At 42.6% G+C, this 144179-nt stretch overlaps 2 protein-coding genes across 2 annotated transcripts in view; one reads left to right on the forward strand and one right to left on the reverse strand.

Annotated features, from left to right (window-relative positions):
* The first annotated feature begins 13422 nt into the window (after positions 1-13422).
* Positions 13423-94482, forward strand: SYNJ2 (synaptojanin 2). Its single transcript, XM_065400942.1, has 27 exons — positions 13423-13543; positions 24979-25065; positions 39710-39980; positions 42492-42717; positions 51721-51804; positions 54177-54238; positions 57586-57682; positions 60166-60338; positions 61330-61411; positions 61643-61792; positions 61895-62060; positions 63220-63411; positions 65546-65630; positions 66468-66608; positions 70831-71023; positions 72850-73008; positions 73253-73409; positions 75944-76061; positions 78693-78911; positions 80437-80515; positions 81670-81838; positions 82698-82868; positions 85716-85850; positions 86865-86977; positions 88947-89055; positions 90403-90605; positions 93673-94482. Exons 1-27 carry the CDS (start codon positions 13423-13425, stop codon positions 94480-94482), a joined length of 4572 nt encoding a protein of 1523 aa, XP_065257014.1.
* Positions 94483-102519: 8037 nt separating this feature from the next.
* SERAC1 (serine active site containing 1) overlaps positions 102520-144179 on the reverse strand; it is a 52884-nt gene continuing 11224 nt past the window's right edge. Inside the window, exons 2-17 of the mRNA XM_065401855.1 lie at positions 143767-143858; positions 142092-142128; positions 141507-141643; positions 139449-139538; positions 138273-138401; positions 125984-126105; positions 120121-120249; positions 117609-117722; positions 114209-114371; positions 112317-112467; positions 110614-110755; positions 108606-108706; positions 105990-106087; positions 105237-105419; positions 104603-104746; positions 102520-102656 (exon numbers count right to left, since the gene is read on the reverse strand). Coding sequence (XP_065257927.1) covers positions 102520-102656; positions 104603-104746; positions 105237-105419; positions 105990-106087; positions 108606-108706; positions 110614-110755; positions 112317-112467; positions 114209-114371; positions 117609-117722; positions 120121-120249; positions 125984-126105; positions 138273-138401; positions 139449-139538; positions 141507-141643; positions 142092-142128; positions 143767-143857 — 1968 coding nt within the window. The 5' untranslated portion in view covers position 143858. The remainder of the gene's footprint in view (positions 102657-104602; positions 104747-105236; positions 105420-105989; positions 106088-108605; positions 108707-110613; positions 110756-112316; positions 112468-114208; positions 114372-117608; positions 117723-120120; positions 120250-125983; positions 126106-138272; positions 138402-139448; positions 139539-141506; positions 141644-142091; positions 142129-143766; positions 143859-144179) is intronic.

The raw sequence follows: 144179 nt of genomic DNA on the forward strand, positions 1-144179 counted from the left end.
AGAAAAAGTATGTGTGCGAAGTGAGACTCTACTTTTTAAAAATCAGCCCCCATAAATCACACGTGTATTTCAGCACGCAGTGTGCGATCAGCTAACTGAAGAAAATACAACCAAAAAATACTACAACAGTAAAGTAAATAGAAAGCCAGCATTGAAAATGTCTCTTTTGCTTAAAAGGGTTCATTCTCCTCTTGATTTGCTTAAATCACGTCCACTAATGTTGATTCATAGAAGCTCAGTGGGAGATATTCTCTGAATGCACACTCACTTGGAGAGGAGACTATAACTCAATGGGCTTTAAATAAATTAACATAAGTGGGAGCTATTTATGTGAAGAATGAGAGCTTCATTCCCATCCCCCTCAATTTTAAATGTCTCTTTAAGGACTTATCTGTTCCTCCTTTGTGATGCGAGTTCTGCATTGTCTATTATAGGGCAAGAGAACTGGATACCTGTATAATTAAGATTTATTTCCGAAGCATATCTGGAAAAAGCTGAGGCAAACATTTTCTCGAGAACTAAACCTTATTGCATCACAAAAATTCTGCCTCTGTAGGATGTCTTGCTGTGACTTTACTCCCACTGCAATGTCACTACAATTTTTCCTCTCTTTTTTTTAAAAAATATATCCATGAGTTGTCAAGTCTGAAAGATCACTTTTTTTTGTTTTTAAACTAACTACTTTTGATTAGTTCTTTGCATCGTAATCTGCTTCCTGCACTACTCTTGACGTTTTCCAGACTGCATCTTTCTCTGTCTGCTTAGCAAAGGTACCTTAATTGACAGGGCAATGTGCAGATTCTGGTCATGCATCCGACGAAGTGGGTATTCACCCACGAAAGCTCATGCTCCAATACATCTGTTAGTCTATAAGGTGCCACAGGACTCTTTGCTGCTTTTACAGATCCAGACTAACACAGCTATCCCTCTGATACTGGTCAGTAAATGTGTCTCTACTTCCCAAAATATGGAAATTCAGTAGTTTAACCCAGGAGTGGAGGAATTATAGTGCATCAGGCCAATGGTCCATCTAGTTCAGTAGGTAACAGATGCTACTGAGGAAAGTGCAAAACCCATAATGGAGAATTCTAAGAGACGATTGTGCCAGAATTTTCTTCTGATTGGTTGGTTCATGCAGAAAAAAAGACCACCTCCAACCACCACCACTGGGGCAATCCATTAGACACTACTGCACCTGCCTTTTTGTATTAGGGAGTATTCACAGTCTATCAGAAAAAGGGTCCCATTCAATAAAAGTGCCAATTTAAATACTGTCTGTGTGTGTGAAGATCAAGCAATTCATTTTAAAACTGGTGATTTTATTTCACTTGGAGCTAAGTATTTTGTTTTTTCTTTAGAGTGCTTTGGAAAACTAGGCAAGAAGCGGTGGAAAAAACTGTCCTCACTCGCTACCCCTTGTGGCTTCCAAGCCCTTTGAACATAACAGGCACACCTACATCTAATTATAAACACGCCAGTCTGGATATTCAAACAAAAAAATAAATAAATCTGGTTGTCCAGTCACTATTACTGCCTAAATAAATACAGTCTGGCTAATGCCAGCTCATCTGCACATAGTTTCGGGATGAAGAAAGGCAAGTTTTAAAACAGCTGCTGTTACTGAAAATAGTCTTTTAATAGGAAAAGGGCTGCATCTGTGAGGGGAGTGAGCCTGCTTCTCCCTCTCAAGTACTGTATACACAGAGTTAAAAATATATGGAAAAAGAGGTGAAAGAGAAAAACTACAACATGTAATGGCAGTATTTCTCATTAGTAATGGTATCAAATAGCTAGCATTCTACCAGAGCATATCATAGCCATTCCTGGTAAAAGCTCCAAGCTTGAATCCAAAAACAGATAAACCACAGATCCAGAACTTGAATCTGGAACCAGACAGGCCTCTAAGCCAGTCTGAATCTGGAGGCAAATGGCTTCCAATCCAACCATCTTTAGCAACTGAACCTGCAGTGCTTATTCACATGAGTAGGCCATCAACAGCCTGCAGAATTGGGCCTTTAGGCCCTGATTCAGAAAGGTTGTCAGTGGGACTACTCATGTGGTTGAAGTTAGGCACCTGCTTAAGTACCTTATTGAACTGGGGCCTCACCCTGTTTTACTATCCACAAAAATTATTTGAGCAAAGTGGAATATTAATATGAATTACCTCGTGTGATGTTGTAGTCTATATGATTTTATAAAAATTTGATAATGAGAATATAATGTAACTGGAATATGCTTCATGCAAAAGGTCTCTTGTAAGGTATCATTACAAAGCTTATTGTCTACTGAGTGTGGTCATCCTATTTGTATAAAGGTATCACTCTTGTATCTGAAACTAGAAATATGAAATATAACTCTGAGGGCGTTTTGTAATTATGCAAAAAGTGTGGGCCATTAATGGTGGTTTGGAATCTTAATGGCTCCCATCAACCAGGACAATTGACTGGATGGCTCTGTTTGCAGGCAAGCTTTCCTATGAGTCGGGCTGGGAGGAATGAAGGCTTAGGGTCTTACAGTGACATGTGATCATGTCACCTGAACTGGAATCCATCTTTAACCTGGTGCTTTTCCAGTAAGGGGGAGGGGGTGGAAACCCAGAGGGACAAAGGATTCCCGCCTTATGCAAAAGATATATAAATGGGTGGAACAGAAGAGGGGAGAGGAGCCATCATGAAGAATCCCCTAGCTACCACCTGAGCTGGAACAAGAGCTGTACCAGGGGAAAGAATTGTGCCCAGGCCTGGAAGGTGTCCAGTCTGAGGAAAAAAACTTACTGAAACATCTCTGAGGGTGAGATTATCTGTATTCAGTTTGATTAGATAGATTTGCGCATTTTATTTTATTTTGCTTGGTGACTTACTTTGTTCTGTCTGTTACTACTTGGAACCACTTAAATCCTACTTTCTGTATTTAATAAAATCACTTTTTAATTATTAATTAACTCAGTATGTACTAATACTGGGGAGCAAACAACTGTGCATATCTCTCTATCAGTGTTACAGAGGGTGAACAATTTATGAGTTTACCCTGTATAAGCTTTATACAGGGTAAAACTGATTTATTTGGGTTTAGACCCCATTGGGAGTTGGGCATCTGAGTGTTAAAGACAGGAACACTCCTGTTAGCTGCTTTCAGGTAAACCTGCAGCTTTGGGGCAAGTAATTCAGACCCTGGGTCTGTGTTGGAGCAGACTGGAGTGTCTAATTCAGCAAGACAGGGTGCTGGAGTCCTGAGCTGGCAGGGAAAACAGAAGCAGGGGTAGTCTTGGCACATCAGGTGGCAGCTCCCAAGAGGGTTTCTGTGATCCAACCCGTCACACCTAGATCAGTGTTTCTTAACCAGTGGGTTGTGATCCCTCAGGGGTTCACAAAAAGCAGGGGAGGTCATGAAGAGCTGAAAACATTGTCATAATCAAAAGCAAAGAAAATCTTGCTCCCCACCCAGACAGCCCACCTAGGGTTACCATACGTCCGGATTTCCCCAGACATGTCCGGCTTTTTGGTCCCCAAATCCCCGTCCAGGGGGAATTGCCAAAAAGCCGAACATGTCCGGGGAAATAGGGAGGCTAGGATCTCCGAATTTGTGTGTGTGGGTCGCCCGCTGTGACATCATCTCGGTGCGACACTCGACTCCTGCCCAGGGCTGTAGTCCTGGCCGGGCCTCACGCTCCAGGGAGAGCCGGGTGAGGGGAGCAGCCGAGAACTACATCTCCCAGCGGCCCCTGCAACGCGACCAACCTGCCCCTGTGAGGCAGCAAGCCGTCGGGGGAGGGGGGGGCGCGGGCCCCTGTCCTTTGGGTGGGGGGTGTCTCTGGGCGCCGCTCGGCAGCCATCGCAGGGCTGGGGGGGCGCCCCCCGGGGGGTTGTGGACGCCAGCGCATTGCGGGGAGCTGGCACTGTCCGGATTTGCGTCCCCCTGGGGCTGGAGCTGCGCCCCCGGGCACCAGTCACGGGGCAAGCTGGAGGGGCCGGGGCGGCTGGCGAGCCTGGGGCATGAGAGGAGCCGCTAGTCGGGTTGAGCTGCCTGGAGGATGTTGTTGGGGTGTGTCTGCAGGGCAGGATCCCACCCTTTCCCCCCCCCCCCGTGTCTCCGTTTACTTTCCTGAATGGAACTGGTGAAAATCAATCGGGCTGCTGCGTGCCCTGTGAGTCCTGCCCGTAAACCATGACCCAGGGGAAACGTTACTCAGGTCTTGCACCTCCATATCTTGTGAGGCGAGGCAAAGGTCAGGCTCCTAGCCATGCACCCCACTCATGATACACAGCCATAAAAATACTTTATGCTTGTAGAGCTCCTGCAGTGTGAGCATCACAAAGCGGTAAGTGGAAAATCATAAATAGGTGGAAACAGATCGAGTGTAAGGCCTTGGTGGCGCAGGAAAATTCTCTCATTTTAACAGTACCAGTATAATGAAAGTGGGACAACCTGGCATGGACTTACGTAAATTAAGGCTCTTACGTAAATTAAGCTGTCATGGGATAAAAGGGAAGGTCCTTTCATGGATTGAGAACTGGTTAAAGGACAGGGAACAAAGGGTAGGAATTAATGGTAAATTCTCAGAATGGAGAGGGGTAACTAGTGGTGTTCCCCAAGGGTCAGTCCTAGGACCTATCCTATTCAATTTATTCATAAATGATCTGGAGAAAGGGGTAAACAGTGAGGTGGCAAAGTTTGCAGATGATACTAAACTACTCAAGATAGTTAAGACCAAAGCAGATTGTGAAGAACTTCAAAAAGATCTCACAAAACTAAGTGATTGGGCAACAAAATGGCAAATGAAATTTAATGTGGATAAATGTAAAGTAATGCACATTGGAAAAAATAACCCCAACTATACATACAACATGATGGGGGCTAATTTAGCTACAACGAGTCAGGAAAAAGATCTTGGTGTCATCGTGGATAGTTCTCTAAAGATGTCCACGCAGTGTGCAGAGGCGGTCAAAAAAGCAAACAGGATGTTAGGAATCATTAAAAAGGGGATAGAGAATAAGACTGAGAATATATTATTGCCCTTATATAAATCCATGGTTCGCCCACATCTCGAATACTGTTTACAGATGTGGTCTCCTCACCTCAAAAAAGATATTCTAGCACTAGAAAAGGTTCAGAAAAGAGCAACTAAAATGATTAAGGGTTTAGAGAGGGTCCCATATGAGGAAAGATTAAAGAGGCTAGGACTCTTCAGTTTGGAAAAGAGAAGACTAAGGGGGGACATGATAGAGGTATATAAAATCATGAGTGATGTTGAGAAAGTGGATAAGGAAAAGTTATTTACTTATTCCCATAATACAAGAACTAGGGGTCACCAAAAGAAATTAATAGGCAGCAGGTTTAAAACAAATAAAAGGAAGTTCTTCTTCACGCAGCGCACAGTCAACTTGTGGAACTCCTTACCTGAGGAGGTTGTGAAGGCTAGGACTATAACAATGTTTAAAAGGGGACTGGATAAATTCATGGTGGCTAAGTCCATAAATGGCTATTAGCCAGGATGGGTAAGAATGGTGTCCCTAGCCTCTGTTCGTCAGAGGATGGAGATGGATGGCAGGAGAGAGATCACTTGATCATTGCCTGTTAGGTTCACTCCCTCTGGGGCACCTGGCATTGGCCACTGTCGGTAGACAGATACTGGGCTAGATGGACCTTTGGTCTGACCCAGTACGGCCTTTCTTATGTTCTTATGTTCTTATGACTTGGTATCAAAGTGCTTGTACCCGTATAGAATTACATCCACACTTGGGGTTGTACTGGGATAACTAAATTGGTTAAAAAAAAACTATACCCCTAACCAAAATAGTTACCCTGGCACAAAATCTGTGTAGAGCAGGCCTTAGTGACTTGCCCAGGGGCACCGAATGAGGCAGTGGTATAGTCAGAAATGCAGTGCCAGAAGTCCTGTACACTAACAGCTGTTCTTAATTTTTAGCAAAATAGCTACTATTTTTTCCATTCTGTCCATCCAAAAATCTGCAATTCAGTGTATTTCAACTATATTAAGGCTCTCCGAATTTGTGGGGGGGGGAGGGGGGTCGCCCGCTGTGACATCATCTCGGTGCGAGTTGTTAGTTTTGCTGCAGCCACTCGCACTCGGGGTCCCCCCGAGCGTCTTTTGGCGGAGCGCTACCGGCTTCACGGTTTGCAAGTTACTGTACCAAATAACTAAACCAGAGAACTGTATTTAAACGGTGAATGTGCTTTGACACAAATACTAAATAGAACCATGGTTACTACCTGGCCCTAGCGGAATCCCTTCTCCTTGACCATCATGATGCTATTCCTAACTCACCATTATTCCTAATAATCAATATTAATTTTCACTGCATTCTCCATGGTTTAGATTTATTTTCTTGTTTAGAATAAGGTCCCAATCTTAACTGCTTATTTGTAGCATTACCACCATCATCATTACTATTTGTATTACCATGGATTCTTAAATAAAAACATCTCATATAGATAACCATGTCTCCCTCACTAGCAGCTTGTTTTGCTCACAGACTTTTCTCTGTTTCACCCTCACTTTGTAGGTTTTACAAACGTTTTACAGTTTATGAAGCACTTAGCAACCCCCAACCAAGAACAGAGCGGGAGGGAGAAGGGGGAATGCGGGGTGCTCAGAGGAGGGGGCAGAGTTGGGGTGGGGACTTTGGGGAAGGGGTTGGAATGGGGGTGGGGAGGGAGCGGAGGCAGGGATGGGGAAGAGGCGGAGTTGGGGCGGGGCCAGAGCCCCCGTGGAGTGTCCTCTTTTTTCAGTGTTGAAATATGGTAACCCTAAGCCCACCTTTACCTTGCAAGATCAAGTATGCTTTGTCAGTCTCTTGAAATGGGCACACACACTATACAGCTTTAGCACTGTACATGTTTTACTCTTACTTTTATAGTAAATGTAAGCGGATTGTAAACACTGACTTCAAATGAGGGATTATCAACGTAAAAGATTTGAGAAACAGTGACATAGTTGCAGTCTAATACAGTTTGATCTAGAACAAAGTAACAGATTTTCTGCACAGAAAGTCCTGTGCACAACTAAAACAACTGTAACCAGATGGAAAAGAAATGGTTTTTCCTCACTTTCAGCGCACATTAATATCTTTCAGAAGAGGTTTTGTTTTTTTAATTCAGCTACTTTCAGAGTAAAATTTTGGACAGTTTCTTTGGCCTAGAAAAGCTGCAAAATGCTTAACAAGGTGGCTATTTCAACTTTTAATACATATTATTGTAACCTTGGTAAGAATGTCTGAAAATTAAGATTAAAAGTTTTGTGTATTGGCAGCCTGGTATTCATTCTCTTGCAATGTCCTATTCACGAACAGCTGTTCTGCCTCATTTCCTCCCCAGCTGACTAAAGGCAAAAGTTCTGGGGAAAGGAAAACATTTCAGTGATGTTGTGGGCATGTAGGTTTTCTGGTGGAATTCTTGATCATGGGGGCTATGATCATATGGTCATAAACCCCTTCCAGGAAATGCTCTGGCACTTGATCACTGATGTTTAATTTCAAAGTTTAAAAGAATTGTCACTACTCCTAATGGAGTAAAGTTTGATGCAAACTATAATCTCGTTTAAAATAAAAATGGCAAACATGAAAGCATCTTTTTGTGGTAGTCTGTGTTAGCAAAAACAACAAGGAGTCTGGTGGCACCTTAAAGACTAACAGATTTATTTATAAATCTGTTAGTCTTTAAGGTGCCACCAGACTCCTTGTTGTTTTTGCTAACACAGACTAACACGGCTACCCCCTGATACTTGTGTTAGCAAAGGCTATTTAATAGTATATATACAGACTGTCAAGGCTCATGGCCCGGCAGCATTACAATACTACTACTGTTAGTCCAGGATGTGGCACCCACACAGCTCTGTCACACCAGCCCACCAGAATGCTAACCAAGGCACCCTACTATTCCAGCATGAGCCCCCTGCTCTCTCTAACTCTGCTAACTCCTGCACTGCTGCTGTTCCATTTCTGGGCCTCTCATAAGCTTCCTGGTTTGCATACAAAGCAACGTATGCATGAAGATCAGCAAGCTTGACTGTTTTGATTAAGACTGTTTTCTCTCCAGTGGCTCTGCAACTGATCCTGCTGAACCTCTGCTGCTACAGGGTGGGAGTCATTCTAATGCACAGGGTGCCTCAGAGGTGCACAGTGAAGGGGTATGGAAATCTGAACCAAAGTGAAGAATGACCCAGAGGAACACAGTGTAAATTTACAGCTTCCCTGGGGCAGCTTTGCTTTAAACACCCACGGCTTTTTCAGTTAACAGTGGCATTGCCCACAGTACCTGAAGAACTGTGTTTAAAAACCTGTTGAAAACACAGTACAAACCTGTCCGCAGCAAAACTGATTTGGTAACACAGGTGAGTAAACAGGGGTGGGGAGAGTGAACTGTGTTTTAAAAAGTGTGCAAAGATTTTTTTTTTAAATGTGTTTAAACACAGTTTGTTAAAAGGAGCCAAAGAAAGCTCTCTCTCACACACACACACCACTCCTGTAAAATTGCTCACCTGTTCTCTCTCAACCTGAGACAGCCTCAGGTGTAGCTGGCACAGAGAGGCAGCCACCTAGCTGGTGATGCTCTCTGCATCTGCTCCCTTGTAGCAACAAGGGTGCTGGTAAATGATGGTGAAAAGAGGGTGGGTGGGGGTAACTGCCAGGGGAAGAAGGAATGATGGAGAACCACACAAAGGGGCTGAGGAAGAGCCAACATGTGTGGACTGAGGAGGAAGGAGGGGAGCTATCGATAAAGGAAGGTTGAAGAAAAGAAGGCCACCAAGAATGGAAGATGAACTGAGGAGAATGAGGCATTCAGGAGCAGGGATGGTGTGGCATGGATGAGAATGGACACTTTGGGATGAGGGAAAGGGAGCATTCTAAGATGGGGGACATTTCCCTTGAATATGGGACCCAGTCATGTATGACAACACCCATATCCAAACTGGGCCACAGTCAAAGACAGCTGGTGTCAGAACGTCAATTAGAAGGCAAACTTCATACCACAGTGTTTTCATTTACATTACATGAAAAATGGATTTACATGCAGTGCATAAGACAAGGTTTGTGTTATTCAGATATTCTGATTTTGTATCCTATAAAATAAAAAAATGTATATTGGAACCGTTTGCAAAGGTTTTCATTTTAACAAACTGTCCAGCTTTCTTCAGCACTTTTCTCTGTTAAGCAGCTTATGCTAGTTGCCAAAACATGAAGTAAAAGACTCTCATAAAAATAGATTTATAGAAAGTGCTCAACTGTATTGCACTACTAAATGTTTCCAATACTCCATCTTCACCTGCCTCTGCTTTTATATTTTGTTCTCTGAACCTGATTTGTTGTGCTTAAAAGAAAGCATATTGTTAACATCCCAGTCCTATGCCTAGGCAAGTATTTTCTTTAACAATTCAGACATTGAGCTCTCTATTAATAATCCTGACTGGTGTGTTCATGTCACTAATGTTTTCTACTGCAAATTACAAGTACAAATGAATTACAAGCACAGGTACTATTGAATCTCTGACATGTCATTGTCCTCAAAGTGACAGTACGTGCCTAATGATGTATGGGAAGAGTTTATCATGAGAACAGGGTGCTCTAGCAATCATTCCTTGAAGGCAGACACATTTATACATAAGTGAATGAGACAGCACCAGATTTACAAAAGAGAATGTTACCTATAAATCAACCTTCCCTCGTCATCTAGGATACTGAATGTATTAGGCAACTCTGATCCCACACGAGACTGCTGCCACTTAATCATAACTAGGACCTTTTCCTCTAGGGGAAAAAGGTCAGGGGGAAAGATGACAAAGATGGAAATAGATTCTTGGCCTGCCTGTCTCCCTACAAGAAACCCATAGTAAGAAAAGTGTCCTTGTTCTGTTTAGAATGTGAAATGTTCATACTATTCAGTGTGTTTCTTACATTCAGTGAAAACAAACTTTGAGCTGCACTTGTTCATCCTATTACCCTGGTCACTGACAAACTCAAATTAAATGCTTTGTGGGGTGACTTCCTCTAGGTTAGCTCTCACTCATTCACCTAATCCTACATACTGTCCCAAAAATCCTAATCCAGACACAAAGCCAAATTTAAACACTGAAGCCTATTGTTCCCACCAGATCCCATTATCATTTTCTTTCTTGAAGGGGCCTCATAAAGTTTAAAAAACAAACAAACAAAAAAAACCACCACCACATTTGTCTTTTTCTTTTAGCTATTGCTACTAAGGTCTGGTCTACACTAAAGACCTATATTGGTATAACTACATTGCTCAGGTTAGGCCACATGTAGAGGGCCGGCTCTAAAGTTTTTGCCGCCCCAAGCAAAAAAAAAAAAAAAAAAAAAGCCGCGATCGGGAACTCTAATGCCGCCGCCGGGGCTGGTGCCTGTAGCCGGCCCTGCACATGTACACTACAGACCTTACAGCGGCACAACTGTATCGCTGCAGCTGTAAGAGTGCTCGTGTAGCAGTTCTATGCCAACAGGAGAGAGCTCTCCCGTCTACATAATAAAACCACCTTAACGAGTGGCAGTTGCTATGACTGTGGGAGAAGCTCTGCCAACATAGCACTGTGCACGCTACCACTTATGCCAGTGAAATTTATGTTACTCGGGGAGGGGGAAGGGGTGTTTTTTTCACACCCCTGAGCAACATACATTTTACCGACATAAGTGGTAGTGTAGACATGGCCTTAGAGTACTATAACAGATTTCGGTTTTTGAAGTTTGTTTGCTTTGAACTCCATGAGACTGTGTTTACACTATGGGCACGTCTTCACTACCCGCCGAATCGGCGGGTAGCAATCGATCTATTGGGGATCGACTTATCGCGTCTAGTGAAGACGCGATAAAAATCGATCCCCGATGACTCTTCCGTCGACTCCGGAAATCCACCGCGGCAAGAGGCGGAAGCGGAGTCGACCGCGGCACAGCCGCGGTCGACTCGCCACCGTCCTCACAGCCAGGTAAGTCGACCTAAAATATGCCACTTCAGCTACGCTATTCACGTAGCTGAAGTTGCGTATCTTAGGTCGACCCCCCCCCGTAGTGTAGACCTAGCCTATGTGTTCATACAGGGACTAGCACAATGGAGCCTTGACTCATGCCCCCAGGCATGAATAAAATGCAAATAATAGGCAGCATTTTGTGGGTCATTGTTTCCCTGAATACTTAAGTTGGGGTTCATCCACACTACAACTACAGCCACAATTGTTTTGTAACTGGTTAGAAGCACGGTGACCTTAACAGAGGTTAAGGAACCTAGTTCTGTTTGTTTCCACACAACCTCCAAAGCTGTGTTTGCATATTTGCATATCCACCCACACCTGCCTTGCTATCTGTGTTTGTGTTATTGCATTCTGGGACAATCTGGCAGCTGTCTTTACTCAGCAAGGAAGTGTGGGAGGAACACTGCACTACTAGAACGAGAAGGAGGTTCCTGGATAAAGCTGGGTGAATATTTTTTTTATTTTTATTTTTTAAAATTGACAATTTTAAAAAAGTTTTTTAAAAAGTCATTTTGGATCAGACCATCAAAATTTTTGGGAAACTGAAAAGTAAAAAAAAAAAAAACATTTTGGGTTGAATAAAACTGTAGATTTCAAACATTTTAAAAACTTTTTAATAAATCAAAGAAACTTTTGAAACAAAAAATTGTTTTCAGACCAAAAATAAATCACGATTTGATTTTTTTTTTCAGAATTTGTTTTCTAATTGAACAATTTTGCAAAATAAACAAATTTGCAAAACAGTTCATTGCCACTGAATGCGCACTTTTCTCCAAAAAAAGTTTCATCTGCCAAGTTCTATTCCTGGACATTGTTAGAAGAAACAAGAGAATTATTAATTATAAAAATAACATACAGGTATATAGCATCTTTCAGGCCAAAGCATTTTACAAACTAGGGGTCAGATCTGGCACTCACTTCATGTTACTCAGTGGGAACTTTGAGTGTGCAAAGAATTCCAGTATCTACTTACATAAATCTAAGTCACCTTACCACTGAACTGCAGCCACCTCTGGAGAGGAATGCGGGAGCTGTTTAATAAGGCTACACAGCTGTTTAGAACTGGAAGTGAGAAGCAATACAACAAAACTTCATGGGGAAATTTACCATTGTTGTTTGCAGCACAGTAGCTGTGTTGGTCCCAGGATATTAGAAAGAAACGATTTTATTGGACGAACTAAAAATAAAAATATTTTACCTCACCCACCTTGTCTCTCTTGAGAAATTTAGGCAGACAGGAGCTTGACTTCCACCAGTGCAGATAGGACTATCCCAGGTTCTCAATGGTAAAGGTGTGTTTAATTTATACAAGGTTGGCTAGGATAGATGTTCTGTCTGTACCAATACGAAAAGTTCCCTATTGGATGGATTGGCATTTGGCATATTTTCATGTGATATGTTGTTAGCATTTTTAATCACTACTTAGCTTACCTTGTAAGTTACTTTATGCCCTCTCGTTATTAGTTCATGTTTATACAACACTTTGAGCGCCTGATTTGAAAGTCACTAGATAAGAGTGCGGTATTAGTTGCTGTCCTCCAGGGATGCGGTGTAGTGTGGGGAGAAGTTTTGCTTGTTGAGATCCAGATCTGATCTGTATCAAAGGTTAGGAGTGTCTGGATCTTGCCCTTCTCATTAGCTCCCCAAGGATACGCCTGGAACTGCCACTTTCACTTCTTCTCCAAGTCAGGCGGGTGCCGGCTGTGGGACGGCTCTCCTCGCCCTGTTTTGTTAGTCTGGGAGCAGTGATTCCAACCCCGCCCTTCCCGCAGGGCGGGCAGGGGAGGAGACAGACAGACAATGGCTTTTACCTGTCCCGGAGCGGGAGGAGGAGCCGCCACAGGAGAAGGGAGGAACAAAGTCAACTCCGAGTTTACACGGGACCGGCGCCGCGGGTAGCGCGAGAAAGCGAGGCGCAGCGGGCTGCCGCTGGAGCCAAGGACTCTCCGGCAATCCAGCCAGGTCCCCCTTTGCCTGGGGGAGGATTGCAAGGAGCCGGGGCGGCCCGAGCTCTCTGCCCGGGGCCGGTGCTGCGTTGGCCGGGAGGGGAGAAGGAAACAACGGCAACTTCTGTTTCCCCGCCGAGTTGCTAGAGACTTTTTCTGGGCTGGCAGCTCGCGGCGATCCTGGTGCGCCCCCGGCTCCCCTTCGAGTGGGGGCGGCTCTGAGCCCGGCCAGGGGAGAAGCGGCGGCGTTTTCTCTGCCCCCGGCCCAGTTGGTGACTTTGGGGCGGGGGGCGCTACTGCAGGGAGCCGTCTCCTGGACCACACGCGGTCGGTGGCTGGGTGGGTGGATCCCCGGGAGGGAAGAAGCGGCGACGCTTTCTCTGCTGCCCGCTCCCCGTTGTTGGCGCCTTGGTTTTTGGCGGGGAGCGGGTGCGTTCCCCGGCACCTCCTGCGCCTTCCTCCCTATGGCCAGCTGCCCCCATGGCTCTGAGCAAAGGGCTGCGGCTGCTCTGGAAGCAGGAGCCGGCTCCGAGCGCCCTGCTCGAGGTGCGCAGCCGCCACGACTGTCTGCTGCTGGAGGCCGGCACCGTGGCCACCCTCAGTAAGTGCCTCTGGCGGGCGGCGGGCAGGGCGTGGCTGCGCTGAGCGCACCTGGGAGTGCGGTGCGGGGTGGGTCAGACTGGGGGGGGTGTGTGTGTGGGGGGGGCGGGGCGGTGTTCATGTGGGCACAGACCAGTATCCAAGGTCTAAGCGTCCAGAGACAGATTTTCAAAGAGCTCAGCTCCCAGTTAGGCACCAAAGTAAGGGCAGATTTTCTAAAGTGCTCAGGGTGTCCCGAGCTGAATCTGCCCTTGGCTGGGCTGCTGTTATCGGGATCCCTACACGTGTGAAAGTTTGGGCTACTCTGCAGAAGGCTAAGGCTCTAACAATTAAACCTGTCAGGGGGCTGGTAGCCTCCTCCCCACAGTGGGACAGCAAGGCCAGGGTGACACTAGACTTTTTCCCTCTACTGTAGTTACTGTTGGCACGGCCTCATCAGCAGTACCAACAGTGGAGGAACTAGTGTAGAGGAGGGCCCGGAGCCTTAAAGCATTACTCAGAGTTCAGCATTGTAATGCCGGCTGCCTTGCCACATGCTGAAATTTTCAGCCCCAAATTAGGTGTTCAGGTTCCCCCTACCAGTGACTCGCAACCTTTCCAGACTATACTGTATCCCTTTCAGGAGTCTGATTTGTCTTGCATACCACTAAGTTTCACCTCACTTAAAAACTACTTGCTTACAAAATCAGACATAAAAATACAGAAGTCTCACAGAACGCTATTACTGAAAAATTGCTTACTTCTCATTTTTACCATATAATTATAAAATAAATCAATTGGAATATAAATTTTGTACTTACATTTCAGTGTATAGTTTATAAAGCAGTATAAACAAGTCATTGCATGACATTTTAGTTTGTACTGACTTTGCTAGTGCATTTTATGTAGTCTGTTGTAAAACTAGGCAAATATCTAGGATGGTTACCTAATTTCCCCATCCTGAAATGAAGATTAAAACAAAAAATACCTGTGGCACTATAGAGTTGTGCAATTGTACTTTTGTGCAACTTCATATGGGTTTAAACTTCCATTCTCTTTAGAAACAAAAACCTACAGCTGCAACACTGATGTGCAAAACTATAGAGCGGTAGCCTCTTATATACATAAAATTGTGAGAAATTCTTTGCTGAACATGGCGAAAACAAATGTCAATCCCTAATCATTTTATTTAAAAATATTTTTTCATAGTTACCAACCAACCATTAGTCATCAAGGACTAGGGCCAGGGGACATTTGAAGTTTTTTTGGGGGAGGGGGAGGGGTTCAGTTCCTTTGTTTTATTATGCACAAAAAGAGACTCATCATTTTTTTTTTTAATGGGAAAAGAATAAATATTTTCCCTTCCCCACCACTATTAGTTAAAATGACAGAATGGAATGATAGCAAATATGGAAACGGAGATTTTACAAGCAAGAAATTTAAAACAAAACTGGAAACTGATCTAAGCCCAATGTTTCAGTTTGTAAATCTTTGGCCACCTTATAACTTAGAACCTCTTTGTTTTGTACAATGAAAAATTTAAAATCACATTCAAAGCAATGACTGGACACCTTTTTTCCCCCTTTCAAGCCTCTGAATGAGTCAGAATTACAATTTCAGTTGTCCTTGTGTCTCCCTGTATTTCTAGTGTGTTGTTTGTACTGCATACAATGTCTTTATCATATTCCCAGATAAAAAATACATTGAACTGGAGTTAAGGTTGGGCATACATATCAGTAATGGGAAAGGCACTATGAGGCTGTTGTAAATTATCTCCAAAGCCAGCATTACAAGCCCAGGAAATTCAGAGTTAAATTTAATTTAAAAGATATATTTAGATTTGGAAATGCATCTATGGCATTCAAACAACCTTAACTCCTCCCTATAGTGATGCCATGTAATAGCCAGACAATTATGATTAGTGCATAATAAATAGTGTTTGTAGTCCTAGATTAGATTAAATTGCTATTTAAAGATACATTTGATTTTTAATTTTTTTCCTTATAGTGTCACCATGGTGTGAAGTTAAGGTTGTTTGGGTGCATTAACAGTGCATTTTGAAAGAGGGCATTTTGCCAGTGGCAGCCCTACAGCTTCAATCTCATTTTATAACAATGGAAGAGGGTAGCCATTTTGAAAGAGAACAGTTCTTCATGGAATTCACAGTAGAAGAACATTAAGCATTAGCCTCTGCTGAAGAAGCAACTTTCACTTATGAAGAATAGTGGGGAAAATTATTATTATTAAAAACAAGTCTCTCAAAGATTGCAAGTTGGAGAAAATAGCGGTAAACACTGTCCCTGCCTTGAGGACCATACAATCTGTGAAAATGAGCAACATGCCAAGGCCTCAGAGCTTCAAACATATAGGCATGTGCTTAACTTTATTACTTATGAGTGAATCCAGTGAAATTATGTCAACGGGACTACCTGCAGTAGTAAAGTTAAGCAAATGCATAAGTATTTGCAGGATTGGAGCCAAAGGGTGTGGGACAAGGATAACATTCAGTTTGTAAGCTCTTGGAGCAGAGACTGCCATTTATTATATGTTTGTACTGTGCCTAGAACAATGGGGCCCACCTGGTTGGGCGTTTAGCTGCTACTGCAATACAAATGCTTAATAATCATAATAATTACACATTTTATATACATCTGCTATATTAAAATTAATTTTAGCTTTGTAATTACACCTCTACCCCGATATAACACAAATTCGGATATAACGCGGTAAAGCAGTGCTCGGGGAGGGGGGGGGGCTGCACACTCCGGCGGATCAAAGCAAGTTCGATATAATGCGGTTTCACCTATAACGCAGTAAGATTTTTTGGCTCCCAAGGACAGCGTTATATCGGGGTAGAGGTGTACACATACATCTAGACCTTTCCCTAGCTGCTTCTTAGCATATTCTTTCAGCTGATCTTAGTAGTCAAACACAAATAATGCACAAACTATTTGACTGCTGTACGTTGATTAAATGTAATTTGAACATGTTTATATTTACTGAACTACAGAAAAGAACCCACAGTGTGATCCATTTTTCTCTCATGCTGAGATAATTATATGGCAAAGTTCAAAACTGTGTTTGCATTCTTAAAACTTTGTTTGCATTCTTAAATGTCAAATTATCCTTTTCTTTTTGGAATCTTTTGTAGTCTGTTGGAACATGTTTTATATAAGCACTGATGCATTACATTGTGTGGGCAAATTGTTGAATACATGTTTTGTGCACTTGAGGGTGAAGCTTATTAGTGATGAATGTAGTCTATAGGATTCGTATTTGTTATACATTAGAAAACTATGCAAATTATGCGTAAATGGTTCCTGATGGGCTAGGTCTACATGTCATAGATAATAATAGCAAGTTAGATATTAAAATAATATATTACCATGTTAAGATAACTAAGCCGCCACAGTCACAGATGTTTTATGACTTGTATGTTACACAACAGTTGGCCTTAAGTTCATCAGAGGAGTTTCAGAGCAGGCTTTTGCTGTGTGTGCTGCTATGTTTACCGATTAGACCAACTCATGCTACGCTTTACACAATGTGTTTTTCATTATTCTATAACCAGACTTTTGTTGGGATGTTAAATTAAAAAGTATATACTATAAATATAGTGTGTGTGTAAATCAGCTTGCTAGAATGTGAATATTTCCAGTCTAATACCGAAGCCCTGGGAACTAACCTCTCTGAAGTGCTATTCCTAGGGCTTCTTTTTGGAATGATAATGTTTAGTTTCTAGAAAATTGCTAAATCATCTGATTTTTGTTAATTTAACATCCTAATGCACTGACAGTAATCCTGGCCCAAAACCTCATTTTGTAAAGTGATAACATCTTCTTTGACCTACATGGTATTACAGAATAGATCCTGATTGCTGAAAGCCTATGTGGAAGGAGGTTAAAGCTGATTTAGCAAGACTGAATGTGGGACAGGAAGATTTTTAGTGAAAAAAATAATTATTTTGTTTGTTGGAACTGGTAGAATGTGAGTATATGTAATGTCTTTGGCCTTTTTGGTGAGGATGGGAGAAGGAAGTCAGAATCAGCTTAGTCCATCTTAGTCCATCAGCTTAGTCTATCATATTTATAGGATGCCACTAAGCACAATCCTAGGTAATATGCTGACTATATTGTTTCTCACAATGTGATGTGAGAAACACGTGATCAGGTTTCTATTTGTTTTGTGTTTGCTTCTTGTGGAAAAGTTCTCATGTTTCTCTGGTTAGTAGGAGAAACACAGGTGAGGTGAACAAGCTGCTGCTGCCTCCACCACATCACAGCTTTGATCCTGCAAATGCTTACACATGTTATAAAATTTACACACATGAGTACATAGAGTTAAGCAGGTATGCAAGTGTTTGCAGGATCAGGACCTAAGTAGGCAGAGGGAGGAGCTAGATCCTGCCACTGGGTGCCAGGCTCTCTTCCTCCTGCTCTTTTCTTGAAAAGCCACTTGCCTCTATGTCAGCCAATGTTTTTAGGTGTGCCCGGCTCCCACCCTAATTTAGCTGTAGGAACTGTGGTCTCTCTCTGCCTTTCTTCTGCTGAGGCACTTATAAAAGTACCAGTTACTTGGGTTCCAAACATTTATGTCCCAATTCTGCTCCCACTTAAGGATCTGACCCTTAAGGAATACAAAGGAAACTCTATAAAGGATTTTGCGCTCTGCCACTTGAATTGGCCACTGTTACTTAAAGGGCATAATTCACAGAGAAAGATCATGCTTGATTAGTGCATTTTGAGATGTAGGAGTTTGAGTGGTGCTTTTCATTAGGTTCTGAAATAATATTTTTATACATTATATGGAAAAGTCATCACTTTTTATTGGATTTATTAAAGGCTAATTGCATTGTGTCAGTACATCTGCTTGCGCCTTTGCTGGGGTTAAATTTTTGAGAAGGGAGCCAACTTGGTATAGAATTTAGATCAAGGGTGTCTAATATTTGATGCTAAGAAAGGTGCTTGAAGAATGTTCTGTGTGCTATGTACACCTTGCCTCCTCTAAACCAGAACAAAATTGTACTTACTGGTGCAGAAGTGGATACCATTGTGTATGTACAAACACTTATAGGAAAGATATCTTGTATGAAACACTAGTGGGTAGCTTCATTGAGGCTTGGTAATTACTAGAAGCATTGTCTGGTTCCTGTAACAGTTATTATAAAATAAATGAATACAGTATGTGTTTGAAAACTACACTTGCTCATCCATCCAGATGAGTAGGAAACTTCCTGGGTGAGTTCCATCAACTGCTGGAGCATGTACATTTTCATTTAAAAAAAAAAAGTCTCTAGTCCTCTTGGTTGCAAAGAAAGATTTCCAAATGTGAACAGAGTATAACCCACTACTGTGTTGTTGTCCTACATTTGCAAGCAAACCACTCCAGATACCTCTGCTGGTTGGGGTTTTTGCAAGCTGCAGTAGTGTGAAACAGACTCCTTGGTACCCCGTGGGCAACAGGGAAACCAGCGTGGGTCGAGTCAGTTTGTTGCTAGTCAGGAAAGCTCTCAGTACTTAGCATTGGACCAGCTAGAGAGATGTAATTTCAAATATGTTATTCAACAGATGCCAGGGAAACTTGTCAAATAATATAGTCCTGCGGTTCTCAAACTGGGGGGTCTGGACCCCAAAGTGGGTCGTGACCCTGTTTTAATGGGGTCGCCAGGGCTGGCATTAGACTTGCTGGGCCCAGGGCTGAAGCCGAAGCCTAAGCCCCACCGCCCGGGGCCAAAGCTGAAGCCGAAGGCCAAGGGCTTCAGCCCTGGGCAGCGAGGCTCAGGTTACAGGCCCCCCGCCTGGGGCTGAAGCCTTTTGGCTTTGGCCTCTCCACCCAGGGCAGTGGGGCTCAGGCTTCAATCCCCTCTCCTGGGGTCATTTAGTAATTTTTGTTGTCAGAAGGGGGTCCCAGTGCAATGAAGTTTGAGAACCACTGGCACTCATCTAACGTTTTTCGCTGCTATTAGAGCCCTAGTGGAAAGTTACTTTTAAAAAAGTTGACTAATGATTTTATAATTAAATACAGTACATTGCTGTTTTATTCCTTTAAGTTGCCGGGGGTCTGGTTTGGAGTTTCAAAAAGGGTTAATTTAAACATAACTTTATATTATAAGCAGAACTGGTAGTTGCCATCTTATGCATTGATACTTCTCACTCTTAATAAAGCAAGGAATTGAAGCTAGAATGTTTAAGGTGTTTTGTGATCTAGTGAAAGGGAAAAAATGGTGCTTGAAAGGTTACTTTCAGGTTGAATATTACATCCGATGTAAAGCACACACATCTTTCCCTGTGTTGCTCAATGATACCTTAGGGTTTTATAACTAAAAAAAATTGTAAAGTTCTACAGTAGTTTCACTACTTGGACTGTTTACTCTTTGTGCTTCATCCAGCTTGGACAACCATAGACACATTAATCTTACTTTTGTTTTTAGACATTCACATTCTGGTTCTAATTCTCGCGCCCTAGCATGAGTTGCAAACACTACAGGGGAATGTTTCAATCCAAACAAAAACGCCTGGCTTTGTTTACATTTATTTTACATTTCATTGAAAAATTCCTATTAATTTATGTTTTATACATGCTTTTTCTAAAATAATAAAACCTAAATGTTGGGCCTAAACTATCTGATCGTTTCCCTTTAAAATTGCTGTTTGGTACCCCGAGCTGGGTGAACATACCATTATCTGTGCAGATCAGCAGCACGGTTGCTGCTGACCTCAGTTGATGTGGGGTCCCCCTCCCCAGGGCTCTGATAACAGAAACATGTCAAAGTCTAGCTCAGACAGAATTCTTTCTAGGGCATCCCATTGCACAGAGGGAGCACATCCAGTACTGCATCGCTTCAGGAGTGCTGCATGCTACCTCTTGCACGCTGGTCTGGCTCTGCAGGCTGGCTTGAAGTGGGCGAAGGGTAGGCCATGCCTGGGGACACACAGACTGAACAGTCCCTACTCTCCCCTGAACACAGGGATTGTAATTGTGACTGGCCTTTATACCTTGCAGAGGGGAAAGACTCCTAGTGCCCTACCCCTGACCTGCATAAAGGCCAGTCACAATCTGGCCCAGTGACAGAATCCTGTTTTGGAATAGCACTTGTTGAACCCACTGATGGGAATGCACTGCTAGTGTAAGTGGGCACAACCCAGTTGAAATCCGCAGAGCCGAGGCTCTATATCAGGGTACGTCTACACAGCAAAAAAAAAAAAAAAAAAAAAAAGAGCAGCCTGTGGCAGTGAATCTCAGAGCTGGGTCAGCTGGCTTAAGCTCATGGGGCTTGTGCTATGGGTCTAAAAATAGAAGTATAGATGCTTGGGCTGGAGCCTGGGCTCTGAGATGTGTGTTTCTGAGCCTGGGTGCCAGTCGGAGCCCAGACATCCACACTGCTATTTTTAGACCCGTGTTGCGAGTCCAAGTCGGTTGAACCAGGACCAGAGACTCACTACCACGAGTCTTCTTTTGCAGTGTAGATACAGTAACTTCTCACTTAGTCGTCCCGCTTAACGTTGTTTCGTTGTTACGTTGCTGATCAATTAGGGAGCATACTCATTTAAAGTTGTGCAATGCTCCACACTTACGTTGTTTGGCTGCCTGCTTTCTCCACAGCTGGCAGCCTCCCTACGGCCCCCTCCCCCCCCCCAGCGCCTCCCGCCCGCCAGCAGACTCTGCGGATCAGCGCCTTCCCCCTCCTCCCCCCACCTCCTGCCCGCGGCAATCAGCTGGCTTGCGGCGTTTTGGAGGCAAGAAGGAAGGGGGAGGAGCGAGGACTCGGTGCGCAGGCTCCCCCTGCCTCCCGAACGTGGCAAGCCAGCTGATTGCCCCGGGCAGAAAGGAGGGGGGAGGAGTGAGGACTCTGCGCGCCTCCACCCTCCCTCCCCTATGCAGCAATCAGCTGGCTTGCGGCGTTTAGAAGGGAGGAGAGGGAGGGGGGAGGAGCCAGGACGCAGCGAGCGAAGTAAAGGGGGAGGAGGTGGGGGGGGAGAAGAGGCAGGTCAAGGGTGGGGGCTTGGGGGAAGGAGTGGAGTGGGCGTGCTGGAGGTTGAACCCCTCGCCTCTGGTGCTTGCAGAGTAGGGGAAGCTGCCCTGGAACCCCCCCCCCCATTTACATTAATTCTTATGGGGAAATTGGATTTGCTTAACATCGTTTCACTTAAAGTCGCATTTTTCAGGAACATAACTACAACGTTAAGTGAGGAGTTACTGTATACCTTTAGTGCCCAGTGAATTAGGCCCAGTGACTAATTTGCTGTTCACTTTGATACCATCTGGCTTAATTCAAATTCGGTCTAAACCTCTTTCTCCACTCAAAAAATAGCAAATCAAATACTGTTTTGATTTTGGACCATACAGTTACTCAGGGCTTGTCTACAGTAACAGCAGTGCAGCTGAACCGGTGCAGCTGTGCCGCTGTAGCATGTAGTGAAGATGCTACCTATGGCAACTGGAGAGCTTCTCCAATCGACTTAGCTACCGCCTCTCGGGGAGGTGGAGTACCTATGTTGGCAGGAGAAGCCCTTCCGTTGACATAGCGCTGTGTACACTGGGAGGTTAGGTCAGTATAACTACGTCGCATAGGGGTGTGGATTTTCCACACCCCTGAGCGATGTAGTTATACCAACATAAGTTGGTAGTGTAGACCAAGCCTTAGACTGTAATGTCTTTAGGGCAGAGGGTGCCTCTTTATCATGAGTTTGTACAATGCCCAGCACCGTGGGGATGGGGCCTCTAGACTCAACCACACAATAAATATCGTAAATGGGCACAAAGACCCAGTCTGTACAGACCTGTGGACTTTCCCACCCTCCAGATTTGTATAGCCCCCGTGTCACCAACTACAGCTGTGTTTGGTATGTTGTTAGTTACTATGTTCAGAGGCTACTATAAACCTGCAAGGTTCAATTCTGGGCTGCATCTCCAAGGGGCGCAGCACAGAAGATGCAGCCTTGGGGTGGAGGGATGGGCAAATGTGGCTTGATGCGACATTTGTGCCCTTTGGATTCGGAGTTCCTCCAGGGGACAAAATGGTGCTCAGCAAAAATGAAACCAGCTGATACAATTTCCCCTATCTGATAATAATTTATGCCAACTCATCCTGGGTTGCCTATTGGATGCAGCACAGCCTAGAATCCTCATAGTGCCATGTCCTGTGCACAGCCCTGCCCCAGACACACTCCCTGTGCTAACTCTGGTGAAGGGAGCAGCATAGGGCCATTTCTGGAGCCCCTAGGCTGTACCTCCACCGGATGGATTCTCCCCCAGACCCTGATGGCACATTAATGACCCCTGTACACTGGTAGCGCAGCATATAGGGGCCGGATCTGGGGAGAAAATCTGTCCTTGCAGTCTCTGCAGCTCAGTACTTTGAGGAGAATCACTAGAAACACTCCTGATAAGTTAAATGATAACATTTTATTAACAAAGCTAGGCCACCAGTAGATCTGTACCATACAGCCCATGAGAACTGCTCATGCCTGCATCTTGGATCTTCTCTCTGTGAGAAGCCAGCCAAAGCGGCTCACATTTAGCTAATTAGGAGATGACAATACACAGTCTACCTCCAGCATTCCATCTCCTGTTCATTGACCTGATAAACTAAGACCTAGTCTTCAGTAGAAGAGGTTTGTTCGTATAGCTATACTGGCTACATCAGGAAACCCACATAGTGTAGATGCAGCTTACATCAGCAGAAAAGGAGTTTTTGCAGGTATAGCTTTCATTGGTTCTGTGAACGAAACAAGCCATGCTGCCAAGAGCACTTTTCACTGGTATAACTGTCTACACTAAGGCTGTTGCCGCTATAGAAATGTCATGAAAAATCACCCCTCTGACCAACATTACAATACCAACAAAAGTTTCTAGTGTAGATCTGGCCTAAATGACAGGATATATCTGCAGCACTGTTTGCAAAACCAAGCTAGCCCAGGCTTAACATCTGATGCTTGCTGAAACTTCCGTCTCTGTTCCAAGCTCTGCTAATATGCGTGCAGTGTGTTGGCTTGCCTTGCCATCTTCTGTGACTTTTCTACACACAGCAACATCAGCTGCTGCTTGCCATGAGCTGCACGTGGTGTCATATTTTTGTATTGCTTAATCTCACATTGATGCACATACTGTACACTTTGGTCTTTAGTTTAGATCATGCCTTTAACATACATGTTGTTGATGACGCACATTCCGGTCCCTGGTTCTTGAAGAAATATCTCCATTCTCCCTGCTGCCTCTTGTGTCTAGCCTGTGAGTTTGTTAATCTCACCTCCACCCCCATCAGTCTGTTATCTCAATCTCCTTAGCTATTTCTTTCAGAGTGGTAGCCATGTTAGTCTGTCAGCAAAAGAAGAAAAAAAAACAAATGAGTTTTTGTGGCACCTTACAGACTAACAAATTTATTTGGGCATAAGCTTTCATGGGCTAAAACCCACTTCATCAGATGCATCACTTCATCATACTGTCTTTTCCACTCCATGCATCTGATGAAGTGGGTTTTAGCCCACGAAAGCTTATGCCCAAATAAATTTGTTAGTCTATAAGGTGCCACAAGGACTCCTTGTTGTTTTAGCTATTTCTGTCATCTTCTCTTTTAGTGAAGGGTCCTGAAGGTTGCAGTGTTTGGGGCAAGGATTTTGCTTTTATCGTAAAGTGTGCTTCTGCTGCCATTAGAAAAGGAGGAAAACGGTTTTCTGCCCCTTCTTTGTTTCTTTATGATCTATAAAGATGGCCTGAGAGGATTTACTCCAGATTTACACTGGTATAACTGAGATCAGAATAGGTTCTCTTGTGTACTCTGATGTAAATTTACATTGATTTGCTCTTTTGCCAAATAGTTTTGATTTCAATAAAATACATTTTTGACTCTCAAACTCATTTTTACCATGCTGCCTATATTGAATCTTGTTGCCTTGTATAAAAAAAATCCCAGTTTGTTGTTCCCCTTCCATGTCCTCTGTCTGTCTTCACTCTGACTGTGAGATTGTTGGGGCAGGGATGGTTCCTTCTCATATGTCTGGAAAATGCCTAGCACATGTGGGTGCTACTCAAACAAATAATTTTTTTAAAAAAACCGCTCTGGTCTTAGGGCTGTATAAATTAATTGTTTGTGTGTGTGTGTGTGTTTTTATTCTGATAGTGATAGTCCATTTGCTGGTGTCTGCACCATGTGTTAGTAGATGCAACAGTTAATTAATGATCTGTTTGTGGATTTACAACTGACTCCTCTCTTTTTCCTTTGTGTGGTGTTTGAACATGCTTCTTTGCATCTTATAACACTCAGTCTTTTATGGGGATGTTCCATCACTTTTAAATAGCTTCCTAGTTTAACACTGTAAACCCCACATGCTTATTCATGTGTTTATCTAATTGTCTTGTTTGTTGAGTGAGGGGAGGGGTTTGGTACAGGACTGTACCAGTCTGAAAACTGAATTGTGTAACTAAGGCTTGGTGCCTTTGTATTGTGTTTCTTCTCAGCTCCTGAAGAAAAGGAGGCAATTAAAGGGCAATATGAAAAGCTCATGGATGCCTATGGCTGCTTGGGAGAGCTCCGGCTAAAATGTGGTAAGTAGCTTTTGGGATGAGGACAGTTGTTAGATGCCCAAACAAACATGGTTTAATCCCAGTGACCAGAGTTGCCCAATTTCTGTCAGGTTTGGAAGACATTTGGGCTCTTGCTAAATATAACCATTTTATTGATGCAAATGTATTTTTTATAAACTGTGCATTAGGTTAAAAGCACACTGTCAAGTATTATCTTAAGAGTTTTTAGGTTAAGTATCTTGCGTTCCTTTGTTTCATATAGGGTTACCATATTGCAATACTGCAAAAAGAGGACACTCCACGGGGCCCCGCCCCAACTCTGCCCCTTCCCTGCCCCCAGCCCCGCCCCAACTCCACCCCGCCCCCGCCCCAACTCCACCCCTTCCCCAAAGTCCCCACACCAACGCTGTCCCCTCCCTTGAACGCTCTGCTCCTCCCCCTCCCCTGCTTCCCGCGAATCAAATGTTCGCGGGAAGCCTGAAACAGGCAGGCAGGCAGCAGGTAAACTGGGGCGGCGGGGGAGGGGGGCGCGAGGAGGCGCGGCCCAGTCCGGGTCCCCCCGGCCGAGCGGCTCCCTCCGGCGGCCGGCCCCGGCCAAGAGGCTCTGGCCCCAGCTCGGCTCAGGCCCTGGGGCACCGGCCCCGGCCAAGCACGCCGGCCCCGGCCGAGCACCCCCGCCCCGGCCCTAGCGACTTCAGCTCGGCTCGGGCCCCGGGGCCCCGGCTGAGCGGCTCCGGCCCGGCCCCAGCCCTGGCCGAGCAGCGCTGGCCAGCGGCCGAGTACCCCCAGCCCCGGTCCCAGCGGCTCCGGCCCGGCTCCGGCCCGGCCCCAGCCCTGGCCAAGCAGCTCCGGCCCGGCCGAGCACCCCCGGCCCCAGCGGCTCCGGCTCCGGCCCCAGTGGCTCCAGCCCGGACCCAAGCCCCACGACCCCGGCCAGAGCTCCGGCCGGAGCGCAGCCCGATTCTTGCTAAAGCCGGCCCTGATCGGGGGAGTTGTTAGTTTTGCTGCAGCCACTCCACTCGCACTCGGGGTCCCCCAAGCGTCTTTTGCCCGAGTGTGAGTGGCTGCAGCAAAACTAACAACTCCCTCGATCTGCGGGGGCACAGAGGCAGCGGGCGGCATCCGAGCGCGCAGCCGCCTCCTCCTGGGCTCCGGCTGCTGCTGCGCTGGGGAGAGCGGCGGGAGCCGGGAAAGTTGGAGCCCGGGGAGGAGGTGGTCCCCTTACCATGCCTCCCTATTTTCCTGGACATGTCCGGCTTTTTGGAAATTCCTCCCGGACGGGGATTTGAGGACCAAAAAGCCGGACATGTCCGGGAAAATCCAGACGCATGGTAACCCTAGTTTCATAAGACCCTCTTAGCAGCTTGTTGTTTTTCCTACCACTTTTGTATAATACAAATGTTGATTTTTCCCCTCCCTTCCTTTTGTTTTGAATTGAGCTAGTTTCAATAATGGCTCTTATGATTACTAAGGGCCCAGTTGTGCAAATGCCAATGTACATGAATGACTTTACTCACATGAAAAGCCAAATTGACTTCAATGGGCCTTCTTGCATGCATGAGTGTTTTCTGAATGAGCCCCATAACTTCAACTAACACACTGCAGAATATCATTATGCATCAGCATTGCTGTTTATTTTCATATGCTTTCAGGATTCTTGAATTAGCAAAGAAGCTGCTGCTACTCTCTACAACAGGAACATAAAATGAATTTTTGTAGTGCTATAGGAACAGAGCCATATCTCACTGATTTGAGGGCGCTCAGTACCTTGCAGAATTGGGCCCACTAAAAATACATTTCAGTTCAGTGCTTAAGGTGGTTTTAAACCAACATTTAAGTAAATTTTAGTGCTTGTAAAATGTGCCTCATTTACAGCTTGAGAGACTGAAATTCTCTATGTATAGTGCAGGTAAGAGCTGTACAGACTTCCCCGCGCTGCCCTGGCAATGAGCCTTAACCTTGACTTGGAGGTGTGAGACTACTTCATTTGCATTCCACATCTACTCAATCCTTGGCCTCTTTAATGAACCTGCCAACAGGGATAACAAACATAGTAATGGGGTGAATGCCTGTATACTAGGAACTAATATAAGATTAGACTTAGACTTAGACTTTGTCCATACTAGCACTTTTGTCGGCAAACCTTTTGTCGGTCAGGGGTGTGAAAAAACACACCCCTGACCGACATAAGTTTCACCAACAAAATCACTGGTGTGGACAGCGCTATGTTGGCAGGAGAGCGTCTCCCGCCGACACAGCTGCCACTGCTCGTTGAGGGTGGAGAGCTCTTTCCCGCAGGCATAAAGTGGCTACAAAGGAGACCTTGCAGTGGCGTTGTGTAGACATAGCCTAGCTCATATAGGACACTGACCAGCTGTTAGGTGGTAATGACTTCCATCTACTACAATTTGGGATGGATTTGAAGCAGTTACTTACAGATGAATACTCTATATCACAGTGTAAACCTGCAGATCTATCTCACTACTTGAAACAAGAAGGGGATTTTTTGTTTGGTTTGTTCAGTTTCTTGTGGGGTAGTTGAGCAATTCGGTTAAACTGAATATCAGTTTTGTTCATGCTCTTGAAAATAAAATAGAGAGTGTATGGTCCATTTTTCTTGGCATTCCTGAGAGGAGTTCAATTAAACCTGCTGTTGTGATAGTTAAGGGATGTGGCGAATAAATACAAGCAGTTCAAACCATTGCTATAGCTAGTTCCCTCTTTGCAGATGGGAACTAAATCAGTCACAGGTGGCACCTCAGTCCCTCCTGTTCTCTGCCTGGGACACACAACAGTTCAGTCATCTGACGTCACTGGGCTCAAGAAAGGTGTATCTGGATGAAGTTCTGTGATACACTGCAATACACAGTAGGTCAGACTAGATGATGTAATGATCTCTTCCAGCCTTAGAAATCTGTGAACTCTATGAAATCTATGAAGTCCCTATAACCGTCATATTAAATGTTGTATTAATAATAATTTCATAGGGGATAAACATATGGCAGCTGTGTGTTAATACCTATTTTTCCTTTCTTCAGACTTTTACTGCTATGTTTCCTCACATTGTTTATTTATTTTTTGAGAAAATCTAGTTATTTCTGGTGACCATGACCTGAGAAATTCCCCCTGTAGATCTCTGCCAGTGCATCTCTATCTTGTCAGAATTTTACCTCTGTACTGTTCCTGTTCAAAGCCACTTCTGAAGAGAGATTGCCAAAAATTCTGTTAATGGCTTGATAATAAGGACTGGCTGCAAGTTATATTTGCATAGATCTCTTTAAAAAAGCCACAGAGGGCTGTACTTAAATAGAACAGACCAAAGGTTCCCAAACATTTCCCAGGGCAGATTACAGAGATTAGAGAGAGAGAATGTCATTTGCGCGCCTGGTCTCTCATTGGTAGTTGGGGTAGCATTTTTCTCTGGTCCCAAATACGTGACTTCACAATCCCTACAGCAATTGCTTCCATGGAATAGTGACAACAGGAAGATATTTAATGTATTTTTCACTTCTTTTAATGCATTTTAGCAGCAGGAAACAAGGAGAGCAGCGCAATGCAACCAGCCAGCTCTCTGCAGTGCACCAGTGGTTTGCAGACCAAAGTTCAGGAACCTATGGAATAGGCAGTGACAGAGTGATCTATTTGACCAGTTGGTCACTATGGGAAACCTGCAAGCAAATCAGCACCTTTTCTGAGTGCTAAATTAGCGAAAAATATTTTGAAAATACTCTTCAAAGGCATACACAAAAGAGCGTATTTGCCAAGCTGAGAAACAGTCTTTTGTAGGAAATTCAAAATGTGTCTGGGAGCTCTCTGGGCAATGAATTAACCTGTAAATACCAGTACTTAGGGATCAGTACAAGTCTTAAGTCTCCTTGTCTACAGAAGTTTAGTGTACTCCATTTCTACCTGCCAAGGAGAGGAGAATAGAGGCTGCTTTTTACATTGCCTTGCCTTTGCACAAGAATGCTGATGAACTCTGTGAAGCTGCTCACAAAGTTAATGTTTCCCAGAAATGACAGCATTCACTCATGTGCACTTACGTCAATTTGGATGACTCACTAGATTCCCCGTTTTCTTTTTGTTTGGGAGGAGCTGTAATAGCATTAACAGCTGAAGGTTTCTGTGCTGTGCTTCAGCCAAGGTTTTGCTTCTCAAGGCAGGTTTAGCAGTGATGTTTATTTTAAGCAGTATGTGAACGCTGGGTTTATGGTATTGTACAGCACACTGTTCAGATGCAGTAGTGCCAGTAATAGATATGTGTACTGTATAAGGTAAATTCTGGACACTATCAACTATGGGGGTTGCTTTATTTGATGAAATAACAGATTTCTCTTCTGAGAAACATTATCTGTGTATGGGTATATATACATATGCTAAAATGTAAGAGATTTTCACAGGCACAAAGGGCAGGTAGGTGCCCAGCTTCCATTTGTGCCTTTAAAAATTGCCTCCTTAAAGTCTAGCATCAGTGCTTAGAGGGACAAATAAATGTTTTGTGGTTAAAACACTGGGTTGGGATTTGGAGTTCTATTTGTGACTGCCACAGACTTCGCTTATTCTCTGAGCCTCAACTCCCAGTCTGTAAAATGGGGATAATAGTACTTCACAGAGAAGGGGTGAGGATATGTGTGTTGATGACAGTGAGGCACTTGGCTACCATAGAGCTGGGAGCCATATAAATAGATTATGGGTCTATTACAGGAGTGGATGGGTGAGATTCTGTGGCCTGCAATGTGCAGGAGGTCAGACACTAGATGATCGTGATGGTCCCTTCTGGTCTCAAAGTCTGTAAGTCTGTGTGAGGAGGGTTTTTTATTTAAAAATTAAATTTAAATTCCGTATCCATTAAAATGGAGATTAATAGAACCCTCGATACAGATAGTTGCTGTATAAATTGTCAGCGAAGATAGCTTGATGAAGCCCAGTGGACAACTGCAGTTCACAAAAGAAAATGGGATACTTGGGTGCAATAACATAAGGCTAGAAAAAAAATTCTGAAAAATACTGTATTTTATCGAGCAGAGATGCATGTTTTCATTAGGAGTCCGGTGCCCAGCTTTGGTCACCTTATCTTGAAATATAGCGGAGACTGAATAGGAGGAGATGGTTGGGTTGTGGGATTTTCATATAACGAGAGTGAAAAACTGTGGTGATTTCACTTGCAAAAGGAAAGAGAGAGGAGTAGATTGAGGTATTCACAGCAATGTGAATTGAGAATGAGAATTGACTAGTTTCTCCTTTTTACTGTATTTCATAATAGAAAGCTTTGAAACCTATGACATACACTGTGGGAGAAAATGAATAACAAGAGTCATATACGCAGGTTTAATACAGCAGCCACTTTATTGTTATCAGCTATGTTCCAGAATTATGCTTCCTGGGGTATCCTCACTGAACTTTGGTCAAGGCAGCTGATTTCATAGGAGCTGAACAAAAAGTATAAAATTTTTGTCTTATTGTCTTGCTGAATGTTCTCCCAGACTCACCCTCCCACACACAGCATTCAGCACATATTTCTGCGAATAGCTGAGTTTTCCCATTTGCTTTAAAGGTCCTCTTTAAAGCCAACTATGATTATTATGGTTCACCACTGGGCTACATAATGATCTCAGTTACTATACATCAAATTTACACCAGGATAACTGTGTTCAAAATTTATCTCATTATCCCTGAAAGTGAACATGGAAAGTGGACTCCTCCATCTTTCTCAAATATTCTTATTTTCTATATCTGACTTTGAGGCATCTGGTTCTGGCCATTGTGGGAGACAAGATACCAGACTAGATGGGCCAGGGTCTGATCCATTATGGCTGCTTCTGTGTTCCTAAACACCTGTTAGCGCTGTAGTGATGAAAATGTCATTCCACATGTGCGTTGTGAAGGCTGGAATGAAGCAGGAATGTAGATTTCACCCACTTGTAAAGTAAATTCTAATTTTTGTTTAAAAAGCAATTTAAGTGAAGATTCAGGGTTTCTAAGGCGAGAGCTACTTTAAAAGGTCCACTGCTGGCATTGTTGCTTGTGCAAATGTGAAGTACATATTAAGACCTGGAGCTCTTTGATTACTCTTCAAGGTTTCCTTTTCTGGGTTGCTTTTCTTTTCTGCTGGCTCTGTGTATCAAGCACTCTGTAGCTGTTTAAGCTGCATGTAATATGCTTTCTGCTACTGACCTGGGATGTTGATATAAAGGAGACTTTTACCATATTTTTCCTCTCTTTCTTCCAGCTTATTTGCATTCTTTTCTCATCTAAGATTTTTTGTTTTGAGAAATAGGGCTGGATTTTGGCCTGTCCCTCCATAGGTGTGCAAGGAACCTCCTGGCCACAAATGAAGGCTGGCCACAATTAGAGTACATTCAGTCCCCTGAGTACAAGGTTTGCTTCTGACTAGCACCGCTAGCAAATGAAAATTGCAAGGAATTGATTCAGGGTTACTTTTTCTTCTGATCTTAAAGGAATACTGTCTGCCTTGTAGAATTTTTTTTCTTCTAATCTTGAAGCCAGTTACATTTGGTAAAGCAACAAATGTCTGTCACATCTGCAGTAGCTTTTTAATTCTCCTGCTTGTGTATTCAGTAAAACAAGCATAAACCTTCTGACTGCTGTTCAGCTCCTCCTAAGTTGGTTCCTCGCACATGTGCACAATGCTAATGCAGCAAGATGGATCAAAAAATGAAACAAATCATGTAGTTTTGATGTGATTTATACTAATATGGTAGTTCAATTATTTGCACTTTTTCAATCAGAGTTTTATTTGGAATCCTAAGAGATACAACAGTAAAATATTATGACAGAAATAAAATGGATAGAGAGCTACACATGTGAAAAGTTAAGGCTAGTGAGGCTAACAGTATTCCTCTATTTTGAAAATAAAAAATTGGGGAAAGTACCATATGGACCTGCGGGGATGTCAGCGTGTGTCTTATTTTCATTTCTCTCCCCTCATAATTACAGTAAGTTCCGTGGCTTGAAGCCATTCCCTCTCTGCTGGCAAAATATCACAGCATTAATGCCAATCTGTGGCTCAGGAAAATTTGTAAACCATGATCCCGTGAGAATTCCGGGTTGTCATCAGTTCACATAGTAGGAAATAGTCTGCTAATAAAAGTGAAATTGTTTAGAGCCTAGAAAACCCTCCTCTAAAATCTTGTTAGATAAATGCTTTATTTTCACCCGGTCAATCAATAATTACCCAGCACATTAGCAGTTGTAAATTTCAGAAACAGAGAAAATCAGTTTTTAATTTGTTAACATAGAAGTATCTTGCATATTAACAACAACAAATAGATTTAGCAGTGTAAACTAAGGCTATGTCTACACTACTTAGTTGAAGTGATATATACCAGAAGAGGAATCACATTTAAAAAAAAAAAATTTTAACTGGAAATAAATGAAGTTGGATTTTGATTTATTGCTGGCTTCAGAATGAGATGTACTCACAGTTGTTATAATCAGACTTGTTGGCCTAACTGCTTCTGGTAAATATGGTAACTAGAGGAGTTGGCCCTGCAACTGGTAATGCTACTATTGCCACACAAGATGGTATTTCAGACAGCATGCTTGGGTAAATAAAGCTTTTGTTTTATTCTCTGGGACTGTGTTTTCAGTCCAGCAAAATGTCTAAGTGAAATGATGAATGGACATAGCTCAGTCTAGGCTCGCATCACAAATGCACCAGATGTAATTAGAGACCGCTTTGGAGGGGGGGGAATTGGCAACCAGTGCTTGGGGAAAGGCCCGGGAGTGAGATAACATGGGGAGCAAGTTTTCTTAGAACTGAGAGAAGAGCATTTCCAAGCCTAAGCTGAAAGTGCTGACAAAGAAGGAAAGGGGTGGAGCAAGTATGGAGGAAGCTGCATCAAAATGTGCATGGGAAACTAGCTGGTGACCCACGAAGCATCTGAACCCTGAAAAAGAAGAGTTGAATGTTGTTGTTTTTTAAGGGTGGAGAGTACAGTAAGTCTGTCTCTCAGGGCTTGGTTTTTCATGGATGGAGACTGGTGGTTTTGAGGCCATGCCTAACTCCAGGCTTGAAAGAGACATGATTTATAGTTTAAGAATGGTATTGTATTGATAGCATTCTTATTGTTGTGCATGTTTCTGAAAGCTTGAGAGGCAAGATCTTTACCTCCGCTCTGGCCCCTGTACGTCACATAAAAGGGCCAGAGTGGCCTAGGACTGTCAAAGCTCCATATCCGTCCGGTGAGGATTCCCCCAGCACAGGCATTGTGAGACAGCCTTAAGGCTGCCTCCTGGGGACCCCTTTGCAAGCTCTGGTGTAGGTGACATGTTGGATGGGAGGGGCCACAGCACTGGAGAGTCTGGGGTGTGCTGTGCCCCATAATGTAGCCTTGGGAGGCTACTGTAAATTAGAGAGGCCTTCAGGGCTGCCTAAGAGGGTATGTCTACAGAGCCTGTGGCAGAGCAACCCTCCCAGCCTGGGACGACAGACTTGGGCCTGCAGGGCTAGTACTCTAAAAATAGCTGTGCAGACCCCACGTCTAAGTTGCAGCTTGGGCTCTGATGCCTAGGGCGGGTGGGGGGCGGTGTGAGCTTCAGAGCCCAAGCTGCAATGTCTACACAGCTATTATTAGTTCAGTAGCACAGGCCCGGTGAGCCCAAGTCCATCGACCTAGGCTGGGAGCTTACATGTAAGTTCCCCAGACCTGAAGAAAAGCTCTGTGTAAACTCGAAAGCTTGTCTCTCTCACCAACAGAAGTTGGTCCAGTAAAAGATGTTGCCTCACCCACCTTGTTTTTCTAATACCTTTAAAGTTAACAGAGAACCAGAAGCCTTACAGTAGAGAGTGCTTAAACTAGGGTTACCATACGTCCGAATTTTCCCGGACATGTCCGGCTTTTTGGGCCTCAAATCCCCGTCCGGGAGGAAATCCCAAAAAGCCAGACATGTCCGGGAAAATAGGGAGGGAGGGCCCAGCGGTGTGGGGCCGGGGCCGGCGGTGCAGGGCTGGGGCCGGGCCGGGGCCGGCAGTGCTCGGCCGGGGGTGCTCGGCCGGGGGCCGGCGCCCCAGGGCCCGAGCCGGGCGGGAGACGCCGGGGCCAGAGCCTCTTGGCCTGGGCCGGCCGGCCGCCCACCGGAGGGAGCCGCTCGGCCAGCGGGGCCGGACTGGGCCGCGCCGCACCCAGCCCCAGCCCCAGCCCCAGCCCCAGCTTACCTGCTGCCTCCCTGTTTCAGGCTTCCCGCGAACATTTGATTCGCGGGAAGCAGGGGAGGGGCAGGAGCAGGAGGCGGAGTGTTCAGGGGAGGGGGCAGAGTTGGGGTGGAGACTTTGGGGAAGGGGCGGAGTTGGGACAGGGCTGGGGGCGGGGAAGGGGTGGAGTTGGGGCGGGGCCCCGTGGAGTGTCCTCCTTTTTTAAAACTAAAATATGGTAACCCTCCTTAAACTGCATATCATGGGCCTGCTCTAGCTCCTATTGCAGTTGGTGGCAAAATCACTGGGCCACGTCTAGACTAGGAAAATAGGATGTTAACAAACATGATTTTAAACAGGACATCACACCTATTGTAGACAGGGCAAGTAATGTTTAAAAACATGTTAGCTGGTTTCGGTTAACCCTAGGTTCCCATCTAGTGTGGACCAGCTAATGACCTGTCTTCTAGACACAGTGCTTCAGTGGGAACAGGATGAGGCCCTCCCCAAACATCTGGGGCCCCAGGGTGGGTTGCACATCTCAGATGCTTTCATATTTTAAAAAAAATAGGCTAATATCTCTGGCAAAGAAATAGTGAAATATCTTGGGTTAGATTCTGTTAGGGTGACCAGATAGTAAGTGTGAAAAATCAGGAGGGGAGGTAATAGGTTGCCTATATAAGGCAAAGCATCTAATTTTGGGATATCTGGTCACCCTAGATCAGGGACGGGCAAACTTTTTGGCCTGAGGGCTGCATTGGGTTTTGGAAATTGTATGGAGGGCCGGTTACGGGAGGGGAGCATGGCCCGGCCCCTACCTCCTATCTACCCCCTCCCGCTTCTGGCCCCCTGACGGCCCCCCCGGACTGCTGGCCCATCCAAACCCCCCTGTTCCCTGACGTCCCCCCTGGGATCCCTGCCCCATCCAACCCCCCTGCTCCCTGTCCCCTGACTGTCCCTCGCTACCCCATCCAACCCCCGCTTCTTCCCGACTGCGCCCCACGAGACCCCCATCCCCATTCAACCCCCCTGTTCCCAGCCCTCTGACCGCCCCGACCCCTATCCACACCCCCGCCCCCTGACCACCACCCCAAACTCCCATGCCCTCTATGCAAACCCCCCAGCCCCCCGCTCCCTGCCTCCTTACCACGCTACTTGGAGCACCGGTGACTGGCGGTGCTACAGCCGTGCCGCTCGGCTGGAGGCAGCCACGCACCGCGCAACACAGAGCACCGGGTCAGGCCGGGCTCTGCAGCTGCGCTGACCCAGGAGCTCACCGCCCTGCCGCCCAGAGCATTGTGCCGGCGGCGGGGCAAGCTGAGGCTGCGGAGGAGGGGGAACAGCGGGGGAAGGGCCGGGGGCTAGCCTCCTGGGCCAGGAGCTCAGGGGCCGGGCAGGAGGGTCCCGCGGGCCGTAGTTTGCCCACCTTTGCCCTAGATTCTGTGCTATGCATCTAAAGCTCACAGCTGGGGCGCGCTATCGTGGCTTTAAGCCATCTTTGCACCTTTCCAATCCTGGTGGCTCCACAGGGTGGTGCATTGGCTGGCATAACTTTGGGCATGTCCACACAGCCCGTGGTGGCAGCAAGCCTCCCATCTTGCCTATCTAATATCCTGGGACCGACGCGGTTACACCACCACTGCATACAACTTTAAAGATAAGTATGCAGCACCTGGTGTTGACTGTCAGAGCGTCTCCCCTCACGTTTGCAGATGTTTCAGTAACAATGGGCTGTTCACAATACACCCTGCTACCGTTGTTTTTTGTTTGTTTGTTTTTTAAAGTACTATTAGATTTGAACTTCATTTTTCCTGGTCTGACACTGCCTTTCCCCTCAGATCCCTTCTGGCTATGATCCCTATAGAAAAGATTAGGATCCCAGCAACCAGTGAAAACTTTTGCATGAGATCCTGTTTTAGATCTAAAATCCCTTTTGTCTCAGCATTCCTATTGTCACAGTTCAGGGCAACTGCACCGGTATTTCCCCTCTGTGGTCCCTCGAGCATTTTCTCTAGGCTCCCGGCTCCTCGGCCACCACCTCTCTTGGGCAGTAACCAGAAACCTGCATCTTTCTCCTTCCTGAGCGGGGGTTTTGCAGACTGGGTTTGCAGGGTTCCTGCTGATGCTTGATATCCCCAGCAAGCCAGACTGCCTAAACAGGCCAGCGTCTGTGCTTTGATTTCTCTTTAAAGGCTATGAACAACTGCAATTGCCAGCAGTCACAAATTGCCACACCGTTCTTTATAAGCAGGCATATTTATTCTTAAGGTGAAAGCATTATAGAGAAAACATAAAAACATAGAAGTACATAGACACATGCTAAAAGCTTACCAGAAGTCACCCAGTCTTATGGGGCCTCAAAGCCCTTCCAACTTTTCCCCAAAAAGGATTGGGGCCTCCCCTGGACAGAAAGTCCTGTTCATTTGCTGGATCAGAAAGAAGTCTCTGAGTCGGCTTAAACTCAGACTTTTTATCCAAAAGTCCTTTCTTTGTCTTTTGGTCTCTGGAGAATCCAGTTTGAACTAGTATATGCGAGCCTCTTCAAGTGATGGTACTTCTTTGGAGAATTGACTACCTGAGTGAATTTGCCCCACTATTCTTAGTTCCTGAAGGAGTGGTGGTCATCCTCCCCCATGGAATTATATACAATCCCTGGCCCACAATGATACATAAACTTAATACAGTAAGATCTCCCAAAGATATTGGCGGAAATTGCCATATCTGTCACACCCACCACACAGCCATCAGTTTGTCACCGCCACCTCCCTCATGCTGAAACTGACTATAACAATTTGTGTTTATTTGTGTATATTTGTGTTTCTTTACAGGATCACTTAATGCTGCGCTCAAACTCCTCACTGTGGGCCAGATTCTCAGCTGATGTAAATCAGCATAGCTCTGTTGACTTCAGAGGCACTACACTGATTTACACCAGGTGAGGAACTGGCTCATACTCTGTAAGCAACCCAGAACAAGGAATATTTTTCTGGATCTTCTCTATTAGATGCCACAGAATAGTGTGTGATCAAGTGTGGTTAAGCATTAAGCTAAATGATGTAATCTCCTGGTTTTAATCCTTTATAATTATGCATAGTCAGTTGCAAAGTAAGTGGGAATAAAATATAGGGTTATTACCATTTCTAACGCTCAAAGCTGTAGTACTAGCTAAGAAAATAGAACATATGTGCCTAACAACGCCCCCTCCCCCCCAAGAATGGGAACATGGTGTACCCTTGTTGACAGAAAGAAACACTATGAAAATCACTTTTTATAAATAACCATCTACATTGGCCTTTATTGTGAACTAAACTCTGCAGAATAGCATGAATAGATGCAAACCGTCTCATGCTTCATGCTGAAGTCCCACACAAATGTTCTGGGCTCCCCAGATATTCCCCTTAAGACAGGTTTTCTCCCCTGATCTGATGTCTGAAAATAAGAGTCAAGGGGAGTTTAAAAGCAGCAGAGAGTCCTGTGGCACCTTATAGACTAACAGACGTATTGGAGCATGAGCTTTCGTGGGTGAATACCCACTTCGTCGGATGCGTGTAGTGGAAATATCTGGAGGCAGGTATAAATATGCAAGCAAGAGTGAGTCAGGCTAAAGATAACCTCGTTATCGTTATCGAGGTTATCTTTAGCCTGACTCACTCTTGCTTGCGTATTTATACAAGCCTCCGGATATTTCCACTACATGCATCCGACGAAGTGGGTATTCACCCACGAAAGCTCATGCTCCAATACGTCTGTTAGTCTATAAGGTGCCACAGGACTCTCTGCTGCTTTTACAGATCCAGACTAACACGGCTATCCCTCTGATACTTGACACCATGCAAGGGGAGTTTAAGTGCTCGACGCCTTTTTATCAAAAGCCTGATTCCCTACTACAGACTTATGTCTACACTACAGAGTTTTGTCGACAAAAGTTATGCCGACGTACACCACTTTAATTAAACTGCTGTTGCATGTCCACTCTATGCTCCTTGTGTCGGCAGAGTGCATCCACATTAGCAGCTGTTGCATCGACACAGAGAGCAGTGCACTGTGGGTAGCTATCCCACTGTGCAACTGGCCGCAAGGTGCTTTGGGAAGGGTTTGCAAAGCCTCGTGGGGCAGGTACAGTGTCACATGATGCAAGTTTCTCAAGCCCATTGTTCCATGGGCATCCTAGTAGATTCCTAGCTGCTTTTCAACTGAAGTGTATATGGGGAGGAGGAAGGAAGAGAGTGTGTGACAGGGAGTGTGTGTGTGTCGGGTGGGGGGAGGGGAGACAGATTGTATGTTGGGGGAGGGTGTACGTGAGAGAGACGGAGTTCGTGCTGGGGGAGAGTGGGTGTGTTGGCATGCTGTCTTTTTAAGTTCAGACTGCAGCCGGAAGCAATCAATCCTGAGGCAGGGGGAGCGGGACACCCCCACACACATCAGGCCCCACCTCCCATCCTGGCTCAGCACAGCAGTCCCTCCCCTCTTCTGCGCGGGTAGCAGCAGCCTGCCTGCTGCTGGGTTCCTAGTGCAGGGGAGAGCAGGGTTCCAAGTTGCTGTTTGCTGCCAGAGCCACATGCTCAGCTGTCAGAACTTACTGAAGCTTTGAAAGGGAAGGGGCGCATGCCGGCAGGACAGCCAAGTTCACAACAGTGAGCAGAGTGGTCACGGCGGGCATTGTGGGATACTGGGGAAGGCCAGTTAAGTTGACATAATGAACGGCAGCGTCTACACTGACACTTTGTCGCTTTAACTTTGCCACCAAAAGCTTTGTGCCTCTCGTCGAAGTGGTTTTATTTTGTCAGCAAAACAGGAGAGTTTTACCGACAAAAGTAGCATTGTTGTGTGTACACCTCCACAGTTTTGTTGGCAAAAGCTGCCTTTTGTGGACAAAACTGTGTAGTGTAGACAAGGCCTCAATCTTTCTGTACATTAACCCATTATATTCATGCTAATTGGAACAAAAGCCTTCAGGAGCCGCCTTATATGAGTAAACGGGACTGTGTTCTGCCAGCCTGGGTGATATTTACATTTTATTACTCTGTTTGAGCTAAAAGCTTCAATGTAATTGACTAATGTTTTATCGCAGGGTTTCACCTGAAACAAACCCTTTGCACACTAAGAAAACTGCCTGCTGTGCCAGGGTGAAATTTGCCCCGTGCAGTGAACCAGCACCAGGGCCCAGTCCCACTTAAACCCTGAAAATAGGCTTTGTCCTGGGCCTCTGCACAGGGCCAACTTTCATGATAACAGAGGGAAGAGTAGAAAAGTTTACAATCTGTGAAATGTTGCTGCTTATTAAATGTGTGTCATAACTACATTGTCTTTTTAACTTTCCCCTGTAACTTATCCTTGTAGATATTGTGATCTCATGTTAGCCACATGCATCATAGGTTTTATTTGACTTCCTCTGAAGCAGGAGATACTGATGGCTGGAGGCAGGAGAGCAGACATGACAGATCGCTGGGCTGATTTGGAATGGCGTAGCTTGTGTTTCTATATAATTCTTATATAACTGTCACCTTCTAGGTAACACTCGGCTGCATTTTCTGGTCCTGGTGACAGGCTGTACATCGGTGGGAAAAATCCTGGATGCTGAAGTTTACAAAATCACCGCAACAGATTTCTGTCCCCTCCAGGAAGAAACCAAGGAAGAGGATCGTGTTAATGCCCTTAAGAAAATCCTGAACTCTGGGATGTTCTATTTCTCCTGGCCAAATGCAGGCTCAAACTTTGACCTGACAGTGCGGGCCCAGAAGCAGGGTGATAACAACTATGAATCTGGTAACTCCTTCTTCTGGTTAGTACTTCATGTTATCTCCAAGTCTTTCGTCAAGCCCAGCTTCCCTCTCAATTTCACATAACCCCGAAGAAAAATAAAGCTATAGATTTAAACCTAGATACGTTTTGCTTAACTAACATTTTACTTTACAGGGCATGCGCCCTGGCAGATTCATGGTTAATCAGGGTTTAGCCAATAACATCTAGATTATTTATGTAACCCAGCTGCAAAAGCAAATTTAATAATTGGAGTTTCTGGTTTTTCTAGAAAGAAAAAATATATTTGCTATATTTACTGTATACAGTGTAAGTGCAGATAAGTAGTTTACTTCCCAAGGTGTTTTTTTTTTAATTATTTGTTTAACAAGCGTTCTTAATGTGGTAAAAACCTGTACTTGTGCTCATACATCACTTCTGCTGTATTATGTTGTATTTCCTAATTCTCGTGGGTTTAAAGTCTCTAAATTAACATTGCAGTAATGTACCCTAGTTTTTACATTGCAAATATCTATGTTAATCAATTAATTTGCAACTTACTGTAATCAAACCATTGCACATATGCTAACTCCTCTGATATGTTGATGTGCACTTATTTTATTTACTGAGTAACACAATTTTAAAAACAAAGTAAAAAATATGTCTCACTGCAGCAAAGATTGGTTGAATGGAAAAAAATACATAGAAACAAGGATCCTTCCTATGTGGGCCCGCTGCAGAGGAAGTTCAATTTGTTTGTCCTACCAGTTTTGATAGGGTGCTCCAATCCCCCTCATCCCGTATTGTTTGTTTGTTTGTTTGTTTGTTTATGATAGGAAGTCACATAGGAAGCTAAACTGTAGTGGAAATAAGTAAGACGTTATATAATGCATGTGAAAAGTAATAATTTGTCAGAATTACACCTAAAGGTGCTGCTAGTGTGAAATACTTCTTGTGGCCGGCAGTAGGTAAATATCAATAGCTGAACAGGGTTGTAATAGATGATTAATAGATAAGGCAGAGCTATTCAATCTGGTAAATAATCTCTCCAGCTGGGATGTGATTTCACCTGATAAATGGTGTTTAGTTCAGAATAGTGAAATATAAAACCCAGTTTCAACTGTGTTGTGTGTGCCTTCCTCATGGAACAGCTGACACAGCAAACCAGCTGTGTTCCAACAGAATTAAACTGCCAAATTAGAGGTCTATTTTTAATATAGAAATAGTACAATATATACAGTTGTTAAAGGCTTTCTCTTGATAGTTTGCTCTCATAAGATACATATTTGAATTCAGTGGCACATCTGCTTTCTGTATCAATCTATTGTGTCTTGCTAGATCAGTCTTCGTTTATGTGGAAGCCCTATGCTTTTATATGTTGTCTGACATAAGATCCCTTGTATTTCTAAAATGAATATGTGAAACATTATATATAATATGAAAATTTAAAAAACCCAAGTTAGGCCACTAGTATGGAAAATTTCATCCCCAATTTCCAAAGTTTGGAAAAAAAATAAAAACAGGTGAAAAAAGGTTCTTATAACAGAAAGTGTCAGGCAACCTTCACTGTAGGCAGTGCTAGCTGTGGACCATATAACATGAACTGCAATAAATAAATCCTACTGGAGTTTGCCTTGGATAAGGATAGCTCGGTGGTTTGAGCATTGGCCTGCTAAACCCAGGGTTGTGAGTTCAATCCGGGGGGGCATTTAGGGATCTGGGGCAAAATCAGTACTTGGTCCTGCTAGTGAAGGCAGGGGGCTGGACTCAATGACTTTTCAAGGTCCCTTCCAGTTCTATGAGATAGGTATATCTCCAAGATGGGTAGATTTTCTTTTTATGTGGAAGGAAGGAAGAAAATGTAATTCTTTTGTAGCTGGTTTTTAGCTATGTTACATAAAAATAGTAGAATAATTCTTCGCCTTTTTCAATGCTTTGCTCTGTGAAGCACAAATCTTTAGTAGGATTCCACTGGTATAGTAACTGTAATAGGGAATTGCTGATAACTGATGGAAGTACATTGGAGAGACTATGCATGCCTCTTAGACCTGGTCACAGACTGGCTTGCTTAATAAAAATAACACAAAGATAATACTTCCATTGTAAACCATGCAAAACTCAGTTTGTAACATTTCCTTTCACTTTTAGGCCTGGTCTATGCTGGGAAAACTTCCCCCAAAATTCCAACAGGTTTTAAAAAGTTCTGCTAAACCAATTTTAAAGCCTGTTGGAACTATAGTGTAGACCAGGTTCCAGGCAGCACTGCCTGAAAGTGTTAGTTGGACAACACAGTAATTTAGGTAAGAACCTTTTAATGTTGTTGTATGTTGAAGTATGTTGGCTGTCACACTGTTAAAATCTCTCAGTTTCTGTGAATTATGGCCTTCACCAGGATTGTCATCTATTAATTATTAGTTTCAGATAAAGTGAGGTAGAATAAAAAAGGAATAACCTCCTATTATAAGCTTTAATTAGTGAACAGTGTGGGGTGCAACTTGTTTCTCTCTCTCTCATTTTTTGAGTAAATGAATCTATGCTCTGTTGAATCTTGCAGGAACCAATTGCTGCATGTGCCCTTTAAACACAATCAGGTGAACTGCTCCGACTGGCTGCTAAAAGTGATCTGTGGCATAGTGGACATCCACACTCTCTATGCCTCTCACAAGAAGGCGAAAGTCTGCCTCATTTCCCGGATCAGTTGCGAACGAGCTGGGGCCAGATTTCACATACGAGGGGTCAGTGATGATGGACACGTGTCTAATTTTGTTGAGACAGAGCAGGTAAATGACTGAATGGCTCCTATGACCCTAAATAATTCAGTACATCAGTGTATAATTGGGGAATCGTTTACAGCAAGATTCAGAGGAGCTCGGCAAATGCTTTTCGCATGCAATGTTTTAAGATGCTGTTATGCATGAAGTGTCTCTTCACTCTTGCTCATTAAGCTCCTACGCAATCAGTTCTCCTTCTGTACCTCTAGCTTCTTGGGCAATCATAATTTATGTTTTTGATTTATTTCCCGCCGTGGAAGTTCTAGCTCCCCAGGCTTCTGTCAAATTATAAATGTGCATTTTTCAGTGGATTCAGAAATTCCTGTCTTGAGCAACAATGACTCATGCGCAAAATCAACTAATAAACCAGCGTTTCTCAAACTGGGGTCCGTGGACCCCTGGGGGTCCACAAGGGTACTCCAGGGGGTCTGCCGGCACCGCTGATCAACTCTTCCCCCTCCCTTCCAGTGCCTCCTGCACGCTGGGGAACAGCTGTTCAGCAGCACGCAGAAGGCGTTGGGGGGTGGGAAAGTTTTAAAAATACAGTTATTAGAAAATGACTGGGAATTTTGCTCTGAAAATAAAATCTTTTTTTTAAAGTACTTTTCTTCTAAAGTACAACTGATTCCCCATGCAAGAGAAGGTGGGAGAAAAGCTAGAGTGACCAGATAGCAAATGTGAAAAATCAGGAGAGGGGTTGAGGGGTAATAGGCACCTATATAAGAAAAAGCCCCAAATATTGGGACTGTCCCTATAAAATTGGGACATCTGGTCATCCTAAGAAAAGCAAAAGTTCTTTTGAAAGTTCTAGTAACTTTATTCCAGACTTTTTTTTTTTTTAAAGTCTGTTTTGTTAGGTCTAGACTACACTAGAAAAGGTTTTCTGGTACAGACACAGCTTCTACTGGCAAAAATGTGTTGTAACCACTACAGCTTACACTAGTTCACGAAACGAAATCAGCTGTGCCAGCAAAAGAATCCCCCCGCCCCCCAGTGTAACTGTGCCTATACTAGGGCTTTTGCTGACATAAAAATAACATCCCTAGCCAACATTATTATACCTGCAAACATTTCTACTGTGGACCTGGCCTTAATCTCCTTAGCCTTCTTCCTGGGAGGAAGGGGGTCTTGTGGTGAAGACACAAGACTTCCTTTGTGACCCTAAGCAGGTCACTTAGCCGTGGATCCTGCAAGCACTTACGTGCATAAGTAGTCCCTTGACAACATGTGTGCACATGGTTAATTTATGGATAAGTGTTTTCAGGGTTAGCATCATAATTTTTTGTCACAATTTTTCCATCTGTAAAAAAGGGATAATAACAACTTCCTACCCCTCAGGACTTTTGCAAGGCTAAAGTAATACAATGTCAGCATTCAGATACCATAATAATCTCCACAGTATAATGAGGGAAAGATTCTGGAGCTTTGAAATGCAATGCACTAGTCAGGAGGAAGGTGCATGACAAAGAAACCAGAAAATGGGTGAGAAATTAAAAAGTTCCTCTAGCCAACTAAGTAGAGCAAAGAGGACAAAGAGAGAAGCTGTCATCTGGTCAGTGGCCAGGAGGCAAATTCCACTACATCTCCATTGGGATAGAGTTGGCTTTGCATATCGGGTGTGGTTTGATAAGAGGGGATAAGGCAGGACTTTATACTTCAGGTTTGCCCAGCAGAAAGGTGGAAACCCTAGTTCCAACTGACGTTGATAACAAACACAAGGGTGAAATGTGTTAATTTGATCTGGGTCCCTAAATTAACATGACCAAGCTAAATAATAGAGAGACAAGGTGGGTGAGGTAATCTCTTTTGCTGGACCAACCCATGTTGGTGAAAGAGACAAGCTTTCAAACTTTTCTTCAGGACATGAAGAAGAGCTGCATGTAGTTTGAAAGCTTATCTCTAATATCCTGAGACCAACACAGCTAGAACAGCAATGCAAACAAGGAAAATAAGTCATTTGTTTACTGTGTATGGCTGCGTTTGCTACGTTTAAAATAAACAAAAAGCACTGGGCCCTGAAGAACCTGAGACCTCCTATGTCTGCTAAACAGGACCGGCTCTAGGCACCAGCAAACCAAGCACGTGCTTGGGGCAACACAATTCCAGGGGCGGCATTCCGCGAGGTTTTTTTCCTTTTTTCTTTTCTTTTTTTTTTTTTTGCTTCGGCAGTTGCATTCTCGGAGGTTTTTGTTGTTGTTGCTTGGGGCGGCAAAAAACCTAGAGCTGGCCCTGCTGCTGAAATGAGCACTTTCGTATTCAGCTGTAGCCTCTCTTTCCTTTTTGGAAAAGGTATAGAAGCTACTCCCAGCCAAAAGAACAACCGTTTTAACCAAATGCAGATTTTAATGTTCATGAAGAGGTGCATGTATATGGGAGATCAGAGATAAATGAGAAGGCCATAATTTCCAGCGTACAAAACATCACCCCTAAACTTGGTCAACAGTTTTTAACATTTTCAGGAGCAAATGTACAAAACTCTGCCCTCAAAGCCTGAGAATCTATTTTCTGAAGAGTGGAATTTTGGTGCCTAGTCCATTGGAAAACATTTCTGTTGTGGCGCACAGATTTGTGCACCTGTAGGTGAAATTTACCCCGGGCAGAGGGAAAAGAGAAAGATGTCACTATGTTCACCTTCTGAAGCAATATATAATCCCCGTAGACCATACCAAGTATAGTATAGTACTTTCTCACCAAAATACGTGTGGGATGCTTTGATCTTCTTATAAAGGAAGGAAAGTTAGATGTTGAGATGGGTAGCCAACCTTTCTTAGGTCAGCCCCAAATTCGCAGTGCTACCTCCTAGGTTCAGTTGCTAGTTCTGTATACAATTACTATTTCTCAGTATGCCAGCCATTTGGGTCCAAGGTTCCTTAGCTTATTTGCTCTTACATGCTGGAAATGATTAACACAAAAATATAATGCCCATTGCATCACAGAAAAAATGGGGTTCAGCCCCTGATGGAATGGCAAAATGTTGACAGTTGTTGACAGTTGAATGGGACAGGGGTTCGTCAGGAGCAGTGCAGCCTGATGTACTTCTCTTCCAATTCAGCAAGTAGCCATCTAAGAGTGGGAAGACTAAAGGTTTTTGAGTGATTCGGAACTGGAAAAGGCAAAGCCAAAGCAGGGAGGAAATGAGTACAGGGTGACTGAATCAATATGGCTCCAGGACTTGGAAGATCAATAACTATAGGAGTGCTCTGCTGTTTTTTAAAAAGATAAAAGTTCACCTTGCCATTGGTAATCGGTATAATTTTTGCCAGGCTAACTGTCCTAAGAAAATAAAGTGGGAGCTAACCATTAAGATACATGAGGTCCAGTTCAAGCTGGCATCCACTTACTGTTAGGAAGTAAAAGCCCTAAATTAAACTCTCTTCTGCTTTCATAGTAGACTACTGACTAATCGGCTATGAGGTAATATCTTGGCCGTCTGTAATTAGAATAACATTTTGTTTCCATTTGCAGCAGCCTGTACAGTGCTGGCATGCTGGCTCTGTGCTTCATGAATAAATATCACCCTAGGATTCTGAAAAGGCAGGACTCTCTCCCCCTTTACAAAGCTTTAATTCTAATATTTTTCTGTTTTAAGAAGAAGAAGAAACAATTAGCCTTCTCTCTAGGCAGCTCTTTTATGCATAGATGGGATTCTTTTGTCTCCCACTGAGTTAGCCTTGTGGCATTTCAGCTCTGCAATGAGTCATTTTTTTGTGGGCTCACTTAACTGCTGTGACTCACTGTGCAGAAAAGGAGTGGGGGAGCTAAATATCTCACTTTAGCTTTTTCTTTTCAAAATCAGGCCACCAGTCAATCTTTTAGTTACTTGGTCATTTAGTTTAATCACTTTACAAGAAAGATAAAAGCAGTCAGAAAGGCTGACACAACAGAAGTAGAGGTTGAGGGGCATTGTGAAAAAGCCTTCTGAAAGTGTGCACTTGAACAACTGTAGCCAGTATTTTGTAAAATAAGGGGTACCTCTTCCTACTCACAGTGCTGTAAATAATCTTTTGAGAAGGGTTTGAAATGATGCTTTGTTCCTCAGAAGGGGCCTAAATAACATGTTTTTGCTTTGTTCCCAATGTTTCATATATCAAGGAAAAAAGTAAGACATCTGTCTGATGGATTTCTACTGAGAACAAAAGTTAACTTGGTCCAACCTTCCCCCCCAGCCCCCTGTAGTTCGGAGACTCCACCACATTCCTTTCCTTTCTCCAGATAGTACCGAAGAAACAAGTATGCTTTCCTTATTTAGTTTATGTGCTTGTCATTGTTAACATTTCAGCTTTCTCCTCCTTCCCTGCATTTGTCCTCCAGGGAACCGTCAGCTCTTGAGCAAACCTCTTTTTTTCCCCAGTATTAAATTCTTGGTGTACGATTTTGGCTGTTTTTAAGCAAAAAGAATTCTCAAAAAGATGAATTAGTGGGGGGGTTTGTCCCCCCCTCCCCCCCATACAGTAGAACCTCAGAGTTACAAACACCTCGGGAATGGAGGTTGTTCGTAACTCTGAAATGTTCGTAACCCTGAACAAAACGTTATGGTGGTTCTTTCAGAAGTTTACAACTGAACATGGACTTAATACAGCTTTGAAACTTTACTATGCAGAAGGAAAATGCTGCTTTGCCTTTATTTTTTTTTAGTAATTTACGTTTAACAAAGTACTGTACTGTATTTGCCTTTTTTTTTTTGGTCTCTGCTGCCTGATTGTGCACTTCCAGTTCTAAATGGAGGTGTCTGTGGTTGACTGGTCAGTTTGTAACTGTGGTGTTCATAACTCAGGGGGGTGGGATAGCTCAATGGTTTGAGCATTGGCCTGCTAAACCCAGGGTTGTGAGTTCAATCCTTGAGGGGGACACTTAGGGATCTGGGGCAAAAATCAGTACTTGGTCCTGCTAGTGAAGGCAGGGGTCTGGACTTGATGACCTTTCAAGGTCCCTTCCAGTTCTATGAGATAGGTATATCTCCATATATATATATCTGTTATATGGTGTATTTAAATTTGAAATTTTACAGACCATAAAAGGAAGTAGCATCTTTTTCAATTAACCTTCCCTTCCCTATTTTAAGAAAAATAGTGTTGGACCCCAATTCAGAAAAGCATTGCTGTTTCATGACAGCAATTACAGTACCACTTGATTGCTGCCCTGAATAGGAATGGATTTAAGCACATGCTTACATTCCTTCATGAATTGGGTCCTATTATTTTTTCCAGAGAAATTTTCATCAGGATTTTCTGTTTTGGCATCCAGGTTATCCTCGCCAGTAGCCATTGTGGTCACTGTGGTGTAAGAAGCATTTACGCAATAGATCATAACTATGAGGGGAAAATCTGCTTTTTGAAATCTGTTAAGGCCTTCCCCCAAAAATGGTAGGCCAGATTTAGGCCTCATCTAAGTATGTGGCTTAAAGACAGCAGTGGGCCTGATTCTATAATGGGATCCACATAGGTGGATCCTCATTCCTTCACAGAGCCCTACTGACTTCAACAGCACTCTGCTTGGGCATAGGATTCTGCCTGTGTGCTTGTGTTTACCGGATCAAGGCTGATTTGTTCTAGTCTGTGTGGCAGGGACCGAAGTGGTGTCTAATCATGTTAGGGAATCATTTTTCTTCTTCTGATCTTTGCCTGTTACAAAGCGGTAAGATGGCAGTTCTGAGACTTTATTGCAAAATTTAGAGAAAACTGCTTTTTTTGAATGGCATAGCATGACTTTGAACTCCAAGTTGTCTAGGAGGAGTTAATGTAGGAGCAATTATCTAGGAGGAAGTGCCCTTTTGAATGGCATGGCATGATCTTGATCCTAATCCACCTAGGAATAGATAGTCTAAAACTGTTCATAGATTCCAATGCCAGAAAGCCCATTGTGATGATCTAGTTCAGGGGTCTCAAACACGCGGCCCACGGGGCTCTTGTGTGTGGCCCGCCAAGCTCCCCGCAGGCCCCCCCCCCGCCCCTCTGCCTATCTGTGGGATTGCCTCCTGACGCTGCGAGCCTCACGCTGCTCTCTGAAGCAGCCGGCAGCATGCCCCTTCGGGCGGGGGGGGGGGGGAAGGAGGCAGAGGGCTCTGGCATTGCCTCCTTCCAGGCACCGCCCCCCACAGCTCCCAGGGGCCGGGAACAGGGAACCGCGGCCAATGGGAGCTTCGTGGGAGGTACCTGGAGGAGCGGCAAGAGCAGCACAAGCAGGGAACCCTGAGCCCCTCCTCCTTCCCCAGGGGCTGCAGTGACACGGTTCCAGCTGCTTCCTGGAACAGAGCAGCGCGGAGCCGGGGGCCAAGGCAGGCATGCAGGGAGCCTGCCCTGGCCCCAGTGAGCGCCGCTGCCACCCCGGAGCCACTCTAGGTAAGCGGCACCAGGCTGGAGCTCACACCCTGACCCCCTCCTGCACCCCCAACTCCCTGCCCTGAGCCCCCTGCCACATCCCACACCCCAACTCCCTGCCCTGAGCCCCCTGCCACATCCCGCACCCCTCCTGCACCCCCAACTCCCTGCCCTGAGCCCCCTGCCACATCCCGCACCCCTTCTGCACCCGCACCCCTCCTGCACCCCCAACTCCCTGCCCTGAGCCCCCTGCCACATCCCGCACCCCAACTCCCTGCCCTGAGCCACCTGCTGCACCCTGCACCCCAACCCCCTGCCGCACCCCTCTTGTACCCCACACACCAACTCCCTGTAGATGTAGATACGTATACATTGTAATCAAGTCACCCCTTAACCTTCCCTTTGCTAAACTAAATAGATTGAGCTTATTTAGTCTGTCATTATAAGGCATGCTGTCTAACCCTTTAATCATTCTTGTGGCTCTTCTCTGTACCCTCTCCAATTTATCAACATCGTTCCTGAATTGTGGGCACCAGAACTGGACACAGTATTCCAGCAGGGGGTGTACCAGTGCCAAATACGGAGGCAAAATGACCTCTCTACTCCTACTCAAGATTCTCCTGTTGACGCATCCAAGGATCACGCTAGCCCTTTTGCCCAGTGTTGCACTAGGAACTCATGCACAGCTGATTATCCACCACAATCCACAGAATTGTACTGTATATGTGATACTGGATGTATATGATCTACTTCTAGAAGAGCTTTGTCTGTCTATGACATAATGTAGCTTTAACATTTCATTTCAAGTTATGCCGATAATTGACTCATCCCATTTGTCAGCAGGTGACCGTTCTTAAAATCATAAATGAGTCAAGATCCAACTCCAGAATTTCTTACAGATTGTAGGCCAGATTCTGAGCTGGTGTGAGTCAGCATAGCTCTGCCAATGTCAATGGAGCGACACCAGTTTACACCAGCTGAGAATCAGGCCTGCTGTGTCTGACTTTATTTTTTACAGATGATTCAAGGGTTAGAGGTCATTGACTCATTTGATTTTTATGACTGGCCTGCTCACTGAGGAAAAGAAAGAGGCAAGGATGGGGTTACTTACTTCTCATGTTGCAGTCCCGCCACATTACACCAAGTAGTTCCTAGGGCAGAAACAGAAGGAGAACAGCATCAATCTTTGGTTTTTATAGAGCACCTGTCACCATGGTAACTAAGCATTGCACACAATTAAGAGCATTGATTGAAAAACTGTTTTGGACAGGTGTGTTTTACATCATGATCTGAACTCCATCAGGCTAAGCTTGGTTCTGACACTAACGCCTTCTGTGTCCTTGATGAAGTCACTTAACCTCTCTCTCAGTAAAATGGGGATAATAATAGACACGTGCCTACCTCCCAAAAGTGTTGCGAGGGTTAATTAGTTAATGTTTGTCAGTGATATATGTAAAAATAATATTTTCACCTGTAAATCTCAAAGCACTTTACAAAAGAGGTAATTTTACAGATGGGGAAGCTGAGGCACAGAGGCTTAAGTGATTTTCCCATGGTCACCCAGCAGGCCGGGGCAGAGCCGGGAATAGAACCCCATTAAAGTCGTGTGGTAACTGGTTTTCCATTGCCTAAACATCTTTCTTATGGAGCCTCTTTCTCCGCACCTGCTGTTCATCCCATTTTGGAACTAGTGCCCAGCTGCTAGCTGATAAGCTAAATGATACAGTGTGACTAAAAAAGAAGGCACCTGGATGAGCTGACTGATACCATTCATCTGCTGGGCTTTGGAAGGCTTATTGTGATATACAAGAAAACTGAGACTTGTATTATATATCGCAAATGGAAAAGGGCCAGGATTCCATTGCTAAGTATAGGCCAGGGCAGTGAAATTGGCTTTACACTGTTGCTCTCTGGTAATACTGTGTCTGAACATATATCCTTTTAGACTAGGCTCATTTAAAATATAATACTTTTGGAGGTAGGGTTAGAGGGGAGGATGGGGTACATCCTTTGTGCTTCTAATGTGTTAGCTTTGCTGCAAGATTACTAGCATTGTTAACAGAGATAAATACAAAGGGCGGGAGAGAGTGCTAGCTAGGGAGAAAAGAGGACTGGAAAGATTTTACTATAAACACCCTGGATAAGAAATAGTGCACATAATCTTATTCCCCACATCTCAAAATAGGAGCAGCAAAGCTGAAGGTTTCACATACATTTTATTGGCCACACTGACAAGACAAAATGTGTGGTCAAAGAAAATAGTTAATAGAGCAGCAGATAAGCTTATCCCACACCTGGCATTAACCATCACTGGTCACATGGAATGATGACATCTCCATAGTTAAAATTCTACGAAAGAGAAAGTGGCCTGTCTCAGTCTGTCCACCAGCGTAGCTAGTGCATCTTCAGTGTGAAGGAAATCTCTATCGTACAAGCATCTGTGCCTTAAATTCTCCTTTATTACCAGTGAGTAGCAAATTTAAATCTAGTGAGTTGGCACGAAAGCAAACAAGGCATGATTTTGTTTCCATTTCTGTGAGGTCAGGAATACTGACAGAGCTGTATCAAGATAAACTGAGATCCACCATTCATCTTTTCTTCAGTATTTGTATCTTAACTTGTGTGGTCTGATTGAGGGGTGGCAGAACAGTACTTTTCACTGAAGAGTCTCTTTCCCTTTATGTTGTTGCTGCAGACAATTTATTTGGACGATGACATCTCTTCCTTTGTTCAGATCAGAGGCTCCGTTCCACTGTTTTGGGAGCAACCAGGGCTTCAGGTAAATATAATGAAAAATCAAGTGGCCTATCACTAATGCTACTAAAAGTTGCATAGGATTTGTTTTTTAATGGTATTCATTCACTAGGAGACTTGCCCTGTGAAGTCTGAACTCTTTTGACTCTGTTACTATTTGTGGGAAAGTTAGGCTGTTTTTAAAAGGAATAGGCAAATAGCTACTCAGTTATTAGTTTTTGAAGATTAATATTTTAAGTGCTCAGATCACTCCAAAGAAGAGTTAATAATTTATTTACACGGATGTTTCTTTATAATGTTTTTTTACTTCACCCAGAATAACCTTTCCATCTGAAATGCCAGTTTGGCATGGTGTCTTAGCCCTCCATAGTATAGGTGGGGGCTCCAGTGCAGGAGCTCTATGATTTTAAAATAAATATAATTGGTATATGGGTGTATTTGATAGATTTCATAGATGCTAAGGCCGGAAGGGACCATGATGATCATCTAGTCTAACCTCCTGCATGCCACAGGCCAGAGAATTTTACCAAGTGTTTCCTGCTTCAACTCCAATAACTTATATAACAATTTGAAAGTTAAAATGTGTTTGTTTATGATTATTTGTATTATCGTAGCACCTGGGAACCCCAGTCCTAAATCCGCACCCCCACTGTGCTAGGTGCTGCGCACAGAACAAAATGACAGTCTCTGCCCCAAAGAGCTTGCCATCTCAGACAAGAAATAGATACAGAAAGACCAATGGGGGAGTGCAAGGAAACAATGAGACCATACTAATCAGCGTGACAGGCAGTGGTCTCAGCAGCCCAACAGTTGTGCACAGTTAGATGCTATACACACTTCCCCATAATCTTCAAAATCTCATTTCCAAAATTCTTTTGTTTAGAGTAGCTATGTCATCCAGCATTGAGCGTCAGTATTGTACAAGAGAGGAATGTCATCTAAATACAGTGCAGAATAAAAACAAACACACAAAACACCTCCCTACAAATGACATCGAAACCCTTATTGACGTTTTGGGCCAGAACCTACCTGCAGTCGTCAGGCCAAATGCACACCGCCCACACTGAGCTTGGCCATAGAATGTAGCTGTATAAGTCTAATCCTATAACACATTTTCCACATGGGCTGCTTCCTCAAGCAATTGTTTTGTTTTTAAACCCATTTCCACCCAACCATTTATACGGGCCCCACTTTCAATGAGATGTCATTGAATAGCTCAAGCAAGAGGCAGCCTGGTATTTTCACATTGTCAGAATAGAAGGAAAAAAATTATTTAAGTTTGTATATAGGTACACACACGCAGATATATAAATGTGTGTGTACATATACTGTATTCTGTACAATGTAATGGCTTTGTAATAAGAATAAGCTTTCTTTTTAATATTCTATAATAATAAATGTCTTTGAGATTGATTTAAATGCCTCAGGTTTGCCTTGGATATGAATTATGACAGTCATATTGCTTTGTATATTCTAAAGCCTGGAGATTATCCCTGAATTTAGTGCTTATGGCCTTTTTTAATTGGACAGAATTTTTTCCTCTCTAAGAAGGAAATGGCACACATTTGTGCTTATTCAGGGCTAGACTGTGCAACCTTTACTCGCATTTGTGAGCACTTACTCATCGGAGCACTCATTCACTCCTTGTGTACGTGTGCTGGCACCAAAGTGAGGAAGGGTTGCAGAGTCTAGCCCTTACGTAGAAAGAAATACAGATTAAATGCTGACAAACAGGAAACCAAACAAGATTTTTGAAAATTCTGAGTGGGTCTTTTAGAGGATTCAGATATTCATTGGGAAAAAATACAATATATTCAGCTACACTGAATAGAAATACCAATACTTATAAAAAATTTGAACCTACTGCTATTAATGTCAGTGTTAAAACTCCCACTGACTTAAGTGATACAGGATTTAGTCCATAATCCTTTATATTTAGAAAGCACTGTGCATGTATTATCCAATTAATCTAAAAAACAAAAGCTCAAACTAGTCAGGCCACAGTCTCTCCATAGAATTGGCAGATATGCAGTGCCTCCTGATTACTTACAGGGGTAAGGAGGCTTGGGCACAGAGCTGTGGTGCAGTGAGAGGTTTTTGCTAGAGTATTGGCCAGGATAGAGAATTTGTTTGGCCATAAATAAGGGCGTAGGTATTCCATTAACAAATGTGAATTATCATTGTAATTGTAAATGTTGTTTTCTAATAAAAGCCGTAGCTAAGCTTTTTGTACTAAGTGCATTATGTGTAAGGGTGTGTGTCATCTGTTTGGGGTGTCTGGGTGCTAATAAACAGATGTTTTCTTTGAGGGAAATAGACATCTAGTGATTCAGGATTTCAGCAGCTTTATGAAGAGAATTACTTCATAATATTTCTTCTACTTTTTTTTTTTTTTAGGTTGGTTCCCATCATCTGAGACTTAACAGAGGCCTGGAAGCGAATGCCCCTGCTTTTGACAGGTAGGCTTCATTAGACTCTGTTAGTAACACATCAGCTAAGCATGTAACCGTGATTCCACAGCTGTACTCCGTCCCAGCTAACCAGAGCTGTTAGAGGAGGAAAGCACTTATTAGATCATCTAGTCCATCGCCCTTGCTCTTGCACGATTATTCCCTACAGTATGGTTTTAGTGCTTTGTCCTTTCTAGTTTTGGTGGAAATTGAATCAAGGTGATCTCAGCCTATTTCTGAAGGAGTTAAGAAATTCTGAATACTGTGCGAAAAGTGCCATGTAACCATTTGAGAGTCAAAAATGATAAATTTACATTTGGAAATAACCTCTCCGTGCCCTTTCTTCCTCTTTTGTGCCAACCAAATAGAAGCTAAGTGCAAACCCCTTTGCATTCCGAGTTTATTTTGTTTTTCTATGACTGGAGCTTGTCGCTGCAGAGTAACAGCAGCAGCCCATTCTGCTCTCCCCCTCCCCCCCCCCTCCCCCGGTGAGATGCTCTCCTGGTAACATTCTTCTGCTCCAACCGAGAGGAATGGATTTAACCCCATAAGACTCTGCAACTCTGCTGGAAGCTATCCAAAATCCATACATTAATGTGGGTCCTCTGAGTGCATGATCATCAAGTGGGGCCAAACACTTTAGCCTGCAGTCCTTTGGGAGCAAATTCATATTGACTTGAGTGGGAGCTTTGTCTGAGAAAGGATTTGGCCTCTGATGAATTGCCACACCCTAGCCTGCCTTCGTCATGTGCTTTTAATTAACAAATCAAAATTTATATTCAAGTTACGTGTCTATTTTAATAGGCTGCAGTATTTTCTTGATTTCACTTATTGCAGCTTTTAGTGGAGATGATTGTTATCGAACACTTTGTAGCACCTCAGTCAGGGATTAGGTTCCTATTATTCTAGACTCGCTACTAAGAAGTGATGGTGGGGTCCCTGTCCCAGGATCTTACTGTTTTCTGGTTCCTGTGGTAGTCTACTCTGGGAAGTCTCTGCCTGCCACTTTCCCTGAACTGCCTTCACATTGGAGGGTTTCACTCAGCAGAAAGGGAACCCACATAAGGTAATGATGAGGATGCATAATTCCCACGAGGTTGAGGGGAAACTGTGCTGCAGATCATGACCCCACTGCCCCATCTAACCCCACACCCTGTTCTCCCAACCCCAGAGCAACCACGGAGGATAGGTGAACACTGCAGCATGACGTGAGCCTCCCAACCCAGGTAGAAGACTCGTGCTAGTGGGGCTCAAGCAGTATGCTAAAAATAGCAGTGTGGATGTTGTGACTTCAGCAGAAACTCAGGCTAACAACCTGAGCCCAGGCCTTAAGGGATCAGGTGGGGTTGAGAGCCTGAGCTGCCGCCCAAGCCGCACTGTCCCCACTGTGTTTTTTAGCGCACTAGCTCAAGCTGAGCTAGCGCAAGTCTGTCTACTTGGGCTTGGAGGCTCACTCCTGGCTACAGTGTAGACATACCCCTGAGTGGCTTCCTCATGGTAGAGTGAAGTGGGAGAATGGCTTGGATCTAGTCCCTCTCTTGTGTACATCACAGCCCAGTTGCCAGATCAGAATTGCACGAGACAGTCCAGCCCAAACTAAATTTTTAAAGGATTGTGTTAAGAGCGTTTCTGGTAAGGGGCAATTGAACATTCATACAGAAAAATTCACTGAAGCTTGTAAAGTCACTGCAACCTTTTCATGTGTTTTGGCACGGCCACAGTCTGTTAATTTTTCACAGCTCACACCTTGACATCTTGAAAAGACATTGGGAGCAGTGAATACAAATTTCCTGTTTTAGCATCTGTTCCTGATAAATCCCAATACAGGGCTCACATGAAAGGTTTTGGATGCTCCTTTTTATTTGTTTGTTTTTAAAACATCCTACTTCCTTTTTTTTTAAGTGGACGTTAGGGCACTTTGGTGTAATTATCAAGTTCACAATAGGGGCACTTTGATGCCCTTTATCACAAATTTGAAGGGGAAAAAATGAAGTCACATTCTTAGTCCATAAATAGGCTCCGATGCTGCAATTGGAGCTGTGCTGAGACCCACTGAATTCAAAGGGGCTGTCTGTGTGGAGCAAGGTTCTGCCTGCACAGACCCAAGTGCAGGATCGGGGTTGTAAGATAGCACCAGGGTGATATATCTTTGGCTGTTTTTCTTGCGGGAAAGCCTGCCAATTTTTTTTGTCTTTTACAGAGCACATTATTTCTTGTTAATGGGACTCACAAATGCAGCCTATGACTTGTACTTTCCAGTTATAGAGACAGTAACCTTTTAACAACAGTATCACCAGGCCATGCAAACACTAGCAGCACAAGCAAACTTTTCATTAGTGTTGTGTTACCTTACGTTTAATACCTGGCCTTTGCTTGCATAACTCCTATAATAAACACACACATACACCCAACCATATACATATGTGTGTTGAGGGAAAATTTATGCCCATGTATCTACCTAAAATCTGACTCTTAATCAACAACCTGTCTGCTAAAAACATACAAGTGGACTGTGAATAGTTTTACAAACCTGAATTATGTAGCAGCTCAGAAATATTTGATCAGTGTGGCTGATGACATTTATCTGGCAATGACACATTTGCTGACTTGGGGTCTGGAATCCCAGACCATAGCTGACTCTGTAAGGGCTCGTCTACACTTATCGGGAGATCGACGAGTGGCGATCGATGCATCAACGGTCGATTTAGTGGGTCTAGACCTGCTAAATCAACCGCAGATCACTCTCCCATCGACTCCTGATCAAGAAGAGTAGCGGGAGTTGTCGGGAGAGCGTCTCACGTCGACATCGCGTAGTGTGGATCCCGCGGTAAGTAGATCTAAGCTATGTCGATTTGAGTTACGCTATTCGCGTAACTCAAATTGCGTAGCCTAGATCGAATTTCCCCTGTAGTGTAGACAAGGCCTAAGGGTTCAGTCCTGCAAGATGCGATTCCTGGAGGTGCTTAGTCCTCTCAACTCCCATTGGCTTTGCTCAGTCGCTTGCAGTTACAGGGCCATAAAAAGGCCACATACATAGGACTGTATGAAAACTAACAATGTTATTGATCATCTAAGCACTGTATCCTTGTCCTACCTCTCCAGTCTTTACACTCAATACAAGTAAAGTATCATTCCAGTTATTAATTCCACAGTTACTGTGATGACAGAAAATGAAGGCCCTATAAAGCAGTTCTTTACAGTAAAAGCTGACTAAAAGGAAACTAATATATATTTGTGGAGCTACTGCTGTTGAAACCTTCAAGCAGCCAGCGACCTCTTCTGTAAGTGTTTTGGAAAGGGTGGCTGGTATGTGATATTTATTAAACCAGATTGTACTGCTGCTGCTACTGTTGCAGGCATATGATGCTTCTGAAAGAGCAATATGGAAAACAAGTGATCGTTAACCTGTTGGGAAGCAGAGGAGGAGAGGAGGTGCTCAACAGAGCGTTCAAGGTAAAAACAACAGCAACTTTTGTTAAATTGCTGAGCATTAGAGTCCTGCTTCTTCAAGAGGGAAAATCACTTGAGATCAGCCTCGGGGCACCTGATCTAAAGAAGTTAGGCAGTTCAATTTCTTGGACTATCTTGCATCTTTCTCTTTGTGTGTAATATTTCCTGAATGGAATATCAGGGTGTCTTCTTCCTTACTTCCTCAAATTGTATTCACTTTTTCTTTAACTAGCCTCTCAAAAGAATTAGGGTAAATATTCAAAAGCACCTAAACTCCATTTCAAAAGTGATGTAGTCACTTAGGGCCTGATTTTTAATGGTATTTAGGCACTTAAAATTAAAACTAGTAGGGTTAGTACTTAGCCACCTAAGTCCCAGAGTCAGCTCATATGTGCTCTCAGTTTCCCTATCTGTAAAATGGAAATAATGATTATTTATTCCCCTTTATAAAGTACTTTGAGATCTATAATTAAGAGCTGAATATAGCTACTCTAAAATTACAGTCTTCTCGCAAATGTCAAGATAGAACTACAGAAATCTAAAACTGACATCCCTGGTGAATTCTTACACTGATTATTTTAGGTAGTGCATATGCAGTATCCACATTCTTGAAGATATTATCCTCACCATGTATAGAATCATAGAACTGTAAGGGACCTCGAGAGATCATCTAGTTCTGTCCCCTGCACTCATGGCAGGACTAAGTATTATCTTATTAACAGTTTATGGGTGCAAAAATAATGTCTTCTATATTTTATATGAGATCTGTCTTTCTCTAGACAAGTTCTTTTCAGATGTCTACATTGTTTGTTATGATCCTATAACAAGAAATTGGTTACTAAATCAGAATTTAGGGCATCTGTCATATAAAGACTGTGTGCATTTGTTCATTTGTTTTAAATAAAGGCCTGGCTTGATTTCCATTTTTTTAACTGTATGCCAGACTAACAGAATTGTAAGTGAATTATTGTGAAGGTGAAAGGATCTGCATTGACAGCACTGGACACTGAAATCCTGTATTTATCCAAAACAGAGATCCCTTGGAGATCTTCATTACATTTGTTTCTTCATAAATAAATGGTTAGGAGGGATGTGCTGTCAGTGTTTAACTTGGTGCATTTCAAAATTCAAATTAAAAATTATGGGCAGTATAAGTAATGGGACCCTCATTCCCCTTTTGTCATAAGCTTATCTCCTTGCTTCTCAAACTTCCCCTATCCACTTTAATTTCCCATGTTCCTTCCTTCCCTTCCCTTTCATTTCTTCCCTCAGTCTTAAAGTTTTATTTAAATCAGTTTAAAATATGTTCATTGCATTTGCTGGTAGTTTCCTATAATCGGAGTAGGATGGTCACCAATATCATTAGTATATGCAGAAAAATCTTTTTTTTTTTCTTTTCTGTTTGTTTGTTTTTTAATTCAGTACCATGCCTCTGAATTTCCACCGTTACCTTGTAGTGGAAGATGAAATTCAGTATTGTTCCTGGTGATGCTATTCATTTTGCAAGCATTTCTTAACCACTATAACAGACTGCAATTATGTTTGTACTAAGAACAAAGCTACAGTGTTCTTACAGGGGGTGTAATACTTTTGACAATGATTTGCACTGAGGTAGTAGTGAGATATCATTCCCAAAAATACTACCAGTGCAGTCAAATGTAAACTGAAATGTGGACAGTTACCAGAGAAACAGATGTGTGTTTGACTCTGATACAATGAAATACATCCCTTCACTAAACAACATACAATACCTTTGTCTTCATCTATGCAGGGAAGTTTTACTGGTTATACTGCTATAGTTATAGCCCTGTGGAGACACTCTTAGTTTGGTATGAGTGGTTTTTTGTTTTTTTTCAGTTTAGCTTAAATCCCTTCTCAAGCAACATAAGCTAAATGGAAAAAAGGCACTCGTAAACTGGAATAAGAGTGTCCATGCTGGGGATAGACAAGGCCATAAAAATTCAGAGTTAAAGCTGTTCTCACTAGTTTATGGGTTTGCGATAGAATGCTGAATAGTGCATGATATATGTTAATAAAATATAAGATGATCGTACATACATCATGTGCAGCCATATGAGGAAAGTGTCATGCTTTATCTTCATCACTACATTATTTCATTGTATGCTTTTGGTTTATAACTTCTTAATTTTTTTCGCTCTAAAAGCTAGACTGTTAAGGCCATATAGGTACTTATGTGCACAGTTGCTTGTGTTACACACTCATAACCAGCTTACACTTACAGTTTACAGCTCCAACTTAGGTTCCCACATAGGAAATTTTGGCCCTAACAGTCCAATTTACTCTTGGAAAGAAAAAAACAAGGAACTTGCATTAGAAAAGCGTACAACAAAATAACGTACTTCCCTCTAGACTTCTCTACATTAAAGCCATAATTAAAGTTTATCAACAGTATAAAGCATGCGGGTATTGATACCTGGGCTGTAGAAGTAAGTAGAATTCACTTTCCTTCTTCCCTTTTCAAACAGAAATTGCTGTGGGCCTCTTCCCATGCTGCAGACACACCCATGATTAATTTTGACTACCATCAGCTTGCAAAAGGTGGGAAAATAGAGAAGCTGGAGAATTTGTTGAGGCCTCAGTTAAAGTTGCACTGGGATGAATTTGGCATCTTCACAAAGGGCAAGAATGTACCTGCACGGTGAGTGTCCCTGCCCATTTATCACTTTCCATACACAAATCATGCCATCTACTGAACCGAGTTCATCACTTTGTTTGGAGACTGCTGTAGCTTTCTGTGTTACATTTTATCTCTGAAGCAGACGACTTCTCAAAAATTGTAGACCAGTGTAATAGAAGCTTCTATAATAAGCAAGCTCTATATGTCCTTTAGGGCTAATCCAAGCTAAACAGCCAGCGATCCCTTTCTTATGCTTAGAAGCCTTGCCCTCTCTCTGATGTCCAAGCAGCATAGGATAACAATTTCTTCTTGACAGGGATTTTTATTCTTCTGCCGGAGCTCAAGCATATCTCCTTTTCATGGAGGAGGAGCAATCAACAAGGTCTTTTGTCCCCTGATGTTCCATAATGGCCTCTCTGGAGAGGAGATGACACCTCTTGTGATAAACAAGCATTTCACACTTAGTAGTGCTTCTCTTCTGACTGTGGGGGTTTTAAAGCAAACACTCTTATAGTTACAGACCAAACAGTTAAATATTACCATGAAACATGGGATACAGATATCTTAAGTGAGGTTAATGTGTGCAGCAACTCACAAGCATTTCATAAAGTCTGAACACATTTTTATAAATCTAACACCTGTTTTAGCAATACTAACACACAGGTCAGCCAGACTGGTTTTCAGTGAGGCCTAGGGCCTTGGCATGAGCTGGCACCTGGTCTGCCAGCGTCACACACATAATTGCTGGTGTGGCTTTGTAAGCACAGTTGGGTTCTTGAAATAAATTGAGCAGGCAAATGTTTTACACCTGCAAAATGTGGGTGGAAAAATCCAGGCTGAGTGTTTGAAAATCCAGTCTTATCTGCCTGTGGATCAAATGCCATTTTTATTGAGTTTCTAACTTAAATGTTTCTGATGATAAAAGAAAACAATAGTTTATCAGTAACAACTGGATGTGGAGGTTCCTAATAACCTGCTGTATCTCTCTTTATTCTTTTTTTGGCTATTGAAGTCTGCAGACAGGTACCTTGCGAATGAATTGCCTGGACTGTCTGGATCGTACAAATAGCGTACAGTCCTTCATTGCACTTGAGGTGAGTTCATTAATGGTCTTTCATGAACATACACACACACTCTGCTTGCATTTTGTGCATTACCAGAAAGGGCAAGAGGGAGGTCTCATAGCTCTGTCTTTCCATCATTAAGATACCTGCATTAGTTTAACTATAGAATGATGGCTGGGTGAAATTCCTACATGAGGTGTGGGGGGGGAATGAAATATGAAAAGTAACTTTTCCTCACCTCTCTTTCTGTGTCCACTCCAGGTTCTGCACACTCAGTTAGAAAGCCTAGGGTTGAACTCGAAGTCTACAGTTGACCGCTTTGTGGAGTCCTACAAGGCAATGTGGACTCTCAATGGTCACAATCTGAGCAGAGTGTTTACAGGCAGTCGTGCCCTGGAGGGGAAAGCCAAGGTAAAGGAGAATATCAGAGCTGCTTATTCATGAGTGACTTTAAAGGAAGTCTATATTATCACTGCAAAGATCACCTGTGTTGAACATTTTTGTCTAATGCAGGTAGGGAAGCTCAAGGATGGAGCCCGCGCTGTGTCACGCACCATTCAGTCAAATTTCTTTGACAGTGTGAAGCAGGAAGCCATCAAGTTGCTACTCATGGGTGATTTCTTCAGCGAAGAACATGCAGACAAAGGAAGGATGCTTATGGACAACACTGCTCTGCTGGGTAAGTCAGATTCTATGATCCTATGAGATGTAAATCTGTCTTCTTTGTCTTGTGTTTGCTTCCAGTTGTGCTAGATGACCAGTTGCATTCTTTTGAGGAGTCTAGAAATAAACAGCTGTTGCACAAAGGCAGTGATGTATAGGGGCAATGCTTTCAAGTCCCCACAGCATGTGCTTGAATTCCACTATTTTTATTTCCCAAAATATTCGATTAGACTTCTGCATAGGTTGTCTCATTCACTGATGATAATCTGTGCTGATGGAAGTTGTTGTCTACTGTTTAGAAGAGTGGATTAGGAATCAGAATTTCTGCGGGAGATTTTCCAGCTTTGTCCCTGACTCACCCTTTGACCATGGGCAATTATCTTGGGGCCAGATTTTTTTTTACAAACTGGCCCCTCTTTTTGTGCTTGCAATTTGTGGATGCTTTAGGCCATTTAGGTGTCTAAATACCTGACTGCACATGCAAATCAGTTACCTAAACACTGAAATCACCTAATTTGCTCCTGCAAATAGCGGTGGTCAAAAAATTACACTCTTAATTATTTGCACCCACCAAAAAAAAAAAGAGGAAGTCTGATTAAAGCAAGGCTAAAATGGGGACCAGTCAGGAATAATCAAGATGGTGGGGTCTTATGTGGAGTCCTGGCCATATCACAATACAGATCCAAGTTCATGATGGTTTTTCAGAATTAGTGTATAGCATGCACCAAAAAAATCTAATGGGGCTTGGGTTTGGTTCTTAATTTGTGACATCATTTTGTGGGCCACGCTGAAAATCCCAAGAAAGACCAATCTAAAACCGTATTATTCAGTCATTATTAAGGAAAGCATTAGAAAATTATAATAACATATTTTGAATATATTTTCTTCAAGTTTGTCACTGTGAAAGTCCTGTTTTTCCCATCCCCTCCACTTACCTCCATGTGTGAATAGTACAACTCATTTCAGTGACTGCACCCAGTTACCAGGAAATAAATTGATGGCATCATTTTCAGTTATGCAATTATTGTTATTTCCACTGGAATTACTTTTTTAGTTATTGCACTGATGCCAGTAAGGTAACTTTCATTATTTCACAGTAAGTCTACATGTCACTGACGTCTGTAGTACCATTCATTCCACTGCAGCAAATTGTCTTTACTTTCTCTCTCTATCAGTGACTCCCAGTATTTTGAAGGCCATGTCAGAGCGTCAGTTTGAATTCACGCACTTCAAGCGGATTCGTGTTGCCATGGGGACCTGGAATGTAAATGGAGGCAAACAATTTAGAAGCAACATCCTTGGCACCAGTGAGTTAACAGACTGGCTGCTGGATTCTCCCAAGCTCTCTGGGGTTTCTGAATTTCAGGGTAAGACTTTGAGTGGTAGTGTATCTGTTTTAAAATAAACATTATTTGTTAGTGTCTAATGGAACTGCAAAGTAGTTTAGGCCCCATATTTGGCCATTCATACATCATCTGGTAGGGAATTCTAAGTGGCTGATTCTGCTCCCACTTGGCCTTATGCTGCACCCCTTCACAAGCCTTGGTGTAGCAGTCCATAGGTGGGGCTGGGAAGGCTGCTCATAAGTTAGAGAGACCCTCAGGGCTGCACTAACTGATGCTGAAGAGTGTTTTGGCCCTTACAGCATCCCAGAATCCAGAGTGTGCGAAGGTGGCATAAAATCACCTTACCCTGAGGTGGCCTTCTGCACTGAATCTCTCACCCAGACAGCACAAAATCTGTCCCTAAATATCAGTTTTTATTCATGCTCCCCCATTCCTCCCCTTGTGTTTCAATCTCATTGGGAGTTAGGTGCCTTAGAAATTCCACTGGGCATCTATCTGCCTCTTTTGACACCTACATATCTTTAAAAATCTGGCCTTTAGGCACCTCTGAAAATGTTACACTTAATCCTTTAGTGTTTATAAAGCACTCGGAGATCCTCAGACAAAAGGAACTGTATAGAGTAAGGGTAACCTTTTATTACATTACATTGTTACAAAGCAGGGTCCTTTTTTTAGTAGTGTGTCAAACTGTTGTGTTTGTGGCTTGTTTGAACTGGCAGCTGACTTTCCTGTTCACAAAACAGGGCTTGTGATTGTAACTGATTTACAGATTTTACTAAAGAAAACAACAAAGGTAGTGTTCTGTCCTTCAGAAATGGAGTGGTTCTAAAATTACTGCTTGTCCTTTATTTTCCCTGTTACAGAGTAACACATAATCCTCTGCAGGCATTGCTGAGATATTCCTGTGCATAGCACACAAATATATGAACAAATTCCATGTATCCCTGGCTGTCTCATGTGAGCATTACTTCTCTTGAGCGCATACTACCATAGTCTCAGAAGGCCCAGGAAGTAGGAGATTAACAACATTATGCTGCATGTGTTCTGTTCATGCACGCTAGACATACTTACTGACAATGAAGTCAGCCACCTCATGCAGTCAGCTGTTTTAATAATCTACATTAACGGATAAATTTTAAAAAATGGGTGTCAAAATTACGCATGTGAAATATGCAGTTACTATTTTTGCATGTGAATTTTTCTGCTTTTCTTATTCTTAATTTGTGAGCAAATCTGATTTAGGCTCCTACAGTATCCTTCTGTGTAGTCCTACGGGCTGAGTGAAGTTCTTGTTATCTGGTGAATAATAATGAAAACCCTTTAGATGTATGGCAAACCTGGTGAACAAGCAGATGTAGATGTAGCTCTGTGCCGCCACTTGAGAGATCAGTGTCTGATTTTCTGAGTCCTCTCCTAGGGGCATGCTCACACCTGGGTGGGAGGAGAGAGTATCTTACATTGGCCATCAGTGACGCCTCCCCCCAGCTCCTGTACCAGTTAGTCTAAAGAGCATTATTGACATGATACATTCCTTCATCAGTAAGCGGCTACAACCCGTGGTGTAGGTTATTGAAGAAGACAGGGAAGAAAGTTAGGAAGGAACCTCCAAGACTTCCTCAAAGTAGTGGAAAATCTTACTCAGGGGCATGGGGGCAGAGGGGAGGAAGAAACATGCTGGTGTTGGACAGTAGTTGCAGCTAGATAAATTATCTGTGTCAAAAACAGACATCGAGATATTGGACCGCATACTGGGTATGAGATTTCAATGTGACTGGATGGAGTTGGGCAAACCATTGTGACTTTTAGGTTGTGTACACAGTGGCATCATATCTTAGATCTGGGAAGTGAGGATCTCCCTCTAAACAACATTGCGGAGGTCACAGCTAGAATAAAGTACTTTGTTCTGGGCTCCTTCCTACCAAAAAGATGCAGACAAACCAGAAGGAGAAAAGCATAAAAATGATAAAGCGAACTGCAAGGGTTGCTTTCTGAAGATAGATTAAAAGAGCTATAATTATATAACTTGGCAGAGGATGCACAAGATTAACTATAGGACTTCTCTTTTTCTAATTTCTGTCAAGAAAGCAAATGATTAAACAAAACAACAAATAAAGTGGTAAAAAGTCTTGCATGACTTTTGTTCCTCTCCACACAGACGATGAGAGCTGCCCTCCTGACATATTTGCTGTGGGATTTGAAGAGATGGTGGAATTAAATGCAGGGAATATTGTAAATACCAGGTAGGTGAAAACAGAGCTGTGCTTTGCACATTCACCTGCATGTGGTCACTGTGTGTGGGAATGTTTGTCGTTAACAAATGCCCAGGTTACCAGCCCAAATGTGCACTCTCTTGCACTCTCTCATTTTTATACAATGCATATCACTACTTTCTAAGCCAATGCAGGGCACTACTTTAGCGCTGTGCTCCCAGTATCCTTTCTGATGCTGAAATGTTAAACTGCTAAAGTCTCTACACACAACTGAAATATATGTGTGTAATTTTACAAGGTGAGCAATATCTCTCTCTGCTTAAGTATTTATCTATGTGTATTCATAAAGGTACTGCTAGGGTAGGAAGTAGAGGTAAGGAATGAACTCTTCTTGTCCGTGCCTGTGAAAAAATGTGTTCCTTGACAGGCTGGAGGAGGACTCAGGGGGAAAGGGGCAAAAACAACTGGGGAAGGTAGCATTTCACTATTGATTCTTCTGGCTTAACATTTAGATATCATCTTTAGGAATGGCAAAGCTACAGTAGTGTGTAGCATGGTTGGTGGGCCAGCTATTCATCTGCATGTATCAGTAGATCTTTAGGACAAGAAAAATAAGGTGGTCTACAAGGTAGAATCTATGCAGACATAGCTGCCCAACCATCACTTGAGAGTAGCAGTGCATTCACTATTAAGCATGTGTAGCTGGTCACCTCCTAAGCAGTTAGGGTCCATTTAGCTCTCACCTTACTGCCCTCTGCCCCGTGCTGCAAGAGCAGGGGAAAGAGACATTGCAAAGAAAGAGGCTTCAACATGATTTTTATTATTTCATTTCTGTTCAATTCATTCAATGTTTTGTTTTTGTTCCAGTACAACTAATAGGAAGATGTGGGGGGAGCAGCTTCAGAAAGCGGTTTCCAGGACTCACCGGTACATTCTGCTGACGTCAGCACAGCTTGTTGGTGTTTGTCTCTTCATCTTTGTACGACCTTATCACGTCCCCTTCATCAGGTACGAGCGTGTCGTGTTTTCACAAATGGTTTCCTGCGGCCTGGGGTTGGGAGCAGGAAAAGCAGGCCTGGATTAATCAATGTGCACTCAGTGCAGTTGAACAGTGCCTCCGTTTCAGGGAAGGCGCTGACTCCAGGGGGTACAAACTACACACACACAGAAATCATAGCCCAGGAAGGAGTGGCGGGGGAAGGACTTTGCCAGCATGCTGTGGCAAGAACCAGTGGGATGGAGTGGGGAGCCGGGCCAGCCCTGTGGGACAGGAACTGCTTCTAGCTGAGTGCAGGGTGGGTTCACTCTCTAACAGCCCCTCCAGGGCCCCTCATTCCCTCAGGGCAGAACCTGACTCCCCCACACAGACAGATTGTCCCACCCTCTGTGGCAGTACCTGACCCTCATCCCAAGGCTTCCTACCCTGTAGGAGAAGGGAAGGTGGGGGATGCCTAAATGCCATAGTTCACAAGGCCCCAAAGTTCTTCAATCTGGTCCTGAGGTGAAGGCCTGTTTTTTGCTGAGAATTCCTGCTGCCGAAATGTGTTCTTCATTTTGTGTAAGCTCATTAACCCGTACAATTGTAAACACGAGGTTGGGCTAGGGATGGAAATAAAAATTCCGGTTAAAAACAAAATTTAATTGGCTAACAAATATTCTTTCTTTATTTATTTTAAATAAAATCAATAGAAACGAGCAAGTTAGGACCTCTGTACAGTATTTTACAACATAAGCTGTACTGATGCCAAACTGGGCAAAAGGAGAAGACTCCCATCAGAAATAGACCAAGGAGGAGATATTTTCAAAAGCACAAATTGGAGTCAGGCAACTTGCTCCCTTTGACTTTCACTAGGATTGGGCCATCTAACTGTCCAGGATACCTTTATAAATTTCTCCCTACTTAGCTTCCCTGCACACATCACCAGCACAGACAAAAGCTTGAGAAAAGAAATAGGCCTAATGCAGTTCCTAGAACCAACAGGGGAAGCAAATCCTAGAGGCAAGGTCTCTCCTCTGAGAAGATCGTTCCTTTGATAGAGGAAGGGAGCCTGGGTTCAAGTCTCTACTTTGCCACAGGCTTCCTGTTTCACCTTGGGCGAGTCACTTTCTCTCTGTGACTCAGTTTCTCCTCTGTAGAATAGGGATAATAGCACTGCCCTACCTCACGGAGGCGCTGTGAGGACAAATACATTAAAGATTGTGTGATGTTCAGGTGCTGTGGTAATGGGGATTGTATAAGATCCTTAGATAGACTGTCCTGCCATCAGTCCCCAGGATGAAATCCTGGCCCCATTGAAGACAATGGCAAAACTCCCATTGACTTTGGTGGGGCCAAGATTTCACCTCAGATTTTTAACTATAGTAACCATTAAGAGCGCCTTCCCCAGTTGTTCTAGTAGCACAAAGGGAGCGGTGCAGTCTCTGAGGCACCCAGGAACTAAGCCATATGTAGATCCCTACCAACACCTTGACTTGTGCCCTAAAGTAAATAGAAAGCCAATCTAGCCATTGCAGAACTGTCATAATATTCTCCCTGTGGCCAACACTGCCAAACAGGTAGCTAGATGTACTCTGCACCAGCTGCAGCTTTGGAGTGTTCTTCAAGGGTAGTCTCATGGAGAGAGCACTGTAGTAATACAACCTGGAGTTACAAGGTCCAGATCTGAGATAAAAGGCTGCAGATTCACCTGAGGAAAAAAGATGCTTTTGGCCACTGGCGACATCTGAGATCCAGGAGCAAAGTACACTTAGATCAAAAAACTCTTGGGCTAGAGAGTGGATAATCTTGTTGGTAATAAGATGAGAAAACTCTCCTACCATATATTTCTGCTGCTTCCGCCACCAGCACTCCTTTCTTCTCTAGATTTAGCTTCAGCGAGCTTCGTGTCATTAAGTCTCCCATTTCAACCAAGCACTGGGGAACCATATAGACTACAGCATCTGGGCCTAAATTGACAGAGACAGAGCTGTGTGACTTCTGTGTACAGTAGTGATGACAGTGGAACCCATACCATCTCCCAGTCTACCTCAGCAGACTCACATACTCATTGGGTGGGGTGGATAACAGAACAGAGCCTGCATGAAAATGCCTGTGCAGTGGAATGAAGTATGCCTATGGATATGCGGGTGGGAGAGGAGTAATTGGCCAGAACTACCCACTGGCATCTCTCAGAGAAGACTAGAACAATATCATCCACCCCATGCCAAATGCACTGCTGGGTCACTAAAACCTTCAAGAGTATCAATGCCTGCTGGGCTATCTTACTTTCTCTTTCACTATTCTGATATCCACCAAGAAGGTTTGTGCACGTCATACCTAGCTCTGCAGTCAGACTAATGGAATCCAGATAACACTAGTGTTCCCTTACTGCAGCCTTCTCCGTTCTAAAGGGAAAAGACTAAATTCCTGATTTTTTTTTTTTTTAACTAACCTGTCTGATAAAAGTAGTCCAAAGAAGGAGAATACCATTTACTAGGTGAAATTTGAGTACTCCAGCTTGAATAAAAAGGGATCAATAGCAGAATTACTCAACAGACTGGTTCTATTGCACCTGTCAACCTGTTAGCACTCAGATATAGAGCAGTGGCCCGTTGAAACTCCTGAAAGGTTTTGATTTTAGTAAGTGGCTGAGTTTCATTATTTAATACTAATGGGCTGCTACAAGATATATGGACACAGCCAGTCCTAGCCACGTGATTTTTGTAGTTTAAAAAAAAGAAAAATCCAGAAAAAGACAACAAAAATGATCAGAGGCAGAGAAAGGCTTCTATGCTAAAGGAGATTAAAAGATTAGGACTAGTGTAAACAGGAGATGAATGAAATGGGACGTGATTGAAGTATATATCACAATGAATGGGTCAGGGAACTCAGAGGCTCAGGATACTATGAGGTTGTCTCACCACGTTTCCTATAACCTTAACCAAGAATGGACGATTAGATTCCAGTTGATAGTTGGAAAGGTTGGCAGCATCAATGGATGGCTTCGTAGAGCAGAGACAGAACACGATTCCTTAAAATGGTCAAAACCCTCTCAGAGAAGGTGTTGATGTTCCCCACCAACCAACCCAGGAGCTAGTATTTCCCCACTGGCTTTCACCAGCTAGGAAAGAGAAGGAACCAAAGCATGGGTTGTGGTATGAAATTTCCCCAACACCTCTAGAACCTCCAATAATGTGTGTAACCAAAAGTCAACCGAAGACCTAACATTTGTTCCCTCCAGATATTGCCCTGTATCAATGGACACAAGTATTCTAATCCAATGCACATGATTTTATGTACAAAGTAACTAAATTTTCTCAATAGGAAGGATTCATGCTGGGCTGGGGCAGTTACAATTATGATCTCACCATTTGCTTATCTGAACAGACAGACGTGCATTATTCTCAAAATAGACTGGTTCTCTGGGAGTAATTATCCTGCTAACAGGTGGTCTGTTTTGCCAAGTCGGTCCCTTTGTAATATAATGTAAAACAATGGTACATTAATTGCTAAGATGTAATTGAAATACCATGTAATTAACAATATGGATGCAACAGGCAATTTGTTATCAAAACTAATGCCATTTCAGTGCTCAGGGTCTGCGTATTTGTTTCTAATAATCAACTAGTTTGACAAATACAGATTTTATAATCTGTATGCTTTGAGATTTGCATTGATACACCAGAGATGTGGCCAACTCTTCACTACAAAAGTTGCATTTCATGGTATGGAAATGCCATTTCAGTTGATAATCAGCTGTCTGGTATTGATTCATATCAGCAGAATGGAAAATAAAAGGGAGTAAAAGGTGACCATTAATTATTGTCACTACTTCAAAGGATTTTTTTTTATAAAGACAAACATTAAAAGTAAACCTCATATAAGTTTCAAAAGCTACAGAAATATTTTCATGCAAAGAATGCTGAGTAGTTTGGAAAGGATGCCAAGAGGGGTGGTCCAAGGAGAAAGTTATTTCATTCAATTGTTTTATTACTGTATTATTGTTTTTTTAACTGGTAATCTGAAACATTAGAACATCAATACGGCCAATAGTAATGTTGCAGCAAAAGACCCCAAGAGATCTATTGAACAACATGAATCTCTGCTCATTCACATGTTTAATAATTGGAGGGAAAATAAAAGCATCATTCTAAATAAGATATGTTTTTCCTTTCCACTTTCCCAGTAATGATTGATGAATTTTTTCCTCCTCTCTCCCCCCACCCCCAACTTTTTTTTTCTTTGGTCCAGGGATGTAGCAATAGACACAGTGAAAACAGGGATGGGAGGGAAAGCTGGGAATAAAGGCGCAGTAGGCATCCGTTTCCAGTTCCACAGCACCAGTTTTTGCTTCATATGCAGTCACTTGACAGCTGGTCAGTCTCAAGTGAAAGAGAGGAATGAAGATTATAAAGAGATTACACAGAAACTCAGCTTCCCAATGGTAAGAATGTAAGATGTCTCAGACAAGAAATGTTGTGAATGGGAGTGAAAATTGTATCCTTAAATTTTTAATTGTGAGAGTTGGTAGCAATCTACACCACCTGGCAGGTCAGCACAGGAGGCAATTCAAAGTCATGGAGTATTCACACAAAAGAACTTAATAAAAAATAAAGTAAGGTTGAAAGCATATTTCCATGGAGACCAGCTAATCCAAAACCAAATGATACTTTCTTTACAAAAATTCTGCACCTTTAAAAAACCCAGATGTTAGAATTCCTGAACGTGAACAATGAAGGGATCTAACCAGTTTCCCACCATCATAATGCTTCATCACTCACTATCACACCCACCTGATTCACAGATTGAAAACTTTATGCATTGTGGACCAGATTCTCCAGTTTGCCAAGATTACACGTGAAGAACCAGGTGTGGTGGCATCAGAGAGAGAGTAATAGCTCCCTGGTTCTCTGCTTAGACCCAGAACAGATTAGTTCCCCCTGGGGCTGCTCTAACTTGAATTAGTTAGCAAGAATCCCTAAAAGACCATTTTCTATCAGAGCATACCCATACTCCAGCCACTCCTTCTTTTTGATTGTCACATGCCACAACTCCTCAGTCTCATGCACACAGCTTACATGTCTCCTGCTCTTCTTCAGCCTTTCTCCCTGCACTTCCCCTAGAGTCCCATGTCCCAAGACCAAGGAGCTCACCTTAATTGTTATCTTTATCAGAATGTGGTGCAAACAGACATTCTGAGATCCCTTTCCTCTGTATTTATATCCGATATGATTTCTTTTGGATGGTATTCTGTTGATCTTTCTTTTTAAGGCCAGCAAGTGGCCCTGTAGGGTTTTTGTGGCTGTGTTCCTGTGCTTGCCTTAATGGTGTTGGCCACTTTAGATTTCCACAGCTGCCATTTCTTTCAGACTTCTCCAGAGAGCCTGTAAGCCAGGGAACGAGAGGACCAGTTTGTGATGTGTTCATTTATTCTGTTAAGTCAGCAAAGAATAGCATTTAGGTTGAAGAGCATAAAATTTAACTCCCTGTTGTTTCCAGGGTTTAGAGGCTTGACACATATAGCATATTAATCAGTTTCCGTTTATGTTAGAAATAATAGTGCCAGTATTGAAGCCCTGCATAGAATATCCATTCTAAATGGCCATAAAATCATGCGTATAGGAGTCCTTGCTTCCAGTAGCTCATTAACTATTTTATATCCTGTACGTTTACTATATTGGTGTAAATATATGTAAATCTCGGCTCTCTATGAGCTAAGATCAAGTGTATATTAACAGTGCCCTCTAGTGATGCTATAGATACAGGTCTGAAGTGTTTCCTTTATGAATCCCTGTGTTTAGAGGTTTATAACTTATTTGAAAAAAGTGCAGTTATTTGTGGCATAACACATGAAGCTTAAACATTGGAGTGAATCTCTGTTAATATTATTATTACTTTACATTTACAGAAATGTGCGATGCAGTTGTAGGGGCAAATTTTCAGCCTGGTCTTGACTGAAGCCTCTATTTTTGCGGGTGCATACGATAGCAAGAGCATTTTGTGGCTGCAGTTTAGATCATGCAGGCATATAAGTCCTTGACTGTGCCAGCAATTCAGATATCTAAATTATGGATGTAAAATTGTGACTAAATAACTGTGGGATGCAGAAAGAAATGTAGAGACCACTTTTTTTAGTCTGCACTGGATTTAGCAATTAAAACCTCATAAACAAGTCCAAAATATAGTATTCCAGGGAGACTGAGTTTTAAACTCAGTTGATTAAAATGTATAATTTTAAATTGTGTCTTAAATTCTGTATCTCCTAACCAGGGAAGGAATGTGTTCTCACATGACTATGTGTTCTGGTGTGGTGATTTTAACTATCGCATCGATCTGACATATGAAGAAGTCTTTTATTTTCTTAAACGACAAGACTGGAAAAGACTCCTGGAATTTGATCAACTACAGCAGCAGAAATCCAGTGGAAAAGTAAGGGGATTTATCCCATTTGCTCCAAATTGAAAATAGCTATTTTCCAAAACACCCATATTTTGATCTGAATTAATTGCCTTTAAGAAAGAATGAAAACGAGGGCATTTTCAGACATGCGTTTCTATGGGTACATTCATTAAAAAAAAATCAAAGTGTGATTATACTAATAAAGTGAATATGTGACAATGAAACCTTCATAAGCAGGAATTTAGCTGATTGAAGAAATGATATTTTTTAATAGATTTTTAAAGACTTTCATGAAGGCACTATTAATTTTGGACCAACATATAAATATGACGTTGGCTCAGAGGCTTATGATACAAGTGATAAGTGCAGAACCCCTGCTTGGACTGACCGAGTGCTTTGGTGGAGAAAGAAGCTTCCGTTTGATAAAACAGGTGTGTAGAGTCTTTCTCATTTTTGCATTTCTCATTTTAAATAATGATGCTGGGCAGTCAGATCTCACTGGATCCAAGGGACAGAATTTGGTCTAGTGGTTAGAGAAGAAGACAGGCAGTCTGAGAGTCTAGCTTCTATACCTGGATCTGGCCTTTAGTCTGGGTGAAACTGTGATTACCTTACTCATGGTGGTACTCCCTTTGGTTTCAGTGGGACTGTTTTCATGAATACAGAAGTCACATTTGAAACCTGATCAAGTCACTTAGCTACAGCCTACTCCTGCTCCTGTTGTTACTAATTTCAATAAGGGTCTGAGCCTTGTGCCTTGGTTTCCTGAGATGTTATTGGTTTCCTCAGTTGTTATCAGGGAATGATAATACTGAATGTTATGAGGTTTTATTAATTCATACTTGTAAAGTGCTTTGACATCCTTGAATGGAAAGTGCTACGGAAGTGCAATGCATTACTTTATCTGTAAGTTAAAAGCTATAAAATACTAAGACAGTTTAAAAAAAACAACTAAACTTTTTGCAGCCAGAGTCATATTTCCGTACCAGCCTCTAAATCTGCATGTCATCCATTAGTGTGTGTAAAAACTGCACTTACACATGCAAAGTGAAGAGTTGTATGAGAAATTATCTGATTCATGCATACAAAGGTGAATTTACCTCTTAAGATATAAGGGTCATCCCGTGGACTGCCTTAGCATAAATATCGTGAAGGAAAGCGAGGGTAACCAGAGAGGATGTCAATGTAACATAAATCATCTCCTATTTATTTTAAAATCTAATGGTGTAGTAAAAAGAGGATCATGACCAGTAAATAGAGGCATGAGCTTAAGAAGCAATAAAACCGTAGAAGGGATGAGATGCAGGGGATAACAATATGTGAACTTCAGTTTGTGTGAGAAATAAGCTATAATATTGGAAGGGCTGCAGTTCTTCTAAGCCAGTCGGGTCCTACACATAGGTATAGAGGGGTTTGTGTTGCGGTAGATAATCGAAATATCCCAGCTGAATAGCCAAGAAGAAAACAACACTTGGATGAGAGGATAAAAGTGCTGGTATCCCCTCCCCTCACTTCTCACAGTTAGCAGAGGCACCCTCTCTCCATTTCTGGCTGCTCAATAATTGACCCAAAAATTTTTTCCCTTCCACCTTGTAGACCACAGTTAGCCTGAAAATCCTCCCTTAAGAATTTATCTCTCACTCTTTCCGTTTTATTCACGTTTCTATAACTTTGTCATTTTTTCATGTTTGTAGCAGGTCTGCCATTGTTCTAAATGCATGCAGAAGTTGAATAACTCTCCTCATATTTCCCAACTGCTTTATGATTGTTGCAGACTATCCAGTAATTCCATTGCATCTTTTCAGCTAAAAAAATATCCCCAGCTATTTCAATAATTTCCCTTTCTCCCTCAATTCTTCTTTCAAGTGGCCCCAGAGAGGACTTCAGCAGGCTGAGCAGACACTGTAGATAGGATGATCTAGCAAGGCTGCAAGAGCCCACCATATGTCGGAAGAAAGTAGCAAATAAGTGAAACATCTTTCTCCTGTACTTACAGACCTTCCAGAGCTAGCCCAAGTGGTAACAGAGCTAGGAGATCCATCTTCTCCCCCTCCCCGTTTTCTGCCTTTGAGCCCCACCCAATCCTTCTGGTTCCATTCACCACCTATAAACTCCACTACCCCTTCTGATTTGGTGGCAAAGCTTCCTCTCTCTCTCTCTCTCTCTCTCTCTCTCCCGCTTATCTGCCCAATAGTCCAACTTCCATTTCTGTTCTAGAGAGTGGAGGATAATGGGTGTGTGGGCCAGAGAGCTGTTTGCAGAGGTGGGGAGACATTCCTTCCATATTGCTTACAATTCAATTCCTAGATCAAAGGGAAGAGATAGTATAGCTAGTATGAGGCAGCCAGGAGAAGTGACTGAACTCATCTTGAGCTCTGGAGATGAGAAATAATCCTTCTCCCCAGGCCTAGCAATGCTTCCCTCCATTTCTTCATGCTTCCAAGAGCAGCACAGTGCCGCCCCTAGCATAAAGGGGAGTCCAGAGTAGGCACTAGCTGGTAAGGAAGCAACAATCTATACTACACTCTTATCCCAGATTTGAACACTTCCTGTCACCCAGAAAAAACATGTGGAAAGCAGTGAAGCTATAGCCATACAGGATTTCCTCTTTCTGTTCTCTTAACTGCATGTGGTTATTTCAAAATATAGGCTTTTTCAGGCTGGAGGAAAATGCTATTCTTTAATGTGACAGTGTGTGATGCTAAATTATATACGTCTCTGAAAAGCTATTGGTTTGCGTTTTGTCCTGTTCTAATGATCTGTGCTATCGATTGCACTTCTTTTTACATTTTGTTTTCTATCAGGAGATTCAAGGTCTAGAGGGATATAAGCCATCTTTTAGATGGAGTGCTTCAGGAACAATGTGTTTGGGTGAAAACCACAGTTCTGTGAAATGCAGATTGCTAAAATTGTTTTAATTATTGTTACAAGTCTATGAACTTTAATGCTCTTTTGTGCTGTATAGCTGGAGAGATCAATCTCCTAGATAGTGATCTGAGTGCTGACACTAAAGTCAAACACACTTGGACTCCTGGTGCCCTGATGTATTATGGAAGAGCGGAGCTGCAGGCATCTGATCACAGGTAATGTCCTAGTTTAGATGATCTTTCTCTGATTACATTGAGGCTCACTGAAGTACATATTCAATGGAAGGGCCAAGAATGATTGTTAATGGACACTACATGCTTATTCTCTGTTCAGCACTTTGACATTTAAACCCATCATAGTTCTAAACCAAAGGGTGGCAATGCCCAGGGGCCTTGTATTAATTTTCCTCTACACTATGATCTCAGCAAGGGCTGGACAAGCTGCAGAGGCAAGGCCTGGATGATTTGATGCCTCTCCTCATTCATTTCTGACAGCTCAAGCCAATCAAAGGTGCACCAATGACAGGCTACCACCTAGTCTTCTGCTAGAACGAAGGCAGCTGAGATGTGTTGCCATAGCGGTATAAATTGTGTGTGTACAGCTGGGGTGTGTGTGAATGTTAATGAGCTTCCCTGAGATGCAAACACATTAAACTTCCCCACTTTCCGGAGAAATGGAGAAATGGGAAGAGAACAAAACCAAAAATTGAGACAGCCACATTGATTATAGATCTTCTCCCTAAAGAAAAATTATATAGATTAACTTCCGTTGCTCACTGTTATTGTTTCACTTGTTCTGAAATGAATGCTATGAGTGCTTTGATAAATGTATCTCAAAAGCTTGTCTGTTTTCAACATCGCTTCTGTAATGATCCTGGGCTGCTCTATGGAAATGTTGTTGTTTTGTTTCTCACAGCAGTGTTCAGTGAATCACAAAAGTTAACCCTGTGCTTTTCACAGCATTGTTACTCTAGAGGACTGTTTCACCTTTCTCCAGCAATGAAAGAACATGCTTCTCACAAACAAACCACTTCTCTATGTCAAAGCACTAGACCATTCGCACTGACGCTACTGGCTCCTGCAGCTAACAGTGTCATTGCCACAGTCATTATAAAATGCAACATTTGAAGCCTGGCTTCTTTTACCTTGGCTCCCAATTACAGCAACCACCACTACAGTAACTATGTTTTAACAACACTTTTTAGTTACACTCAGTAGGTTGGATTTTCCAGGATGTGCTATAAAAAGAGACTCCAGAGTATCTCTTTTAACATACAGCAATGTACTAATCAACAATGTTTTCAGAAATAGTTCACACTTCCTATAGAAGGTTGTTTTAATTTCCGTCTTTCCTTCATCTCAACCTTCAGTCTTTTTGTTCATTCTGGTAGTGCGTATTACAGAACCAGCTGTAGTGGACGTAGCAGGTAGCAATGACAGGTAGTTAGATAGTCAAGTGTCCAATGAGTGCCCTCAATGCATTTGCAAGTACAATCTTGAGGGTGCAGATTGCATCTACAGAGGCCGAGCCTCAGCCCTTTTGACAGCTTGCCCCTATTTATGTAGATTTGACACACAGAGCTAACACAGAAGAGACGATTCATAACTATTTAGAATATCATTGATGCGTCTGTACTACACAAACATGTTGCATACTTAAGGGTACATTGTCCTCTCACTGTTAGTCCTGGGGCTAGGGCAAAAGAACTGGAAGCCAAGACTGCTTTGTCTTGGACATCCTGTGTGACTTTGGGCAAACCACTTAACCTCACTATGCCTCTTGGGAAATAACAACACTTCCCTATTTCATAGAGGTGTTGGGAAACAATTTATTAATATAAGTAAAGCACTCTGAGATCTTGGGATGGAAGGTCCTATGGAAGTGCCAAGTACTATATTAGTGTTATTATTATGTTTGCTAATACAGTATATTATCACCACTATCTTTCAGCTAAATGTAGTTGTGGTAAATCTGAGAGACCCTATATGAGGGAGTAATAAATTAGGAGTCAGGATTCCAGGGTTCTATTGCTTGCTATGCTGCTTACTCATTATGTGGTCTTGGGCCCACTACTCAACTTCTCTCTCGCGCGGTATGTCTACACTGCCGCTGGGAGCGTGCTTCCCAGCTTGGGTAGGTAGACATGCGCTAGCTCTGTCCAAGCTAATGCATGAAAAATAGCAACATAGCTGGGGTTAGCACAGATGGCAGCTCGGGCTAGCCACCTGATTCCAACCAGGGCCGGCTCCAGGCACCAGCTTGCCAAGCAGGTGCTTGGGGCGGCCACTCCGGAGAGGGGCGGCACGTCCAGCTATTCAGCGGCAATTCGGTGGACGGTCCCTCACTCCCGCTCGGAGCGAAGGACCTCCCGCCGAATTGCCGCCGCAGATCGCGATCGCGGCTTTTTTTTTTTTTTTTTTGCGCCGCTTGGGGTGGCAAAAACCCTGGAGCCGGCCCTGGTACAAACCCAGCCAGACCCCATGGGTATGTATTTGGGTGGTTAGCCCAAGCTGCTACCCCAGCTACACTGCTATTTTTTAGCATACTAGCTCGAGCAGAGCTAACACGTCTGTCTACCTGAGCAGGGAAGCATGTTCCCAGCTGCCGTGTAGACATATCCTATGTGTAAAGTGGGTATTACAGTTATTTACTTCAAAGGGGTATTGTTAGGCTTAATTAAAATATCTGCAAAGTGCTTTGAGATCCCGGGATGAAAGGTGCTGCAGAAATACAACGTCTAAAAATAGATTCTCGCTTTCAGACAACCAATCTTTTGCATGTCCTATTATTTGAGGGTGATTTTAGATAACATGAAAGCAATGTCTGTGTGTGTGTATAAAATCTAGGCCCGTGTTAGCTATTGTAGAAGTGGAAGTCCAGGAAGTTAACGTGGCTGCCCGTGAGAGCGTTTTCCAGGAAGTGTCATCCTTCCAGGGACCATTGGATGCCACCGTAATGGTAAATCTCCAGTCACCAACCCCTGAAGAGACAAACGAATTTCCCGAGGACTTGCGGACTGAGCTTATGCAAATATTTGAGAATTATGGCACCATTGTTCTTGTCAGGTAAATGTTGATTCCTTGACATGTGCAATCTATTTTTTTTTTTAAATCCTAATTAAAATACATTAACTGTGTGGAATAGGAATAACCATTTTAGACTGTAATGTTTTGCATTCGGATTGCATTAATGGTTAGAAATTATCAGCACTTATGTTTTATTTCTCTCCATTCTACTAAAGAAATATCCTAACAGGTTCCTTGGCTATGTGAGGGAGAAGGGTATGCAGTGCTCCAGGTCAGAGGCTTCGCCCTGAGTCTGCCTCCCTGGGCTCAGCTCTTCACCTTGCTCAGGCTCAGCCCTTTAATTCTCGTGCATTGGGTGTTGCCTCAATTTGCAGTACTTCTAATCTGTGCCTCCCATTCCTGTGACTGAGAAAATCTGCCTTCCTTGGCAATCTTTCACACCCACTTGGATCTCCTGGGTGACTCCATCCCTTTTGGATTTTAGAGCCTCTAACCTATCCTTGGGGGCTCAGGCTTTTTTGTCATTCCTGGACCTACTGAGTGTGAGGGAGAGTGTTTGATTCTATACCCTGTTGGAGCAGTTTTGTTTCCTTCAGTTGTGTTATTTTGGACCTCCTGGTAGCTATGGGACTTCTGTGTTGAAGAAAACGAGCACAGCTTGGCATTATCTGATTTACATTACCATGAGTGGAAGAAAACAACAGGATCAAAAGTACTTGTCCAAAGTGGGAAAAGGGCTAGCAGATCCGACTGTGCCACTGAAATGGGAGTGATGTTACACTGTTCAGCTGGGGCATACATCTTAAGTTGTGCCTGGTCACAAAATGCTGCTATCCCTGCTGCTTCCTGCTGGAATCTAACTTCCTCATGGCAGTAGTTGTGACTTGACAGCAAGACCAACAAATCAATTACAAGGCATTTGACCTACTTATTACAGGAGATTGTTTTGCTAAATACTGTCAGCTTGGCTCTCTGTCTAGCCCTGCACACTACTGAGTAGGGGGTATGGGTTCAAGAGCAGCCCTAGGATCCCACCACCGCATGGTTTGTGAAGGTTTGGAGCATTGCACGGCTGCTGAGAGGAGTGTGAAAGAAATGTGCTTTGCTTTTTTCACGCCCCTTTGCAGCTTGCCATAGGACAGAGTGGTAGCCTTTGAGGAGGTTGTGTGCCCTCTGAGAGGCAGCTTTAGTGCAGAGTTCACACAGAGCAAATGAAGCTGGTACATGGAAGGGGAGAGCTGTGTTACACGGGGATGGGGAAAATACTGTGGATGAAGGAAGGTGTGTGGCATTTTCTTAACCTCTGCTCAGAGGGATGAACTGTTGCTTTGAGGACAGCCCCAGTAGCGTCCACTCTGGTGGGGCCACATGAGGGAGGACGGCTGGTGAGGGAGAGCCAGTGCTGGGATACTTGGTCCTACCTGTCACAAAAACACTTGTAAGTAATTACGCTATTGAAAGAGCTAAATGAAAAAATGCAGAATTACTATAGTCACCATTTAGTCCTACTATTTCCTTGTGGACAGCAAACTGTACAGTTGTCTCCTCTCTCTGTTCTTACTAGGATCAATCGAGGTCAGATGATGGTAACATTTGCAGACAGCAGGTCAGCTCTCAGTGTTCTGGATATGGATGGTATCAAGGTAAAACCATCTCTGATTTATTTTAGTGAATTCACACCAAACTTTTCAAAAATGGGTGGCTTAGGTTAGATACCCAAGTCCATATCTAGGCACCTGAATCTATGGCCTGATTTTTTCAAAGAAGCTGAATACCCACAATGATCACTTCTAAGGCCTGCCCATATAAGGGAGGCAGGTAGTCCTTCTTCAGGAGTTTATAAACAGAGCTCTGGAACCGGAACATTTGTAATGGTGCCAACATGTACAGTAATGCAAAATGTATCAGCAGCTAAGGTTCCACTCTGCTTTAATTTCTCACATGGATCAACAGTCATGTTTGTTTGTTTGGGGAGGCAATTTGGGGCCTGCTTTATGGTTAGGTATCGGGCTGCTAGAGCACTGGTGGGATTTTTCAAAATGCCTAAGTCAGTGGTTCTCAACCAAGGGTACGTGTACTGCTCTATATCTTATACACTAAAATGTAAGTACAATATTTATATTCCAATTGAATTATATGGTAAAAATGAGAAAGTACACAATTTTTCAGTAATAGTGTGCTGTGACACTTGTATTTTTATGTCTGATTTTATAAGCAAGTAGTTTGAAGTGAGGTGAAACTTGGGGTATGCAAGACAAATCAGACTCCTGAAAGGGATACAGTAGTCTGGAAAGGTTGAGAGCCACTGACCTAAGTGATTTACGAGTACATATCCCATATGCTCTTAAGTCACTAAGGCATTTTTGAAAATACCACCCCTAATTATTATGATTATCATCATTTTAAAATTATACAGCATAATTGCTGTGATATTTTACCATTTCTCTCCAGTAGCAAATGACTGTTGAGTGCAGCATTGAGTAACCAAGAACTACAAGGCTAATTTCAGTATGAAAACTTTGAAGAAAGCCACAACATAAACAAGCCCAATAAGAGCAGCAGAGTTGTTTAGTCAATACCTGGAGTATTGTTACATCCAAAGGATTAATTCTGGGTTGTTTTTTCCCCCTGATGGTACTAGGAAGAGTCTTTCCTTGTCATTGAACTTCTGAAATGAATCTGATGCCATCCAGATTTCTGAAGCACTTGTGGGATGCAACATCTGCATTTACTCAGCCTGTTGGGGCACTGTTCTCATTTTCTTAACAAAGGGAAAACAATTCTTTCATGACTCTAGGTCAAGGGCAGAGTAGTGAATATCCGGCCTAAGACTAAGGATTGGCTGAAGGGCTTTCAGGAGGAAATTGCTCGAAAACGGGAGAGCATTGCACCCATGTCACCCACAGCAAACTCCTGTCTGTTGGAGGAAAACTTTGATTTTTCAAGTTTGGACTATGAATCAGAAGGTTAGTAGCACAACTCTAGGCTGAACCATGAGAATTTACTTTGTTCACTTTGGTTGTGGGGAGAGGGTAGATATCTGTATGTGATCACTATCTTAGTTTGTAATAAAACAATTCTTAGAAACAGGTTCGTAAACAGAGCCCTGATCTGGCACTGTGAACTACTCAGGTAGACCCCAGTTCTCATGCAGAGCCCCATTGACTATCAACTATCCGCACCTGCTCAGTACTAAAAAATACGCTATCACAGTCATACATAGTACATTAAAATTATCTATCAGTGTTTCTCAAACTGGGGTCCCAACCCAAAAGGGAGTCGCAAGGCTATTGTAGGGGGGTCGTGAGATCACAACAATGTCGCTAGGGGAAAGAGGAGTTGCAGGGGATACAGTAGCTGCTGCTCTCTGGCCACCCAGTTCTGAAGGCAGAACCACCACTAGCAGCAGCACGGAAGTAAGGGTGGCAGTACCATACCATGCCACCCTTACTTCTGTGCTGCTGCTGGCGGCGGCGGCGCTACCTTCAGAGCTGGGCACCCGGCCAGCAGCTGCCACTCTCCGGCCACCCAGCTCTGAAGGCAGCACCACCGCCAGCAGCAGCGCAGACGTAAGGGTGGTGATGCCATGAGTATGTACAGTAACTTTTGGGGGGAGGGGAGTCATCACAGCCTGAAATATTTTCAAAGGGGGGCCCAGCAAAAAAAGTTTGAGAACCCCTGATCTAAATACACAGAAAAGCAATAATAAAAACACATGGAATCAACAAAAATTTTGCCTAACAAAATAATCTGTATAGAAAATGGGAATGAGAAGAGAACATGTGTTTTCTGACAATGTCTGCGTTTTCAAATATTTTGTTTCAGGCGATATACTAGATGATGAGGATGATTATTTGGATGACATGCTGCCTCAGCACCCAGTAGCAGAGATGACAGAAGGCTTACCTGTGGGTCCTGAATATTTTACGGTTGCACCCACAGTAACTTCAAGCAAATCTCCACTGCTTACTGGAGGAAAGCCACATCCATATAAAGGTAAGTTACGTGGCTTCTTTAAAGCAAGACCTTAAAGCTTGTTTCCTTATGCTTTTCTTGGCTGTTTGTTGTGTTCACATGTTCTCTCTTGGCTTAGACTTAGATTATAAGATTTGCAGGACAGGGAGCAGATTTTTATTCTGGTTCATAGAGTGCCTAGCACAGAGGGGCCCAGGATCCATGACTGGAGCCTCTGAATGCTACTGCCATACAAAAAATAAACAAGTAATTAAGCTTAACCCTGCCTTTACTCTGTTCTGTTCAGGGCAGGGTAGTTGTGCCTAAGAGAGGTGCATGTGTATACATATTATAAATCATAAGAAATAGCAGTAACTCTACTTAGCTGTCTCGCATCACATAGCACCAGTGCACACAATACAGAGTTGTTCTTACTTTGTGTTCTTGTCAGTAAGGCCTCGTCCATGAAGTCAATTGAAAGACTCCCATTGACCTCAGTGGACTTTGGTTCAGGCTTTAAAACCATAGGCATTGTAGGCAGTGGAATCTGAACTCTCCGGAAACTTGCCAGTGAATTACTTCAAACGAGTTCCTGTTCCCACCAAGACTAACAGTTTGCTTTACCCCCCTGTGCTCTGATTTTACTTATTTTTGGCAATTTTGATGTTCGGGCACCCTCTGACTTAAATAAGGTCGCTTTGAAAAACTTGCCAGTTGCTTAAAATTACTGTACAACGTTAATCTCATTATCCACAGTGTTCCCTCTCCTTAGCATTGGGATTGCCTAAGGAATACTGCAGATACTGAGGTAACATTGTATAGTTATCTCTGCAAATGGCAAGTTACCTTAGCAGGCAACCATGCTTAATGCTATGATTTTCTCAAGGAGGTCACGGAATTCGTGACTTCTGAAGACCTCCGTGACTTTAGCCCGCAGGCGGCTGGGAGCTGCAGGGTCCCGCCGCTGGCAGGGGCAGACAGAAGCTGCAGGGCACCCCCTCCACCTAAGGCAGTGGGGCCCCCTGAGTTCCAAGGCGGTGGGGAACCCCCAGAGCTACTGGCCGCTGCAGGCGGTGGGGGACCCCCAGAGCTACCAGCTGCCACGGGCGGTGGGGGACCCCGCAGCTCCCCGCAGTTCCACCCTGCCATGGGCGCAGGGTGCCCCACAGCTCCTCAGCACTGCAGGCACCAGGGGGCTCTGAGCAGGCACGGGCAAGGGGGGACCCCACAGCTTCTGGCCAGTTCCCTGCCTCTGGCGGTGGGGGCCCTACAGTTCAGAGATGCAGGGGAGAGGGATCCCGGAGCTCCCAGCCAGGCCTCTGCAACTCAGGGACAGGTCACTTGCAACAAAGAAAAATTCACGGAAGCCCGTGACCTGTCCCTGACTTTTACTAAAGTTATCTGTGAAAAAATCTTAGCCTTAACCATGCTCCATGTCTGTTTGGTTTGTTTAAGTGATCAACTGTCTGTGTCATAAATGATGTGTAGTTTTTTCACTTATATATTTTGTTGTAATATTATTATGCAAAGAGAATGTGAAGCTGTGAAAAGAGTTACATCAGTCTCAATTACATCAAGACTCGCTTGCAGTCATATCATTGTGGGTTGCAAGCTGGTCTGGCTTTAGCAGCTAAGCACAGTCAGAGTGGGCCAGAAGTTGGAAGGGAGATCTCCATGGAACAGCTCAGAGCAGCAGTCAGTAGTTCATTAGCTGGCCCTCTTCTCTTATAATCATTACTGAAACAATGCCCAGCATGGCATTATGCTGGGAGAGGTAGCAACTTCCCAATGAGCTGTAAAGTTGAGGTCCTGGTTATCTAATGATAACATGATTTTTTTTTTTTTTTACACTAGCATCGTTAACTGCAGTATCCTGCCCCGTTCCAACTTAGCTTTAGTTAGGCAGCTTGTAATTACCCATCTCTTACTACCAGTTCAAACTAGATGCAGTAGTCTTCACTTCTTGTCCTAAACTGATGTGTAGTAATGTTGTGTGTTGTTAAAACAGTTGTACATTCCGCCCAAGATAGTCACAAAACCAGCATTTAAATTTTTTATTAAATAAAACTACCTTAAATGTGTTGCATACATAAGAAAAAAAAGTTTATCAAACCACGTTTTAAGAGTAACTGATTTATGAAACAAAGGAAGTATTATCTGTAGTTAATGAACTGAACTGATTGTGTCTGGTCACCATGTTCTTCTAGATATTAGAACTAGTAGAACTCATCCACTCACACCTAGTTTTTATTTATGGATTGGAAGAGAAAAACAAGGTTTCCTGCTTTTTCAGTTGCAATGACAGAGGACAGCTTACTGGAAAATAACAGAAGAGTGCTTAGAAATACCTAAAGTGTGATAGTACAGGTTAAAGTGGGAGAGGGATGTGAATGGGGCACTAAACTTGAGCCATTTCTTAAAAAGCTATCAGCCATATACTGTTGCTCACACCTAGAAATTTCTCAGGCTGTGTCTACCCTATGCACCTTTTAGCGACACATCTGTGCCGCTACAGCCGTACCACTAAAAGGTGCGCAGTTTAGCTGCTCTTTGTTGGCAGGAGAGAGCTCTCCGCCAACAAAATAAATCCACCCCCAACGAGCGGTGATAGCTTTGTTGGCAGGAGAGCTCTCCCGCTAACAAAGCACTGTCCACACCAGCGCTTTTCATTGGTAAAACTTTTGTCATGTCAGAGGTGTGAAAAAAACACCCCCCCAATGACAAAAGTTTTACCGACGAAAGTGCAGTGTAGACAAAGCCTCAGTTAACCAGCTCTTGTTTTCAAATCACAGCTGCCTGTCTCGTGACACTCCAGTCTTGATCCATCTCTGCCATAATTCTCAAATGCAAAACTCTTCTGTTTGTTTTTTCCCTGAAATCTCCCCCTAGATGATGCTGACCTAGCTGAATTAAAGCGGGAGCTGGAAGTAGGTGGGGGGCTTCGCCATCGGTCTCCAAGCAGATCTCTGTCTGTTCCTGACAGGCCTCGCCCGCCTCAGCCACCCCAGAGACCTCCCCCTCCAGGTAAGATTGCAGTTTCTTTTAAAAAGTTTTCCCATGTCAGCTGGACTCCATTGCCACCCTATTGTTTCTAGTAATAATGAACAGGTAAATACCTCCGCCTGTTTAAATCCCCATCACCTGCTGTTTGTCAGGCACTTTTTTCCCTAAACTCTTGTGGTGTTAAACAACTGCTGTGTTTCACTCTAGCGATGGCTGCATTTCAGTGATGGGTGAAGTGGTTCTTTGAAATAGTTTGGGATGAAAGATACTGTAGAAATGAAAGTCCTTTCTTCACTTTAGTGGAGTTATAATGGTTCGTGTGTGTTTCACATACACCCAACAGCAAAGGGGGAGAATTTGCAAATAACTGGTGCTTTGGTACAGTAACAGACACCAGTGTTCATTCTCATTGAGTCTTTTCTTTTTAATACTCAAAGCATTTTCTTACAGTTTTTTGTTTATTCAGTTTAATTTTTGATGCAATATTCCCTTTAAAAGCTTAAACAAAATATGTTGGTCTGATTTTTGTCCCTTCCCATTAGACAGTTACCTCACATAGAGCTGAGGATAACAGAGCTGTTTTTCTTCATTTGATGGGTAGTTTGACCTCTGCCACGGCATAGATTTCTGAGGGGGAAGTGATGGTGTTCAAAGCTCTACTCACTTAGATGCCAAAATGAGAGGCCAGTCATGTCAGATTGTTCAGATTCACCCATAGACTCTAAAATGAGAAGGGGCCATTATGATCTTCTGGTCTGAATTCCTGCATAAATCACAGGCATTAGACTTTCATGCAGCACATAATTTCTAGTTGCACTCTAGAGCATCTCTTTTAGAAATACATTCAGTTCTTCAGCATTGTCCTTCCTTTCTTATGTGCTTTGATCAGAAATGAATAGTTAACAATATTGCCATTGAAATAGTCAGAGCTGGGCTGCAGTATTAATGCCCAATTGAGATTATTAATTATTATTATTATTAACAAACACTGCTCAGGCTCTTGCATTTGAAAACTCATTCTTATTCCCCTTGCAGCTGGAGTATCTGTCAAAAAATCTCCATCCGATGGTTCCATCTCCTCAGGAGGTCACTCCCTGTGCTCCATCCTGCAGACGGCAAAGCTTCTCCCAGGGGCGCCTCAGCAACCAGTGAGTCCCTCAGCACCATTGTGCCACACAATTCACTAAAAAGGGGACCAGGTGCTACTAGAGTCTGAACCCACCAGCCAGCTGATGTGATTTAAGTCAGGAGTGCTGAGCAAAGCAGTAAGGATACATTCACCCTGTAATTACCCAGCATCAGTAACTGTTGGGCATAGTCAGAGCAGAGTATGTGTTATATACACTTGCCTAGGTACATATAGACATAGGCAGACTTACTTTAATAAATAATGGCCACCTCACAACTTGAAAATGAATAAACTACAGCTATTTAACCAATTTCCTCTTTAAACTTGTCAGCTTTGCCTGCCTGCTACATTCTAGATTTAGTTACTTTAGCTATCTGCCCGTGGCTCTTTTTCAATGCCAAATACCAATATTCAGCATCCTCTAGACCAGTGTTTCTCAATGACCGGTCCATGGACCGGTGCCGGTCCCTGAGATTTCCCTGACACAGTTTAAGAAGGCAGCCAGCTGGTCACTGGTATTAGAAAGGTTGAAAAAGACTGCTCTAGACAGGCCCCAGGATCCATCTAAATCAGCCTGTAGAGTGGCCACACCATAGCTCCTGGTGTCCTTCCCCCATTTCCAGAGGGAGTATTATCTGCATAAAGCTCCCAAGCCTTACAGGCAGGGATTCTGCACAGGAGTGAGCTGGAACTACAGAGTTGAAACAACCATGCTCTAGTATTTGGCTATAGGGCCAGCAGGCCTGCAATCATTTGATACTAAGGGCAGGTCTACACTGTAAGCGCTACCTCAGCGCCACTGTACTGCGTCTGGTGAAGACGCGCTATGCCAATGGGAGAGCTCTCTTCCATCAGCATAATTACTCCACCTCCACGAGAGGCGGAAGCTGTGTCAGCCGGAGAGCGTCTCCTGCTGACATAGCTTGGTGTGGACAGCACTCAGGTCGCTGTAACTTGCGTCGCTCGGGGGGGAGGGGGAGTGTCTTTTTCACACCCCTAAGTGGCATAAGTTTGATCGATTTAAGCAGTAGTGTAGACCTGCCCTAAGGCTATGTCTACATTTGAACTGCTACAGTGGCTGTAGTGCTTCAGTGTAGCCACTCTCTGCAGCGACAGGAGGGGCTCCATTGACGTAGCATTGTCTACACTAGGAGTTAGGTCGGCTTAACTGTGCCACTCAGAGCTGTGGGTATTTCACACCCCTGAGCGAGGAAGCTGGGTCAACCCAGCTTTTTGGTGTAGGCCTGACCTACGATTGAGGTGGTTGAAGGGTGGAGGAGGCTGCGCAATCGTGGCAAAACTAAGACAACAGAGGTACGTTAGGTTACTTTGCTTTAGTACTAATGCTATCCCACATTCGAGCACAATGATGCTGTTCTGTGATCCTGTGTCAGCCACTGCTTTGATGGTCTCTGTCCAGTGCCCAGTGTATACATAAAGTGAAGTGCACATGAGAAACCACCACAACCATAGCTTGCACCCTCAATGGAGAGGCCCAGAGCTAAATAGACCTGATTAGACTCTCCTTCCTCATACAGAGGACCCCCTTCCTAGTCAAGAGGAGGCACATTAGTGGGACCCTGTGGGGATCTTTGCAGTGCTGTTCCCTGTGCTGTACCTTCAGACTTGGCTCAGGGCTGTGACTGGGGGCACCTTTTATGGAAAGTAAATTTACACACAAATGCTGTGAAAATATTTCCCTCTCCCCCCGTCAGACAAGAGACTGGTAATGAGATCAATCGTGGCAGCTACAGCCAGTAGCAAAGATCTAACAGCTGCCCAAGAAAAATTAAAATAAAGCCATTTTGAAATATTAGTAGATTGTGAAATGCCAGCCAGTGCAGTTTTGTGGAGACAGGTGCATGAATCACTGGAAGTGATTCCACCTGTACAGTGTACAGCCTGCAGGTTAAAGGGTTGTACAGGAAAAGCATTTTCCTTCAGAATTACTCACTCACCTACTCGTTTCCTCCTTTTATTGTTGTAAGCCTAAAGCCCGGACTGGAATAAGTAAGCCTTATAACGTCAAGCAGATCAAAACCACCACAGCTCAGGAAGCGGAGGAAGCTATTAGATGTCTGATGGAAGCAAAAGGAGGTAAGCAGAGCTTTCCAATGGAGTTTTAAAATCTCCAAATAAAGAAAATGTAGGTTCATTTCATCCTCCCTGACCATAACCTAAATAAGACATGTATTTCCTTTAAAACACTCATATTAAACTTAATACTGCCTTGTGGGGTCCTGCAAGATTTTTCTTTGAAAGTTTTCCGTCAGCTTGGATGCCATTAGCCTTTTTATTTCAAGATTACTTAATTTCTGTCGTTTAAAAGGACCCCATGAAATTAAGTCATATTTTAAAATATGTCCTTGCAGTTCCTGTTACTAAAAACATCATAGATTATGGTACTCAGCTGTACTCTGAGAAAGACTGATGTCACCTTCCTTCTCAACAGATCTGTTCCCTTTGTGACTCCAGAGGGGTAGCTGCTTGCTTTCGTAACAACAGTGTTCACTTCCCCAGCTAGCAGGGCAGAGCCTACACAGCAACAGTAGAGAGAGCTGGATTCTATTCAGGCTCACACATCAGCCACAGAATTGTTAACTAAATTGCAAATGCAGAGTCTTTAGTGTGGATGAAGCATAAACCAGAAACAATTCAGCTTTACTCTCACATCCCAGCCTGAGTTTATAGGGCTGGCAATTAGAGAAAAAAAAAAGTCTTTTCATTAGTAAAACTGAGCAAATGTAATCTGGAATCATTAAGAGAGAATAACCCTGGAATACCACAATGCCATTTTTATATTTGCTCTTCAGAGCACGTTTGCACATTAAAGGAGAAAGAATGGGTGAAATCAGGTTTACTTTGCACTAGTTTATTACTGTTTACTTTTTATATTTCACTTGGCTTAGCTAAGAAAACTAGGCTGGTCAGTTTCATTTTAGGATTCTCATGCTCTAGTACCACCTAGCTCTTCTACAGCACTTTTCATCCCTAGAACCCAAAGTGCTTTACAAAGGAGATCAGTATCATTATCCCTATTTTACATATGGGGAAACTGAGGCACGGAGAGGTTAAAGTGGCATGCCAAGGTCATCCAGCTGGCCAGTGGCAGAGTCTGGAATTTAACCTCTCTCTCCTGAGTCCCCACCATTGACCTATCAACTAGGTCACACACACTAGCCCAATGCTGCTGGGTTGGGTTAAAAGTACTGCTGGCAAGGAGTATAACAAATATACAATGACTAGTTTTCATAAAATTAAAGAAATTCTAATGATACGTTTTTGGTGAAATTCTGTATTTATTTCCAAAACCTTCATCTTCAGCCTGAACACTGTCCCCGTAAGGTAACGGGCAAAAGCATTTTGGAAAACAAGACCACGAAGGAAACAGATCTTTGAGGATGCTTCAGACAGATTCAAACAATGGTTGTTTTTGCATTTCAGGAACACAAGAGGATGCTCTGAAGCCTGCTCCAGTAAGAACCCAAACATTCACTCAGCCTGACTCCTTTCCCAGCATCACAAAGTCAGCATCATTTCAGGGGTCACAACCAGGACCAATGCTCCTGCCCCATCGCCCTCCACCTAAAGTTCCGACCATAAAGAAGCCAGTGCCCCTGCAAAGAACTGGAGTCAAATCAGAAAATGTAAGATAGCCACAGCAGAACACATCCAGCTATTCATTTTGCATACTGTGTTTTAGCAGAGGGGGCAAGTGGTTAAACAATTCACATGAAATTCTGTCATCTGGCTCAAGCATCTGTTTGAGCTCTTCTGTCCCGGAAGTGTCATTGCATATGGCAGTCACTGGGGCCTGTATGCACAGTAAATGAACATCAAGTAGAGGAAATCATTATCCCCCATTTTGACAAAGTTATCACTAAACTTAGCTATCGGCATTCAGCTCTTTAACGTCTCTCGGTGATAGTCCATCCTCCTAGTGTTTTTTGCCCTTCTCTGAACTCCTAGCTTGGCTACACCTTTCTGAATTGTCTAGAACTGAACACAGAATTCCAGATATTATCTCACCAAATCTGCATCTCCTCCCTGACTTACCTCTTATGCATCCTAAACTTGAGATAATTCATTGTGAACTTGGATCTGGTTTGATGACTACTCTCAACCCGACGTTTCTTTCTGCATTGTTGCTCTACTGATCACACTACATCACCACAGTGTAGGTTTCCTTTAGTAAGATCAGAAGGAAATAGTCTGCTAAAATGCTGAGAATTAGCCTCTTGGGCTAATACAGAAATCCAATTTTAATTGTTCTTACCTCCCTCCAAGGCCCTTAGTTCAAACTGAAGTCAAAGTTGATTGGAAATTGTTTTTTAGATTTTTTTAAAAAAATATTTACTTGGGACAACATTTGTTGCTTTTTTAGAGGAAAAAAAACAAAATCCCCAAAGTCCATCCAACCAATTTTGTTCATATCTGCTAACAATTGTCCCTTCTGAACCGAGAATCTGCAGGTCAGGCTTTGAACCAAAAATAATGAATGTATGAAGTTATAAATCACAAAGTTGGTTCAATAGAGTCACCAGGGCTCTTGGTGCCAACTACACTACTCCAGGATGTGCCATTTAAACAGCACTTATTAATACTAACAAAACGTAGCCAAAAACTCACAGGAGTAGTGACCTGCCACAACCAATAAAGAGTAAAACAGGGTCTCCAGGGAGGCAGGAGCCCAGTGGTTAGAGTTCTAGCCAGACACTTGGCTCTGCCACAGCCTCTGTGTGACCTTGGGCAAGTCGCATAGCCTCAGTTCCCCATCTGTCAAATGGGGATAGTAGTGCTTGCCTACCTCACAGCAGCGTTGTGAGGATAAATACATTAAAGATTGTGATGCTCATGTAGTACAGTACAGTAATGGAGGCTATATAAGTACCATAGATATGCCCCTTCATATTCTTCCTCTGTGACAGCCTTTGCAAGACAGCTCTTCTCTTGAGGTTAGTCTTTAGGTCTCCATCCTACCTCACTCTGAAAGGGCACTTACTGTATCCCCTAAGGCCGTTTGCACAGCCTTCCATTGAGCAGAACCACAAAGGAAAAAGAAAGGTAGAGAAGTAAACCAAAAACAGCCCCACTCCTTCACAGACATACTTATCACAAGTATATTATAAAGAGCAGTCTATTTCCCTATATTTAACTCACTCCCATCATCCATGTACTCCTGAAAGATCTCAAAATAGAAAGGCTGCTGTTATTTAACAGTATATGATATGAAAGTTCCTATACGAGTTTGTCCACAGCAGACTCAGAGTATCAGCCTGCACTAGAGGGGTGTAGATTCTAGCGCACATTAGCATATTGTACACTAATTGGCCTGGGTGACCTAGCTAGTGCACAGTAGAAGTTCCCTAGTGAGTACTGATATAATACTGTTTGAAATGGGACAACATTAACACACACTGGGGAACTTCTAGTGCGCAGCAGCAGAGTCCATACGGGCCAGTTACTGCACAACAACCTACTGTGCATTAAAATGTACACCCTTCTGGTGCAGACTAATGTAGGATGTAGACAAGTCCTAAAGTGATGTTTTCCCCCTATCTGGAAATGAGTTTAGAAGTGAACTCAGTACCTCAAAAAAACCCTTCCACCTCTTCCTCCCCACTCCCCCCCCCCCCCCCCCCCCCCGGAAAGCATTTATTAAAGTACAGGAGATTTAACAACATAGATCTCTAGACATAAATGAAAGGGGGATTACCCTGTATTCAGTGTAAGATGCATTTTCTGAGCACATAAAAAGACTGGGTTGGTACCCTATTATACTAAGGGAGACTAGTCAGGCGTTCATGTGGTTTCGCTCAGAAGTATTGAGAATAGGAGATCGAGAATAAGAGTTACATCGAGCTAATTAGCTAGCACTAATTTAACCTGGGCCCAAAATACATTAAACTATGGGCTGCTCGAGCAAGTGCGCCTGGTTAGTGATTTTGGCCCTGCAGTTTAAGCATACTGGGCAAAAATCCAACAGGAATGACCTTTTCCTTCCCTTAACAGGGAGGGAGGAATCCATATGGCCAGGACTTTATAATGGCAGGGATGGTGACCGCCATGGCCCTAGTAACGTGACAACACCTTTAAAAACAAATGCAATTTCACATTTTTTCCTGATTAACCCTTTCTGCTTAGAGAAGGTTTTTTTAAGTGGAATATAAGGCATTAAGGAAGAATGCAAAATTCCACATTATGATTCAAACCCTGGCCTCAGTAAGACACGAATGCACTTCTTGGGGTAGCTGAAGCTAATTGTCCTTTAGCCTCATGTATCACAAGGTGCCCAAGGCTAATGCGCCATTAATACAATCCCTGTCATCCCTTATCATTTCAGTATTATTACAGCAGCAGGAAAATGTAACAGTAAAAGAACTCCTCAGAATTGTGGTGGCTGGACGTTTGGCCCCACGCATAATTCTAATGTGGAAAAGAAAATGGTCACAAAGGGATGTGTTTTTAACACACGGAGTGAAGAGCAGGGTTGCTTTAAAGCTGTTACTCTCATGCCTTCACTTTCCACTTCCTCATCTCTCTCAAACAATTCCACCAACTTCTTTCAATAATGCACTCAACTCTACTCACATCCTCTTTATCCCACCTATTGTTTGAGCGTTTTCTCATCTGGATGGGCAGAGCTAGTGCTGCGACCGAGTGTGAATCGAAAATGCTGCTCTGACTCGTATTTCTTTTGTTCCCCTCTCTCAGTCTCTGTGTCCGGAAGAGCAGCTTGACCAGCAGCCCGTCCGCTTTCACATTGGAGTGTCCGAGTCCTGCCTTGAAACCAAAGCCATTACCAGTCCCACTAGGATCACCCCAGTTCCTAAGCCGAGAACAACGCCACCTGGGAAAGCTCCGGAGAGAAGAAGCAGCAGCGACAGGCAGCCTCCCAGCCCAGGCACTTCAGAGGAAAGTGCGCTGCCTCTGCAGAACTCCTTTGCCCCAAAGGTTCCACCACGAAGGAAGAAGTCTGCTCCTGCTGCCCTTCACCAACAGGTGCTTCAGAGCAATAACAGTCTGCTTCTTAGTGGCTTAACATTCAATTTCAACAACAACAATAGTCCTTCTGAGTACAGCCCTCCAATACAGGACTCTGACATCCTCCCCCTTTCTCACAGAGACTCTGATCTTTCAGCTCCCACATCCACTGCCAGCCCAGACAACAGTGGCACTAAGCACTTGACACCAACTGCTTTGGACTTTATTGCTGACCTTCAAGGCCCTCCTACCCCAGACATCCAGCAGCCACAGCTGTTAGACACCAATTCACTAACAGAGAGCACCAATCTCTTGGACCTGGACACAGATGTTTCCTTTCCTTTTTCCACACCAGCAACAACTAGCCCAACACACACTCGGAGAGATTTGAAACTCCCCAGCCCAAAAGAGTTCAGTCACTGGGTTACATTTAGTGATGATGAAGACAATGGTACATTATCAGAGGGAGTCAGCAAACTGCTGGTCTTAGAGCAAAACAAAAATACCTGGATGGACACAAATGCTAACTTAGAGTTGTGAGATTTTTTTTCCCTACAGAAATCTAATTATGATACAAGATAAAAATCTGCTTTGAATACAGAGTTGTACTAAGTCTGGCAAGGCCACATTTTATTTTTGTGCTTAAAAAAATAGTAGTATGATCTGGGGGGGAAATACAAGACGTCAGGCAATACTGTACAATTTGCAAAAAAAATCTTTAGTCTAAATTATTTCCCTTTTTCTAATCCAACTGAAAAGTAAAGTGACAGTTCAGGTACAAAGTATTTTTTTAAAAGTATGTAATGATGTATGAAGACAACAAGAAAAAAGTTTATAGGTATAATTTATATTTCAGATAATTTCTAACACTTAAAATAAAGACTTGTCTACATGGTAAAATTTACCAGCAGAACTACAGCAGTATAATTATACTACTACACTAATTCGGAGGGAATAGTGTCCCCAGGGGGAATTATCCTGGAATAACTTTAGCAGTATAATTACACCACTATAATTCTGATGGTAAATATGCTGTAGACAAGTCCTATGCTGCATCTCTTTCATGTGATTTACAACTAGCTGCAGGTTCTGTACTCTCCTGGTATTAGCCTGCTGGCTAAATTCCTCAATCCTTGGCCATTATTTTTAAGTAAGAGGGGTGGAGAGATGTGGGGTGGAGGATGTTATGGATTAGGTGCTCTCTATTTTGATGAACATGCTTGTTTTTAATCTCAACCTTGCAAATGCACACAGATATGATGGGCTCCTTATCAGCGTGTGTGATACTAATAATGATACACTTATGAAAATTATTCTAGAAGCTCATGTTTTCTTTCAATGCCTCCTCTCCTCTACGTTCAGATTTAACTGATTCTGTTCAATGCAACCTAATGCTAAATGACTTGCTATCCAGTGAAAAGGCACATGGACAATGACTGTCTATAACTTTGGAAGGGACTGTGCAGGCAACCTGCTAGTAAACATTCCAATGGTCTGTGAACTGTATGTATAGTCACTGATAGACTCCTGTGGAAGTACACTAGATGTTTGACCACTACTCCTACCTTTGCGCCCCTCTGTTTCTTTGCAAGGAAATAACATGTTCATGCTTAGCTACTAATGAAATAATAAATGAGGATGAGCAAAGGGCTGTCTGTATGTTTACATGAGTGCTACACTGGTCCAGCAGTATTCAGCATGAGCAAGAGTAGCAGAATCTAGCCCTAGAGTGGAAAGGTGATTTACTAATTTCTACCCACTGATGGTAAAGGTGTGTGCTGTCCCCTGGAGAGCGTACAGGTGCACCTTCCTTATTCACCTGTGCTGAACACTTGTACTCAATTTAGCAGGTGTAAGGCAATTAAAGCACTATCTGCCATTTGGAAATGAACCTTTAGCACCTACATCCAGGACAGGCAAATCTGAGAAACCATGTGACAGCACCATTTGTCAAGAATTATATTCCATTAAGAAAATGGTAAAGGGAGACGGTTAACTTTTTATTTAAGGGAGCTACTAAAGGGGAAGTGAGAGGAAACCAGAAGATAAGGCTAGGAGCAAACTTGGAAGTGGAATGCTCTATGCAGACTTGTCTCCCCAGATAATGTCAGATTACTGAGGCAATGAGTAGAATTAAAGGACATTGAGATTTCAGTGGGAGGGGGAAGACAGGGGTAGCAAAAATACCTTTAAGAAAACACTACTACTTATATGCAACTGTTTTGTAAAAGATAGGCTGTAAAACTAACTAATTCCAAGAGCATGAAAGAGTTTTGTCAAACTAAATACAGAATTCGCCGTGGTCCTCTGCTTGTTAGGATCAACTCTGAAGGAAAATACTGATATGACAGTGATGGGTGCTGTGTAACAGCACAGACCAGTATCAGTGGGTTGCAGCTATACCAACAGTGCATCTGAGATTAGGGTAACTAAAATGTATAGAATAAGCTAAAGCTGAGTGTAAGTCTTTGCAAACACTTAGAAGGTTTAATGCCTAAAGATACAATATCATGGTCCATGTTTCAGAAATAATAGTCTGGGGAAAGTATCTTGAACAGGGACCTTCCCTAGATACTCTTCAAACAAATACAACAAGGAGTCTGGTGGCACCTTAAAGACTAACAGATTTATTTGGGCATAAGCTTTCGTGGGTAAAAACCTCACTTCTTCAGATGAGTGAGGTTTTTACCCACGAAAGCTTATGCCCAAATAAATCTGTTAGTCTTTAAGGTGCCACCAGACTCCTTGTTGTTTTTGTAGATACAGACTAACACGGCTACCCCCTGATACTTCAAACAAATAATCCTGCAACTGCTGCTTTACTTTCCTCCTTATATTTACCTAGCGCTCTGGTAGGGCATCATAAGCTACAGGGCCAGTGTTTCTAGTGGAACTGTAGTACAGTTAACATGCAATTCTCACAAAATGCTACAGCTGATGTCAAGTTAGAACAGGCCATCATAGCAAAGTCACCTCTGCATTTGCTAACCACTTTGGCGTTTATGCTTTTCAAATGCCCAAGATTTAGCTAAAGGGAAGATAGCCTGGATTTCTACTGAGGCCTGTTAGTGTGCGCTAGCTACACATTACCTGTGGTAAATTTGTGAACCATTTACATTGTCTGTGGAAAGCAGGCAATTAAAAGTTACTACAAACGTGTTTCAGTTCAGGCACAATAACTTATAAATGGAATGAAGCCCCTTTTTGGATAGAGAATTACTAAAATGATGCGAACATTTTTAAGCAATTGGTAAAGGTGAAAATCCAGGGTCTTGTATTTAAACTAGACTTTTTTTGTGCTGAGGTTGTAAATAATGTCAATTAAACGCCTTTTCTACAAATCTTAAATTGGTTTAATTCTCTTCTCACTTGCTTAGGTAATTTGGGACGTCAGCCAGTTCAGTTCTGTTACTATCCAGCCTTGCTGAAGCCGCCTTATCTCTACTGCTGAACTCTAACCAAAAAAAGACATTCTATATACAAGCAATGCTGCCTTTATAGCTAAGCTCTTCGCTCTCCCACTCCATGCACATTTCTTTAGTAGTAAAGAGGCTAGAGATAGTTTTAAAGTGTTCAGTTCCACAAAGGTGAGCCACTCTGAAGGGGCTGGCTACTTAGTTCCCTGGTTCATCACAACCTCCTGGCCTCCTTTAAAAAAAAAAAGGGGGGGGGGAGCAACAGTGGCTATTTATGGATACATTTCAGCATAAATCATTAAGGGCTGTAAAAAATTAAATATGTTTAGTACCGTATCCAACATTCTGTGCAACAAAGATAATTTAACAGCCCTGGGACAGCTAATTTACGTTGATGAAAGAGTTAGCAGGAAAGCCAATTAAAGTGGATTTATACATGTCAACTACAACTTGTTTAATTACTCCACTTTTCTAAGTGGCCTTCAGCACTAACTATATCTTTTGTCTGTGTAAGCAAGTGGTGACCCACACGTTAAAATTAGACTCCCTCCAGCAAGCAGGCTTCATACAATCAGCGACTGCATATACCATTCTATCAAAACAAATCAAGAAGGAACAGGTTGATTGAAAAGGTGGATGATGAACTTAACATGGCAACTAACCTGGTTCTCAGATGATCCCCGAACAAGCCAATCTTTGAGGTAAGGGAAAACCTGGCTGCCACCACTGCCACTCATTTAGTGAGCACATGAGGAGCTGCTGAGTGGCCAGAGGAGAACCGTATACTAATAATGGCAGCCCGCTATGACAAAACTGAGGAATTTCCTACTACTGAATCATTCAGAGAGGGCAAGGACAGCACTGCTGGAGCCAATGGCATCTCTTCAAGGAGGGGCGGATCCTCTGGCAAAGGCTGCTCCAGTAGAGGTGGCACGAGAGGACAGATGCCCTTCAGCATCTGTAACAGAAGCTACTCTTAAGGCTGTTCCATCTAGGAAATCTCCCCTTGGACAGGGTTCGGGATTCGAAGGCCTGAAGGGACCACTGTGACCATCTAAGTCTGATCTCTTGCATAACACAGGACTTCCCTGAATTAATGCCTGTTTGAATTAGAGCACATCTTTTGGAAAAAATAAACATCTAGTATTGATTTAAAGATTTCCAGTGATGGAAAATCAACCACACCCCTTGGGAAATTAGTCGAATGGATAATCACCCTCACTGTTAAAAACTTCAAGTCTGAATTTGCCTAACTTCAACTTCCAATTATTGTTATACCTTAGTCTGCTTAATCAAAGAGCTCTCTATCATCAAATTTCTGCTTCCTATGTGGGTACTTAGACTGTAGTCATCTCTTAACTTTTTCTTTGATAAGCTAGAGTGAACTCTTTCAGTCTTTCACTACAAGGCGTGTTTTCCAATCCTTTAATCATTTATAGCTTCCAGGGCCAGAAGGGACCATTGTGATTATCTAGTTTGACCTCCTGCATAACACAGAACATCTTCAAAATATTTCCTAGAGCAGATCTTTTAGAAAAACAACCAAGCTTGGTTTAAAAATGGTCAGCGATGGAGAATGCACCATGATCCTTGGTCAGTTGTTCCAATGGTAAATTGTTCACCGTTAAACATTTTACACCTTATTTGCAGTCTGAAGTCATCCAGCTTCAATGTTCAGCTTTTGGATCGTGTTATACTGTTCTCTGGTAGTCTGAAGAGCCCATTATTAAATATTTGTTCCTCCGTATTTATAGACACCCCTAGGCCTATCCAAGTGGGATGCATCCTACATGTACTGGCTGGCCATTGCAAGAAAGAATCATAGGCGGTCAATACAATGCAGACCAAGATGACCTGTCCTTGCTGTATGTGAGACTGTGATCTTGGTGCTGATACTTTCTCTCTGCTGGGCATTTAGAGGAGTTACAGGACTTCTTTTGCCAAGCTGGACATGAGCTGGAAGGCTTCTTATTGGAGTCGGAGGAAACCTCTGAACAGTCCATGGGAATTGGTAGTGTCCACTCCGGTGCGGCTAGGGAATAGCCCTATTTATCCACAGTCGAATGGGAGAAGAGCAAAGTTGATACCGAGGTTAGGACCATCATTAGTACTGAAAAAGCCTCCCAAGAAGTAGAGGGCCTCACCAAGGGGGCCAGTACTGGGAAATCTTCCATTATTGGTGCCAAAGAGCACAACAGAGTTGGTGTGGACTCCAAAGGGTACCTGAGTTCCGAAGTCTCGGGTGCCGAAGTCAGGGATGTAGACAGTGCTGAGGACAAGGGGCATATTGGTACTGGCTCTACAGGCAACTGCACCAAGGAAGGCGCATCCTTTTTCATTGGTACCAAGGCCATTGATGGTAGCAACCTCAGCCCCAAAGCTGTAGAAGTCAAGAGGCCTGGAAGAGCCCACAGTGCCAATAGTGTGCCCACCTCTCAATTTGGGTAAGTAATTGTGAAATTCTTAACTAAATGTAAAGAAGAATCATAATGGCATAAAACAAATAATTCCATCTAAACTAGATAAAAAACCCAAGTTGCTTCCTCAGAATGTGATCTGGAAACATGTTTAAAGGCTCATCTAAGGAAAGATTCGCTCCAAACTTGCATCAAAATGAAGAATTTTTGTAGAAGGAAGAGGAATCATCAGGTAGTCAGCAAGTGGTTAACAATATTTGCTAACTATCCACAGATCTGCAGCTACATTACCATCAGTTGGAAAGTGTAGTAGGTTTGTTGGGTAAAGGACACAGGTGCGGTGAGTCCTGCTGAAAACTATGGTCACTATTTTGGATTGGCATGCAATATGGTAATATCAATACATTCCATTTAGCAGATTATTCAAGTTTAATATATTTTTTCAAGAGATATAGTACAAATTTTTTTTAAAAAACATATTTCATTACTATCTCCCAAACACAAAGTTACTGTATAACCCACATATTAATTTAAAGTTACACATTAATACATTTGTTAGTTGCAAAAAATTGAAATTTGCTTCAAGAATTCCAGTTACTGTAGCTCATACAGACAGATTTATTGTACAAGGCATTCCAAAAGACTCTGGTTGATCTGACTCCCTGTTAGCCAAAAAATGTCTTTTTACTCAAAAATGGTTCGCATCACCCTATTTGCATGTTTTACAATGCAAAGTTCTCAGCTTATCCAAAACCCTGTGTATCCCGATAAATTCCATACATCCTGTTCCACTCAGTCCCAAACTATATTTTCAGTCTGAAATAGTGGCAGCCAAAATTCTTACATGTGGTTTGATCCAAAAGAAAGCCTGCCTGGCCTTCAGTACTGCTCTGGGTTCTGTATTTCCCAGCACTGGTCATCCTACAGGAGAGTGCTCTAGGGTTGGACTAGTAGGGGTGGACTCAGTATTCTAAACCACCACCAATCCACTCATACTAATACAAGCTACTATGGGACTTCTGAGCTTCCTATCATCTTATTGTGCTTTTTACCATCATCGTTGTACAATCATATTAAAGAAGTCCTGAAACAGTTTCCAGTGGTTCCCCTATCGTCATCAACAAAGGCCTTAGTTGATAAATGGCTAGCTAGGAAAATCCAGGACTATTACGGTGATTTGCTCGGGTGACAGTGAAGGCCAGACAGTCTATCAGGGATTCTGTGGCTGTGGTCTTCAACATTTCTTGGCCACTAGATCAGTATTAGTCCTTTGCTAAATCAAGCCCATAACTAAGCTGCTCTTAATTAGGTTTGGAATCATTTAAGGCTTTAAGAAAGGTGGCTGAACACTGCTACCCTTGTTCTACAAAATATTTCTCTCTCATCGATGCTGTTAACCAGATCATCCTGGGCTTTAGCAAAAATAATAATAATAAAAAAAATACAGTGAAATTGGCCACATAATTATTTAAGAAACTGTTGCTGTTTTTCCTCCATGTACAGCAATAAGTTAGTTTAGGCCCCCACAAATATAAAATGCTCTGATGGAGCCCTGGGAACTCCTTTATGTTTTCTGCCTTAGCCTCCTGCCCCCTCCCCTGCAAATTCCAAAGCCTCATATCATAGCCACCATCTTTCTTGTGAAGGACTACACAAGTTCCCTCTATTTGAGCCTCATCAACATCATTCTTAAATCAGCTGAGAGCTTCCTATTGGGCAACAGGCACCACTCCAGCCAAGAGTTAAGTGTGCTGCCTTTTCAGCACTCCCAAAGTAGGCAGCAAGAAATCAGCATAAAAGTCCCCTACCCAGATCTCGTTTATGACAGAGCAGAGAACTAGGTCAAAAACTTCTCACACTAGTGTTCTTTTCCTATGAGCTTGAAGCCCAACGCTGACAGAATTAAAATGGAACAGCACAAGAATGTATTTATCTTTTTGTTTAAAACTAAATTAAACTGTCACTGTCGCCTTTACATAGGATACCATACCAGAGATCAAAAGATTAGGTGATGCCTCTCTTTCTCACACAGCACTCTGTTTCCTGCGCTTGTTATCAATTGATGCCAACTGGTAAAAAGTGAATTAAACTAGAAGAATGTCTGGGCCTATTAAACAGAAAGGCAAGCAGCATAAACTGGTCCAATCAAAACAATATCTTGAATCATTCACATGTGTTCTTAATAGGTTTCAAACTCCCAAACATGGATAGCAGATGTGTACTTTGAGACAGCCATTTGTTTCTCGTTATTATAGAAACAGATCATCATCTGGGTTTATTGTTTTTGGTCCTTAGTGTACCATATATACATTCATCTCAATCACAGCAACCTTTCTTGGCTAAGAAGTGAACCATGGGACACCCTTCATAGCCCATCCATGCTGCTCCAGAAGAGTAGCTACAGGATACCTGAAGCCTTTCCTCCACTGCATTCCCATCGCCTACTGGTCAAATCATCAGAGGAATTACATACATGTAGTCAATAAGTCAAAGTGAATCACATCAGACTTTCACCTTTTATTGCCAGATTTCTGGGGCTGTGGTTGTTTGTATATATTTTGAATGCATTTCAGATGTAGACAATGTAGATTTCCAAGCAGAAGATATATTCAAAGCCACTTGGACAGCTGATTTTATTATTAATATCGTGTCTGTAGTTCTGGAGGCCTGCCAACAGTTTTAGTGGAAAGACTTTGTTGCATTACACCAAATGGGAGAGAGAAGCAAGCAAGGATGGTAAAGACTCAACTTCTCAGTTCTCTTGCTAAAGCATCTTGAATAAACTTTACAGTACGTTGGTATAGAAAAGTATCTTTTTTCTTTGGCTTGCAAATATTCAGATGATTAACCTCCACTGGAATTAGGTCTCCTATGCCTAAATCTGGAGGAGGAAAAAAAACAAAATAGTGTAGATTAAGAAAAAGCTCTTGCATTAACAATTAAAGTCACCCAAAACCAACCCCTCCATAGCTGTTATTTATTCATTTTGTCTTACACTAGGTTGTTTTTAAATGTGCTGAAAGCATTATCCAACACAATGACATATTGCATAAATAGATGCAGCTTTAGACTGATTCTGCAAAGGGATCCACTTGGGCAGACCCTTAGGCCCAGCAGAGTTCCACTGACTTCAATGGGATTCCACAAATATGTAAGTGTCTGCCCATACGGATCCCTTTGCAGGATCAGGGCTTTAGAAAACTAATTCCTTCCCATATAATTTTCCCTTATTGATTTAGTCACCAGCACCCAGCTTACTCAATAAGGAGAACATTACAAACATATGCTTTATCTACTGCACAAATCATTTAATGTCAAAGATTGAAATCCTGCCTATTAAACTCAATGGGAATTTTGTCGTTGGGTTAAATCCTGGCCCTATTGAAGTCAAAATATCTGCATTTTGAAGAAGTCTAAAAGACTGCAGAAGGTTTTTACTTATAATTAAGTTCATCTATAATTAAATGAACTCTCTTATAAAAACTGTGATTTTAGAATTTAAAGCTAGGCTGGATTGGACATCAAACATGGAATACAGTATAAAGAGTTTCCCCAAGAAAGGGAAAACCCATCACTTAAGTGTATAATAAAGGTGCTCTACTCCCAGCAAATTTAGTTACACTGAGACTAGTCATGGTGTTTAGGTATTCCTGATAGCTAATCCTGATCACTTTAGTGAAAATTCTGGTTAAGGTTATGCTGAGTCTTCTATTCTAATCCCATATGCATTATCAGAGGGGTAGCCGTGTTAGTCTGAATCTGTAAAAAGCAACAGAGGGTCCTGTGGCACCTTTAAGACTAACAGAAGTATCGGGAGCATAAGCTTTCGTGGGTAAGAACCTCACTTCTTCAGATGCAAGTCATGGAAATTTCCAGAGGCAGGTATAAATCAGTATGGAGATAACGAGGTTAGTTCAATCAGGGAGGGTGAGGTGCTCTGCTAGCAGTTGAGGTGTGAACCCAAGGGAGGAGAAACTGCTTCTGTAGTTGGATAGCCATTCACAGTCTTTGTTTAATCCTGATCTGATGGTGTCAAATTTGCAAATGAACTGGAGCTCAGCAGTACTGATCAGGATTAAACAAAGACTGTGAATGGCTATCCAAGTACAGAAGCAGTTTCTCCTCCCTTGGTGTTCACACCTCAACTGCTAGCAGAGCACCTCACCCTCCCTGATTGAACTAACCTCGTTATCTCCATACTGATTTATACCTGCCTCTGGAAATTTCCATTACTTGCATCTGAAGAAGTGAGGTTCTTACCCACGAAAGCTTATGCTCCCAATACTTCTGTTAGTCTTAAAGGTGCCACAGGATCCTCTGTTGCTTTTTACATATGCATTATGTTAACAACTTTCTGAGCAATTCTTTGTTTTGCCTGAAGTTTTCCGTATTTGGTCATCCAAAAGGATGCTATAGTAGTGTAGTGGGTTTGTGTGAGAGACTGAGCATTGAACCAAATGGGGAACGTTGGCCATGTGAACACCATGAGGTCTCTACTGTAAGAGCTTGAGTGCAGTGATTTCTCCCACCTTTAAAAAAGGAGAAGACCCTGTTAGATGCATAAGAACAACCTTTGCCACACTGCTCTATAAGTAATATGCTCAGATATGCACTGCGTTCTCACTGATTTCAATAGGAGGGTTACATGTTTGTACTTAGAAATGTATCCAAGATCAAAATCTGGTCAAAAGTTTAAACAAAAGGAACCATCAACGGTTTTTCATACAATATCCCCTATTTATCTTTCCAGATATTTCTATTACAGTATCTGCATTGCCTATCCCCCTACATCAATATGCGAAAAAAGTAAATAGCTAATTGACATACTGGCTGAGTCCACAGGTACCACGTGAAGTTTTATCATGCTACCTATATGCGTTGGTAAGGTTTCTGCAAAACTCAAGACTGGAAATTTCTTATCCTTGGCAAATGAAAGAAAATCATCATTTAGTTCTTTAAGGGCAGGAGAATCTGAAGAAGGAAAAAAAGAAATACTGTATATTGTATAAATTGTGTTAACTCATTTTCAGAAAATAAAAACTTATCTGCAATATTTTATCTTGTAAGAAATATTTTGGCAAAATTATAACTCCAGTAAAAACAGCAGCACATCCATTGTAAGACCCTGTTTTCAGGGGTTTGACAGCAGCCTAGAATATGCCACGCTAACTTTGTCATTTAATCCTACATTGCCTGAGATTTGATTACAAGGTATGCTACAGAGGAGTCACATACTACACTATTACATTTCTGAACGTCTGAGACTATTCTGTAAACATGCCCACAGCTTTAGCCTCTTCTACAAACAGTTAAGTACAGAAGTTATTCTGTCATTTTAACTGACAGCCTTAGAAAGATTAAAAAAAAGGTTTTTGCTGTTTTTATCTTGCATTTTCAGATGGAATGACAAAAATCATAAACAGATAAACTCCTATGCTAAGTGGCTACAAAGTGAGCATACCTGTGCTGAGTTCCTTAACCTCCACAGAAGGAAAGAGAAGATATCTAGCATTCATTGAGTATTCAGCCAGCTGGGAGCCATGGTGAGGTACACTATAAAATATGATTCCTCGGGTGTTGTTTACAATTTTATCCATTTCTGGGTTCTTTGAAGCATCCACCAACATCTTTTTAACTAGAAGACCTGGCAACAAAAATATTAATTTATGCAGGGAACTAAATAACTGCAAGAATAATGTTCATATTACAATACATACAAATCAGACCATCATATTCTTTCCTCAACTAATTAGGTCTACTCTGAAAAATATGTAAAAGTAGAAAACTATAATGAGGCAGGAAATGTAAACTGTTACTATTTGGTGTCAAATCCAATATTCCAAACTTACTTGGTTTCCTTTAAACTCTACCAGTGATGTTCACTAAAGATCCAACAAGGAGACAATTTAGCCTACAGGTTCCCAATTACATGACCTTCCTTACAATCTCAGCTAAATCATTCATTGATTCTGTGCCCTTCCCCAACATAGTACAAAGAGATAACAATATAGTTCATTAATAAATTGTTTATGCAATGCAGTATAGTTAATAAAGTAAAACATCAGTTTTATATTTTCAGACCACATTTTGCAAACTTTTGGGGTGATCAAGTTTGATCTGAAATGTGGTTGTTCAGGCTAATTTAGCTACTCATTTTAAAGCATAATGGCCGATAATACATAGCTGATCTGTACAGCATAAGCAAAGTACTTACCCCCCATGCTATGCGATACCCATACCAGAGGTCTGTCTCCAACACCAGCAGCTCTAAGCTTGTTAAGAAGCTCATTGCTCCTATAAGCAATAGATTTCCTGCAGAAGAAAAAGAGAGATGCAAGGCGGAAGGCAAACATATTAAAGGGCAGTCTCATGCTGGAGTGGAGTTTCAGTACATCAACACTATGAAAAGGGAATTAGGTAGATAACTCACGTTGGACCTGATCATACAAGTTACTGAACACAGCCAGCTATTACCATCTTCATTGGGAACTGAGGACACTGAACACCTTGTAGGACTGGGGCCACTAGGAACAACAGGAGCGCAGGGACAGAGATAACGAATATTTTCTAGAAGCACTAGAGTTTTCCTTTAGTTTTGGGATTTAGGATTAGCTCTAAATGTCTCGTTATGCTTTGGGATTTTAAACAGTTTGGTTTTCATATAAAAATATTTTTCTTTTCAAAGCATCAGAGTGTAATGAATTCTATTCTCTTGTGAAGCAAACAGTGTCTGACAAGCAAATACTTTGCTAAATTGTGCTTAAAGTATGGAGCAATGCACTGATAATGCTAAAGCTGAAACCTGGGCTCTGAACAAATAAGTCTGTGATCTACCTATAATTTCTAAAATAATACCTATTGATACTTTGTTCTTCTATTACACTTTCCAGCCAATAATCTCAGAGTTAAAAGAGTGGTAAAGCATAATCTTCTCCATTTTGAAGATGGAGAAGTTGAGGTACAGAAAAGGTAAATGACTTGCCGAAGGTCAACAAGTCTGTAGCAGAGCAGGAACATCTACTGATTCCCAGTCCCATGCTTTAAAGCATATCACCTCCCTTCCTCACAGCAGAAGTAAAGTTGAACATAGAGGACCACAGAACAAGATGAGAACTCGGAGAATTAAATGAGCAGCAGAAATATCAGGATACTGCGATATTACAGTGCAAAGATCTAAACAACAGCCACATTTGAAAAGCCTTGTACAGTCAATTCTCAGAATGGATGTTAAAGATCACTCTGCTATAGTACCTGTGAAAAGAGATTCAAATGTGTCTTTTCAACTGAACTAAATCTTTAAGACAGCTGCAGGGATTTGCTCCTTCTGAGAATCAAGTCCAGCATGGCATGTGGGATTTCACAGCTCCATGGGGACTCTAACTGTTGTCCCACGCATCCGTGACACTTTACATGACAACACTATAAAGCTCACTTTTAAAAGGTCAGCTAGCATATCTATGAATAATAATGCAAGGGTTATGATTCTACTGCTGCATCTTTCTTGATACTCTTAAGAAATTCTCCTTCATACTTTTCCTTTTTCAGCACCCATATGGAACTGCAAAATGACCAAATACAGTATGCTCAGGTGATCTTTATTCTGAGGACAAAAATTACTATAATACACATTGAGAAATATATTTTTTCCTTTTTCTAACTCCTTTCCACTTCCATAACTCTGGTTGGACACAGTAAGAAACAGAAGTACCTGTCTACAAGTATTTTTGCTGTTATTAAGCTGTAATGTTTTGTTTCTACTAATTTCAAAGAAGTGCGTGAGATTGTTATTGTTTCCCTAATGGAGTGGATTACATATGCTTCCTTTATTGGAATAATTGTACCAATTTGCTAAATACCAAGAAATAGAAGGAACAAGGAGTGGGGAGAGAAAACAATAAGAATTGTGCCTCCTAATTTTCTATACTGTGATGAAAGTTTTCCCCTACTATGGAATATAAATCCTTTGGACCCCGATCCGGTAAACACTTCATTTTAAGCACAGGAGTAGTCCCCTAGTCATATCCTTGAGACTACTCACCTGCTTCAAACTGAGCTCATGCATAAATGTTTGTAGGATTGAGACCTAGGGCTTCCTCCAAAGTTCATTAAAGTCAATGGAGAGACTCCTGTTGACTTCAATGGGCTTTGGAACATACCCCTAGTCTGTTCTACTATTTTTTCTTTTAGAAAACCCTGTTGAGTTGGAGGTGCTGTTGTTCAAATGAGACGTATAACAGAAATTCTCATTACTTGTGGTCAATAAAGATCCCACAACACTTTTGGCAAACATGTCCTGACAAATACCAACTTGAGTTTCAGATGAATATGGTCTCCTTTACTTCCTGTCCAAAACTATTATACAGCTACTATATTTTATCTGCCACAGAATAGTATCTCTCTCTTTTCAGGGATTTATAACTCTTGAATACAAGTGATCTCCAGGCCAAAACTAGGCATATGAAGTCTTAATCTGAAAATTGTTTTGTAGTGCATTTGGAGAATTGTTTGTCTGAAGTTAAGAAATCCCCCACCCCACAAAGAATCTATTCAGGCCAGTCTCTAGAGTTCTTCACACATTTCTCCTTAATGCAAAGCTGAATGAACCACAAGAATTTAGAGAGACACCACAAGCACCTACTCAGGCAGTAGGGAAATCAAGTGTGCACACTTGCTGAGGAACAGGTGGTAAGAGGTTTCTCCAAACCAAAATCTCCTCCACAGCAGCACATGACAGGAAAAATAAGATCACCTGCTCCTGACTATAGGATCCTAAATGTCAATAGTATAGCTTTTTCTCTCCTCCCCAAATTACATGCACTTCATTTGTTACCTGTGGTCCTCAATAGGGCACTTTGTTTTCCAATCACTCAGGTGGGTGTCATACTCCACAGATACAATTCTAAGCGAAGGACAGTCTGAGGCTAGCCAGGTCTAAATTAAATATAAAATCAAAACAAAGGAGCATACTTGAATTTACACTACACCAGTTGGTTCTCATACATCAAAATCAAGACCAGCAATCTGCTGTAAGATTGATAGTTAATTAGAAGAAGAAGAAAAAACCTATTAAATGTAAAGTGCAGTTTTGGACAGAAAACTGACTGAAATATAAGAAGGATACCCTTCTGAAAACATTTGCTGCTGGTGCTCCTTTATGTCCTAGCTGCTTACTTTAAACGACAAAACAGTTTTTACTACTGTTAGCACATCACAAAGCCACCAAAGCTATGGGAGAGTGAGCTGGATTCTGTATTGACTCATGCATTATTGACAAAAGAGTCCACTAAATTCTGATTGCAGAAACAATTATTATTGATAATGATTTAACAGGCAACTTGACTTTAAAGCTCTCAGGCTGTGTTTGCAGGACTGGCAGTTCGATAAATCACCTTTTGAGTTTAAAATTAAAGCTTTTCTTTAATCTTCCAAGTGCTTTACAAACAATGGCAAAGCTTCACAAAGCTGACTTCAGTGGATGATATCAGGGATGAAGACTGCCCATGAACATCCTCATAACACCTCTTTGAAATGCATGAGAATTAGGGCTTGTCTACACTGGCAATTAACAGCGCTTGCAACTTTCTTGCTCAGGGGTGTGAAAAAACACCCCTCTGAGTGCAGCAAGTTGCAGGGCTGTAAAGCGCCAGTGTAAACAGTGCCCCAGCGCTGGGAGCTACACCCCTCTTTGAGGTGTTTTTTTTAGAGTGCTGGGAGAGCTCTCTCTCAGCGTTGCACTGCAGCCACACAAGGCATGTTAAAGCGCTGCCAGTGTAGACTAGCCCTTACTCTTTTATAGACTGGAAAACAGGCATGCAGATTAAGGAAACCGCCCAAAGCCACAAAGGGAGAGAGTGAGTGCCAGAGCTGGAATCGGTACTCAGGCTTCTGTCTCCCTCTCCTGTGTGACATGGAAAATCAATTAGATTAAAAATGGAACCCTGAACTACCATTTTTACAGTTACTTTTCAGATTACATTATGATATAAAATACACAACACCAAACGAAATTTCTTTAAGGCCCTTGTTACTGATTCACTGATAAAAATTCAACAGCAAACACTACAAAGCTTTAGTTAATCAGCAATCCGTTTCTTTATAAAAATATAGTATACTTGAAAAAATCTGGAATTTTGTGGACTTTTTTTGGTCTCTGAATAGCAAATAAAAAAGGCAAGGAGAGTGAACAGATATCTACTAGGCAACCAAATTCTAGCCCAATCTAAGAGGAATAATAGAAAGAGATGTGGAGGATACTGTGTCCTCTTTTATTGGACGAAACAATTATATCAAAGGGGCTAACATTAGCTGGGAAATCCCACCCCAAGAACAATCTGTTCAGAAATGCAACTTGTTGACAAACATTTACTAGTAAGTAAGAAAGAGCTACTTGCAGAATCTGATTAGAAGTAATCTAGATTAAAACCAGGCAGTTGCTAAAATCGTAAGAACGGCCATACTGGGTCAGACCAATAGTCCATCTAGCCCAGTATCCTGTCTTCCGACAGTGGCCAATGCCAGGTGCTTCAGAGGGAATGAACAGAACAGGTAATCATCAAGTGATCCATCTCCTGTTGCCCATTCCCACCTTCTGGCAAGCAGTGACTAGGGACACCATCCCTGCCCAATTTGGCTAATAGCCATTGATGGACGTATCCTCCATGAACTTATCTAGCTGTTTTTTTAACCCTGTTATAGTCTTGGCCTTCATGACATCCTCTGGCAAAGAGTTCCACAGGTTGACTGTGTGTTGTGTGACTATGTTTCTTCCATTTTCCTCTCCACAATGCTCACTGAAGAGGAAACAATCATCTGATGGGAATTAGTTATTGTCTCCCTACCTTTGGCCAGCATTCACTGTAAACCTCTTCCCCTTCGAAAGCCTTTACATCCAAAGGCTGTTTAATGTCTTGTTGTCGCCAGGTTTTAAATGCTGCTCCCAAAAGACCATGAATAAAAAGGACGTCTGCTTTAATGGGCTGACTGATATTGGAAAGAATTTTAAAAAGAAGTAGGGTACATATTTTAATACATTAAAATTAACATTTACATAAGCCATTTCATCCTGAACCACCCCAAAGTGCTTTTTAAAAAATAAAACCTGCACAATATATCTATGTTACGGAGATCATCACACGTAGTATACACAATAAAATGTAAACTGAGGAACCACACAGAATACAGTGGGCTAGGGAAAAGGGAGGGAGTTCAAGTGGTCCATACAGGATAACATTAAATGCATCCAAGCTGTCTGCAGTAGGACTGCTGCTATTGGAGGTATGCAGACCCGATAAGAGGCTAGTGGCACATCAATGGATCACAAACAGATACATTTTCAACTTATAAAATGGCTGGAAAACTGAAGCAACACCATTCCCTTCATGCTGCATCCAAAGGAACAGTGAAATTCCCATGGAATGTTCACCATGCTGGAACACTGTGAGTAATGCAATTGTGTGATTTACTAAGAAACAGGGGGAGGGAAGGGGAACCTAAACCCCACGGCAATACCACTTACCCTGCAAGACACATGCAGGAATATTAAATGAGGGAGGAACCCATAACCAATGAGGGAAGTACCCTGAGGCTCATTGCTGAATCTCACTGCTGCAATAAGAAAGTTTCCCTTTGCTAACTCCAATTTACACCCAGCCAATACCAAGAAACTGAAGGATAGAGGTATCCCTGGTACTACACTGAGGCACTGTAATAGATTTTGCCACTATCAAGGTGTCAGAGGGTATCTGTCCCTTCAGACATGCAAAAGGAGCTGCTCACCAAGTGGGCCAAAGAGTATTTTACTGGTATGCTTGGAGACAGTAAAATCCTTACAAATTTTGCAAGAGCAACTGAAAAACGAAGAACACCTTTAAGATGCTGCTTCAGACACAGCACCATCTTAACTATGCCCCCATAGGGACGGTAATAGGAAATGAACATCATAGTACCTTATCCTCTATAATAAAAAATGCCAGTCTCTTTGCCCACTACAATTCTAAATCAGGATTTCTATTCATACAATCCAACAGAACCTTCCATGTGGCCTGTGCAATGGCATTAATATAAGGAGTAGTTGCTGCTAGTTGACACCTGCTTCTTCTCCTTGTTTCCAGCTGCACAAGCACAATTAATTGTTTTACTAACAATACTCTAGGGGATTTCCTACAATTAGTTTCCTGCATTTTTGCCAAATATTCCTTGCTTTCAAAAAAACAATTATCCACATGGTGCTGGCATCCCAACAGGGCTGAGTTGCATGTGAAGCAATACCTTAAATGTGCATATACCAATTTTTGTAAATTTGTGTTTGTTTTTCCTTGTAACACTCACATTCTTTTCAGGAAGATATGACGAGACTTTCACTGAGTACTTCCTAGTGCCTTAACATTTGAGTTTAAGATGCTGAAGTCCTACATTCCAGAAGGACAGGCACAGCAGACAGCACTGTTGGGCAGCAGCAATTTTAACTCCACCTTTACAAAGTTTTTTGTAAGTGAATAATAAAAGAAGTAACATGTGGTAGAGTAAGGACCCTCCTCTTTACCTGCTACGGTACTGTGGATGTAAAACATATACGCCATCTGGATACTTTTCCTGCACTGTCTCTCTGTCCAGATTAGCCAGGGCTCTGGATGCATGTGAAGACTGAATGACATGAGGAGACTTCATTGCTTCAGCTAGTATGGAAACCCAACCTAGTTTAAAAATAAAACAAAACACATCTCTCATTGGCTGTTAATTACTAAGAAACTATTATCTGAACTATGATTGCAGAATGGCTTTTCTCATTTAAAATGATGTTTGCCAAAATAATTGTAGGAGCATAAGAACTGCAATGCTAGAACAAACCCTATTTCAATCCAGGTATCTTGCCTCAGACTGTAGCCAGTGCTGGATGGTAGCACCTGTGTAATGCACTGAACTGTGCCAAAAATATTCCACAGTGATGTGGTACGCAATTAATCTCTGACTCCAACTGGTGATCAGAGCACTCTCTCTCTCTCAAGAAGATGAGTGTGTACCCCCCTTCAATTTCTCCCATCACCCAAAAGGAAGAGGGAGGGGGAAAGGAGCAAGGGAGTAAATCCCCAAATCCCTCAAGCAGTCAAGATGTGAGAAAGGTAGAGAAAAGAAATGGCACCTCCCCAGTAGCCCAGTAGAATAAGAGACCTCCAACATCTGATGGGCAGGGAGAAGAAAGGAGAAAGAAAGACAAAGTATGACTGAAATGTCACAGATTCAGGATTAGTAATTCACAGCAGAAATAAGGAAAAGGAATAGATGAGCTGCATACGTCACCTGTTTGAAAACAAATACCTTTCAGAATTAATAAAAATTACAAGAAAATTATGAAAGACACATAGGAATGTAAATTGATTTTAGAAGTAGGATATATTTCAAAGGTTTGTGTAAAATGAAAGTCCTTAAGAGAACATTATCAAATCATCTTTTTCCACTTCTCTGTATTATAATAGCAAAAAATGGCAAAAATAGTTTGTTTAAAATATCACTTAAACTGAACCTTTCTGAAGGGTCAAAAAACATTGAGCTAAGGATACCCACACCCCCTCAGAGAGCCCAATATGAGCCAATACCTCTTCTACCGTTCTCTTTCCTCTTCTTCCTGTGCTGGCAGTCCTAACATGGGAAGACAGAATTACTGGCCTCACAGGTCCTTTTCTCTTATCCACCCTGGTAAGCATTTTATGGGGACAAACAAGTAGTCTTCTTCCCAGTTCTGGACTGCCAAGACCCAGTAGCTCTTCTATGGAGTTCTCTTTAAAAATTAGTACATCCTTTGAAATGTATACAGCAGAGAGCATTAAAGGATTGTGAATATCTGTTCTCTAACAATCTCTTCCTCCAGTCTCAGGGATTGAGCAGGGATTCTCACAGAAACAGAAGGAAGGACTTCACAACATAAAGAATTCCACAAACCCCAGGTGCATGCTGGGGCACAAACTCCAAAGAGAGCCCGTTAAAAGAGGCAGAGCAGAAAGTCCAGGTAGAAGTTACTAGATCTACTTCAAAAAGAGGAAATTGATGGACTGGCCTGTTCACTCCAGACGGCGGAGGAACAGACCTACTTGGCCTCCTTACAAGAAGAAATCACAGCCAGTAAGGAAATCTAGGAACTATTGGGTAGATAGAGTTTGTGAGGAGGAACGCCAAGAGATTCATAAAAACATCCCAATTCTGATGTTTAGCTGAACTAAGCCCAAATTCTGAACCTTCATCAATGATTTATAATGACTCTGACTGTAGGGATGAGGCAAGTTTGCAGTAACACTGACCATGCTGCTTTGGTCTGTAAATGAATAGGACTTCTGCCTCCAGCACTATTGATCCTGTGTATTTTACAAAAGTAATAAATTAACTTTCAAATTTAGAACATAAATATTGCATCAAGATTGCTTACGTTTGCTTTCTTTTTACCTGCACGTACTATGGATGAATGAAGACGTTCATCCAAAGCCATATTTCCAATGATGCGAATTATGTTCCTTTGTATTTTCGCAGAATCGTTACGAAGCTGGTATATCTTCTGTAGTAGCTGAAGACCTCCATTTGCTTCAATTTTATCACAATGAGTAGAAACCTAGCATTTTACAGTCAATTCAGTGATACTAAGTGGAAGTCGTGCAAACATCCAAATCTGCAAAAGTTTCCTGAGAAGCTCTCTGTACATAGTCTCCATTAAAGCTACTAAGTACTATATCCACATCATATGCAGAAATTCTTACTTAATATAGGATTTGTTTTTATGTTATGCTTAAATCTTTCAGTTTAACAATTTAAGAAATTATAAGAACTATGAAATACTTATTTTTATTGAATGCCACGAACTCAGAAATGGAGTCAAAAATTTTAGCATGCAAACTGCACAATCATTCCAACTTGACAGCCCAATATTGGGAAGGGGCTGAGCACTTCCTGTTTTCTCCCACTGAAGTTAATGGGACCCGAGGATGCTTGACACCTTGCAGGATCAGATCCTAAGACCACAATTCTCCATAACACAACTGCCCACTTTTTCTAAAGCATTGTGTAAGCTGGGGCCACTTATTCTGCACACCTACCCGCTAGAACACTCTCTTATAATCCTTTTTCATTCAAAAAGGTAACATTATTCTAAACAGTGCTTCTGTCATTACAGATCTTCATGGCAGCAACAGAAACCAATGTAGGCAGATGACTGCACATTTATGAGCCATACTGTGGACCATTGCTGTTGAATAGATGCTGGCAGAGGTGAAAGTAAGCAGGTACCGGGGCGGATCAGCTTCCCCTGCGGCAATTTAAAGGGCCGGGGCGGTAGCGGCTGCTGGAGCCCCGGGCCCTTTAAATTGCTGCCAGAGCCCTGCTGCCGGAGCCCTGGGGAAGAGGCGGCGGGGCTCAGGCGGCGATTTAAAGGCCCCGGGGTGCCTGCTGTAGCTACCGCCCCAGGCCCTTTAAATTGTCCCCGGAGCCCTGGGGTAGCGGCGGCGGGGCTCTGGTGGCTATTTAAAGGGTCCGGGGCTCCAGCAGCCGCTACCGCCCCGGCCCTTAAAATAGTTGCCAGAGCCCCGCTGCCACCTCCCCAGGGCTCCGGCAGCAGGGCTCCGGGGACGATTTAAAGGGTCCGGCGCTTAGGTAGCCGCTACCGCCCCGGCCCTTAAAATAGTTGCCGGAGCCCCGCAGCCACCTCCCCAGGGCTCCGGCAGCAGGGCTCCGGGGACGATTTAAAGGGTCCGGCGCTTAGGTAGCCGCTACCACCCCAGGTCCTTTAAATCGTCCACGGAGCCTGCCAGAGCCCTGGGGTAGGGCCAGCGGGGCTCCAGCGGCAATTTAAAGGGCCCGGGGCTCAGCTGCCACTACTGCCCCAGGCCCTTTAACTTGCTGCTGCAGCCCCGCCACAGCTACCCCAGGGCTCCAGCAGCAGGGCTCCGGGGACAATTTAAAGGGCCCAGGGCGGTAGCGGCAGCCGGAGCCCCGGGCCCTTTAAATCACCGCCGGAGCCCCCGGCTGCCGCTGCTACCCCGGGGCTCCGGCAGCGCAGCTCGGATGGCGATTTAAAGGGCCCAGGGCTCCCACTGCCGCTACCCTCTGGGGCCCTTTAAATCGCCACCCGAGTCCCGCTGCTGGATCCCTGGGGTAGCGGCGGCGGGGCTCTGGCAGTGATTTAAAGGGCCAGGGGCTGCCGGCTGCCGCTACTGCAGCGGAGCCCCGGTCCCTTTAAAGCTCCGCCCGAGGCCGGGGCCCGGGGTAGCGGCGGCAGCCCAGAGCCCCCTCCGATGGTGATTTAAAGTGCCCGGGGCTCTGCTGCGGTAGTGGCAGCTGGAGCCCCAGGCCCTTTAAATTACCCCTGGGGCTCCCAGCCACCTCTGCAGCTGGTAGCTCCGGGGGTAATTTAAAGGGCCCGGGGCTCCCAGCTGCTGCTACCACAGCCCCAGCCCCTTTAAATACTGATTTAAAGCGCTGGGGGATTTAAAGGCCACGCCTCTTCCGGTTGAGGACCCGCTCCCTCCTAAGGACTCCAGAGTACCGGTAAGTCCTTTAAGTTACTTTCACCCCTGGATGCTGGTGACATGAAAGTTTCTATTATAGTGTTGAATACTGTGCTATGGCTGAGTACTGTGCTCTTTGCTCTTCCCTACCATAAATTTAGCTTAGTGGATTTTTTTCAATATGTATTTATTCAGCTTCTGATTTTAGCTATGTTCTACCTGCAGTCTTTCTTGTGCAATTAATATTGTTATGGCAAGTGTCACCAGGTGATGCTGTTACACATAGTCTTCCACTTTATTTTTCTTACTGTGCAAGTAAATGTTCAATGTTGGGAAGACATGCTGTATTGTTGTTAGTTTTTGTTATGCAAGATTCTGTGTAGAGGCAATGATCCTTGGGAGGAAGAGCTGCAGTGCGAGCTGTAGGAGAGTTTGCTCTCTGCCTTGGTCTCTGATCAGAGTTAATTCATAATACAGAGTTGCTCTCTGGAAAGTCCACCTTAGTCTTAGACTGAGGGCTTGTCTACAGGGCACCAGCAAAATGCACTAGAGGGATGTGATTTGTTAAGCACTCTAATTGCTCCATGGAGGCCCTGCTACATTCATGCGAACTAAGTAGCTTTTAGAACACACCAAGCGTTAGTGCGCTTTACCCCTCTGGCATGCTTTGTTGTGTAGACAAGCGCTGATATTCCTGAAAGAAGGGACTGCCTATATGACCATCTCTGTTCCAGGATTGATGTGCATGTGTAAATAAAACAAGTTATTCTTAGAATATACCCAGACTCCACATAACTGATATGTCCTCCACTGAGGAGTTGACATGTACAGCCTTGGATAGCTGTTACCACTATGCAGGGTAGAGGCACTGGCGTCAGAATATGGAACAACAACAAAGTAGTAGAGGAATACTTCACAAGGGCCTCCTCATAAAGTTTATCCCTGACTATTCCCTGGGTGTGCCCCACCGTGAAATCAACTGTAGGGCCTGCCACCAACACTGGAAGATCCATGCTACCCCACGCACCCCACTCCCCCCTCCACTCTTTGCCATAGATGCCCGGGGGAACTCCTTAAAAGGGAATCTCCATCACTGAAGGAGAATATCCGTGGTTGTAGTGGGAGACAATGATAGATCCTGTGGACAGTCCCCACAAACCTCCCACTCCACCCCCACTCATACATGGATTCCAATCCTGTGAACAGCACCTCAGCGGTTTGGGGGAGGAAACGATATTGGGAAGGTTGTGAAGGCAGCTTCCCCCCACATCCCACACATGCAAAAGGTAAGATCAGAAAGGAAAGTTTATCAATACAGCTGTTCAATTATAGTTTTATACATGGATTACCTTTGAATGTTGCACTAAAGCTTGTAAACAGAAGAGTTCTACTGTCTCTGAAGGGACTTTACTCAAAGTCTCGCAATAAGGAAGCCCATTTCCTCCAAAACACCACAAGCCCCCCTGGAATAAGAATCAATAACAATCAACTCAAATCTCAAATGGCTAAATAAGAGGAGTGGTTCTAGTTATTTTTTTTTAAAGTGAAGCGTGCAACAGCCTGTAAAGCTGTTATACCAAGTGCTCTTATGTGTATTACATTAATATATCCCTATATGTTCTGAAATATTCTAATATTTATAAAGGAAAAAAAAATAAAACAGCCCATTAGATCAGTAGCTTTTATAGAAAACAGTCACTTACCTGTACAGTAACTGTTGTTCTTCAATATGCATTGTGCACATATACATCCCACTGTGGGTGTCTGTACGCTCAATCCACTTGAGCCAGAGACTTTTGCAAACAGTACCACTAGGCTCCCCTGCTCTTCTCATGCACTAAACTGAGAGCATAAAAGGGGCATGTCCATTGCCCCCCTTTCCATTTCTTCTCTCCACTGTCTGTCTAAAGTCCTAAGTAGCAAGAAAGGTGGGAGGGTCATGGAATGTATATGTGCACAACACATCTCAAAGAGCAACAGGGTAAGTAACCAGGGGTGCTGGAACAATTTTTATAGTGGGGGTGCTGAGAGCCATTGAACCAAACTGTAAACCCTGTATATGATGGGAACCACTTCAAGCCAGGGGGTGCTGCAGCACCCCCACACGTCTAGTTCCAACACCTATGTTTTTTCTCCCTTGAGTGATTGTGCACATATACATTACTCTGTAGGTGACTCACCAGCAGTTTCCTTACAGATGGTTGGACTTCAGATTATTTGAAAAGAGACTGGAATACCAACTTGCCAAAGCTGACATCATCTCGGGAGGTTTGAGAACTGGCATATGTCTGGAAAAAGGCTTGTATACTAACTTACACTAAGACTAAGCTAATACTATACAACCATATACAGTAATTTTTTTAAGCTGGTGAATTGAAGCTAAAGAGCAACAGGGAGCTCCAACTCCCACCATGGGAGGCGAGAAAGAACTGAGAGGGAGGCAACAGACACACCTCTTTTATGCCCTCAGCTCAGCACACAAGCACTAACAACGCCTAGTGACACTGCTGGCAAAATCTCCAACTTCAGTGCACTGGGCGCACAGTGGGGTTGCCAACCCTCCCGGTTTCGCCGGGAGTCTGCCGAAATTGGGCTCTATCTCCTGGAGGCTACTGAAGCCAAATTGGGAGATTTTAGGCCACTAAAAGTCCGGCGGTGCAGCGGGGCTAAGGCAGGCTCCCTGTCTGACCTGGCCCTGTGCTGTTCCCCGAAGCAGCCAGCATGTCCATGCGGCGCCTAGGGGTAGGGAAGGCCAGGGGGGCTCCGCACACTGCCCCCGCCCCAAGCACCGACTCCGCAGCTCCCATTGGCTGGAATTGTGGCCAATGGGAGCTGCAGGGGAGATACCTGCAGGCAGGGGCAGCGCGCTGAGCCCCCTGGCCCACCCCGCAGGGGCTGCAGGGACGTGCTGGCCGCTTTCAGGAGCAGCGCGGGGCCACAGCAGGCAGGGACCCTGCCTTAGCCCCGCTGCACCGCTGACCGGGAGCCTCCCGAGGTAAGTGCCGCCCCGCCAGAGCCCAGACCCCCTCCTGCACCCCAACCCTCTACTCCAGCCCTGAGCCCCCTCCCGGAGCCAGCACCCCACACCCCTTCCTGCACCCCAAACCCCCTCCCACACTCTAACCCCCTGCCCCAGCCCAGAGCCCCCTCCTGCACCCAAACTCCCTTCCAGAGCCCACACCCGTCACCCCCCCACACTCCAATCCCCTGCCCCAGCCCTGAGCCCCCTCCAGCACCCAAACTTGCTCCCAGAGCTTGCCCCCCCTCCTGCACCCCAACCCCCTGCCCCAGCCCAGTGAAAGTGAGGGTGGGGGAGAGCAAGCACCGGGGGAGATGGGGGGGATGGAGTGAGTGGGGTGGGGCCTCTGAGAAGGGCGGGGCCTCAGGGAAGGGGCAGGACAGGGCGTGGCAGGGGTGTTTGGGTTTGTCTGATTAGACAGTTGGCAACCCTAACCTACAGTGAAATGTATATGTGCAGACTCACTCAAAGGAGAACCTACTAACTACAGAAAGTATAATAAGGGGGGGAAACACTGTAGGTTTTTTATTTGTATTAATACAATACCATTCCTGCCCCGTATCTCATTTTTACAACAACATGCCTGAGAGCATAAACCGCAAGGATCAGATGGTAGTTAGACCTGTACAGTTGTGAAAACAGGAAGGGAGGAGGGAACAAGCTCTCCCTCATCTTTGCATAACCCCACAAAGAGTCTCAGTCCTAGTGGAGCAGAAGCACCATGGGGTGCGGAAAGGGAAAGCTTCACCCACTCTAATATTATAAAATTATATCTTAAATAAATACTTATTTTAAAAAGAGAGAACGTTCTGTATAATTCCATCCTGGAGTTAAGAGCTCACCCTCTGTGCAGCTAGAGTCTGACTGCTTTCTCTTAAAGCCAGAGATGTGAAGTACTGGACACATTGCTCAAGATCAGTCTGAGGTAAAGATACCAATAACAATCGGAGCTCATCTTCTATAGCATAATCCTATAACAAAAGAACACAAATACTCATTAACGCTCTCCAAAGGAACACAGCAGGAAATTATGTGAAAGCAAACAAAGATTTGGAACAACAGAAATTGTTACATGAAGTAATGCTGTAAACTGAAAGGCCTAGTTTGAGTGCTCTGCAACCTAAGCTAATGTTTGTGAAGCACTTGGAAGATGTAGAGCCCTATAAAATGACAGGTTATTATTGGTGAGCAAATTTTTCAATGAAAGTCAGCTTTAAATTTCTAGGTTTAGGACTTATTTTATTTCAATGAGGTCTGGAAGAATAAAAATGTGGGTCCTATTGGCCTGTGTTACAGAAATGAAATGGAGCTTAGAGCAGGAAAGCACCAGGGTATACAACAAGAAAGCTTGAAACTTGGCCCTCAATTGCATGATGATCACCACAAAAATAATGGTGCAGATTAAGACTATATGGTTTCATCAACCAACTACAAAAATAATAGCATGATTAAGAAATTAAATTATGGCATTAAAGAGAGAAATAAAATAGTTAACACTTGTATATTTCTTTATCTTTGAAGTATTTGTACAAATATTCATTAAGAAATCCACAAAACACCCCTGTCAAGTAGGTGGGGATGGGAAAACAGGTACAGTGAGGTTAAGTCATTTGCCTAAGGCCACATACTCAGGATGAGAAAAAATGCAAGCTAATGGTCGGAATACAATTTCTGGAGCTAGTGACTCATGAGTTCGAACCCTCTTTCTGATATTGCCTCCATCTGCAGCCTTGGTCTTGGGCAATTCTAACCTGGTCTGGCTTATTTTCCTCATATATGAAAATTACCTACCAGTAAATCAGCATCTCTGAACATATCATTTGATTTGATTCTCTTTCTTGGATCCTGTGCTTCTGGAGATAGACATGGGGGAACTTTCCTTGCTTTCAAATGATTTTGATCTTTTATGGCACTGGTAGATGGATATGCACAGACCAACAGTTGCCGCTGGAACGTTTTACTTCAATTCCTCAATGAGTAGGATGCAAAGACCTCCCTAATCTCTATATACGGATATCCACTATATCAGTTACCCAGTGATTATACAGCTGGAATAGTAAAAATATACATTACTGTACTCCAGTATGCCTCAAGCCTGAGAGGTTCAACTGTTTGGAAATAGTTAGACCCATGGTCATATCCATGTTGGACTGATTTAATCAAAGTAATTCAAGTCCAGGGTGGATAAAAATCAATTATTATTATTTTTTAAATCAAACAAATTGGATTTTTTTTATTTAAATCAGATTTTTTTTTATAAAATTATTTTTGAGGAAAAAAACTATCTAAAGATAGTTTTAATTAAGATACATTATAGCTCTAAGATATCTCATCATGGAATAGGGATTATAAATTCTAATTCTATAGTATGAGACAATGTATTCATGTAATGTTTAAGAAAAGTTTTGTAAATGAGTTCCAATCATTCATGGATTAGGGGACCCAGTCTTATGGGGCTCCAGGGGCTTCTGTATAGATTATTTAGGTTAATCTTTCTATCTACCCAATGGGACTCAGTGCTCAGTCTAGAAGATACCATCAGAGATGCTTAGTTTTGCAGTTCTCAAACTGTGGATTTGTGTCTCCAGAGATAACATGCTTATTAACAGCAAAAATGTTTTTAAACAAATAAATAAATAATATATAGAGGTGAGAAATAACAGACCTCAGCCCTATTGTCCCTCTGCAAATTTGTGTACACAGAGTCAATCCCTTACCTCTCTCTAAAAGTGCAAAGTTTCAAAAAGTTGAATGAATAGAAGATTGTTGGGGGCGGAATAGATCTGGACAAGGAGAAGAAGTCTGGAGATAAATGTGAGAAGGGAGGGACAGGTAGTAGAAACAAAAATGAAACTGTTGAGCAGCATATTCCAGAAGTCTTGAGGTCTTTCTGAGTGTAGCCTTCATTGATTTGAGATCTACCATACCATTCTCTCACTAGATGGGAAAACCTATAATGGCAGCGGGACGTAACAGAGACCCAGTTTGGGAATAAGAACCATTCAAGAAATATGTTTGCTCATGATGTTTTAAAGAAAGTCACACCAATGAACTGGTGGAAGTCACTTAATCACTTGGATTCAGAGACTGTTGAAGTGATAATCTCACTTTTAACAGCAGTAACTTCTTCTGCCGGTGTTGAAAGAATGTTTTCTTCCTTTGGACTAATTCATTCCAAATTGAGAAATCGTTTGGGACCTGAAAAAGCAGGAAAGCTTGTTTTTCTTTTCCAGATTATGAACAAAAAGGAAAATGAAGTTGAAGACGACTGAGTTAGCTGCAGAAGACAATATTAATATTAAGTTTCTCATGTTGACCTGGCTGACATAGTCGATTTAATTTTTGTTTTTAAAAAATATATATTTCATTTAACTATTTTAGTTTAAAACAATTTTAACAAAAACAAAACTGATTTTAAAAAACTTGAATGTTTAGCTACATTCAAAAATTCATATGCTTGTTTTGTTAAAATATTATGTTTGCTGTTGAAGAAAAAAATCCAGAATACATAACATTGTTGTTTTAGTTAAATAAAACAATTTAAATGTCTGTCTGATGATGTTCTCCTCCTAATACAGCATGGCAAGAAAATCCTCCAAACATTAATGATTAACCTGTTGAACTGGAGATAGTTCACCTCCCAGTGACTTCATAAATATCTGCTTCAATTACCTTTGGGAAATGACATAACCAAACAATCATTCATTTCCTGATATAGCTGTAAAACTAATCTGAAAAGTTTTCAAAATAAATCACTTTAAAAATGTAGTGTGTACCTTCTAAAAATGAAACCTACATCTTTCTCTGAGTTGTGAAGAATATGTATTAAGGTTATAACAACGAACAAGAATGCACTTTTATGTAGAAATCCATGATTAAATCGAGTCTTCCTGACTAGTGATTTAAATCAAATCCACCCTGTTCAAGTCACTGATTTTAATCATGATTTAAATCAGCAAGCAAGAAACCTTGATTTAAATAACTGATTTCAATTGTGTTGTGCATGTGTACTTAAGTTATTTTCTACACAAAGGTTAATTCTCATTAGTTGGTAACATTAAAACATATTGATTGATAGAATCTACAGATTGATTCGTAACTAAATATAGCCTTTATACTAAATTTGGTGTTTCTTTTTGCTAACCAGGGTATACTAGATCTATACATATGTATTTAAGCAATTACATAGCTTAATTTACATTTAATTCAGATTCTTAAAGTCTCCCTTTTTTATTACATTAGAAAATCTTGAGTGATGCATTTCTTATTTACTAGATAATTAATTTTTTATTTGTGATTTGTGTCAAAATCTATTTGAATGGAAATTCAAATTCAATTAAAAATGCACAAAAACAGCACTGTACATTTTGTTTTATTAAATAAAGCTACCTTAAAAGTACTGAATAAATGAGAAAGTTCTTTTCAAATCATGATCTGCATTTAAAGCTAACTGATTTATTAAACAAAGGATGTATTATTAACTGCAGTTTATGAACTGAACTGATTGTTTCTGGCCACCATGTTCAGGTTTGCAGTCCCTCTGCATCTCACTGTGATTTCCCCAGAAGGTCTGACCAGGGTCTAGCACCTGTGATTAGCCTTTCTCCAGGGCCTACAACAACGTATACCAGTTACCAGCCAGCCTTCACAAAGCAAAATACATTTATTCTTAGGGTAAAAGCATTACAGAGGCAACATATGAAAAACAATAAACATTCCTATATGCATGCTAAAAGTTACCAGATGTCACCCATCAGTCTCATGGGGCCCTAGCTGCCCAAAGTCTTTCCAAACCTTCCACAAGGGTTGGGCCTAGGGTGACGAGACAGCAAATGTGAAAAATCAGGACGGGGGTGGGGGTAATAGGTGCCTATATAAGACAAAGCCCCAGATATTGGGACTGTCCCTATAAAATCGGGACATCTGGTCACCCTAGTTGGGCCCCACCTTGGACAGAAGGTCCTGTCCATTTCCCAAATCAAAAGAAGGCCCTGTGTTGGTTTAAACCCACCCTTTTTATACCAAAAGCCCTTTGTTTGTTTGTTGGTCTATGGAAAATCCATTTAGAGCCAGTATATGCAAGCCACCCCAGCAGGTAGTACGGCTCTGGAGTTGTTTGCAGTTTCAGAGACTAGCCTTAATCACCCCCACTGTTTTTAGTTCCTGTAGGAGCTGTGGTAATCCTCCTCTACCTACCCTCCCCCACCCAAGCTGCCTACAATCTCTGGCCCACAATGATACATATTACATTAACCACTCATAAACAAAATACAATAGGGTCTCTTTAAAATAGTGCACGCAGCTGCAATCGGTCATAAACTGAAGTAGCTGAATAAATTGAAATAAATTGAAAATATTCTCTCTACACTTGCAGAAGAGGCTACTGCTGTTAAAAGATGGTTTACCACCACAACAAACTCTGGTTCCAAGTGCTTAGCCAGGGCCTTCCCTTAGTACAGTGGTCTGACTTCCTTTAAAATTTGACTGCAAACATGTATTGCTTTAAATTATTTTAACAGATTATAAGAGGTTTAGGCCTCAATACAGATTGCCAATTTCAAAGTTAATTTTAAATGGGTTTTTTTTAAATAAAATTGTATTTAATTTTTAAAAATCTGATTTAAATAAAAAATCCATTTTTTTATTTTTTAAAAATTCCCATTTTTATTCACACTGGTCATATCACATTCCAAGGGTGATAAACCTGACAGTGCAAAGCTACAGAACATCACTGCTACATGCCATATCTAATTTTGCAAGTCTTGAGGCTTAGAATGGACATGTTGCCCATGATAAGGATTCATTTTATTAGATTTACAAAAATCCTCTACAGGTGCCCAGCCCTGGGCCCATTCCATATATTAAATACAGAATACAATATACAAGGACTGCTCAACCCACCTTGACATATAAATAGATACCAACCAGTTAATATAAGAATAAAATAAAAACAAACCCCTCCAGCCCTGAGTTCAGCCCCACTCAAATGCCTGGGAGGAAGATGGGCTTTACAGCATGCCCAAGTGGTTAACAAATCCAGGCTGAAGGAGCTCATTTTTGGTAAGAGCAACAGGGAAGGGACAGGTAGGAGAACTGCATCTAAAGCGTCCCGAGGATCTGTAAAATCTGCGTGGCTTGGGAAGTTAAGATGTGACCTGAGATTGTTCTGAATGTGAAATGTCTGCTTAGCTCATTATTTCCCTGACTCTTACTGATTGTGTTGACATGCAGTGCATTTCATCAACCTAAACTCTAACTTAATGAAGGTTCTGGTGTAAGATTTAGCCCTGATCCACCCTACAAAGTTGTGTTGGTATAACTATGTCGCTCAGGGGTCTGGAAACAATTATACTGACCTAACTACCGGTGTAGACAGCACTATGTCAACAGGAGGGCATCTCTGTCAACATAGCTACCACCACACGGGGAGGTGGAGAAACTACGCAGATGAGAGAAATTCTCCTGTCAGCAGAGGTAGCACCTTCACTAAGTGCTACAGGGGCACAGCTGCAGAGCTGGAAGTGCAGACAAGCCCTTAATTGTACTATACTACAAGTGCTGGGGGAGGGGGGGGCAGTTGGAATGGCGATAATTATAAATAAAATGAGGAGTAGGAGTAGTCCAGCTTACCTCAAAACACTGTTGTGACTTTTGTCACCAAAAGTGACTAGATTCAACTAATTACTCACATTTTCATTTACTTACAGCTTTTACTTTTGGTAAGGGAGGTGGTGGCAAAAAAAACCGAAGATCAATATCCTTGGATCGGGCCAAACCGATCACAGTCCTCTGATCACAGGCTTGGGCAACCGTCCTATATTGATAATCTGTAGTAAGAGAAGGTAGATGTTATGGCCAAAACTAGCCTTGAATATTTCAATTAATTTTAGTTGTGATTTCCATAGTACTTTGAAAATATGAATACAAATAGAACAATATTACTGCAATCACACAAGTTTTCCATGATTCTGTAGTCACAAACTCTAAAGTGGAAAAATAAATGGGTTGTCAGATCAACACAAAACGAAAATGACATTTTAACTGCAGGTATTAATTAATCATTTTAGGCCAAAATGTGACACTGTAATAAAGAATTTCAGACACTAGCCAATCATATGTGATAGCAAGTGTTTAGAGTTAGTGCTTTGAAAGGAAAACAAAAATCACAAACCAAGGCTATGCTTGCACTCAGGCCTGTGGTCTTGGTTCAGACAAAACTTTGAAATCTGAAAGATTTTTGAATAGTGTTATGCTACATATAATATTTTAGAAATATAGCATCTTAGACCCTGGTGGTGCAAAGACTTACACACAAAAAACTACATTTAATTAACATTATTTAAGGTGGCAAAGTCAAGCAGCCAAAAATTAGGAAATGCCAGAATTAAAGTAGCCTATGCAACCTTCAGAATGTCTATGCATTATGATACTGTTTTTAATTACATAATCACATACTATTTTTTCCATAGGACCCCCACCTCATTCAGTGCACAGACAGTGCTCACTTAATGAGCAGCTACTCAATATTTTGTTTTATCCTCATTGTTCAATGTATGGCCCCAGGTCTTGTTTACTGCACTCTGGTCAAACACTGTTCGAAGACAGATTTATTAATTTCCTTATGAAGTTTTCTATGACACTCATCACTATACTACCTGAGTACTTCACATACATTAATCTAGCATCAAAAACTCCTAGGAAGAAAGGGAGTATTACCTCCAATTTATAGAAGGGGAGTTGGGCACAGAGAAATAAAGATCAAAAGTATCCACTAATTTAAGGTGCCCAATATAAAACACTTAGGATCTGATTTTTCAGATTATTTAGCATTACATAATTACTAAATATGTTCAAAGCACAGCGCTCATTGACTTCAGTGGCAGCTCTGAGCACTCAGCACTTCTCCAAATCAGACCATAAGGTCTCAAATAAGGGATCCAGAACATGAGGAACACTCAGTCAATGACCACCTGTGAAACATTTGGTTTAAACCACTTGCAGGGCCGGCTTTAGCAAGAGCGGGGCCCGATTCCTGGGGCGGGGCTTGTGACAAGCCCCGCCCCCAGGAATCGGGCCGCGCTCCGGCCGGAGCTCCGGCCAGGGTCGCGGGGCTTGGGTCCAGCCCGGAGCCGAGCCGCGGGGGCGGGCCGGGCCGGAGCCGAGCCGCGGGGGCCGGGCCGGAGCCGAGCCGAGCCGCGGGGGCCGGGCCGGAGCCGAGCCGAGCCGCGGGGGCCGGGCCGGAGCCGAGCCGAGCCGCGGGGGCCGGAGCCGAGCCGAGCCGCGGGGGCCGGGCCGGAGCCGAGCCGAGCCGCGGGGGCCGGGCCGGGCCGACGAGCCGCGGGGGCCGGGCCAGGCCGGAGCTGAGCCGTGGGGGCCGGGCCGGAGCCGAGCCGAGTGGGCCGGGCCGGGCCAAGCCGTGGGGGCCAGGCCGGAGCCGGAGCTGAGCCATGGGGGCCGGGCCGGAGCCGAGCCGAGTGGGCCGGGCCGGGCCAAGCCGTGGGGGCCAGGCCGGAGCCGCGCCGCGGGAGCCGGGCCGGGCCAGAGCCGCTGAGGCCGGGGGTGCTCGGACGGGGCTGGGCCAGCGCGCTCGGCCAGAACCGGGGCCGGAGTGAGCTGCTCGGCCGGGGCTGGACTGGGCCGCGCCGCACCTCCCCGGAGCCCTTCTCGCGCCCCCCACCACCCCAGCTTACCTGGTGCTGCCTGCCTGCCTGCCCGCCCCTGCTTCTTTTCAGACTTCCCGCGAACCTCTGATTCGCGGGAAGCAGGGGAGGGGGAGGAGCAGGGGGCGGAGCGTTCAGGGGAGGGGAGGAGGGAGAAGTGAGCTGGGGGCGGGGTGGAGAGCTGCGGCGCGGGGCCCTCTTAGCGCGGGGCCCGATTCAGCCGAATCGGCTGAATCGGCCTAAAGCCGGCCCTGACCACTTGCCTAGCATCACGTAGGCACTCTGTGACACGGGAATTCTTTAGGGCTGCGTTCAACTGCCTTAACCATGAAACAGTCCTCTCTCTTCCTATAATCCTCTACCTCATTCACTAAACTACAGCATATCTTTTAGAAAACATCTAGTCAAAGCCAGTAAACAAGATGATGGCTTAATCCAGCTCTCTGCAATAGAGGGGGATAAAATCAAAGCAATTTAAGAAGATAAAAAAAAAAAAAAAATCAATCCACCCTGAACCCACAGATCTGTGCCCTAAATATGAATAACCATCCTTGGAGCCAGTTTTAGAAAGAAAATAAAATGCTGAAGAGAGCTGCCAGATCCCAGTCCCAGAAAGCAGCCTCTGGGGGAGAAAATCCAGCAACAAAATCCAGTGCCATCATCCTACAGAACATATTAAAAATGACTCTGCAAGATTGAAGATGTTGAACTAGACCCTCATTATTTTGTGAGGAGAGAGTGAGTGAGTGCAATGAGATTTTTTAAAAATTAATTAAAACTGTACTAGTGTGGCTGGGGGCGGAAGCTAGACAGTTGCCATTTTGGAAAGGACAGACAAGCAAAAGGGAAGTGTGGCAGCAGCCATGTTGAGAGAGGTCCAACAATCAAGAGGGAAAGACAAGAAGATTTAGTTATCTGGGAAAGAAAAAATCCTGTAATACAAAGATAAAAATCCCCCAAAACAAAGATAGCCACAAAAGACAGTAACTGCCCTCCCTCAAATAAACTATGGAGGTGGTAGAGAAGCAACAGTCACTAAGGCTGAACTGAAGGACATGCTGTTAGATACCAAAAAGATGAATAAGGAATTGAGAGAAAAGTTCCATTAAGGATACAAAAAATGAAATTGAGATGAAAGGGAAAATATTAGATGCAAAAACAGGATTAAATGAGCAACTGGACAATATTACTAATCTAGATGAAAGAATCCAAATAATTGAGAAAAAGAAATGGAATTAAAGCTGTAGGACACGGAGAACTGAGAATGCAAGAATAATACAAGGATAAAAGTTATTCCAGAGGAAACTGAAGCGAGAAACCTGCTGGACACGTTGGACGATATTTTCCATTACATATTAAAACTGAGCAATAAAGATTGCATTCATACTGAGAGGGCTCACAAATCCCTATTCCCCAGGTCCCCAGTAGCACCAGACCAAAAGATGTGATTGTCTATCTACACTACTATCAAGAAAAGGATAAAATACTGAGTGCAATGAGGGAGAGAGCTGAACCACTGATGTTTCTTAACCAGCTGTGACCCTAAAAGCATCCCTATGCGAGAAGGCAAGGGGCTTCCTGGTATCTACTAGTGAGTTTCTGGTCAGCTCAATGTATCCAAACTCACTACTGTTATATTCTGTATCTAAAAGGTGTCACGTAATACATCATTGGAAAACTAATAACTGACTGATCATTAATATTTTTGTGTGATGTATGTAAGGCCAACCCACAAAGGACTATGAAGATATGCTGAAATTATAACTAAAATATGTTTAAACCATGTCAAGCGAATTGATAACAGGTTTTATCCAGACAAAGGAAAGAGGCCAACACCACAAACAAGGTATAACACTGATAAGCCAAGTGTCAGCCCTGTAACTAAGTAACCCATCAAATGAGAAAGAAGTCTTTTGTAATACAAATGAAGAACTTTAACAGGAAAGTGCTAATTCCTGCACATGGAAAGTAAATGGTCATTGTGTGTGAGATCAAAGACTTTGGTAAGTGCATTCCTCCCCCTCACCACCATGAAGAAGGAATCTGGATGGGAACTCTTGCTGTCAGTTTCATTTCTGTGAGAAGAAGCAAGAAATATGGACACAAGGAAAAATTCTTCATTTATGGGCTTTTTGGATTTTAATAAGGCAAACAAGGAGGCAGAGATCCCCAGAGTTATTCTGGGTAGCCATGAAAAACTTTTGGGAAACTGGCAGAACACTACATCTCTGCTACCTTTTGAAATTATAGACTGTGATTCACCTGTACATATATTTGTATCTGCTTTAACCTCTCAATAACTCATTTATTTTTCTTAGTTGATAAAACTTTAGTTATTTACTACAGAATTGGCTATCAGCAGTGTCTCCGGTGTAAGATCTGGAATGCAAATCGACCTGCATAAGCAACAGGTCTCTTGGGATTGGGTGTAACCTGAATATTTTATGATTTTTGGTGTAAGTGACCAATTATCACATAGTCCATCTTGTCTGGGTGGCAAAATTGACTGGAGTGTTTAAGGGGACTGTCTGTGACTCCAGTATAAGACTATTGCAATATCTTGGGAGTTCAGCTCCCCATTCCTCGGCCTACCTCCAGGCGCTTCCCGCCGCCAGGGAGCGGGGAGGAGCGGGGAGCTGCGCATTCAGGGGAGGAGGCGGAGAAGAGGTGGGACAGGGGCGAGGATTTGGGGAAGGGGTTGGAATAGGGGCAGGGAGGGGGCGGAGTTGGGGTGGGGACTTTGGCGAGGGGGTTGAAATGGGAAGAGGCAGGGCAGGGGCAAAGCCTCATGGAAAGGATGGAGTAGGTGTGGGGCCGGGAGCGGGGGGGCCTTTTGTATCTTTTTATGAAAAGGTGTCAGTGATGCGGCCCTCGGGCCAATGTACTAGTCTTCATGTGGCCCTCATGGTGATTTGAGTTTGAGATCCCTGGGTTAGTGAAATCTAATTATAGAACATAGTGGGACCAGTTTGGAGTGTCTGCTCTGCTTTTGACAGTCTACCCTGAGGTAGGTACTCACAGTTGTGAGCCATTCCAGACAGCATGACACCAGACATGCACGAATTCAATGGGCTATTCATTCGTATCAGAAGTTGCAGGGAGAGATCATTTGCATTGTAAAAATCCAAGGTCCCACAGGAAGTCTGATGGAACAGTGAACTGAACGAAAATCTCCCAAGTCCCAAGCTAGTGTCCCAACTACCACAACATCCTTCCTCATTATCACTCAAAGATATATTGTTTACTTTTCATATTGAGACGAAAGCAGCATGACACTGTCTTTGACACACTGGGCTCAATCTCCACTTCTTGCAATAGCCACTTATGGCTGCCATGTCTTGGTTCAGGTTGTCCTCAACCTTTTTGAAGTTTCTGTTTCTTGAAGGTAGGCAGAGATTGGAGGATTTTCAATGTTCAAAAAAGTTGTGGCAAGAACAGATTCCTGAGGGTATATGTTCTTCTGGATCCTCCAAGTGCTCAATTTATTTTCCAGCATCGCTTGTAATTTTCTATTTCAAAGCATTTTTTCTGTAGACCTAACAACACATCAAGGTAATATCTTTGACATCAGTATCATCATGCTTTCATCTCAATTACACTAACGCTTCATGAGAACTCAACATCTTCTTGAATGGAGAACGATTAGCACAATATCCAAAGCCAGTATATCTAGGAGTAAGTTTAACTTGCACACTTGCCTATAAGGACCACCTCACCAAGGTAGCTCAGAAGATTAAGAGCAGAAAGGGACTTTTATATAAACTTGCAAGCACAACTTGGGGTGCTAATGTGCAGACACGGTTAGCTCTCTACTACTCCGATGGAGAATACTGTGCTTCTGAGTGGTTAAACCCTCTCCACACAAAGCTAGCTGATGTACAATTCAATCAAATGATAAGAATAATAACAGGACTATGAGACCAACAAACACCGATTGGTTACCGGTCCTTTCTAATATCCTGCCTCCTAACATCAAGTGTTATAGTGCAGCAAAGAATCTCCTTGACAAAACCCCGGAGATACCACAACTGCCAATTTTCTAAGATATATAGGAGGCGCCTTGCCACTGTCTCATTAGTAGAAGACTAATCTGGACTATGTTACTGACCATGTCCATGGTTATCACACTGTGGCGAGCAAAATGGGAACATGCTGCTCCCTCTGTAAGAAACTTCTTCCTCATTTCTCAGTTTGATGAGGGTCTGCCTGGCTTTGAGCTGCCATGCCACACCACCTCTGTTGCAAGCTCAACCATTTCAGATGTGGGCTGGTGAGGTGTGTGGCAAATGACTACACCAGGAGACTCAGGGACAGCCCTCTGCGTAGTTGCAGACGCACGCCTACTGAATAAAAACAACAAGGAGTCTGGTGGCACCTTAAAGACTAACAGATTTATTTGGGCATAAGCTTTCGTGGGTAAAATCCTCACTTCTTCAGATGCATAGAGTGAAAGTTACAGATGCAGGCATTATATACTGACACATGGAGAGCAGGGAGTTACTTCGCAAATGGAGAACCAGTGTTGACAGGGCCAATTCAATCAGGGTGGATGTAGTCCACTCCCAATAATAGATGAGGAGGTGTCAATTCCAGGAGAGGAAAAGCTGCTTCTGTAATGAGCCAGCCACTCCCAGTCCCTATTCAAGCCCAGATTAATGGTGTTAAATTTGCAAACGAATTTTAGTTCTGCTGTTTCTCTTTGAAGTCTGTTTCTGAAGTTTTTTTGTTCAATGATAGTGACTTTTAAATCTGTAATAGAATGACCAGGGAGATTGAAGTGTTCACTTACTGGCTTTTGTATGTTACCATTCCTGATGTCCGATTTGTGTCCATTTATTCTTTTGCGGAGAGACTGTCCGGTTTGGCCAATGTACATGGCAAAGGGGCATTGCTGGCACATGATGGCATATATAACATTAGTAGATGTGCAGGTGAATGAGCCCTTGATGGTGTGGCTGATGTGGTTGGGTCCTCTGATGGTGTCGCCAGAGTAGATATGGGGACAGAGTAGGCAACGAGGTTTGCTACAGGGATTGGTTCCTGGGTTGGTGTTTCTGTGGTGTGGTGTGTAGATGCTGGTGAGTATTTGCTTCAGGTTGGGGGGTTGTCTGTAAGCGAGGACTGGCCTACCTCCCAAGGTCTGTGAGAGTGAGGGATCATTTTCCAGGATAGGTTGTAGATCGTGGATAATGCGATGGAGAGGTTTTAGCTGGGGGCTGTATGTGATGGCCAGTGGTGTTCTGTTATGTGACCATAATACAATAGCATTCAACAACCCTGTGGTGGGAAGAACACCTCAACTGCCCAACACTGTGGCCTTTAATTTCAAAAGGGGGAACTATACAAAAATGAGGGGGTTAGTTAGACAAAAGTTAAAAGGTACAGTGACTAAAGTGAAATCCCTGCAAGTTGCGTGGGCCCTTTTTAAAGACACCATAATAGAGGCTCAATGTATACCCCAAATTAAGAAAAACAGTAAAAGAACTAAAAAAGAGCCACCGTGGCTTAACAACCATGTAAAAGAAGCAGTGAGAGATAAAAAGACTTCCTTTAAAAAGTGGAAGTCAAATCCTAGTGAGGCAAATAGAAAGGAGCACAAACACTGCCAACTTAAGTGCAAGAGTGTAATAAGAAAAGCCAAAGAGGAGTTTGAAGAACGGCTAGCCAAAAACTCCAAAGGTAATAACAAAATGTTTTTTAAGTACATCAGAAGCAGGAAGCCTGCTAAACAACCAGTGGGGCCCCTTGACGATGAAAATACAAAAGGAGCGCTTAAAGATGATAAAGTCATTGCGGAGAAACTAAATGGATTCTTTGCTTCAGTCTTCACGGCTGAGGATGTTAGGGAGATTCCCAAACCTGAGCTGGCTTTTGTAGGTGACAAATCTGAGGAACTGTCACAGATTGAAGTATCACTAGAGGAGGTTTTGGAATTAATTGATAAACTCAACATTAACAAGTCACCGGGACCAGATGGCATTCACCCAAGAGTTCTGAAAGAACTCAAATGTGAAGTTGCGGAACTATTAACTAAGGTTTGTAACCTGTCCTTTAAATCGGCTTCGGTACCCAATGACTGGAAGTTAGCTAATGTAACGCCAATATTTAAAAAGGGCTCTAGGGGTGATCCCGGCAATTACAGACCGGTAAGTCTAATGTCGGTACCGGGCAAATTAGTTGAAACAATAGTAAAGAACAAAATTGTCAGACACATAGAAAAACATAAACTCTTGAGCAATAGTCAACATGGTTTCTGTAAAGGGAAATCGTGTCTTACTAATCTATTAGAGTTCTTTGAAGGGGTCAACAAACATGTGGACAAGCGGGATCCGGTGGACATAGTGTACTTAGATTTCCAGAAAGCCTTTGACAAGGTCCCTCACCAAAGGCTCTTACGTAAATTAAGCTGTCATGGGATAAAAGGGAAGGTCCTTTCATGGATTGAGAACTGGTTAAAGGACAGGGAACAAAGGGTAGGAATTAATGGTAAATTCTCAGAATGGAGAGGGGTAACTAGTGGTGTTCCCCAAGGGTCAGTCCTAGGACCTATCCTATTCAATTTATTCATAAATGATCTGGAGAAAGGGGTAAACAGTGAGGTGGCAAAGTTTGCAGATGATACTAAACTACTCAAGATAGTTAAGACCAAAGCAGATTGTGAAGAACTTCAAAAAGATCTCACAAAACTAAGTGATTGGGCAACAAAATGGCAAATGAAATTTAATGTGGATAAATGTAAAGTAATGCACATTGGAAAAAATAACCCCAACTATACATACAACATGATGGGGGCTAATTTAGCTACAACGAGTCAGGAAAAAGATCTTGGCGTCATCGTGGATAGTTCTCTAAAGATGTCCACGCAGTGTGCAGAGGCGGTCAAAAAAGCAAACAGGATGTTAGGAATCATTAAAAAGGGGATAGAGAATAAGACTGAGAATATATTATTGCCCTTATATAAATCCATGGTTCGCCCACATCTCGAATACTGTGTACAGATGTGGTCTCCTCACCTCAAAAAAGATATTCTAGCACTAGAAAAGGTTCAGAAAAGAGCAACTAAAATGATTAAGGGTTTAGAGAGGGTCCCATATGAGGAAAGATTAAAGAGGCTAGGACTCTTCAGTTTGGAAAAGAGAAGACTAAGGGGGGACATGATAGAGGTATATAAAATCATGAGTGATGTTGAGAAAGTGGATAAGGAAAAGTTATTTACTTATTCCCATAATACAAGAACTAGGGGTCACCAAAAGAAATTAATAGGCAGCAGGTTTAAAACAAATAAAAGGAAGTTCTTCTTCACGCAGCGCACAGTCAACTTGTGGAACTCCTTACCTGAGGAGGTTGTGAAGGCTAGGACTATAACAATGTTTAAAAGGGGACTGGATAAATTCATGGTGGCTAAGTCCATAAATGGCTATTAGCCAGGATGGGTAAGAATGGTGTCCCTAGCCTCTGTTCGTCAGAGGATGGAGATGGATGGCAGGAGAGAGATCACTTGATCATTGCCTGTTAGGTTCACTCCCTCTGGGGCACCTGGCATTGGCCACTGTCGGTAGACAGATACTGGGCTAGATGGACCTTTGGTCTGACCCAGTACGGCCTTTCTTATGTTCTTATGTTCTTATGTTATTGTCCTTGTTGGGCCTGTCCTGTAGTAGGTGATTTCTGGGTACCCGTCTTGCTCTGTCAATCTGTTTCCTCACTTCCCCAGGTGGGTATTGTAGTTTTAAGAATGCTTGATAAAGATCTTGTAGGTGTTTGTCTCTGTCTGAGGGGTTGGAGCAAATGATTGCTATCTTGTGATGGTCTATCAGGAGGACTTTCCAGACTCATACTTCTGACCCCAAAGTTACTGAATGGCTATACTAGGCGTGATGCTTACATAAGCCCTTCTGACATTTTTCTTTTTTCTGACACACACCTCTGTTTTATTTCCAGACTTTATATTTTGTATTTTGAACTTTTTTCCATCTTTATTGTACCACTTGTACATTTGCTAATATAATAATGTGCATATGTGAAAGTGAATCTTTATTTACTTACTTTTTTTTATTCTATTTTGTTTTCCAAACTTACCAAACATCTGTTTGTCATTCAGACATAGAACCACAAGTGAGGTTTGACATTTTAACATTCAGCAATTTTTGAGTTATATATGTATAAATAAGGCTGTAAGAAAGTGGTGATTTTTGGTTCAAAAGTTGCAGCCACGGTTTTTTAAAGTTATAATTTTGGTGCAGAGCCAAATTTGAATGCACCAAGTTCCAGCGCCACTCACTCAAATTTGGCCAGGGCACCACTCTGTCATGACTAAGGGAGGCTGGGCGAAATTTGAGTGATTGGCATTGCGACCTCATGAACAAGTGGCATTGCAAGTTGGTGCCTGGGGTCCCAACACTACTCAAATTTGTAGCAACTATAAAAATTTACAGTATGTGTTAGAAGTTGTGGTTTCCACAACAAGATAGTGGCCTGCAATTTTTGGACACCCTTACATATAAAAAGAATTCAGGAGGAAGTATATTATATTCCCTGTTCACACAACTCAAAAACAGCTGAACAGATCTTCAAACTTTAAAAGTAAAGTTGAGCTTTGGGCTCTGATCAGAAAGACAGTAACAGTCCCAAAAGGAGAATTTATGGGGGAAAAAATTATGAGTGAATGAAAACAAGGGATTAAGTCAAGATGCAATCTTAACATTTTATTATTAAAAAATGTTAAAATAGAAATGAAAATAAAGTCACCCAGTGCATCCTTTGCTGAAACGCAACCATCTCTGGGACTATGCATGACAGCTCTACAGACTGGACACTTTAGTAATTGATTTTAAGTGCTGTTCCAGTCTTTCCTCAGTAGTATTACTTAGAATCCTTTTAAAGTGCATCTTCTACACAGAGAGAAATGAACCAACAGGAGAAGATTGGAAAAGGATGCTGCACTTAATATAAGATTTTAAGTAAAATGGCTATCCTACTTTATTTGATAAACTGTTCATAATATCTCACTCTGTTTGGCATTCTCAGCTAATTAACTTTGCTTTGCGCTGTCAACCTAAGTGCTGAAAAAGAGATACCTGATTGGCCTGGAGGTCATGGGCTAGATTCTTCCCTGTACTTGAGCTTTGACATTGTTTCTGTATCTGTGGCCCTGATAGAACTAAATGTACTAACAACATAAGCAAATGTATGTTCCTCTAGCTCCCCAGCAAAAAATCAGAAAGCACATTTTCTCAGGAGTACTATATGCTGTACATGCACCTGATAATAGTATGACGCTTCCCTTGCTATCCCCCAATATATCTGGACGTACAGGATTAGCTTCCATGGCCATAAGTGTACTAAAAAAACCTCAGAGCTCCCAAAATTCTACCACTAAGAGAAAGATTTTGGAGTGCAGAAGTGAAGGATAGAAGCATATGTTTTAGCACTGCTACCATGGCAAAGAATGCACGGATACATGCCAAGCAATTCTACCACATTTTCCAGAAATTGAGCTCTGAAAAAATAAGAACAGGAACCCTGGGATTTTCTAAGTATAAACATACTGTAAAGAATCTAAATAACAAAACTGAGTTTTTATTCTGAAAAGGGTAAACACAAGAAGCAAAAGCTCCTTTAACATAAAAGAATGTCAGCATTTATTATAAATAGCTGGAAGCTATAACTTATAATACAGGAACATGAAGCTAAATTGGCCTTAAAGAAAAGTTCTCTTACCTAAGTGTGGGGGAGGTTTCTACTTCTTTCTGAGCAAACACAGACATTAAAAAAATACTTTAGGGTAGAATGAATGTTTTAGGATGATAATAGCATGAAAAATCTTTCACCTCCAGGCTGCCACATCAAATCTAGACCAAACTGATAGTAACCCATAGTTGTTACTATCCAATAGCTTTTAAGTGGTCTTCAGGAATTGTGTTTGATAGCCTCAGTCCTGTCCCTAGTGGACAAATGGACATCAGCAAGCTGCCACCGCAACAGGCAATCTTGTTGGTAGTCCCAACACAAAGGTCAAAGAACTAAAAGATACAGAAACTAAGCTACCTTCTCTTGTCTAGATGAGGTCAAGATTGAGGCACATGGGTGGGGCAGCATGGGGAAGCCTGCACTGCAGTCACACATGCGCTGTTTTGTGCATATGGGTGCCTTTAATCAGCAATAAATTAAAATTTAAATAAAAAAATTTGAAAACCATTTTCAAAAAAGAATATTTGCCTTCTCCTTTGGCTACCAGCCCCTTTTCATGTTAGTATTTGCCAATGAACATAGAGCAGTTAAATGAGATCTCGTCACGTTTCAAAGATTGGTTAGGTTGTCACAGCATACATTACCATGCCAGTGACCGTTCTCTGCCAGTTGCTGCACTGCCTGCAGTCGAACGATTCTGTCTTCTGATTGACTTCTCTTCAAGAGGACCCACAAGGCACGTTCATGATCTTCTGTAAACGTACTGAAATATTCTTTACCAAAAATCACATAAATATAATGTTAAAATTAATAAGCCTTTTTCTTTCATAGTCACCTTCTTATTTACCAACCAAAAATACGATTTCCTGGATTATTAATATGACTTAATAACCATTTATGGAGCAATCATTTAATAAGTGCTACAATATCAAAAAACTGGTAACAGACCAATAAAATGGAAGCAACATAATCTTCAGAAGACCATGGCCAAAATCCTGATCCTACTGAAATCAGTGGGAGTTTGTTTTCATTTAATTTAATAGGGCCAGGATTTCACCTCATCTTTTTATATTTTATACTTATATAGAGCCTTTAAACTGAGGATCTCAAAATGCTTTATTTATATTTAAGAACTGATCCTGTATAGTGCTTACCAACCATAACTGCCACTGGCTTCAGTGGGAGTTGGAGATGATCAGCAACTCTAAGGATCTGGGCCTTAATTTACTGAACCACACGCACAACACTTCTGTGAGGTACATATTATACCCATTTAACAGATGGGTAAATGAGGGCAGATAGAAAGTTATTTGCCCAACATGTCATATCAAGCTGATGGCAGAATCAGGAATTGAACCTTTAAGTCCTGATACCAAGCCCTGTGCTCTAACACACACACACAACTATTACAAAGAGGTTGCGTTCCTTTCAATTAACACTAACAACAATCCTGATGAAGAGTGTCACACACTCACACCTAGTTCCTAAAATGAAAAATCTTCCAGGACTTCTTCACCAAACAATGCTTTTGGCATCACAAAAGTTTTAAGCTTCAAATCTCTTCTGAAAGAGGATGCAGTATTCTGTCCTAGCATGTGTCTAACATTTGTTATCAAAATATAATGCATATAACTTTCCTTTAAACACCCTGTTTGTAAAAGTGGCATGAAATATTACAAACATGTAGGAATATTATAACTACAAACTAGTATCAGATACATAAGAAACATGCTTCTATTTTCTAAAGGTAATAAATTTGTACTTTTCTAAACATGAATATTAATCACAGACAAGCCAACATTTCCACTCTTAATACCTACCATCAAAAGGTCTCCGGAGAATTTTAGCTTCAGTTTCTAGTATTTTCCTCACTACTTTATGAAGTTCTTTTCTTGCCTTGTATGTGATTCCTATGAAAATATTATAGGCTTATTCAAGGTTGATAAGGGAAATGTTGTAGTATTATGCCCAGGAACCGACAATCATAAAGATTTAAAAAAAAACTCTTCAAACAGTTACTATGGGAGAATATTGCACATTTCTCTCTTTTGTATTCTAGGTTATTCTCTTTACATAGGTGTGCTTCCCACTGACGTCAAAAGAAAAATTAATGCACATATAAATAGGACAAAAGACTGTCACTTTTTTTTTCTTTAAACTGGAGGAGTGGCTTAAGGTCTCAGGCTCAGGTTTGAAATAACCAGTTTCCATGAAACCATAAATTCAAGTTACAGCAGAATTAAACTTAACCCTTTCTCCTTTCAAAGTAGGCATTTTATTATGTGTGGGTCTTTCAGATGAGGAGTTGAGGTCCAATTGTCTCTGCCTGGACATTAAAGACCTTCCGGCGCTTTTCACAAAAGTAGGGATTTGTTACCAAAGCTTCTCTACACACACACTGGCATGCTGAATGATTTGTGTTGTTTATTACCAACCTCCAACCAAGAGCTGCTTGCATGTCAGTGTTGCTGTATCTAAAACATTTAGTTTTATATTCCCTTTTATATAGTAGGTCCATATTATTTTGCCTCTCGTACTACTATATGTGAACTAATAGAAAAAGGAAATTCTTCCTAGTCTGTTATGCAGTATTTCTATGGACTGAGATTAAGAACGTCAATCTCTACATCTACAATGACACCATTCATGTTCACCATTTAAAATGTAAAAGGATAAAACCAATGTGTGCAGAGGGAGAGAGAAAGCTTTACCAGTCTAAAATTGTATTTATTTAAACAGCCTGTTAAGTTCTGAAGCAGTTGCCCAACTTTTCAGTTAGAAAGATGCTTTATTTAAAGGACCACCTAAATTTATTAGGTTTTTTTAATAATTTTTTTTTTGCAAATTACATTCAAGAAGATAAAAAGCTCAGCTAACATATTTTCTATATTAAAGAATTATAATAACTTCATAGTGCTTTTTATTTATGAGATAACAATAATTTTCTGAGCCACTTAAACTCTGAGCCCAAATAATATGGATAAGGTACAATAAAAGCATAGAAGTGGTTTTGTTACAAGATTAGATCAGCACTCTAACACTTAGGTTATACAAGAGATGAAACAACTCGAATTCCATTTCCTAATAAGAATGATAACATGGCTGTTCTCAAGGGTCCATGAAACAATGTCAGTTTAAGTGATCAGCAGTTATACATGTGTGTCAGATGATGCTCAAAAAAATAAAGGAAGGAGAATGAATAGATAATCGTCTTTACTATTGCCTCTGGAAGAGGGAAAATTGAATGCATACCTTGTGCAATGCAAGACAGCACAGCTGAACAGTATTCAGCACCGACAATTGCATTTATTACTGTCGATATCCTCATCCCCACTCCAGCCCCTGTGTGCCATGTAAAAGGGCCAGAGAGGCATATAAGAGCCCTAAAAGCTCTGTACCCAGATGGGACAGGAATCCCCAGGTGCAAGCACTGTCAAAAACAGCAGTGAGGCTGCCACCTCCAATGACCCCTTTGTAGCCACGGGTGAAGGGGACGTGCTGGGGTGGGAGGGGATCTGCCAAGGGTGGGACTGCAGCATGCAGGGCTGTGGAGATTCCAGGCAGCCCTGGGAGGCTGCTGTAATTTAGACAGGCTCCAAGGGCTGTCTACATTATGCCAGGGGGCCATGTAGCAGCCTAGGATCAGAAGTGCACAAGGGTGGTTTAATGTCACTTTCTCTCTCTCCCACACTGGGCTACAAGTTCTGTGCTATGCTTCTTAGCGGCACAATAGAAAATCTCACACTATGTTTATTACGGGACCATGCAGCATGACCAAATTCTTTTTAGTCCTCTTTTACCATCCCAGTGTCTCACGCATTGTTTGAAAAGCTGCTCTCTTAGTTCTGTCTCTCAGCACACAATCTTACATAGCTTACCTTGACATTCACTGGGATCTAAAGAAACTGTATTTATATAAATATAGGACTTCAGTTTCTCTTGCTGTACAGCTTGAGTATCGAGTGTCAGTAACTTCTTTAGGGCCAGAACTTCATATGTAATAAATACAAAACCTCTTAAAAAAAAGAAAAGAAAATGGAATATAAATACTGTATTAGTCATAGAGTTTAAAGCCAGAAGGGACCACCATATCATCTAAAAATACAAATGCAAAGAATGAAGAAGGCAAATATAGGTTGAAAACTGTTTTATGGTAAATCATTATTTGCTCTATAGAGAATATATTTTATCAAATACAATATACACATTTGATCTTCTTTGTAATCAAGTGTTTGACATGTTGCACGGGCCAGTATAGTGTCTCAAATAATCAAGGCAAAGAAAGAGAAGAGATCTTAATGGACAGTAGTTTAAAATATGCAAAGATGTTCAGTTATCATTTAAAACTTAAGGTACTTCATGTTTAAAGATACCTTAGCAACATCCTTTTTTTGGGAAGTGACATAACTTCAGATATAAATAAAAGATATAAATTAGATGGGTAATTGTTAGTTACAACTTACCCGAGAATAAGTGATCCAGTTAATTTTGAAATTTTTCCTTAAACAAATAAAAAAACACCCACGGTCAAACAAACTGTGTGCATACAAATTGTTATTAAAAAGTTAAGGCATTTGATCAGTTCTGGATACTGTACATCAAAGATGATAAAAATTGTAAAGAGGAATAGAGCAGGCTTTTCATACTCATTTTTCTGTTTTTGACTCCATCTTTTCAGTAGTTGAAAACTATTGATAGATTCTATTTTCTACATTCTTCCCCTCTAGTTTTAAATTACAAAATTCCCTGCTCTCACAGCTAAATAAGCTAATAAATCATTTATTACTGACAGTATATTTGTCTTCTCTTCAGTATTATTCTCTCTTGATGGTGACATTCATAAGCTCAGTAGCAGGTGATCAACAATATGGCTACTACTGAACTGTTGCCATAAACTATGAAGAAGATTCCTCCTTTAAATAAATAATTTCATTGAGATCTCTACTGTGTGGGGGTAAATACAGGAAGATACATGCTCTTATCTGTCAAGTCTTGCAAAGGTCTCTCTAATAGATTTTCTTTACAGGAATTCAGTCAAATCTCATTCATCTAAACAGGACAGCTGACACAGTACCTGGCACTTATAGTGCTTTACACTTTAATTCTAAGGACACTGGCCAAGCCTAAGGCATTTTATACCTGGACAAGGTGAGCCTGTTTTTGGATTCCAGAGGAGCCAATGGAGAGGGTCTGTTACTACTGGGAGGAGCGAATCCCAATAGGACATATCTCATCCTGTCAAGAATAAACTTCCTTTGGAGACTTGCCCCACCTCCCACTCCACCAGGTTCTGTCCTTGCAGGGAAGTAGCATGGAGCAGGCTTCTCAAAGATTTCTGGCCTGAAAACGAGAAGCAGCTACATGCTGGAAAAGTTACTGACAGGGAAGGTAAAACAGGCATGAAACACAAAGTCTGCTATCTATCAAGAATGGAAGTATCCAGTCTTCGATGCTGGGGCAGAGAGATTAGGAATCCAGAGGGCTCTCCTTCTAGAGAGGGAAAGCAGAAGGAAGGTAGAGAGTAAGAAAGAAGGGTGGTAGGCCTAGTGCCAGCAGGCAGGCAGGAAAAGAACCCAGGAGCTACGTTTACTCAAATGTTGCCCCTTGCTTTAAGAATCTCAGGATAAGTTTGTTCCTATGGTTCTAAGGGTGAAAAAACAGGCATTGAATGAGGTCAATTTATTGAAGCTTAATTAGATGGTAATTTTTTGGAGACTGCTCTAAAAATCTTTTGTTTTCTTTTCTTTTTTTTTCAAATAAATTAAGTTTCTAGCCTTTACAGTTGTGAAGCTAGCCCTTTGTGATATGAATAAAGCTTAACCAGTGCAGAGCTATCTATCTGAGCAATGCTAGCTACGCCACTCATGTCAATGAAGTGTTGACACTGAAGCATAATAATGATATTTTAAATGACAACTCTGTTTGACAAGGTGAGTGATGGCAATACACTGGAGGGATGGGAGAGAGACTGAAAACATGAACATATCATCTCCAAGTATTTTGGGGTTACAAATGGTATGTAGACCTTTCCAATATCATCTTGTGAAGTCCAATACATAATGTAAATACACAGCTTATTGTAGCAACACAGTCATTTTTATGACCTCATCGGGCTAATATTTACAGAATTGCACTTACTGATATCTTTCCACGGCAGATCACTTTTTGTGGTTGGACCAGAAGTTCCTATTCTTCTGCAGCAAAATACACAATAAGCAGACAACGACATTCTGTAGATGTACAAACAAAAATTATTAATTTAGGTAATATAATTAAAAACCTGCAGCAAATTTCTGTGTCTTTTTCCCTCAAGAGCAGAAAAGCATTACTCATTTATATTGAACACTGAAGTGACAGACAGCTAGAACCTAAGAAATCCATAAATTACTGCATTTGGTAGCTTACACTTCAATGATAAAAGTTTAACACAGTGCTTTATAAAACTGTGTGTTACACTTGATTTTACTGTGCATATTTTTCAAATTACCTCTCTCCTCTAGTATGTCTCCATTGCTGCATCTTAGTAGCTATTCATTAAGTACACCTCTACC

The sequence above is a fragment of the Emys orbicularis genome, chromosome 3 (genome assembly GCF_028017835.1).
Source record: "Emys orbicularis isolate rEmyOrb1 chromosome 3, rEmyOrb1.hap1, whole genome shotgun sequence".
NCBI lineage: Eukaryota > Metazoa > Chordata > Testudines > Emydidae > Emys > Emys orbicularis.

What these genes read in the sequence shown, in the direction of transcription:
- SYNJ2 (XM_065400942.1), top strand. Translation starts at nt 13,423, where the DNA reads ATGGCTCTGAGCAAAGGGCTGCGGCTGCTCTGGAAGCAGGAGCCGGCT. An exon ending in TGGATATGGATGGTATCAAG is followed by an intron (nt 80,516 to 81,669) that starts GTAAAACCATCT and finishes TCATGACTCTAG; the next exon opens with GTCAAGGGCAGAGTAGTGAA. An exon ending in CCAGAGACCTCCCCCTCCAG is followed by an intron (nt 85,851 to 86,864) that starts GTAAGATTGCAG and finishes TTCCCCTTGCAG; the next exon opens with CTGGAGTATCTGTCAAAAAA.